Source organism: Oncorhynchus tshawytscha, linkage group LG30 (genome assembly GCF_018296145.1).
Source record: "Oncorhynchus tshawytscha isolate Ot180627B linkage group LG30, Otsh_v2.0, whole genome shotgun sequence".
In the NCBI taxonomy this organism is placed as follows: Eukaryota; Metazoa; Chordata; class Actinopteri; order Salmoniformes; family Salmonidae; genus Oncorhynchus; species Oncorhynchus tshawytscha.
This window is the reverse complement of record NC_056458.1, coordinates 38,465,620-38,609,798: the sequence shown is the minus strand read 5'-3', so window position 1 is coordinate 38,609,798 and position 144,179 is coordinate 38,465,620. Positions and strand designations below refer to the sequence as shown.

Genomic DNA, 144,179 nt, shown 5'->3' with positions numbered 1-144,179 from the left:
CCAACTGTATCAGGACTCTTGAGTAACTCCCTGGCTATTTTAATCCAACTGTATCAGGACTCTAGAGTAACTCCCTGGCTATTTTAATCCAACTGTATCAGGAATCTAGAGTAACTCCCTGGCTATTTTAATCCAACTGTATCAGGAATCTAGAGTAACTCCCTGGCTATTTTAATCCAACTGTATCAGGAATCTAGAGTAACTCCCTGGCTATTTTAATCCAACTGTATCAGGACTCTAGTGTAACTCCCTGGCTATTTTAATCCAACTGTATCAGGACTCTTGAGTAACTCCCTGGCTATTTTAATCCAACTGTATCAGGACTCTAGAGTAACTCCCTGGCTATTTTAATCCAACTGTATCAGGACTCTTGAGTAACTCCCTGGCTATTTTAATCCAACTGTATCAGGACTCTAGAGTAACTCCCTGGCTATTTTAATCCAACTATATCAGAAGAAAGTGCTTCAGAAGAAAGTGCTTTGTTTCTGGCCATTTTGAGCCTGTAATCGAACCCACAAATGTTGATGCTCCAGATACTCAACTAGTTTAAAGAAGGCCAGTTTTATTGCTTCTTTAATCAGAACAACAGTTTTCAGCTGTGCTAACATAATTGCAAAAGGGTTTTCTAATGATCAATTAGCCTTTTAAAATGATAAACTTGGATTAGCTAACACAACGTGCCATTGGAATACAGGAGTGATGATTGCTAATAATGGGCCTCTGTACGTCTACAGTATGTAGATATTCCATTAAAAATCAGCCGTTTCCAGCAAATAAGGTCATTTACAACATTAACAATGTCTACACTGTATTTCTGATCAATTTGATGTTATTTTAATGGACAAAATATTTGCTTTTCTTTCAAAAACAAGGACATTTCTTAGTGAACCCAAACTTTTGAATGGTAGTGTACATCTGCCTCACCAGGCACCCATATTGGTTGGATGTGTGTAGAGATCTACTAGGTGTAAGGTGTCTTATCTGGATAACTTATGCACTGGGTTTGAAAAGGCCACAAATAGTAACAGAGACGTATTTATCTTGGGTGATTTTAATATAAATTGGAAGGATCAGAAAAATTCAAACATAACAAAATGATTGAGATATGGCGAGAGCTGTGGTTTGAAACAAATGGTTAATGACACTACAAGATCATAAACTAAATTGTCTCACCGTTCAGACACATGCATTGATCTGATCTTCTGTAATATACCATTGCAATGCTTAAAGGCCAGATCAACGCCAGTGGGCTGGACAGACCATAATATTGTGACCATAACCATGAACACCAAGGTTCCAAAGAAACCCCCAAGGATTGTGGTGAAGAGAAATTTGACTGAATTTGACCATGAGCAATTTCAAAATGTTTTGGCTGCTGTACCCTGTGAGCTGATTTATCTAGAGGATGATTTAAATCACGCTACAGAATGTTTTATTGATTTGCTCATGGAGGTAATGGACCATCATGCCCCAGTAAGAAAGACAACAGTTGGGGCTCGTCCATCTCCATGGATTGATGATGAACTGGGTGAGGCATTTTCTCAAAGACATATGGCAAAATCTAAACTAGAAAATGATGAACAGAATTATAGATCACTACGTAATTATGTAGTTAAATTAAATCATAAGAATCTTTTTTTGTTTGTTGACAAATGTGTTTATTGATTGTAAAAATGATTACTTGGTACTTGGCACATCTATCTCATTATGCCCCTCTAGTGTGGAGGTTGACAGGAGAATAATAACAAAACCAGCTGATATTGCCAATCATTTTGCATATTCTTTTAGAAAACTAATTTACTGAGAGATCATGTAAACTCCCATTCTTCCAAACACGCTATTGTCCATTGGATTGATTATCATATTATGAGCAAAAAAATGACTAATTTAGTCTGCCATTGGTGTTAGCAGAGGGGGTGTTAAATCTATTGAAGGCATTACCCAATGGTAACTCTACATGTTATGATCTTATGGACAATTTTTGACTTCACTATGCTGCTCCCCAGATTGCATCTCCACTGAAATACATATTTAATTGGTCACTGGAAAAGAACCATAGGATAAATAAAGGGAGCGTATACGTAGACAATGAAAGCTCTTACAATATTCACTGATTACATTTCTCTAAAACAGGCTATAGGCTACATGTGCACCACCAAGTCAGAACAGTAGGCTAAATTATGAGGGGAAAAGAGACCAAATTATTAGGGTGAGGCTTTATTACATTAGTATTACTTTCTTAGTTACAGTATACATATCTCCCTGGCATATTATGTCATTTATGCAGCAGCATAGAATATATTTTTGGACTCACCTTGTTGTGCTGTGCTCACTTGAACAAAAGGTGGTCCTTTGTGGGCAAATTTGGACATTCTCTGGATTTATGGTGCTTTCAAGACAGCTGGGAACTCGGAAAAAGGTGGAATCATGACGTTAGTGTTCTTCAGGTTGAAGCTCTAGAAAGAAGCCTGAGTTCCCGACTTGGAACTCCGAGTTGGATGACAGTTTAAAACGTATTTTCCCAGTCGGATTTAGTTTTTTTCAGAGTTCCTAGTTGTCAAATCAAATCAAACTTTATATGTCACATACACATGGTTAACAGATGTTAATGTGAGTGTAGCGAAATGCTTGTGCTTCTAGTTCCGACAGTGCGGTAATATCTAACAAGTAACCTAACAATTCCCCAACAACTACCTAATACACACAAATTGAAAGGGGTGAATGAGAATATGTACATGTAAGTATATGGATGAGCGATGGCTGAGCGGCATAGGCAAGGTGCAATAGATAGTATAAAATATGGTATATAGATGTGATATGAGTAAGGTAAGATATGTAAACATTATTAAAATGGCATTATTTAGAGTGGCATTGTATAAAGTGACTAGTGATCCATTTATTAAAGTGGCCAGTGATTGGGTCTCAATGTAGGCAGCAGCCTCTCTGAGTTAGTGATTGCTGTTTAGCAGTCAGATAGAAACTGTTTTCTGTTTTCTACTTTCAGATAGAAACTGTTTTTCAGTCTCTCGGTCCCAGCTTTGATGCACCTGTACTTACTTCGCCTTCTGGATGGTAGCGGGGTGAACAGGCAGTGGCTCGGGTGGTTGATGTCCTTGATGATCTTTTTGGCCTTCCTGTGACATCGACTGCTGTAGGTGTCATGGAGGGAAGGGAATTTGCTCCCGGTAATGCGTTGTGCAGACTGCACCACCCTCTGGAGAGCCTTGTGGTTGAGGGCGGTGCAGTTTCCGTACCAGGCTGTGATACAGCCCGACAGGATGCTCTCGATTCTGCATCTGTAAAAGTTTGTCAGGGTTTTGGGTGACAAGCCGAATTTCTTTAGCCTCCTGAGGTTGAAGAGGAGCTGTTGCGCCTTCTTCACCACACTGTTTGTATGGGTGGACCAATTCAGTTTGTCTGTGATGTGTATGCCGAGGAACTTTAAACTTTACACCTTCTCCACTACTGTCCCTTTGATGTGGATAGGGGGGAGCTTTTCCCTGAAGTCCATGACCATATCCTTTGTTTTGTTGTCACTCCAAAAGGTCTCAGTTACATTACAAATGGTCCTTTTGTTAGATACATTTCTTCCTTATACCCATAAAAACTCAGTTTAGCTGGTGGCTTCAGTCAATAATCCACTCGGTTTCACTCCGTCAAAATGTATACAAAATGAATCCCAAACGTTACCAATAAATGTATCCAAACAAGTCAATCAACGTTTATCATCAGTCCTTGGGTACCCTAATACGCAAATAAGCAATAACATTTAAGACGGAGAGTTGTTATTGTCTTTACCGGAGATAAACAAAAAGAACGCGCTCTCTTGGCCATGCGCTTACAGCCCAAATGGGAGCCACTTAGAAAAACTACAACTTCTCCCTCATTTTTTTCCAAACAAACAGCCTGAAACTCTTTCTAAAGACTGTTAGGCTTCTAGTGGAAGCCCTAGGAACTGCAATCGGGGACGATTTTGCCCTATTATAAAAGTGCCAGGCATTGAAATCAGTAGTATGCTGAATTCTTTTTCTTTTTATGGTTTGTCCTCAGGGTTTCGCCTGCCATTTCAGTTCTGTTATACTCACAGACATTATTTTAACAGTTTTAGAAATTAAAGTGTTTTCTATCCAAATCTACCAATTATATGCATATTTTAGCTTCTGGGCCTGAGTGGCAGGCAGTTTACTTTGGGCATACTTTTCATCCGGACATCAGAATACCGCCCCCTATCCCAAAGAAGTTAAGAGGTTGCTGTCAAACAGGCTGCTTATAATGCATAAGTGACTCTTTGGCTCAATCTGATCCTAATGCACACTCACTTGTCTGTTGCTTTTACAGAGCAAACGCTGACATGTGTCTCAGCCAATCATTAACTAGGTCTGGAAAGGTGTGTGAGATAAGGCTGCAGTTAGAGTGTCGTTGAGGTGGGCCCCTCTGGCCCCCTTCCCAGACGCTTCATCCCTCTTCAACTGTTGTCCTTACATAAAGGTTGAATTCCACCACCAGTGGACAGTGACATCCTATAATAAATTAACCCTCACTTTTAATGACCGTCCAATACATTACCAATACTGAGTGGGGCAATTCAAAGTGCAATGATATGTTATCTACCTGCTTTCAAGAGGGGTTGGTGCATGAAAGGAGAGAGCTCTGCTGTTTGTTGACGGTGTCAGATGGTGATAGATGATATCCGACAACACTACAACAATGTCTGGAGCAGCTATAACATGCAGGCAGTTTTCTGCAAGTGAATAAGTGACTGGACTCAAAGGTCAACTGAACACAGCAGCAACATGAGAGATTACGATGGAATCACAGCTTTCTTGGGAACATGGGGACCCTTTCAGCGGACAATCTTCTTGGCATTGGCCATCAGTATCCTGCCCAATGGGTTTACTGGTATTTATATAGTGTTTGTAGGTGATACACCACCACATGAATGCTATGTTCCTGAGGAATATAATATCAGTGAGATGTGGAGAAATGTGACCATCCCAATGGAGACAATAAATGGTGCATCGCAGCATAGCTCTTGCTCAAGGCTCAAAGTGGAGACAGTTAGAAACTACTCTATCCTAAATATCATTCCAAATGTGGATGTCAACGTGAGTGAAATTGAGCTGGAAAGTTGCTTGGACGGTTGGAAATACAGCAAAGACGTCTACCAGTCAACATTCGTCACCGAGGTGAGAAATGTATTGCAAATCAATGCAAACATTATAAGCTATTCCCAAAGACCAAAACAATTCTGTGATAAAAAGAGTGAAAAACAAATACGTGAATGATGAACTTTAATACATGCTTACACAAACACTTTGGATTGCACTGTTGGGTTACCCAAACCCTTACAACAAATTGCAGTTACAGTACATTGCAGTTGTTGTAGTTGTACTGCTATTACTGCATCCAGAAACAAACCTGTTTTACTTTGCTGTCTAGTGTCGTACTTTAGCATTTCACCCGAGTTTGTTTTGCAGTTATAGTGCAATTACTGCTGTTTAAAATAGCACTAACTGCAGTTTCACTTTTTGTAAAAGGAGAGAAAGGGCATTTCTGTAATTTAGGAAATATGTGTATTTTTCAGTGGGATGTGGTGTGTGATAATGCATACAAAGTTCCCTTGACCACTTCAATTCACTACTTTGGTGCGCTGGTGGGAACATTCATCTCTGGCCAGCTGTCTGACAGGTCTGTAATGTATACTGTGTATGTCAGTCCTGATAGAGAATCATCTCAGACAATGTGACCTTACATATTTTTCATCAACAGGTTTGGAAGAAAGCCAGCACTCTTTACTATGATGATAATCCAGAGTGTGGCAACTTTCGCACAAATATTCTCCCCAAACTGGCAGGCATTCACTATTTTTTTCTTCTTTGTTGGTGCTGGATCAGTCTCAAACTACGTCATAGCGTATGTTCTTGGTAGGTTCAAAATAAGCATAACTTTTATCTACAGTATTTCTTGCACATTTGGTAAATTTACTGAACTTGCATATCTGGTCTTCAGGGACAGAAATACTGAGCCCTGGAGCTCGTGTGGTATTCTCCGCTCTTGGAGTGTTCCTGAGCTCTGCCATTGGCTACATGTTCATGCCGGCTGTGGCATACTTCATCCGTGATTGGAGGTGGTTGCTGGTTCCCATGACAGGCTCTGGAATAATATACTTCCCACTATGGTGGTAAGCATAATGAATCCCCACAGGAATGTGTTTGCCGCAAAACCTTCTACTATTGTTACGAATCCCTTTTGGCCCGACAGTCTAGGGGGGATGGTAATGAGACCCGTAACATAACTCATGCAAATTATTATTGTGACAAAGTAAAAGTGTGAATGAAATCTACCGTCAAACTCCAGGTTTATTTATAAACAAACGGTAATGGGGGGGGAGCAGGAAAAGGGGCTGAGCTGGACCCAAGGAATGAAACAATAAATATACAAAAACACCACTAAGCTAGACTAGCCTACTTTAACAACAGCTAACTAACTAACCAAAAATACAGCGGGTGGTCCGCCCAGTTCTAACTAGTGTATTTAACAAAGTTTACCTACGGGTAGTGTATGCCCATGGGCGACTTGTCTTGTTTCCCCCTTTTCCCACCAGCAACAAACAAATACCATAACCAAAACAATACTCACAGGGGATGACAAAGTGTTATGGAGGTGCTCAAACAAAAGAGAGGTTAAGACACAAAGCGAGAGTGAAACACAGAGACCTACAGACATGGCATTTACAGAGAGATTGAGCTCTAGAGCAAACAAATGATGGGGTTTTTAAACCATGGGGAAGGAACTGTGATAGGGTAGGAAATAGGAGGAGGTGTGTCTTCTGATTGATGATTGATTGTTGTCTGATTGGGGAGTGATGATCTTCACCTGTGAGGGGAGAAGGAGAGAAAAGAAACACACACACAGGATACACACACAGGATAACTGTATCCGTAACACTCCCACCTTTAAAAGAGCAACCCTGGGGGGGAATTGCGACCACAGTATTAATGAATACTCACAACAAAGCAACAACCTTGCAAAACATACAAAAATCATCATTTACACATGAGACAAAGCATCTGCCAACACATTATCAGAACCCTTTTTGTGACGGATCTCCAAATTATAATTTTGTACAATCAGCGCCCAACGCATAAGGCGCTGGTTCTGGTTGTACATTCGGTGGAGAAAAACTAAGGGGTTATGGTCAGTATACACAATCACTGGTAGGGCACTGGAACCAATGTATACTTCAAAGTATTGCAGAGCCAACAACAAAGCAAGAGCTTCTTGTTCTATTGTCGCATAGTTTGACATTTATTAAATTTACGTGAAAAATAACAAACGGGATGATCCACTCCACTCTTGTCCTGCTGCAGTAGAACAGCACCAGCACCTCTGGCACTAGCATCTACCTCAAGTTTGAACGGTTGTTCAAAATCTGGAGCAGCAAGTACAGGTGTACTACATAAGAGTGCTTTCGCTGATTCAAAAGCTATCTTGCAATCAGGGGACCACACAAATGGTCTTGCCGGACTAAGCAAATCGGTCAATGGAGCAACTACCGCAGATACATTTTTACAGAAGCTACGGTAGTAGCCAACCATCCCTAAAAAGCGGCATAGCACTCGTCTGGTGGTAAGTGCAGGGAATGCAGTTATAGCCAAGACCTTGGCATCAACAGGGCGCACCTGTCCATGGCCAACCTCTTTACCGAGATAGGTAACAGTAGCCTTCCCAAACTCGCACTTTGCCAAGTTCAGGGTTAGAGAAGCAGCTGCCAACCGTTCACATACTACCCTTAGCGAGTCAACATGATCTGACCACTCAGACGAATAAATCACTAGGTCATCAAGGTATGCACTACAATTAGGAACGCCAGCTAATACGGAGTTAACCAGTCGTTGGAAAGTGGCTGGTGCATTTCGCATCCCAAAAGCCATGACTGAGTACTGTAGGAAGTTGTCTGGGGTCACAAAGGCAGAAATCTCAGAAGCACGTGAAGTTAACGGAACCTGCCAGTAACCTTTTAAGAGGTCTAACTTAGTTGCATACTTAGCAGCACCAATAGTGTCGATACAGTCGTCCAGTCGGGGTAACGGGAACGAATCTGGCATTGTGACAGAATTTACCTTTCGATAATCCGTACATAACCTGGACGTACCATCAGGATTAGGAACTAGAATGCAAGGAGAACTCCAAGGGCTGGAACTTGGCGTAGCCAGGTCATTCTCCAACAAATATTTCACCTCATCCCTCATTATCTTCCTCTTGGAAGCGTTGATACGATATGGGTGTTGCTTGATAGGTGTAGCATTTCCAACATTAATGTCATGTTCCAACACATTTGTGCGAGTAGGAACGTCATTAAAGAGACATGGAAAACTGTGTAGTAGCCTCACAATATCATTGGCCTGTCCATCCGTTAAATGAACCAGACCGGATAGGATAGACAGCAGCATTTCTGAGTTGGGCAATCTAACACACTGCTGCTGAGTATTGCGCAACTCCAAGCCATCAACATCATCAATATGACATTCCACTATCATAGCAGTAGTAGCAGAGGAGACAGCAGTACCTTCCTCTGTTTTTGAACTCTCTAACTGTGTGATGGGTCGGGTGTGGTAAGCTTTCAACATGTTAATGTGACACACACGAGATTGGCGTTGTCTATCAGGAGTTTGAAGCACATAGTCAGTTTCACTTATTTTCTTTTCAATTAAATAAGGACCAGAGAAACGAGCTGACAGTGAAGATCCTGGAACAGGTAATAACACCAGTACTTGGTCACCTGGCTGTAGTGGACGAGAAACAGCCTCTTTATCATAGTGTCTTTTCATGCTCCTCTGTGAGGAAGACAGAGCTTCCTTTGCGAGAGCACAAGCTTGGTGTAGGCGCTCACGAAAGCGACTAACGTAGTCCAACACATTCTCATCTCTGGTACACAACTCTTGGGACAAGAACTGTTCTTTAAGGACTTTCATTGGTCCTCTCACTGTGTGACCAAACACCAGTTCAGCCAGGCTGAAACCTAGGGACTCCTGTACAGTTTCACAAGCAGCAAACAAAACTAGAGGAACTCCCTCATCCCAATCTTTCTCAGATTCCAAACAATATTTACGTAGCATAGACTTCAGTGTCTGATGCCATCTTTCAAGCGCACCCTGAGACTCTGGGTGATAGGCGCTTGACACACGGTGCGTAATTGACAAGGATTTTAACACCTGCTTGAAGAGCTTGGATAGGAAATTGGTACCTTGATCGCTTTGTACCACCTTAGGTAACCCGAATGTCGTGAAGAATTTTATTAAGGCTTTACTCACTACCGGGGCTGTAATCCTTCTCAGAGGAATGGCCTCGGGGTATCTTGTAGCCATACACATTATCGTTAACAAAAACTGGTTACCCGATTTTGTCTTCGGTAACGGTCCGACACAATCAACCACCACATGCTCGAATGGTTCACCTATGACAGGTATGGGACAAAGAGGAGCGGGAGGAATAACCTGATTTGGTTTTCCTGTTATCTGACATGTGTGGCATGTCCGACAGAACTGAGCCACATCTTGTTTTAAACCCGGCCAAAAGAAATGTCGAAGGATCCGATCATAAGTTTTTGTGATTCCTAAATGACCAGACCACTGGTGATCATGAGCAAGAGATAACACATTTTGTCGAAAGGCTGTAGGAATCACTATTTGGTAAACAGCATTCCAATCTCCATCCGCGTCAACATGGGATTTCCATTTACGCATGAGGAGATTACCATCAATGAAGTAAGCCACGTTCTTCTTCTTCACATCTTCCAATGAGACAACACTAGAAAAACATTTAGCAAGCTTGTCGTCAACCTTTTGGTTAGCAATCAGCTGTTCACGAGTGACTGGTAACTGTATTGCCTCAGCAATAAGTTCAAAGTTCTTTGATTCTTTCCTGGGCTGTTTGTCAGAGGTGATCAGCTTCTCAGAGGTATCACACAATCCATCTTCTTGATCAACCTCTTTGAAGAGAACAGTGTTTGACAAATCTATCACGTCACCCTCTTGTTGTGCCTGAGCACGAGTGACAGCACAAGCGGGGAACACATGTGGATAACTCTGTGCCAGCTCATTCGAGAGAGAGTGGTCACTTTTATCCAATACTTCCAATACGGGTACTACGTTTCCTCCGGCAATATCGTTACCCATTATAAAGGTCACACCTTTCACTGGCAACATAGGACGTACCCCCACTCTGAATATTCCACTGATTAACTCAGTGTACTTTCACAAAGTGCAATGGCACTGGGACAAAACCCATTTCAATACCCTGCACTAACACACTGGAACCACAGTATGTATCGTCAGATAAGGGCAACACATCAGACAATATAAACGACTGCGCCGCACCAGTATCTCGAAGGATTTTAACCGGTCGCTGAGACGCTTCGTCATTCGTTAGGGACACAAACCCCTCGAAAATGAATGGTTCATAACTGCGGTCGGGGACTGAGACTTTCAAACTACAATTACCCTGAGGCACCTGTTTTGTTGCAGACCTCACAACCGTACGAATTAGAGCAACACCTGTTGGCGGCTTGGCACGAAGAGGCATCCCTTGTTTGCGTTTAAGCAGGAAGCAATCATTAATCATATGTCCTACTTTATGACAATAGAAACAGGGACGCTCATTCTTCTGGCGTGCTTGATATACTACTGCTGGCCGACTAGGGCTAAAGGTAGGAAACTCAGTGGCTCTACTCGCAGTTTGAGCCGAAAACACTCTTGTGCGTCAACACAAACTCGTCTGCCAACACAGACGCTTCTGCCAGGGAGGATACTTTCTGTTCGTTTAGGTAAACTACAATGCGTTCGGGTAAGCAATTTTTAAACTCTTCCAACAAGATTAACTCCCGGAGAGAGTTGAAATCAGTTACCTTACTAGCAGCATGCCATTTATCAAACAGATTTCCCTTGTCTCTAGCAAATTCCACATAAGTCTTAGTAGAAGACTTTCTATGAGACCTAAATCTCTGTCGGTATGCCTCAGGCACAAGCTCATAGGCACGAAGAACAGTAGCTTTGACCACTTCATAATTCAAACTGTCCTCCAGAGGTAGCGCTGACAAAACCTCTTGGGCTTTACCAGTTAATTTACACTGAAGTAATAGACACCATACCTCTTCAGGCCATTTCAATGCTACGGCTATACACTCAAATACACAAAAATAGGAGTCAACCTCTGACTCTCTGAACAAAGGTACTAAGGCAATCTGCCTACTAATGTCAAACGTGTTTGAGGACACAGCAGGTGAGGACGGCTCACAAACAGGCACAGTACGAACGAAGGCTAGCCTTGCGGTCTCTGCCTCCAGTTCCATCTGGCGCATTTTGAACTCCAACTGCCTTTGTCCTCGTTCTTTTTCTGCCTCAATTTTACACATCTCCAACTGGAGAGTCTCGACTAATTTGGGCTCTCTCTTCCACCTCCAGTTGTAACTGTGCTATACGGACATCCCTCCTGGCATCACCATTTGACAGTGGGGAGAGTGGATCAAAACGGGACAATGTGGCTGGTGTTTTAGCCTCTCCCTCATTAGACACCAATGGGCTTACAGGAGCAGCAACATCCCTTACAGGGGTAGACTCAGGCAGCGGTAACACAAGCACCTGCTCTTCCAACAATACATTTAACACCAGCTTTTTAACCTCCGACTTAACTACATTCTGTGGAATCGATACTGAATAATGGTCAGCCAAGGTCATTAAATCAACTCTACGACATTTGTCAAAAACCTCCCACGAAGGGTTATCCAAAAAGGATTTCAAATCAAAAGTAGTCATTTTACACTACTTCACAAGTGCCAAAGAAAATAGCAAACACTAATGCTACTTCAGCTATGACGCTCAACACTGAACTACACCACTACAACAATTTACATGAGCGGCATGGGTGTCAGTTATGACAGATCCCGGACGAGCCCCCACTTATGTTACGAATCCCTTTTGGCCCGACAGTCTAGGGGGGATGGTAATGAGACCCGTAACATAACTCATGCAAATTATTATTGTGACAAAGTAAAAGTGTGAATGAAATAACCACGACAACAGAAATCTACCGTCAAACTCCAGGTTTATTTATAAACACACGGTAATGGGGGGGGAGCAGGAAAAGGGGCTGAGCTGGACCCAAGGAATGAAACAATATACAAAAACACCCCTAAGCTAGACTAGCCTACGTTAACAACAGCTAACTAACCAAAAATACAGCGGGTGGTCCGCCCAGTTCTAACTAGTGTATTTAACAAAGTTTACCTACGGGTAGTGTATGCCCATGGGCAACTTGTCTTGTTTCCCCCTTTTCCCACCAGCAACAAACAAACACCATAACCAAAACAATACTCACAGGGGATGACAAAGTGTTATGGAGGTGCTCAAACAAAAGAGAGGTTAAGACACAAAGCGAGAGTGAAACACAGAGACCTACAGACATGGCATTTACAGAGAGATTGAGCTCTAGAGCAAACAAATGATGGGGTTTTTAAACCATGGGGAAGGAACTGTGATAGGGTAGGAAATAGGAGGAGGTGTGTCTTCTGATTGATGATTGATTGTTGATTGACTGATTGGGGAGTGATGATCTTCACCTGTGAGGGGAGAAGGAGAGAAAAGAAACACACACACAGGATACACACACAGGATAACTGTATCCGTAACAACTATGCTAATGCTCTGTGTACTCTTCTTTTAGCGATGGTACTTCTTATCTCTGTCAAATACAAACATTAGCCCGATTTAACATAGGGCCTCAGTAACGTTTATATAACTGTGCATATGTATTGGTATAGGTTCATCCCAGAGTCTCCCAGATGGCTGCTCTCTCAGGGAAGAGTGGAGGAGGCTGAGGCCATACTGAGAGATGCTGCCAGGAGGAACAGAGTCACAGCACCAGAGGTCATCTTCACTCCCGCAGAGGTGAGCAAGCTTACTTAGCTACAGTTAGCTTGCATCATTTAATAAAATAAACCTTCCCAGGGATATGGAGTAACAAAAACCATATATAGAGGAATTACAAAAAAGTGCCTGTGTCTTTGATTCCCATGTAAAAATGTTAATATCTTTTTAGGCACCTATCCAGTTGAAGTCAAAGTCCTTTTTGCTGGTGCTGCAATACATAAACTGAATGAAGTTGATTAATAACCATTGTTAAATCATTTGAGAGACTAATGCATCCCTTCCTGTTTTATGGTATAATCCAGGTCATTCATCAGACAACTTGACCACTCACTCTGGCCTGACTCTAGTTTAGGTTTCTGAAGTGTTATTGTTTAACCAATGCAGTGTAGAACTGCAGAATAATGAAAGTGAGACGGTGGACTCTGTGCTTACGGCGATGAAGGAGAGACACGGGGAATAAAATACAGGGGCAATCTACTCTTAGCAATTTCATCCATTATGCATTTTGCTCTTCTGAATGGTGTATCCTAATGATGATCCTAATGATGACTTATCTCCAGGTAGAAGATGCTCTGGCCATGAAGGACAAGAAACACAACATTCTGGATGTCATGAGGAGCAGCAATATGCTTTCAATTATAATTCTGTGTTCCCTTCTGTGGTAAATCTTAGCATCTGTTAACACAAATCCTACACAATCTTAAAGGAAAACTCCCGCACCCAAAAACTTTTTTTTGGTATTTGTTTCATTAGTCCATTGTTGACAAAGTCCCAAAATGTTTTGCTTGTCAGCAATCAAGTTTTCATGATATGTAACTTTCAATATACAGAAATCCTCACATGATGCAATTTGCATCATATGATACAAAATGCAGCATCATATTATGCAAAATGCAAAGTACGGGATGACTTCTTTATTTTGAAAGTTACATATCTTGAAAACTTGATTGCTGACAAGAAAAATATTTTGGGACTTTGTCAACAATGGACTAATGAAACAAATACCAAAAATGTTTTGAGTGGAATTGTCATTTAATGACTGAATATTACTTTGAATTTTACTTTGTTTGTGGCTGTTCATCTACAGTTGAAGTTGGAAGTTTACATACACCTTAGCCAAATACATTTAAACTCAGTTTTTCACTATTCCTGACATTTAACCCTAGTAAAAATTCCCTGTTTTAGGTCAGCACTTTACTTTAAGAATGTGAAATGTCAGAATAATAGTAGAGAGAATTATTTATTTCAGCTTTTATTTCTTTCATCACATTCCCAGTGGGCTAGAAGTTTACATACACTCAATTAGTATTTGGTAGCATTGCCTTTTAAATTGTTTAACTTGGGTCAAATGTTTCGAGTAGCCTTCCACAAGCTTCCCACAATGAATTGGGTGAATTTTGGCCCATTCCCCCCACAGAGCTGGTGTAACCGAGTCAGGTTTGTAGGCCTCCTTGCTCGCACACGATTTTTCAGTTATGCCCACACTTTCTATGGGATTGAGGTCAGGACTTTGTGATGGTCACTCCAATACTTTGACTTTGTTGTCCTTAAGCCATTTTGACACAACTTTGGAAGTATGCTTGGGGTCATTGTCCATTTGGAAGACCCATTTGCGACCAAGCTTTAACTTCCTGACTGATGTCTTGAGATGTTGCTTCAATATATACACATAATTTTCTTCCCTCATGATGCCATCTATTTTATGAAGTGCACCAGTCCCTCCTGCAGCAAAGCACCCCCACAACATGAGGCTGCCACCCCCGTGCTTCATGGTTGGGATGGTGTTCTTCGGCTTGCAAGCTTCCACCTTTTTCCAAACATAACCATGGTCATTATGGCCAAACAGTTCTATTTTTGTTTCATTAGACCAGAGGACATTTCTCCAAAAACTATGATCTTTGTCCCCATGTGCAGTGGCAAACCATAGTCTGGCTTTTTTATGCCGGTTTTGGAGCAATGACTTCTTCCTTGCTGAGCGGCCTTTCAGGTTACATCGATATAGGACTCGTTTTACTGTGGATATAGATACTTTTGTACCTGTTTCCCCCAGTATCTTCACAATGTCCTTGTTCTGGGATTGATTTGCACTTTTCACACCAAAGTATGTTCATCTCTAGGAGACGCATCTCTTTCCTGAGCGGAATGATGGCTGCGTGGTCCCATGGTGTTTATACTTGCATACTATTGTTTGTACAGATGAACGTGGTACCTTCAGGCGTTTGGAAATTTCTCCCAAGGATGAACCAGACTTGTGGAGGTCTTTGCTGATTTATTTTGATTTTCCCATGTCAAGCAAAGAGGCACTGCGTTTGAAGGTAGGCCTTGAAATACATCCACAGGTACACCTCCAATGGACTATGTCAATTAGCCTATCAGAAGCTTCAAAAGCCATGACATCATTTTCGTGAATTTTCCAAGCTGTTTAAAGGCACAGTCAACTTAGTGTATGTAAACTTCTGACCCACTGGAATTGTGATACAGTGAATTATAAGTGAAATAATCTGTCTGTAAATAATTGTTGCAAAAATGACTTGTCATGCACAAAGTAGATGTCCTAACCGACTTGCCAAAACTATAGTTTGTTAATAAGAAATTTGTGGAGTGGTTGAAAAACTAGTTTTAATGACTCCAACCTAAGTTTATGTAAACTTCCGACTTCAACTGTAATTCATTCAACTTTGTATATTTGATTTCCCTCTGCAGGATTATTATCACATGTGGCTACTTCGCCCTGATTTTGAACACTTCCAACCTCAGTGGAAATCCGTATATCAACTGCTTCCTGTCTGGAGCTGCAGAAGTGCCAGCCTATTTCATTGCCCTGTTGCTGCTCAGATACTGTCCCAGACAGTTTTGCCAGTCCTCCACTCTCTTCCTAGGGGGAGCTGTTATTCTCTCCATTAACATGGTCCCAACAGGTAAAATTCATTGACCGTCTCAGAGGGAGACCTCATTTGCAGATTTTTATAAACATCACCTAATTTACACCTGGTTGTCCCTCTATGTTTCAGACCTCCCAGGAGTGGCGATCTTCCTGGAGATGGTGGGGAAGTTTGGCATCACGGCAGCATTCTGTGTAGTGTACGCAGTCACGTCGGAGCTCTTCCCCACTGTGGTGAGAAACATGGCCATGGGGACGTGCTCCATGGCAGCACGCATCGGAACCATCATCTCACCCTTCATCATCTACCTCGGTAAGACCAATCAATCAGTTAATTAATCAATCATCAATGTCAATATTGGACTGTTAAAGTATATATATCCAATCTTGTAAGACCTGGATCACTACCCATTTCTTTGTTCAGTAGAGATGAACAAGATTGAGTGGATGTATTCGACAATGTCCCTCACTGTTAATTTGGTTTTCTGATGTTCAGACCTCTCCCTTGATATTGAAAATGTCTGTTTTATTTATTTGCAGGAAATTACTACAAGTATCTACCATACATATTGATTGGTAGCCTTGCAATACTTGGGGGTCTGTTCTGCTTCATTTTACCTGAGAGTTACGGCAAGGTTTTGCCAGAGACCATCGAACAGATGCAGCATATCAAAGGGTGAGTTTGACTGTCCGTCCGTCTCTACGTACATTCCTCCATCCATCTTGATGAAGAATTGTTTCAAACATGTGTTTTAATCTTTTCTACAGGTGTCGATGCAACACAGACCAAGACACAGAAAACTTAGATAGCAAATCAGAGTATAGGAAGGAATCTAAATTGTAAATCTTGTACTTCTAAGCTAACATATGGAATTGTTTGTACATGGCCATACCATGGATCATTTAACTATTTGATTTTAAATTTTAGGACCCATTTAGGTATGAATGAATATACTGTCTATAAAAAAGTTAGTTGATAAAATATTGAAATTTGGCCTTAACTACTCTAACCCATAGAAACACATTGAATAACACATTCATAAATGGCAAAAAAGACAGTCAAAAAATAAAAAATAAGGAATAAGGTTTTGAAGTGTTTGTCCTAAATCTAGGAGATATAAGAAAGTTCAGGAAATATATATATTTTTTACAAATACTTCCATTCATTTGTATGGGTTACCTTAGTCCCGTGACACTTATGGGGGTCGTAAAAAAAAACAGAGAACACCATCATGTTCATGAGATTCCCCTTGCCACAGTCCTACAGTATAAGCTTGTAGCCCAAATGGATCATACGCTGCAGACAGAAGTTGGCACATCAGCATTACCAAATTCAGATGAGTCATGTGGAGCTTTTGGGGGTCACAGAGAAAGATGGAGAACCATTGTGTTTGTGAGACGTTTTCGTGAGAAGACCGATTTTCAGGATGTATCAAGGTCTGACAAACACTGCTGTAGCTCAGCCACCTTCCTCTGCAGATGCGGAAGGACAACATAGCCTGATGTTGTGGATTGAGAAACAACCCAATGCAAAATACATACAGTATCTCTAGCATACACTGACAGATTTTGATGGGGATTATTATGTAACTTCGATTGATGCACAGGTGCGTCAAAAGAATGTTAAGGATTTTTATATGAATGTACTGTACACCTAAACATCATACAACCAGCAGGCAAAACAAATGGTGAAGTTACAAAACTTATCACAGCATTTGGACATTAATCGTGAAGAGGTTAAAAGATAAAGACAAGTTCCTCTTGAATTAATGTGGATGCCTGGCTAAGACAAGATAACTACATAACTCTTGAGTTATGCATGAAGAGTCCCATAACCTTGTAGCACTATTGTTAGAGAGTGGTAAAGATAAAGATTTTGTTCGGGCGCCAGGCAGGTATTAACCCTGCCGAAAGGAAAAGATTTGGATAGATAGAGTAGCACTACCACAGACACACATCAGCAGAAGAGACTGCCTTGAGTGTAGCTTGTTTGCCAGATAGCCAGTGGAGAGAAAAGATAAGACACACCATATGAAACACACATCACAGCACAGGGGTAACCCAACCAATAATACCTCATACAATAATAATGGCAGAGAAATTTAACGGCAACTTCCTAGAAACAATTTACAATAAAGAACTCAGTTATCAACATGAGAGGATTTGCAATAATCTGTATTACCTCCCAGTGGAGGAGTACAGAGGGTTTGAATGGGGGGAGAGGGTGTGGGTGTTCATAGACAAAACCAAGGCTTTAATTTAAATGCCCAAAATCTTCTCAGCCACATGTCAATAGTACCACATCGCATCAATACAGTTCAAATAACAATACACAATAAACTCTCAAAGCAACCTCCCCTTAACTAAAATGTCAACCCAAATACGTCTGGCAGGGTAATAATAGTCCAGCGACACTGAACATCAAAGGGAAGCACATTGGGGAAAAAACTAAGTCTGCTGCAGTGAAAAGCACAATAGAGGGAAGAGAGAGAGGAGGTCTTAGCTGTTGACTTCAGGCTTGCAGTTGCACTGTCTGTCAGTCTTATGGTTCGTATGTCAAAGCTTCGCAACAATGTTGCTACTAATCAATGCGATCAATAACCGGTGCAGTCGCAAAAGATAACAACCACGACGTAGAGCGGTAACACCGGCGATCGAGTTAAAGACTTTACAAACTAACCACTCTGATAAAATCAACAAGACTTTCTGACTGCTGATGTGCTCTTAAAGGTGCAGCGCAGGCTGAAGGCTCCGTGCAGGATTTCGCCCCAACCTCTCTAGCCTCATCATTGGCTGCTGCTCCAGTTGTGTGCAATGGCCAAGCAACTGAAAGACAGTGTAAGCGGGAGTAGCCGAGTTAGTGATTATTATAAAATGAAATCACATTGGGGACCCTTTCAGTGGACGATTTTCTTTGCATTGGCTGCCAGGATCCTTCCTAATGGGTTTGTGAGATTGCCGGCCGATGCTCTCTCACATTGATAAGACAGAAATGGTGATATTGTAATAAATAGATTCTTTTAAAACTTGCAGACATACCAGCAGTCCCCTTCACACACGGAGCATTTAAACAAACTGAAACGTTTCAGGCAGCAGGCCACGGGTGTGAGCAATATGCTAATTAACAAGAAAAGGACTGGAGCTAAGCACAGGCAAAATCATAGAGGAAAATCTTGTTCAGTCTGCTTTCTACCAGATACTGGAGAGATGAATTCACCTTTCAGCAAGATAATAACTTAAAACACAAGGCAGAATCTACACTGGAGTTGCTTAGCAAGAAGACAGTGACTGTTCCTGAATGGCCTGGTAACAGTTTTGACTTAAATCTGTTTGAAAATATATTGCAATACCTGAAAATGGTTGCCTAACAGAGATTAACAACCAATTTGACAAAGCTAGAAGAATTTTGTAAAGAATAATGGTCAAATGTTGCAAAATGCAGTTGTGGAAAGCTCTTAGAGACGTACCCAGAAAGACTCAGAGCTGTAATCACTGCCAAAGGTGATTCTAACAAGTCTTGACTCAGAATGTTAAATACTTGTCTAATTAAGACATATTAGTGTTTTATTTTTCATGATTTTGTTTTACTAATGCTTGAATTCTTCTTCCACTTCAAATATTTTGTGATGATCTAAATCCATTTGAATCCCACTTTGTAACACAACATAAAGTGGAAAAAGTCCAGGGGTGTGGAAACTTTCTGAAGGCACTGTATGAAGGGGGAAAAGCTAGATCTAATGAAGCTAGCCATTCCAACTTAGGCTTCATCAGTACTATGACGTTGGAATGGCCGTAACTATATATACAGAATATAGTACACAATCAAATAAATTACCGGTCAACATCTAAATATTGCTCCCAGCGTTGATCAAAGCTCAGAAAACGTATATTCTTGACCTTGTAATCGCGCTTGCCTCTTTGTGAAGGAGTGGAATCATGAACAGTGGTTTGATCGTTATATTTGACTGCGTGGGCTACTGAGTTCTCATAATAACTATGCTTTACAGAGAGAAGGCTACTGAGACAGACAGTGTTGAGGCTGAGGCAGGCTACAATGCATGCAGGAGGAAGCAGAGGAGAAAGAGAGAGGAAGCAAGCAGAGAGAAGTTAGTACAGTGGTTCCCAAACTAGGGTTGTCACTAGTTACCACAGTCACAAAGTCATAATTATGCCTAAAACCTGTTTCTAAAATGTATCTTCTTACAATCTGATTTTAAACCTAACGCTAAACCTTAACCCTAACCACACTGCAAACCTAATGCCTAACCTTAAAATAAGAACAAAGAGCAAATATTTGTGGCTGTGGTAACCAGTGACAACCCCAAACTTGGGGTCAGGCCCCATGTGGGGTCTCCTGAGAAAATCTGTACTAATCTTATCAAACAAGTGAGAAATAAATGTAACAAAAGAAACAACAACATACAGTACCAGTCAAAAGTTTGAACACACCTACTCATTCAAAGGTTCTTCTTTCATTTTTAAAACTATTTTCTACATTGTAAAATAATAGTGAAGACATCAAAACTATGAAATAACACATATGGAATCATGGAGTAACCAAAAAAGTGTTAAACATATAAAAATACATTTTATATTTGAGATTATTCAAATTAACCACCCTTTTCCTTGATGGCAGCTTTGCAATTCTCTAAACCAACTTCACCTGAAATGTTTTTCCAACAGTCTTGAAGGAGTTCCCACATATGCTGAGCACTTGTTGGCAGCTTTTCCTTCACTCTGTGGTCCAACACATTGTTGGGAATGTTATGAATAATGACTAAACAATAACTACATTTTAAATAGAACTATACCTAATTAAACTCTACTCTGTTTTATTATATCTGATTAATAATGTTAATTCATAAGGAAGGGATTGTGTAGCATGAAACAGGGGGTAATTAAACATAATAAACACCATTCCAGCTGGGTTGGGGAGGAATGGATTGTGGGTTTTTAAGTAAGCAAAAAGGATTGTTAACCTATGGTTGAACCGACCCAACTTAGCTCTGGGATGTTTAGATAAGGCAGTGAGTGCCTCCCTGGGTTTTCCATTATCTGGAACTGTCTTCTAAATAGTGATGGATGAAGGTGAAGACTCCAGAAGTTAATCTTGATATAGTGTGTGTGCGCTAGGAGGTTGGAATAAACTTTTGAACCTGCTTTGTCCTGGTCGATAGGAGGAAGGACATTTTATAACCTATGACGTCATATTTTGTAAATAAACTGTTGTTTGTGGTTCCATGGCAGCGCGTTCCGAGAATAAATACTATTATCTAATTTTGATAAGACTGGTCCCTGTCTATTTTATACAAATAAGAATCTTACAAATTCTTAAAAACAGACAGAGTGTATTTAATTAATGAACACATATAGGAATTACGAAATTCCTGTGGCACTCATCCAAAACCATCTCAATTGGGTTGAGTTCGGATGATTGTGGAGGCCAGGTCATCTGATACAGCACTCCATCAGGACAAATCATCAAATACCCCTTACACAGCCTGGAGGTGTGTTGGGTCATTGTCCTGTAGAAAAACAAATGATAGTCCCACTAAGCGCAAACCTGATGGGACGGCGTATCGCTGCAGAATGCTGTGGTAGCCATGCTAGTTAAGTGTGCCTTGAATGCTAAATAAATCACTGACTGTGTCACCAGCGAAGCACACCCACACCATCACACCTCCTCCTGCATGCTTCATGTTTGGAACCACACATGCAGAGATCATCTGTTTACCTACTCTGTGTCTCACAAAGAAAATCTCAAATGTGGACTCATCAGACCAAAGGACAGATTTACACCGGTCTAATGTCCATTGCTCATGTTTCTTGGCCCAAGTAAGGATCTTCTTCTTATTGGTGTCCTTTAGTAGTGGTTTCTTTGCAGCAATTTGACCATGAAGGCCTGATTCACAGAGTCTCCCCTGAACAGTTGATGTTGAGATGTGTCTGTTACTTGAACTCTGTGAAGCATTTATTTGGACTGCAATTTCTGAGGCTGATAACTCTAATGTACTTATCCTCTGTGCCGGTCCTCATGAGAGCCAGTTTCATCATACACCCCCCCCCACACACACACACCTTGTCACAACACAACTGATTGTCTCAAACACATTAAGAAGGAAATAAATTCCACAAATGAACAAGGCACACCAGTTAACAACTGAAATGCATTCCAGGTGACTACCTCATGAAGCTGGTTGAGAGAATGCCAAGAGTGTGCAAAGCTGTCATCAAGGCAAAGGTTGGCTACTTTGAAGAATCTCAAATATAAAATATATTTTGATTTGTTTAACAGTTTCTTGGTTACTACATGATTCCATATGTGTTATCTCATAGTTCTTATGTCTTCACTACTATTCTACAAAGTAGAAAATAGTACAAATAAAGAAAAACCCTTGAATGAGAAGGTGTTCTAAAACTTTTGACTGGTAGTGTATTTTTTGAAAAATATATATATGGGGGATTGGAAATGATGCAGACAATTACATTGATAAAAGCCACGATCAATCTGCAATATTAAATGCACAAATAACTTGGCTGACTATCAAGCTTAGATTAAACAGAACACAGCTAGCTGCATTTACTATGTTTTTAAGCAGATGTTGTTCAAATGTCTTGCCTCCAAACCAGTCAGACATAACTAGTTTGTCCTGCCAAGCCAATGCCATGAAAACAAATTGGGGAAAAAATAATTTGATACATTTGACTTTAGCTGGCTAGCAAGTTCACCAATTCACGATTAAAATACTGTCTGGGTCTTCACAATTGGCACTGCTGACTTGACGATTAGTTTTTTTAGTTGTTCATCTCTAAACAGCTGATAACCAGGACGTGATCGCCTGCTAGCTAACCATCGTATCCAACCAGCTAACTTAGCTTGGCTAGCTGGCTGATAAATAGGAGTGAGTCAACATTTTAATTTAAAAATGTTTTAACATAATGTGGTGAATAAATAAACATAATATTTACATTTGACAAACTTCTTCCTCTGGAACATTTTCTCTTAAGCGGGGATTTCAGTTCGCCATTAATTCAGAGGTTTGGGAATTTTCGCTGTGTCGCAAGGTGTTATTGGATAGCCTCCACTGCGAAGGGAAAGAAAAAGTATGCTCCCATGCGTGCTTAGTTTTCCAGACCTCCCAAGTACGCTTGTAAAACCTCCGGTAAACTTTGTACATATTTGCCTTTTTGTACTCACTATACAGTCTAGATAGAACACATGTATGCATTTTGGAACATAGCCCATGTGTCCAGGTAGGCTACAAGTAGCTACGTGTGTGGAAAACATTTAATTACAGGTAAGATATTTAACTTGTTTAGTATAGTCCGTTTGTTAGTCCACTCACTACTTGTAGCTATATAGTCTGTTTGTTTGTGTTGTTGGTCTTGGCTAGCTTAATGTTCTGGTCGGTAGCTAACTAGCACTCACTCACATGGCTGCTAGCACGTCATGAAAAGGGGCATGAGGGAAGCCCTACAATATTATATTTGTCTAAGTTGTGAGAACGCTCAAAAGCAGGCAATGTTGAAAAGTAATCTCTAGACATGGTTTACTTTTCTTCAATATAGTTTTATAATTGACCAAAACAAGCAGACAACAAGAAAATTGCATTTAAAAAGGTCAAGTATTTGCTCTGAGCCAATTGGGTAACCTAGGTATCCACAGGTTGTCTTCCCCACAGGCGGGCGGGCCACGACATTCTATCTAATACCAACTGGGACTCTAGGAAGTCCTACCCAGTTGACTACTTTAAAATGGTGGAAGCTCTCAATGGCAATGTCCATGCTAAAACAGGTTTTATCCATCTAGAGTTCTCTTTCTAACTCTATGGTCAGTCCCCAATGGTTTATTTGTTTGTTTTGCAGGGTTATGTGACATTGAGTACAAAGAGCCTCTGACTTCCTCAGTATAGTTCCTTGGTGTTCGGGTGGGAGGCTTCATCATAAGTTAGCTGTCCGACAGGTGTGTATTACAAACACAAGTTTGGAAAGAACAAAGAAGAATAACATTCATAAGGAATTCTGTGGTTCTTACGTTGAGTTATTAGAATGAAAAGTGTAACAAAAAGGATGTTATGACTTAACAGTTAAAAAATTAAAAAATAAATTTTATTTTACCATTATTTAACCAAGCAAGTCAGTTAAGAACAAATTATTATTTACAATGATGGTCTAGGAACAGTGGGTTAACAGTGGGTTGTTCAGGGGCACAGTGGGTTGTTCAGGGGCAGAACGACAGATTTTTACCATGTCAGCTTGAGGATTTGATCTAGCAACCTTTTGGTTACTGGCCCAACGCTCTAACCACTAGGCTTTAGCCAGCTAAAGTCAAATGTATCAAATTATTTTTTCCCCAATTTGTTTTCATGGCATTGGCTTGGCAGGACAAACTAGTTGTGTCTGACTGGTTTGGAGGCAAGACATTTGAACAACATTTGATACATTTGAACAACATTTGACTTTAGCTGGCTAAACTGTTAAACAAATCAAAATATATTTTATATTTGAGATTCTTCAAAGTAGCCAACCTTTGCCTTGATGACAGCTTTGCACACTCTTGGCATTCTCTCAACCAGCTTCATGAGGTAGTCACCTGGAATGCATTTCAGTTGTTAACTGGTGTGCCTTGTTCATTTGTGGAATTTATTTCCTTCTTAATGTGTTTGAGACAATCAGTTGTGTTGCGACAAGGTGTCTGTGTGTATGTGTTGGGGGAGGGGGGGGGGGGTGTATGATGAAACTGGCTCTCATGAGGACCGGCACAGAGGATAAGTACATCAGAGTTACCAGCCTCAGAAATTGCAGCCCAAATAAATGCTTCACAGAGTTCAAGTAACAGACACATCTCAACATCAACTGTTCAGGGGAGACTGTGTGAATCAGACCTTCATGGTCAAATTGCTGCAAAGAAACCACTACTAAAGGACACCAATAAGAAGAAGATCCTTACTTGGGCCAAGAAACATGAGCAATGGACATTAGACCGGTGTAAATCTGTCCTTTGGTCTGATGAGTCCACATTTGAGATTTTCTTTGTGAGACACAGAGTAGGTAAACAGATGATCTCTGCATGTGTGGTTCCAAACATGAAGCATGCAGGAGGAGGTGTGATGGTGTGGGTGTGCTTCGCTGGTGACACAGTCAGTGATTTATTTAGCATTCAAGGCACACTTAACTAGCATGGCTACCACAGCATTCTGCAGCGATACGCCGTCCCATCAGGTTTGCGCTTAGTGGGACTATCATTTGTTTTTCTACAGGACAATGACCCAACACACCTCCAGGCTGTGTAAGGGGTATTTGACCAGGAAAGAGAGAGATGGAGTGCTGTATCAGATGACCTGGCCTCCACAATCATCCGACCTCAACCCAATTGAGATGGTTTTGGATGAGTGCCAGAGGAATTTCATAATTCCTATATGTGTTCATTAATTAAATACACTCCGTCTGTTTTTAAGAATTTGTAAGATTCTTATTTGTATAAAATAGACAGGGACCAGTCTTATCAAAATTAGATAATAGTATTTATTCTCGGAACGCGCTGCCATGGAACCACAAACAACAGTTTATTTACAAAATATGACGTCATAGGTTATAAAATGTCTTTCCTCCTATCGACCAGGACAAAGCAGGTTCAAAAGTTTATTCCAACCTCCTAGCGCACACACACTATATCAAGATTAACTTCTGGAGTCTTCACCTTCATCCATCACTATTTAGTAGACAGTTCCAGATAATGGAAAACCCAGGGAGGCACTCACTGCCTTATCTAAACATCCCAGAGCTAAGTTGGGTCGGTTCAACCATAGGTTAACAATCCTTTTTGCTTACTTAAAAACCCACAATCCATTCCTCCCCAACCCAGCTGGAATGGTGTTTATTATGTTTAATTACCCCCTGTTTCATGCTACACAATCCCTTCCTTATGAATTAACATTTATTAATCAGATATAATAAAACAGAGTAGAGGTAGTCACCTGGAATGCATTTCAGTTCCCCCCCCCAAATTTAAAATACAAAATAATGACAAAAAATAAAAAGTTTGGTAGACTTGATTTGGAATGTAGCAGTTCAAGAGGAATAATTCCATATCTTCACTGTGTATCTGTTCATTTCCATAAATAAGATAAATAATAAGCCCATTAGAGATTCTTATACCAAAAATGTATGGAATCATCAACCATGACTTTGAAAAGGTATTTGTATTTATTATGGATCCCCATTAGCTGCTGCAGCTACTCTTCCTGGGGTCCAACAAAATTAAGGCAATTTATACCATTTTAAAAACATTACAATACATTCACAGATTTCACAACACACTGTGTGCCCTCAGACTCCTACTCCACCACTACCACATATCTACAGTACTACATCCATGTGTATGTTATCGTGTGTGTGTGCATGTGTCTGTGCCAATGTTTTTGTTGCTTCACAGTCTGTCACATAATTTTTTTGAAATCTGTTTTAAAATCTAATTTTACTGCTTGTATCAGTTACTTGATGTGGAATAGAGTTCCATGTAGTCATGGCTCTATGTAGTACTGTGTGCCTCCCATAGTCTGTTCTGGACTTGGGGAAGAGACCTGTGAAGAGACCTCTTGTGGCATGTCTTGTGGGGTATGCATGGGTGTCCGAGCTGTGTGCCAGTAGTTTAGACAGACCGCTTGGTACATTCGACATGTCAATACCTCATAAATAAAAGTAGTTATGAAGTCAATCTCTCCTCCATTTTGAGCCAGGAGAGATTGACATGCATATTATGAATATTAGCTCTCTGTGTACATCCGAAGGCCAGCCGTGCTGCCCTGTTCTGAGCTAATTGCAATTTTCCTAAGTTATTTTTTGTGGCACGTAACCACACGATTGAACAGTAGTCAAGGTGCAACACAACAAGGGCCTGTAGGACCTGCCTTGTTGATAGTGTTGTTAAGAAGGCAGAGCATCGCTTTATTATAGACAGACTTCTCCCCATCTTAGCTACTACTGCATCAATATGTTTTGACCATGACAGTTTACAATCTAGGGTTACTCCGAGCAGTTTAGTCATTTGAACTTGCTCAATTTCTACATTATTTATTACAAGATTTAGTTGAGGTTTATGGTTTAGTGAGTGTTTTGTTCCAAATACAATGCTTTTAGTTTTTAGAAATATTTAGGGCTAACTTATTCCTTGCCACCGACTCTGAAACTAACTGCAGCTCTTCGTTGTGTTGCAGTCATTTCAGTAGCTGACGTGTATAGTGTTGAGTCATCCGCATACATCGACACTCTGGCTATACTCAAAGTAGCGGAATGACTTGAGCTTCCCTCCAGGCCTGAGGGCACAAGCTCTCTATGAGGCTTAAATTGAAGATAGACAACAATAATTATTTCACCTCATCCACACTGACTTTAAGGAATTCAAAAGTACAATTCTTGTCTTTCATAATTTGGTCCGATATACTTTGATGTGTAGTGTCAGAGTTTGTTGCTGGCATGTGATCCCTAATTTTGCTTATCTTGCCAATGAAAAAATCATTAAAGTAGTTTGCAATATAAGTGGGCTTTGTGATGAATGAGCCATCTGATTCAATGAATGAAGGACACAAGTTGTTTTTTTCCCCCAAAAATTTCATTTAAGGTGCCCCAAAGCTTTAACTATCATTATTTATATAATTTGTCTTTGTTTCATAGTGTAGTTTATTTTTTATTTAGTTTAGTCACATAAATTCTTAATTTGCCGGTTTGGAAGAAGCCCCATGTTCTTTTCCATGATGATGTTACATCTTCGCCCAGGTATTCTCCCAAACTGGAAGGCATTCAGCGCCAGCTCTGTCTTTGTGGGCTTTGGTGGATTCTACAACTCTGTGGTAGATTATGTGTTAGGTTTGTGACAAACTTTAATAATAAACTACCATTAATTCCTAACTGTCCAACTTCCATGCAAATATTGGATTTATCCAATAAGCACAATACACCTTTGACCTGTGTACTGGTTGGTGTCTGCAGAATCCAAGATTCTGCATGGGGTTCGCCTCCCTGTGGGTGTTCATGGCATCTGGTTTGGGCCAAATGTTCATGCCAGCAGTGACCTACTTCATCCGTGACAGGAGGTGGCTCTTGGTGCCCATGGCAGAGTCTGGGCGTATGCACATCCCCATCTGGTGGTAAATTGATGAATTGACACTCAACACAGTCTAGTTGAGGACCCTGGACCTGGTCTAACTGTACTACCTAATGTACTGTATGTTTGACTGGGTACATCCAGAATTTCCCAGATGGCTGCTCTCTCAGAGAAGAGAGGAGGGGGCTGAGGTCATACTGAGAGACACTGCCAGGAGTAACAGAATCACAGCACCAGAGGTAATCTTCACTCCCTTAGAGCAATGTAGGTAAGTGGTTATCTTTATTGAATAAGTCTAGATAGGTCAGAAAATCTCACACATGCACTATAGCTAAAAATATTGTTGTTTTTTTGGCAATAAACAGTCAAACACAAAACAATATAGTGACAATAACAAACACAGCAAAATTGGGGTTGGAAGGGGTAAAATCCTGAGGTGGGCAGGGAATGTACATTGCTAACTTACATTGCTAACCTACAATAGGTTGAGGATGCCCGTGAAAAGATGGACAAGAAATATAATTTCTTGGACATTCTACAGAGCTGCAACATGGTCTCAGTCATACGTATTTGTTCTCTATCGTAGTAAGTCGTACTCTCCGTTGAATTAGTTTTATTCCTAGATATGTTTAAGATATCAGAGTCTTATCACTCAGTCCAGGCATTAAAGGTAGACTCAGCATTATGACATTTGCCACGAGCAGCACCGCAGATATTGAGATAAGCTCACAGTCACACAGAGGATCTACGCATGTGCACGAGTGTGCTTCACGCCGATACAGTGTTGGAGCTTCTGGGCCAAAACAGCAGATCATTTTAGCCTCATGCTTCAATACTCTTAGTTGCGGAAATACCGATAGTGATACATGTATTACATAAGGATGCAGTAGATGATATAGAGTACAGTATATACGTATACATATGAGATAAATAATGTAGGGTATGTAAACATTATATTAAGTAGCATTGTTTAAAGTGGCTAGTGATTTATTTTACATCAATTCCCATTATTAAAGTGGCTGGAGTTGAGTCAGTGTGTTGGCAGCAGCCACTCAATGTTAGTGATGGCTGTTTAACAGTCTGATGGCCTTGAGATAGAAGCTGTTTTTCAGTCTCTCGGTCCCAGCTTTGATGCACCTGTACTGACCTCGCCTTCTGGATGATAGCGGGGTGAACAGGCAGTGGCTCGGGTGGTTGTTGTCCTTGATGATCTTTATGGCCTTCCAGTGGCATCGGATGGTGTAGGTGTCCTGGAGGGCAGGTAGTTTGCCCCGGTGATGCGTTGTGCAGACCTCACTACCCTCTGGAGAGCCTTACGGTTGTGGGCGGAGCAGTTGCCGTACCAGGCGGTGATGCAGCCCGCCAGGATGCTCTCGATTGTGCATCTGTAGAAGTTTGTGAGTGCTTTTGGAGACAAGCCAAATTTCTTCAGCCTCCTGAGGTTGAAGAGGCGCTGCTGCGCCTTCTTCACGATGTTGTCTGTGTGGGTGGACCAATTCAGTTTGTCTGTGATGTGTACGCCGAGGAACTTAAAACTTACTACCCTCTCCACTACTGTTACATCGATGTGGATAGGGGGGTGTTCCCTCTGCTGTTTCCTGAAGTCCACAATCATCTCCTTAGTTTTGTTGACGTTGAGTGTGAGGTTATTTTCCTGACACCACACTCCGAGGGCCCTCACCTCCTCCCTGTAGGCCGTCTCGTCGTTGTTGGTAATCAAGCCTACCACTGTTGTGTCGTCCGCAACTTGATGATTGAGTTGGAGGCGTGCGTGGCCACGCAGTCGTGGGTGAACAGGGAGTACAGGAGAGGGCTCAGAACGCACCCTTGTGGGGCCCCAGTGTTGAGGATCAGCGGGGTGGAGATGTTGTTACCTACCCTCACCACCTGGGGCGGCCCGTCAGGAAGTCCAGTACCCAGTTTCACAGGGCGGGGTCGAGACCCAGGGTCTCGAGCTTGATGACGAGTTTGGAGGGTACTATGGTGTTAAATGCTGAGCTGTAGTCGATGAACAGCATTCTCACATAGGTATTCCTCTTGTCCAGATGGGTTAGGGCAGTGTGCAGTGTGGTTGAGATTGCATCGTCTGTGGACCTATTTGGGCGGTAAGCAAATTGGAGTGGGTCTAGGGTGTCAGGTAGGGTGGAGGTGATATGGTCCTTGACTAGTCTCTCAAAGCACTTCATGATGACGGAAGTGAGTGCTATGGGGCGGTAGTCGTTTAGCTCAGTTACCTTAGCTTTCTTGGGAACAGGAACAATGGTGGCCCTCTTGAAGCATGTGGGAACAGCAGACTGGGATAGGGATTGATTGAATATGTCCGTAAACACCCAGCCAGCTGGTCTGCGCATGCTCTGAGGGCGCGGCTGGGGATGCCGTCTGGGCCTGCAGCCTTGCGAGGGTTAACACGTTTAAATGTTTTACTCATCTTGGCTGCAGTGAGGGAGAGTCCTCATGTTTTGGTTGCGGGCCGTGTCAGTGGCACTGTATTGTCCTCAAAGCGGGCAAAAAAGTTATTTAGTCTGCCTGGGAGCAAGACATCCTGGTCCGTGACTGGTTTTCTTTTTGTAATCCGTGATTGACTGTAGACCCTGCCACATACCTCTTGTGTCTGAGCCTTTGAATTGCGATTCTACTTTGTCTCTATACTGACGCTTAGCTTGTTTGATTGCCTTGCGGAGGGAATAGCTACACTGTTTGTATTCGGTGTTTTATTTACACAGATTGAAGTGGATTTAACAAGTGACATCAATAATGGATCATTTCACCTGGATTCACCTGGTCAGTCTGTCATTAATGTTTTGTACACTCAGTGTATATTTGCAATATCATCAGTAATATGAGCTGATCAAATAACAACAATGTTTTCAACTTCCTTTTTATAGATGCGCACAGCTTCCATACCAGAGCCCTCCCCCCATTTGATCACAACAAAAAGTGAAAGTAAAATTGACTGCCATTAAAACATTGTGCGAGACTGTTATCCTTGGGTCCCTCAAACTTAATTTATATATAAGATATTTTACTATGGAATATGATCGTCTCACTGCATTTTAAGGTGAGTTTGTGTGATGTAAATATCAAAGGATAGGATAAGAATGATTTAGGTCTTAGTGGCTACCTTAGCAATGTTTTCATAGAAGATTAGTAGAAACATTTGTAAAAACGTGTATTTTTTGTGTTTCGGGTAAGAATATAATACTATAATACACTCAAAACTGTGTATTGATAATAAAGCAGTAATACATGTTCATGCTTTGTTATAATCTGTTAGCCATATGCTATGTGAGAAAGCAAAAGTAAAAGTGAAAATGGTAATCTCTCATAGGCTGCTAGGAAACTCATACCTTGACTTGTTGTAGGCTAAAACATAAGCAACATTGTTTCATTCAGGCTTTATTATTGATCAATATTTAGAATGTATAGGACCCTATTTAACATGTATGCCATTTTCAAATACAGCTCTTTTGACTGTTGCGTTTCAAGGCCTGTGTATGTGTGTGTGTGTGTGTGTGTGTGTGCCATGTGTGTGTGCCATGTGTGTGTGTACTTACGTGTTGAACGTGTTGCAGATAAATGTGAATATTATTACAGAACATTTGTTTTTCTGTACTCTAAAGTCTCTTTGGTGTCAGAGTTTGTGTATATTGGAACCCTAGGCAAATTGTCACTGGTAGGGTTTAATTTTCTCCCATGATGAAATCATGTGGATAGGTCTCTGTCCATCCGTTTGTTCGTTATTCACACGAGATACACAAGATATCTAAGACAGCACTGGCCTGATTTTGACTAAACTTGGGTGAATGATACGTCTTGACATAGGCATTTACAAAATGACACTGATTGGCCCAAGGTGGGAGCTATAGTTATTAACTGAAATTTGTGAGTCACACCAGAAAGGAAGAGGCGAAGCGAGAGGGATAACTGGGCCCAAAATCTGTCTTCTCCAGCAGGTGGCTTTTTTTGACATGGAGTACAGGGAGTGGGTTAGCAAAAGAGACTGTAGGGCTTGACATTCAGGGCTGCCTGCTGGCCCGGCATCATCTGCCGAGCTAACCGGGCCAGTTAATCAAGCTTTCACATTTTCAAACTCCAAAACGTAATTAATAAGTAGATTTTCCCAACGTCTGACACTTCACACTTGTTATCATCCAGCATGTGGATTCCAAGCAGAGACACGAATGTCAAAGCCTTCCCTCTGCCTAGAGTGAGCTCTGCCTCAGTAGGCTAGGTCCTGGATACTCACAGTCTCAGTGAATGTAGGAAGCCAGGAGCGTAGCCACAGGTGGGTAGCCAGGCCCACCACTCAGCAACAACAAAACATTTTTGTTTTATGTTTTTATGCCCTTTACTTGTCAGTGTTCCAAACGGGGCATTATTTGTCTTTTTACCTAAACATGCAAACACCATCAGCATAGCAAGCAGTGCACCGGGTTAGTCAGATTTTAATAAATATAACAGAACAGATGACCTGGAATGACATTCACTCCCATGGCATGGTTTGCCAAAAATAACTAACTGTAGGCCACGAATATGACAGCGTTGAGGCGGCAGGGTAGCCTAGTGGTTAGAGTGTTAGACTAGACTAGTTACTTGTGTTATTTATTATTAAAAGTCACTCCCTGAACTTGCTTCCCGACTCCCAGCGTACACATTAGTCTTTTACCAAATAGGGCTATCTTCTGTATACCAACCCTACCTTGTCACAACACAACTGATTGGCTCAAACGCATTAAGGAAAGAAATTGCACAAATTAACTTTAAACAAGGCACACCTGTTAATTGAAATGCATTCCAGGTGACTACCTCATGAAGCTGGTTGAGAAAATGCCAAGAGTGTGCAAACTGCCATCAAGAAAAAGGGTGGCTACTTTGAAGAATCTAAAATATATTTTGATTTGTTTAACACTTTTTCGGTTACTACATAATTCCATATGTGTTATTTCATAGTCTTGATGTCTTCACTATTATTTTACAATGTTGAAAATAGTCAAACAAAGAAAAATAAAGAAAAACCCTTGAATGAGTAGGTGTGTCCAAACTTTTGACTGGTACTGTACATTTTTGCTTAAATTAGCTTTAAAATGCTCAATTTTCACTCAGACTCATGGCAAAATTTGTAGAATAGAATGACATGAGCTATAAAACTGCACATGTTCCTCTCTGCCCCATGGCAAAATGTGTAGAGTTGCAGGAAATGTGCTTTTAAACAGCTACATTTTCTCTCAGCCTCATCATAAAATGTGCAGAGTACCATGAGATTAGTTATAAAACTGCACATCAGCACAGGCATTCAAAAGTCCTCCCCGTTTTTCAGTCTTGAAAAGTGGAACGCTTCTAACCGAGTGTCAACTTACCTTGATACTTAAAACTTAAAGCCAAACTGTCATTAACATGGTTCTTCAATAGTTATGCACAATACTTGTTGGATGCGCATTTGGTGTAGAGCTGTTTAATTACACAGTGATTTTTTCACACATCATCATCTGGTCCAGGAAGGTATTTTGCAAATGATAGCCAAGTGACAAGTGACAGCTGTTGTGATCACTAACCCTCCCCTAACCCAGACGACGCTGGGCCAATTGTGCGCCGCTCTATGGGACTCCCGGTCACAGCCGGGTGTGACACAGCTTGGGATTGAACCCAGGTCTGTAGTGACACCTCAAGCACTGGGATGCAGTGCCTTAGACCGCTGTGCCACTCGGGAGGCCCAGGGTGTTGTTAGATTTAACAGAGAAAGCATCAAGGTAATGAGTTCATGTTTTCATACACCCTAAAAATGCTGGGTTGTTTGGATGACCCATTTGCTGGGTTGTAGGCATTGGGTCACTTAGTTGGGTTGTTTTCTTTAAAAAGAGCAAGGTAGGGTTGTTATTGCTGGGTTATTGAGATATGACCAGTGGCTGGGTTCATTCTCCCACCGAATTAAGAAGATCAAAGTGATCTGGTAAGCTTGTGAATCAGGATTGTTGAGTGGAATTTCGACAAATGGGCAAGACATTTTGGCTGACCAAAAATGGTGAGTAAAAAGCTAGCTAGCTAACATTGCAAATGATCCATTCAAGTTAAATAGACCTAGCTTTCATAATTACATATTTCATTGACACTTTCAGATAATCGTAGCTATCAAGCTAGCTAGCAAACAACCCCATGCATGCTAGCTCAAGTATTAGCTAGCTAGCCAGTGCCGTGTGTGATAGCAAACATTTTCGTTTTTTGTTGAATTTTGAATAGCTAACTAACTATGTCAGTGCCTGTAAAAAGCTTGTCTCCTGTAAGCCTAACGTTAACTTTACTGTGTGGTGCATTGTTTCACGTCAGTTAGCTAGCTGGATAACTTAGCTTAGCTAGCTAGCTCAAACTAGGTTCCTCATCCAGTTTGGCTAGCTAGAACAGCTAGGCCTAGTCCCTGTCTCTGAGTTAATTTAACATGGTTGTAGCTAGTTGGCAAGCTTATAACTCATGATTTTATGGTGGTCCAGGTACTGTATGTTTTACCCTAATTGTTAAGGTCAGGGTTAAGTTTAGGAGTTTAGGTTAAAGGGTTAAGATCAGTGTTAGGGGAGGGGCTAGCTAAAAGGCTTAGGGTTAGCTAACATGCTATGTAGCTAGCTAAAAAGTAGTAAATAGTTGAAAAGTTGCTAATTAGATTCCAACTCTCAACCTTTCGGTTTCTAGATGTTTGCTTTATACGCCCACCCATCCAACCTACTTTCATTTCTGTCTGTAACTATTGGTCTTATGTAACCACACCAAATGTAACATATCATTCACATTTTTGTGACCCGGATTTACATTTACTATGTTACGTCTAGTCTGAGACCAGGCTGCAACATCAGGCAGGTCAGCTATTTTAGCAATCAGCATTATGATTGCAGCATTATGGTTGTCTGATGCAGCATTGTGGCTACATGGATGAAGCATGGGGCAGCTCCTCTGCATTGTTTACCTCAATGGGCTAATCATTAGCTAGATCACCGACTCTATGATCTTGTTGTTTGTTTAATGTCCAAAGAACAACTCACACTGGCACAAATAGAATTGTGATTTTTCCAGTGTTTATAGGCTTACAGTTTACAGATCTTTCTATAAATAATGGGGCCAATATGTGACATTGGCCCCATTATTTATTGAAAGATCCACCTATACACCAACATAGGCCTAGGAGGGTCAAATATATAATACATTGTTTAAGCAGGGTTCATACAGACATTGGCAAGTCAAATCCATTGACTTTTTCAAGCTCTTAATTGTAATTTAAGGACCTAAATGTTATACAATTGTATAATGTATATCACTGTAAATATAGGGTCTAAAATAGAAGACCCATCCCCCCAAAAAGCATGCAAAAAGTATAAAAGAATAGTAGGCCAATACCACTTTAAGAATAACACATTTTTAAGGCCTTGAAACTCAAATTATTATGACATTCTAAAATATGTGAGAATAATGTGAATTTGCCTTACTAAATATTTAGATTGAATGCATGCGTGGCAATTTTTTGGTAGTCTATCTGGCCAATTTAGGCAAACGTAATACATCCATGAATAGCGGTAGTATTCATCTCACCATCACTGTTTTTATAATGAGAAAGTGGCCAAAAACAAGGTTACTTTTTTAATGGAAGGATTTGTATGGAAAGCCAAGTTGAAGCCGACAATGCATGTTGTTATCTCCAATAACCGCACGTGGTTTTACCGCAAATCAACAACCTTGATTTGAAGCGGCGGGAAACAAACAAAAGTGGCCACAACTCTCACAAAAACGGATCTAAAATGAAATCACGGATAATTAGAAGGGAGCAGGAGAAAGTATAAATTAGCTACAATAATTACATGCACTTTTCAAGTACCCAATTGAGTCCCAAATGTAGGCCTATTCCAGTATTTGAATTTCTGAGCGAGCTCCAAATTCACGTAGACCACTTAATTTTTATTTGACTTTTATTTAACTAGGCAAGTCGGTTAAGAACACATTCTTATTTACAATGATGGCCTACCAAAAGGCAAAAAGCCTCCTGCGGGAAAGGGGCTTGGATTAAAAATAAAATATAGGACAAAACACAAATCACGTTATTTTGACCTAGCACTATTGGGTTATGTGAATGAACGCGCACGCACGCACATACACACACAATGGCCTTTCCTATTGCTCAGAACATGCTATACTCCTATACAGTCTATTGTTGTGTGCAGGTATTTAATCTGCATGGAGTCCAGACACTTTGTGCATGGTTTAAAGCAGGGGTGAGAAGAGTACTGAAATTGCCTGCTCAAGTAGCAGTACTGTTACTTCAATGAGACTTTTTTTAGTGGTTTAGATGGTACATTGATTCTCTACACTATACTTGCTTGTTTTGTCACAAAATTAAATTAGGTGAACTATTATAATTTAGCAACCAGGAAATGGTGTAGCGATTTCTGCATAGTGCATCTTTAAGTGGAAAGTCAAAATGGATAGCCTAAACTTCGATGAACAATTGAGAAAATAATTTATTTGATTATGTTAAAATAACTGTCTGCATTCAGACTGAGACTAGCTAGCTAGCTAACTCAAACCCCTAGCCTAGCTAACTGGTACTTTCCTATACTTCAAATGAAGGATGAAATCACCCACGATTGAAATTCTGCGTGCATAACTGCTATCATGTGATCTTGGCCCGGGACCAGTGCTTAATTTGTAAATCGGGAGGTGCAGGAACAAAACGTGAGAGGGAGAATGGGGTGACCTGGTGAGTTAGGAGGTACCTGAATGCATAAGAAAATTATCACCTTTATAATAATGCATTGCATGCATATCATCGCATTTGCGTAGTGGCATAGGGCGGTAGAGTAGAGGCACTTACAGAAGTTGCACACCTGGGGAACATTTTAGTAGCCTAGGGCCCGGGAAAAATGTGGCCTTTTAAAAACGGATGTCATGCAATTCTAACATTTTACATGACTGGAGACTTTGGTAGAATATTTTTTAATACCGCACAAATAATCGAAATGACAGGCTACGTTGACATTGATAAACTGAGATCAATAAAAACAACCCTGTCTTATACCCATCAAAAGCCTAGGCGAAGGTGTGTGGAGACATATTGTAGGCTACAATATGCGGAGGAAATTATAGTCCTAAAAATGCTTTCCAGCTTCACTGACTCACCCAATGATGCACAGCTCACTCACTGTTTATTGCCGATGCGCTCGAGCCGAATGCCGATTCTGTCTTGTTTTACTTTGTAAAACAATATTTGGAAGTTGACCAAATATTTTGGTAGCCAACAGCATAGAGTTTTCTACTTTCAGCAGGAGCCATTTGCTTTCCAACCTGTGTCCCCTCGATTGTATTTTAAATATTGCGAAAGGCCTGTTTTGTCTATATGCAGTGTTTTCCACTGACAGATTTGCCGCGCGTTCCCTACTGTAGGCTATTCCTTGTTATTGGGCTACAATCAACAGCTAAATTAGGTGGGTTTTTTAAATAAACTATTGATCCTCTGTGGTTAAAAGGTAGGCCTGCTCATGGTGTAGCTATTCTATATTATTTCTTAACAGACAGCAGTAATAATGACAAATATATTCCAATTTATCAGGGGTGCTACAGTTCCTTCAGAACCCTTCGCGCGGTTCTATACGGAAATCAATTATGAAGAGCAACACTGGAGAGATGAGAGTTACATGCGTATTTCGTTACAATGTTGCGCAAAACATAAACCCGCCCGGCCCAACCCGATTCAATTACAATATTAGGCTCGGGCTGCAAATCTACCTTTTCACATAGTTTTTTGTGGTGGCAGGATAATTCAATTTAGAGTCAACTCGCATGAACTTTTATCGCTTTTGTTCAAATCTTTACATTGCAAAAAGTGACAATTATTTTTCATGTCACGAGAGGTACCGGGTCCAGCCAAATAGGTTCCAGAAAAAAACTGTCCAAAACAGAGAGGTGGGGATCCGGCCCAAATTAAGTCCTGCCGGGGGGTGACAGTAATTTTCACTTCTTAATAGCCAGGTGTGGCACTGGCAAATTTACCTGAATGTCAAGTCTTGGACTGGTACCCAGGCTAACTGCCTTCCATTTTTGAATACATGAATGTACATTTTTAGATTGGCAATTTGAGTATCTGGTCAATATAATGGCTAATCTGCATCATCCGTGGGGGACGACATGTTTACGGTTGTCCTAAATGTGTAGGGTGGTGTTTTTTTAATTCCCAAATATTCTGTGTAGGCTGGCCCATTGTAGAATGTATTAAATCAATGCATCATATTACATCTTTCCTTGTGACATATGTGATTGATGTAACAACATGACATTTTATTGGCAAGAAATGTACCACTTCACAGGCAAAATAACTATTTAATAAAAGACCACAAGATGTCGCCAATAGTATACTCTAAAAATATTGCTTGCCCTTCAACCTGCTCTTGCGAGGACTCCGGTTACTCGACTAATTCAGTTTCTAACAATGAAAACACAGATAAAGTCATCTTGACCATGTGTCATATTGTTATTACCATGACAGTATTGTTCTTGTTAAACAATTTGTGTGTGGTACTTGCATTACTGTGAAGAGGCATGGTGTTTGGAGGGCTAGTTTTATCACTAAGCCTAAAGTTAGTTAGAAATGGCATGCTTGTCTACAATGCACTGGGAGCCCTTTATGTATTCATTGAATTATAAATAAATACCTATTACAGGCATCAAAGTCAAGATGATGATCTCTCACTCTATTTGCATTATGGAGCCAGAACACTGAGATGCTTTTTTATAGCGTTTTGCATGTGTGGATCGATGCCAAGCAGGATGTTTGTCTTAATTGTAAGGCGGTGATAGTGATCAAGGTAATTGTGACCAACTAGGTCAGAAAATGCAGTACACCCAGACTTGTGAGCCAAAATTCGAATGTGAGGTCGAGTACTGGTGTAATCCTGATGTGTAGCAGTCTACAGGTATTCACCTCAAACAATTAGCCCACAGAAAACAAACTATATCCTGCTTAAATCCCCATTCAGATTCACATCAAGGATCAATCAAGTCTTTCATAACAAAATTGTTTTTATGCAGCTGATGCATTGATAGTGACCTAAATAGCACATCTTTGGTATGTGTGTCAAGTCAGCCACTGATATAGTCTAGTTGTTTTTTAAGGGCCAGTATAATTAACTGGTGTTTGTCAGTGTTGTGTATTGTGTGAACAGTATCAGGGCTGAGCCAGTGTAGTAATGATCAGAATTATAGTTTTATTGTCATCATACCTATTGAAAACAACTGTCCATGACATGGTTTGCCTATTGTGAGGTCTTTGTTACTGGAATGTCACTATGATGCTCTGTTTGGCATTATTGTCTGAGAGGGCTACACGTTACAGGAGCATTCCGTTTTCTATAAATGGGTTGCTTGTTTAGCAACAGAACTGACGCGTGCACAACTATGGGGCAAAACAGACCGGGTTGGCTTAGATTGCTGACAACATGTAAACTATATTTCGTCTCCAATGTTTATTTTAAACATAAATAACACAGAGCACAAAACAAGTGTTGTCTCAAATACATCGTTACAGTTATTGGTTATCTAGCTAGATTTTGTTGTTGTTGCCATATTAGCATGACATGAAATCAGTCAAAACAAGTCATGGTAACAAGATGAAACTAGCTGAAATGAGCCCTTTATGATTCCCAACATGGCCGTTTCTTGTCATTGTTGTTAGTTATCTGGCCATCCAGAATCTCAACAACACACGGACATCTGCCTCATTCAAGTGTGCACATAATTTTCGTGATGTTCTCTGCTAACACATCTATAGAATAAAAAACCTTACCAAACAAAGCATCATGATACTTGTAAATAAATGGAAGCCTCCCCATGTGAACAATTGACGGTGGATTCCAAATGGAGGGTTTCCTGTAAATGCCTGTCTTCTTCTCAGTGGCAACACTCCCTGGTAACAGACCCACATTGCAGCCCAAGCAAAAGTCACGTGATTTTCAATAAATTGGACCTGTAATTTTAAGCAGAAGTCACAGCCTGCTACAGACATAAAACGTGCTGCAATTTGAACGTTTCCACTGAGATAGTTTAGAGCAGCATACTACTTACTGTATGTTAGTTGTATTTCTGTTATTATTTTCAAAACAGCAATGAATGGAAGCCACCCCATGTGAACAGAGTTCGATTCATCAGGTCAGAGGGAGGATGAAGCAATGTTCAAGGTTCTAAATGTGGATACCTTGTATAATATTTGACTTATCCCAAAATAGTTTGTGGTTTTGTTTTTCACTTTTGCTACTATATTTCTTTATTCTGATTTCTGCACGTTATTCTGACATTTCAACACTTGAGTGGTTATCAATAATACTTGTTCGAATTAATTTAGCCTTAAGGTGATTTTGGGAAACCGGGCCCAGGTCTTTGTAGGAATATTGGGTTGAAATAAATACTTATTTCTGTTGTTTAGCTAGGTTTATATGCATAGAGTATTATTGCCTTGACACTGACTTTTCACATTTCTCACATGCTGAGTAGAAGCACTTCAACGAGACTGGAAAGCAGTTTTTGCAACATGACCTTTATACGTAGAGAGGATGATTTATATACACATGACTGTGGTGGGAGGCCTTTGTTCAGTGTCACAATGCTTCCTTTTCCCCCCTTATTTTGTGACCAACCACTCTCTTATTTAACATAATGAGGCCTAGGGGGCTACTACAGATTATATTTGCACTTCTTGTGCAGTCCACATGGTCATGCATGGGAACTGGAAGCTTAGATAAGCCGTTATACCCAAAGACTCAATGTCAATCAGCAACTTGATGGATTTGGTTTATCCATCCTACTCTTGATCTCACGATGTACTAAAAGGGAAGGCCTACTTGAACTGATATACTACTGTACAATTTATGAAGACTGTTCTTTTTACGTCTGCAAGGAACACTGTTGCATTTTACAAGTATTTATTTAAAAAAATACTTTTTACACTGAGGTTACGCTCAGAGTATGACCATCTGCATTAACAGATCAATAGCTATACTCTTGGTAGAAAATCAAGCTACAGTTGCATCATCCATGATATTCTATATTCGCATCGACATTGCATAATGATGTATACATTGGCAATTTGGTCACACAGCCTACCAACTGCACCAATGTGTTGTGTTAATGCTGTAGTCTTTGTATTCTGCACCTTTTCCATTTACCATAACAGCCCTGCTTTAAATTCCAACAGATGCAACGTACCTTGATTGACAGTTTAAAAAAAAATGTTTCATCAACTTTATCATCCCACGCCCTTCCACGAAGTAATAGACGTCACACTGGCAATGCCAGACATTCCTGGTCTCTGTGTGTTTCACAAAAATAGTCTCTGGTCTATCCAGTAAATCAGGAGACAGATGCAGAGGTTGCATCCCAAATGGCCTGAGGCAGGGAGACTTAGAGCCTGAATCACCAAGGGATCTCTTTCTCCTTTTCAACCTGCTCTCAGCTCTTTGGCTGTGACCCAAATGGCACTCTATTACATATTTAGTGCACCGCTTTTGACCAGGGCCATTAGGTCTCTGGTCAAAAGTGCACTGTATGGCATTATTAGTATTTTAATGCACTGCAGTTGCCACTGCCAAAACAGTACATACCTGACCCCTCTTTCTAGCACTGGAACCCTAATGGCTGCTTATGAAGAGGAGATGCATTACTCACTGTAAATGTGCATCAGTTCCCTGAGTTACTATTGTGAGGAGTAGCTGTGATTGAATGAGTTGCACTGTCATCAAATAACTTGGCATGGAAAAGGTTATCTAGCTGTGCCCTAATTCCAAGTATACACACCATTCCTACTACCCTCTTTCCGGGTGTGGTTGCATGCCAGTGTGTAGGTGTGCCTGCAGAAGGGTTCTTTGAAAAGCTGAACAAAGGGTTCGAAGTCAAGTCTGAAGATACAGTAAACAGTTACCGGATAGTTCAGATTTTCCATCTGTTGATGCTTTACAGATGGTCGTAATATCAACAATATATCTGTTGATTAGCAACTGCTTGCTAAGATTAGGGTTAAGGTTAGGGCTATGATAAGGGTTATATCTAGGGTAAGGGTTAGTAGTCTGTAGAACATCTACAGATGGACTATACAAATAAAGTATTACCCAGTTAGCATAAATAGCCTTACTTGCCCAGGCATGGCAACCTATCTTTACCTCCTGCACACTACCAACGCCAGTCCTTTAATCTGTATGCCATGCTCTTTCCCGGTGGTTGTGTGGGTGGTTGCGTGCCAGTGTGTAGGTGTACCTGCAGAAGGGTTTCTGAAAAAGCCAAACAAAGACATCAAAAACCTGAAAATCAAGTTGGTCTGTTGTTGTTTTGTTTTGGCCTTTGTTATGATTCTCAACATTCATTTATATAACTTTGCTGAGATGTGTCAAATATGTCTGCTGCTTATTAGTTTGAGGTTGTGAGTTTGATGAATGGTTTAGTGGTGAAGGAAGTTCTTGAACATAGGGGTTTAAAGTGGAGGTGATGGCATTGTGTTTCAACGAGATGTAACATGATCTCATCAATGGAGGTCTTGAGCTTTGTTACGTTTCTAACATAACAGTATTATCAGCACCATATCACAGTGGTTATAGATCTCCCATTAATGCATGTCCATCCAATGTGATTATACGCCTTAGTGCAATAACTCATCTGTAATAGTGGACTTTGCATACATCAAATTGAGTTTAATATCAGCAAATGTACATATGTTCAAAATGTGTTCATATCAGCTGTGTCTAGACAATGACTCCTATATGCATTCCATTGTTGAGCATTGGTATTCAGAATCGCTGTACTAAATCCGACTGTAGTGGCTTCTACTTTCTCTGCCTATTGGCATCCCGTCATTAAGTAGGTCTGTGATCATAATCAATCCTGTTGGCTTTTTCACACATTCTGGTGCAAAGACATGTGGGCAGGTGTAATAAGGCAGGTGATAAAGCCAAGGTGTATCTGTCACATCTGGCTTACTTAGTTAACCAACGGAGGACAATGAGCTCTGATTATCATCAAACAGCAGAGTGATTGGTTCCTTGGTGTTGCGGTTTTCTTCTATCTCCTCCTCTGAAGAGGAGGTGTAGCAAGGATCGGACCAAAATGCAGCGTGGTAATTTTGATACATGTTTAATAAAACAAATAAACACAAACAATACAAAACAACAAACGTAAAAACCTAAACAGCCTCTCTGGTGCAAACTAACACAGAGACAGGAACAATCACCCACGAAACACTCAAAGAATATGGCTGCCTAAATATGGTTCCCAATCAGAGACAACGATAAACACCTGCCTCTGATTGAGAACCACTTCAGGCAACCATAGACTTTTCTAGATAACCCTACTAATTCACAATCCCAATACCTACAAAAAACCCAAGACAAAACACACCACATAATAAACCCATGTCACACCCTGGCCTGACCAAAATAATAAAGAAAGCAAAAAAATACTAAGACCAGGGCGTGACACTTGGTAACACTTGGCTTTGATTGAGTGAGGGCAAATTATAACCCATCATTTTGAGATTGTTGAAATGTCAACCTCACCCTCAGTTTTATTGCGATATTCCATCATTCAATTTGCGAGCTTAATTATCACACCACTTACCCTTTCTGTCACCTGCTTTATATTTATTTCACCTTTATTTAACCAGGTAGGCTAGTTGAGAACAAGTTCTCATTTACAACTGTGACCTGGCCAAGATAAAGCAAAGCAGTGCAACAAAAACAACAACAGAGTTACACATGGAGTAAACAAACATGCAGTCAATAATAGAAAAAAGGTCTTTAATACAGTGTGTGCAAATGAGGTAGGTTAAGGGAGGTAAGGCAAGAAATAGGCCAAAATGGCGAGATAATTACAATATAGCAATTCAACACTGGAGTGATAGATGTGCAGAAGATGAGTGCGCAAGTAGAGATACTGGGGTGCAAAGGAGCAAAATAAATAACAGCATGGGGGATGAGGTAGTTGGATGGGCTATTTACAGATGGGCTATTGTCACGCCCATACCTTAGAGATCCTTATTTATTCTCTATGTTTGGTTAGGTCAGGGTGTGACTCGGGTGGGAGAATCTGTTTTCTATTTCTTTGTTGTTTTTGCCTAGTGTGGTTCCCAATCAGAGGCAGCTGTCTATTGTTGTCTCTGATTGGGGATCATATATAAGTTGTGACTTTCCGTTTGGGTTTTGTGGGGAGTTATTTTCTGTTTAGCTGTTTTGTTGCCTGACAGAACTGTGAGCTTTCATTTTTTCTACTTTGTTATTTTGTTCAGTTAATTAAAAATTATGAACGCCTACCACGCTGCACCTTGGTCTCCTTCAACCCACGAGAGTCGTTACAGCTATGTACAGGTTCAGTGATCTGTGAGCTGCTCTGACAGCTGGTGCTTAAAGTTAATGAGGGAGATATGAGTCGCCAGCTTCACTGAGTTTTGCAGTTAGTTCCAGTCATTGGCAGCAGAGAACGGGAAGGAAAGGCGGCCAAAGTAGGAATTGGCTTTGGGGGTGACCAGTGAGATATACCTGCTGGAGCGTGTGCTACGGGTGGGTGCTGCTATGGTGAGCAGTGAGCTGAGATAAGGCGGGGCTTTACCTAGCAAAGACTTATAGATGACCTGGAGCCAGTGTATTCGGCGACGAATATGAAGCGAGGGCCAGCCAACGAGCGCATACAGGCAGAAACCAAGGCTGTTGAGTCTGCCGATAAGAATGTGGTGATTGACAGAGTCGAAAGCCTTGGCCAGGTCGATGAATACAGCTGCACAGTATTGTCTCTTATCAATGGCGGTTATGTTATCGTTTCGGACCTTGAGCATGGCTGAGGTGCACCTATGACTAGCTCGGAAACCAGATTGCATAGTGGAGAAGGTACGGTGGGATTTGAAATGGTCGGTGATCTGTTTGTTGAATAGGAGTGGATGCATTGATGATAGATTGATAGTAAGTATGGCTGAAGCGGCAGAGCTTATGGTCAGCGCATATGTTATTATTGTTTGCTACACTAAGGGATGGTACATTTCATGCTAACATCATGCTTGGAGCTCATTATCAGTTTATAAGTTAGAATGTTAGCAAGCTAAATATCCCTTACCTTGAGCTAAGTGCCTGTGGGGCATTTACGTCCTGAACTATGCCTGACAGGCAATAGTGTCTCCCCGGCTATATACCACCTCCAAGACCACAGCCAATCGCATGCAAGCAACAACTCAGCTACAGTGCTTCAGAAAGTATTCAAGGCCCTTGAGTTATTCCATATTGTGTGGTGTTATAGCCTGAATTTGTTCACCCGTCAACACACAATACCCCATAATGACAAAGTGAAAACATGTTTTTAGAAATGTTTGCAATTTTATTAAAAATTAAATTAAATAAATATCTCATTTACATACGACTTGACACCCCTTTGTAGAAGCACCTTTGGCAGCGATTACAGCTGAGGCTTTCTGGGTAAGTTTCCAAGAGCTTTTCACAGCTGGATTGTCTACAAACTCAAGTTGGTTGGTTATTGATTACTGCTAGAAAACCATTTTCAGGTCTTGCCATAGATTTTCAAGTAGATTTAAGTCAAAACTGTAACTCGGCCACATTCACTCTTCTCGGTAAGCAACGCCGGTGTAGATTTGACCTTTTTAATAAGGTTATTCTCCTGTTGAAATGTGAATTAATCTCCCAGTGTCTGGTGGAAAGCAGACAACCAGGTTTTCCCATAGGATTTTGCCTGTTCTCAGCACCATTCCGTTTATTTTCTTATCCGGAATAACTCCCCAGTCATTATCGATTACAAGCATACCCATAACAGGATGCAGCCACCACTATGCATGTAAATATGGAGTGGTAGCCTAGTGGTTAGAGCGTTGGACTAGTAACCGAAAGGTTGCAAGTTCAAACCCCCAAGCTGACAAGGTACAAATCTGTTGTTCTGCCCCTGAACAGGCAGTTAACCCACTGTTCCTAGGCTGTCATTCAAAATAAGAATTTGTTCTTAACTGACTTGCCTGGTTAAATAAAGGAAAAATAAAAAGGTGTTGTATTGGATTTGCCCCAAATATAACAGGAAAAAAGTTAATTGCTTTGCCACATTTTTTGCAGTATTACTTTACTGCCTTGTTGAAAACAGGATGCATGTTTTGGAATATTTGTAGTCTGTACAGGCCTCCTTCACTCTGTCAATTAGTGACTGGGTGTATTGATACACCATCCAAAGTGTAATTAATAACTTCACCATGCTCAAAGAGATATTCAATGTTATATATTTTTGTATCTACCAATAGGTGCCCTTCTTTGCGAAGCATTGGAATACCTCCCTGGTCTTTGTGGTTGAATATGTTTGAAATTCAATGCACAACTGAGGGACGATACAATTATCTGTATTTGTGGGGTACATACAGTGCCTTGCGAAAGTATTTACCCCCTTGGCATTTTTCCTATTTTGTTTTCTTACAACCTGGAATTAAAATAGATTTTTAGGAGGGGTTTGTATCATTTGATTTACACAACATACTACCACTTTGAAGATGCAAAATATTTGTTGTGAAATAAACAAGAAATAAGACAAAAAGAACTGAGAACGTCAGTGTGCATAACTATTCACTCCCCCAAAGTCAATACTTTATAGTGCCACCTTTTGCAGCAATTACAGCTGCAAGTCTCTTGGGGTATGTCTCTATAAGCTTGGCACATCTAGCCACTGGGATTTTTGCCCATTCTTCAAGGCAAAACTGCTCCAGCTCCTTCAAGTAGGGTGGGTTCCGCTGGTGTATAGCAATCATTAAGTCATACCACAGATTCTCAATTGGATTGAGGTCTGGGCTTTGACTAGGCCATTCCAATAGATTTAAATGTTTTCCCTTAAACCACTCAACTGTTTTTTTAACAGTATGCTTAGGGTCATTGTCCTGCTGGAAGGTGAACCTCCATCCCAGTCTCAAATCTCTGGAAGACTGAAACAGGTTTCCCTCAAGAATTTCCCTGTATTTAGTGCCATCCATCATTCCTTCAATTCTGACCAGTTTCCCAGTCCCTGCCGATGACAAACATCCCCACAGCATGATGCTGCCACCACCATGCTTCACTGTGGGGATTGTATTCTCAGGGTGATCAAAATCAAAATCAAATCAAATTTATTTATATAGCCCTTCGTACATCAGCTGATATCTCAAAGTGCTGTACAGAAACCCAGCCTAAAACCCCAAACAGCAAGCAATGCAGGTGTAGAAGCACGGTGGCTAGGAAAAACTCCCTAGAATGGCCAAAATCTAGGAAGAAACCTAGAGAGGAACCAGGCTATGTGGGGTGGCCAGTCCTCTTCTGGCTGTGCCGGGTGGAGATTATAACAGAACATGGCCAAGATGTTCAAATGTTCATAAATGACCAGCATGGTCGTATAATAATAAGGCAGAATGAGAGGTGTTGGGTTTGCGCCAGACATTGGTGGGCGGCCCGATCTTGGCACGTTTGTTGTGGTGCCAAATTCTTTCAATTTTTTAATAATGGATTTAAATGGTGCTCTGTGGTATGTTCAAAGTTTAGTTGTTGTTTTTTATAACCCAACCCTGATCTGTACTTCTCCACAACTTTGTCCCTGACCTGTTTGGAGAGCTCCTTGGTCTTCATTGTGCCGCTTGCTTGGTGGTGTTACAAACTCTGGGGCCTTTCAGAACAGGCGTATATATACTGAGATCATGTGACAGATCATGTGACACTTAAAGTCCACCTGTGTGCAATCTAACTAATTATGTGACTTATTTAGGGGCTTATTAGCAAAGGGGGTGAAGACATATGCACGCACCACTTTTCCGTTTTTCTTAGATTTTTTTAAACAAGTAATGTTTTTCATTTCACCAATTTTATGTATGTCCATTGTATGAAATCCAAATAAAAATCAATTTAAATGACAGGTTGTGATGCAACAAAATGGGAAAAACGCCAAGGGGTATGAATACTTTTCAAGGCACTGTAGATGAAGTAGTCATTAAAGAATCATGTTAAAATCTGCTATTGCCGCCTCCCGAGTGGGGCAGAAGTCTAAGGCACTGCATCACTACAGCCTGGGGTTGACCGGGAGTCCCATAGGGTGTCGCACAATTGGCCTAGCGTCGTCCGGGTTAGGGTTGGGGGTTTGGCCAGGGGGCTTGACATGACTCATCACGGTCTAGCAACTCCTTGTGATGGGCCAGGCACCTGCCGGCTGACTCTGATCGTCAGTTGAACGGTGTTTCCTCTGACACATTGGTGCAGCTGCCTTCAGGGTTAAACGAGCTGGTGTTAAGAAGCATGGCTTGGCAGGTCATGTTTCGGAGGACGCATGACTCGACCTTCGGCTCTCCCGAGGCCGTTGGGGAGTTACAGCGATGAGACAAGATCATAATTGGATATTATTTAGTTATTTAGGCTTGCCATAACAAAGGGGTTGAATACTTATTGACTCAAGACATTTCAGCTTTTCATTTTTAATGGAGCATCAGCATTTGTGGGTTAGATTACAGGCTCAGAATGGCCAGAAACAAAGAACTTTCTTCTGAAACTCATCAGTCTATTCTTGTTCTGAGAAATGAAGGCTATTCCATGCGAGAAATTTCCAAGAAACTGAAAATCTCATACAACGCTCTGTACTACTCCTTTTACAGAACAGTGCAAACTGTCTCTAACCAGAATAGAAAGTGGAGTGGGAGGCCCCGGTGCATAACTGAGCAAGAGGACTAGTACATTAGAGTGTCTAGTTTGAGAAACAGATTCCTAACAAGTCCTCAACTGGCAGCTTCATTAAATAGTACCCGCAAAACGCCAGTCTCAACATCAACAGTGAAGAGGGGACCCTGGGATGCTGGCCTTCTATGCTGGCCTTCATTTAATAAATTAAATTGTACGCCTACCATGCTGCACCTTGGTCCGATCCTTTCAAACAACGAGCGTTACAGAAGACCCCACCACAAACGGACCAAGCAGCGTGGCCAGGAGGAGCAGACATCCTGGACATGGGAGGATATATCTTGGATGGTAAGGGATCCTGGACGTGGGAGGAGATCCTGGCTGGAAAGGATGGTATGGGAGCAGACTGACGCAGCGAGGGAAGAACAACGACGACACCGGGGTTCGCGACCATGACGGAAGCCCGAGAGGCAGCCCCCCAAAAAATGTTTGGGGGAGGCACAGGGTGGTTGGCGGAGCCAGGGTTTGAACCAGAGCCAACTCCCCGTGGGGAGCGTGTGACCGTTCAGGCACCATGTTTTGCGGTGATACACACTGTGTCTCCAGTACGCATCCACAGCCTGGTGCGTTCTGTGCCAGCTTGCCGTGCGAAAGTGGGCATCTGTCCAGGACAGGTGGTGCAGGCTCAGCGCGCATTGTCTCCAGTGCGCCTCCTCGGTCCAGGATATCCTGTGCCGGCTCTATGCGCTGTATCTCCGGTGCGCCTTCACAGCCCAGTGCATCCTGTGCCAGCTCCCCGCACTTGCCGTGCGAAGGTGGTCCTTTGTCCAGGACGCGTTGTGCCAGCTCTACGCTCCAGACCTCCAGTGAGCCTCCAGTGAGCCTCCACGGTCCAGTATATCCTGTGCCAGCTCCATGGCACGAAGCCTCCAGTGATGATCCATGGCCCGGAGCCTCCAGCGACGATCCATGGCGCGGAGCCTCCAGTGACGATCCATGGCCCGGAGCCTCCAGCGACGGTCTGCGGTCTGGAGCCTTCAGCGACGGTTCCCGGTCCGGAGCTTCCAGCGACAGATCCCGGTCCGGAGCCTCCAGCGGGGTTCCAAGTCCGGAGCCTTTTGCAACGATCTACGGGCGGAGCCACGAGCGGAGAGGGACCTGCGTCCCGCACCGGAGCCGCCACCGAGGGTAGCTGTCCACCGGACCCTCCCCTATGGGTTCAGGTTTGCGGCCGGGGTCCGACCATTTGAGGACTGTCACGCCTTGACCTTAGAGACCCTTTTAATTCTCTATTTGGTTAGGTCAAGGTGTGACTAGGGTGGGCAATCTATGTTTTCTATTTCTTTGTTGGCCGGGTATGGTTTCCAATCAGAGGCAGCTGTCTATCGTTGTCTCTGATTGGGGATCATACTTAGGCAGCCTTTTTCCACCTGTAGTTTGTGGGATCTTGTTTTTGGTACTGTGCTGTTTAGCCCTACTAGACGTTTCGTTTTGTATTTGTTTTTTCGGTGTTCTTTTAATAAATTAAAATGTACGCCTAACATGCTGCACCTTGGTCCGATCCTTTCATCGTCATTCGTAACACACACACTACAGTGATGTAGTGGATAAATGTATAAACTACAGTGGACAATCGAGATAAGATGAACAACCACCAATATACAGTTGAAGTCGGAATTTTACATACACCTTAACCAAATACATTTAAACTCAGTTTCTCACAGTTCCTGACATTTAATCCTAGTAAAAATGCAATGTCATAGGTCAGTTAAGATCACCACTTTATTGTAAGAATGTGAAATGTCAGAATATAATAGTAGAGAGAATAATTTATTTCAGCTTTGATTTATTTCATCATATTCCCAGTGGGTCAGAAGTTTACATACACTCAATTAGTATTTGGTAGCATTGCCTTTAAATGGTTTAACTTGGGTCAAACATTTCGGGTAGCCTTCCACAGGCTTCCCACAGTAAGTTTGGTGAATTTTGGCCCATTCCTCCTGACAGAGCTGTTGTAACGGAGTCAGGTTTGTAAGGCCTCCTTGCTCGCACATGCCTTTTCAGTTCTGCCCAAAAACATTCTATAGGATTGAGGTCAGGGCTTTGTGACTCCAATACCTTGACTTTGTTGTCCTTAAGCTCCTTTGCCACAACTTTGTAAGTATGCTTGGGGTCATTGTCCATTTTGAAGACCTATTTGTGACTAAGCTTTAACTTCCTGACTGATGTCTTGAGATGTTGCTTCAATATATCCACATAATTTCCCTTCCACATGATGCCATCTATTTTGTGAAATGCACCAGTCCATCCTGCAGCAAAGCAGCAAAGCACCCCCACAACATGATGCTGCCACCCCCGTGCTTCACGGTTGGGAGGGTGTTCGTCAGCTTGCAAGCCTCCGCCTTTTTCCAAACATAACAATGGTCATTATGGGCAAACATTTCTATTTTTGTTTCATCAGACCAGAGGACATTTCTCCAAAAGTTGTTCCCATGGGCAGTTGCAAACCGTAGTCTGGATTTTTTAATGGTGATTTTGGAGCAGTGGCTTCTTGCTTACTGAGCGGCCTTTCAGGTTATGTCGCTATAGGGCTAGTTTTACTGTGGATACAGATACTTTTGTACCCGTTTCCTCCAGCATCTTCACAAGGTCCTTTGCTGTTGTTCCAAGATTGATTTGCACTTTTCGCATCAAAGTACGTTCATCTCTAGGAGACAGAACGCATCTCCTTCCTGAGCTGTATGATGGCTGCGTGGTCCCATGGTGTTTATACTTGTGTACTACTGTTTGTACAGATGAACGTGGTACCTTCAGGCATTTTGAAATTGCTCCCAAGGATGAACCAGACTTGTGGAGGTCTTGGCTGATTTGTAAACATTTCCCGATGATGTCAAGCAAAGAGGCACTGAGTTTGAAGGCAGGCCTTGAAATACATCCATAGGTACACTTCCAATTGACTCAAATTATGTCAATAAGCCTATCAGAAGCTTATAAAGCCATGACATTATTTTCTGGAATTTTCCAAGCTGTTAAAGGCACTGTCAACTTAGTGTATGTAAACTTCTGACCCACTGGAATTGTGATACAGTGAATAAGTGAAATAATCTGTCTGCAAAAAAATTGTTGGAAAAACGACTTGTGTCATGCACAAAGTAGATGTCCTAACCGACTTGCCAAAATTATTGTTTGTTTAACAAGACATTTGTGGAGTAGTTGAAAACCGAGTTTTAATGACTCCAACCAAAGTGTACGCAAACTTCCGACTTCAACTGTAAATTAAAACGTATGACATTTTTAGAACTGTATTGTTTGCATTTTGATTGCATTTTAATGTAGGCCTATAGGGAAGTTAAGCCATGAAGCATATCTTATTTGTTTTAACTCCTCACTTGATAAGATTAGTACATGTTTTCTGAAGAGACCCCAAGTTTGGGGTTGTCACTAGTTAACACAGCCACAAAGTCAAATTTGGCAACAATAAAAAAATATTGGTCTTCATTGAGGGTTAGGCATAAGGTTAGCAGTGTGGTCAAGGTTCAGGGTTTGATGTCAAAGCAGATTTTAATAAGAGATTGTGGAAATAGGCAGGTTTTATCAATAATTATTACTTTGTGGCTGTGGTAACTAGTGACGACTCAAGTTGGGAACCACTGTACTAACCTCTCTCTCTGCATGTGTGACCCATGTGAAATGGCTAGCTAGTTAGCGGAATGCGCGCTAATAGCGTTTCAAATCGGTGACGTCACTTGCTCTGAGACCTTGAGTAGTTGTAGTTGTTCCCCTTGCTCTGCAAGAGCCTTGGCTTTTGTGGAGCGATGGGTAACGATGCTTCGAGGGTGGCTGTTGTCGATGTGTGCAGAGGGATCCTGGTTCGAGCCCAGGTAGGGGCGAAGAGAGGAACGGAAGCTATACTGTTATACATGCTTCCTTTTTCTCTCTGTCTCCACTGCTTCCTCCTGCATGCATTGCAGCCTCAACACTGAGCGTCACAGCACTGTCTGTCTCAGTAGCCTTCTCTCTATAAAGCATAGTTATTATGAGAACTTAGTAGCCCACGCAGGCAAATATAACGATCAAACCACTGTTCATGATTCCACTCCTTCACAAAGAAGCAGGCGCAATTACAACTGTCAGATCAAAGCTTACTGAGCTTTGATCAACGCCGAGACAAATATTTGGATCTTGACCAGTAATTTACTTTGTGTACTATATACACTGCCTTCAGAAAGTATTCAGACACATTTACTTTTTCCACATTTTGTTACATTACACCTGTATTCTAAAATGTTTTAAATAAATAAAATATCCTCCAGCAATTTACACACAACACCCCATAATGACAAAGCAAAAACAGGTTAAGAATTTCTTTGCAAATGTATTAAAAATACAAACAAATACCTTATTTACATAAGTATTAAGACCGTCACGTCTGGAGGAAACCTGGCACCATCCCTACGGTGAAGCATGGTGGTGGCAGCATCATGCTGTGGGGATGTTTTTCAGCGGCAGAGAATGGGAGACTAGTCAGGATCCAGGGAAAGATGAACAGAGAAAAGTACATTGCAATCCTTGATGAAAACCTGCTCCAGAGCCCTCAGGACCTCAGACTGGGGCTAAGGTTTACCATCCAACTGGACAATGACCCTAAGCACACAGCCAAGACAATGCAAGAGTGGCTTCGGGACAAGTCTCTGAATGTCCTTCATGTCCTCTGGCCCAGCCAGAGTCTGAACTTGAAGCTAATCGTAGAGTGTGCAAAGCTGTCATCAAGGAAAAGGGTGGCTACTTTGAAGAATCTCAAATATAAAATAACATTTGTTTAACACTTTTTTATTACTACATGATTCCATATGTGTTATTTCATAGTTTATGTGTTCACTCTTATTCTACAGTGTAGAAAATAGTAAAAAATAAAGAAAAACCCTGGAATGAGTAGGTGTGTCCACTTAACACAAATATAAAACGCAACAAGGATCTGTACACAGTTCCTGGAAGCTTAAGATGTCCCAGTTCTTCCATGGCTTGCATACTCACCAGACATGTCACCCATTGAGTATGTTTGGGATCCTCTGTATCGAAGTGTATGACAGCTTGTTCCAGTTTCCACCAATATCCAGCAACTTCACATAGCTATTGAAGAGCAGTTGGACAACATTCCACTGGCCACAATCAAAAGCCTGATCAACTTTATGCGAAGGAGATGTGTCGCGCTACATGAGGCAAATGATCATGTAGCGCGTCCAAAGGTGCGGACTCCGGCCGCAAAACCTGAAACCAAATGGGGAGGGTAGGGGGGGTGATTAGTGTCGGTGGCGGCTCCGGTGCGGGTCGTAGCCCCCCCAGACCCCGGAACCGACCATGGCGCCGGGCTGAACGACGTGCCCGTACTGGGCATCGGCGCAGAGAAGGGCTCCGGACTTGGTGCTGGGCTGGTCGCCGTGCCTGGAATGGTCACTGGCGCTGAGGAAGGCTCTGGCCTAGGAGCGGGACACAACGCCGTGTCTGGACTGGACACCAGCGTAGATGAGTGCTGCTGCCATGGAACTGGACGCCGTGCTTGGACTGGACACCGGCGCAGAGGAAGGCTCCTGCAATGGAGCAGGACTGGACCGGACGCCATGCTTGGACTGGACACCAGCGCAAAGGAAGACTCCGACCTTGGAGCGGGACTGGACACCGGCGCAGAGGAAGACTCCGACCTTGGAGCGGAACTGGACACCGTACCTGGAAGCTCCGGACCGTCGACCATCGCAGGAGGTTATGGACCGTGGCAGGGGGTTCCAGACCATCGCAGGGGGTTCCAGACCAGGGATGTCGCAGGAGGTTCCGGACCGGGGACCGTTGCAGGAGGTTCCAGACCGGGGACCATCGCCGGAAGCTCTGGACTGTGAATACGCACTGGAGGCCTAATGCGTGGAGCCGGTACCGGTGGCACCGGACTGGTGTCACGCACTTCAGGGAGAGTGCGGGGAGGAGACACAGGTCGTACCGGACTGGGAAGGCGCACTGAAGGCCTAGTGCGTGGAGCCGGCACAGGTGGTACCGGACTGGTACCACCTCTGGCAGCTCCTGGCTGACTGACGGCTCTGGCAGCTCCTGGCTGACTGACGGCTCTGGACAGACTGGCGGCTCTAGCAGCTCAGGACAGACGGGAGACTCTAGCAGCTCAGGACAGGAGGAAGGCTCTGGCAGCGCTGGACAGGCAGGAGCACCTGTAGGCAGATGACGGAGAGACAGCCTGGTGCGGGGGGGCTGCCACCGGAGGGCTGGTGCTGGAGTTGGTACTGGATAGACCGGACCATGCAGGCGCACTGGAGCACTTGAGCACCGAGCCTGCCCAACCTTACCTGGTTGAATGCTCCCGGTCACCCTGCCAGTGCAGCGAGGTGGAATAGCCCGCACTGGGCTGTGCTGGCGAACCGGGGACACCATGCGTAATACTGGTGCCATGTATGCCGGCCCAAGGAGACACACTGGAGACCAGATGCCTAAAGCCGGCTTCATGGCACCTGGCTCGATGCCCACTCTAGCCCCGCCGATACGAGGAGCTGGAATGTACCGCACCGGGCAATACACATGCACTGGGGAGACTGTGTGCTCCACCTTATAACACGGTGCCTCAGGCTTCCAGCCGCGTTGCCTCCTCATACCAGCGCCTCTCTGCCTCCGCTGCCTCCAGCTCTGCCTTGGGACGGCGATATTCCCCTGGCTGTGCCCAGGGTCCTTTACCGTCCATATTCTCCTCCCAAATCCAGGAGTCTTGTGTTCGCTGCTGCTGCTGCTGCCGCCCATTACCACGCCGCTTGGTCCTTTGTGGTGGGTGTTTCTGTAATGGCAGATTTCCTCTTTGTCTGAAGAGGAGTAAGGATCGGACCAAGATGCAGCGTGGCAAGTGTTCATGGCGATTTATTTAAAAAACTAACTGAACACTGAAATACAAAACAATAAACGAAGTGATGAAAACGAAAACCGAAACAGTACCGTGTGGCGACAAACACTCACACGGAAACAAACACCCACAAACCAACAGTGAAACCCAGGCTACCTAAGAATGATTCTCAATCAGAGACAACTAACGACACCTGCCTCTGAGAACCATACTAGGCTGAACACAAAAACCAACATAGAAAAACAGACTGCCCACCCCGACTCACACCCTGACCATACTAAATAAAGACAAAACAAAGGAAATAAAAGGTCAGAACGTGACAAAACCAAAGGGAGTGACATATATAGGGCAGGTAAGTAATCAAGGTGGTGATGTAGTCCAGGTGAGTGTCATTATGCACGTAACGATGGTGACAGGTGTGTGCCGTAACGAGCAGCCTGGTGACCTAGAGGCCGGAGAGGGAGCACACGTGACAATATTTTTATTCTGTACAGGCTTCCTTCTTTTCGCTCTGTCAATTAGGTTAGTATTGTGTAATAACTACAATATTCTTGAGCCATCTTCAGTTTTCTCCTATCACAGCCATTAAACTCCGTAACTGTGTTAATGTCACCATTGGCCTCATGGTGAAATCCCTGAGCAGTTTCCTACCTCTCCGGGGAAAACTGAGTTAGGAAGGAAGCCTGTATCTTTGTAGTGACTGGGTGTATTGATACACCATCCAAAGTGTAAATAATAACTTCACCATGCTCAAAGGGATATTTAATGTATTTTATTTTTACCCATCTACCAGTAGGTGCCCTTCTTTGCGAGGCATTGGAAAACCTCCCTGGTCTTTGTGGTTGAATATGTTTGAAATTGAATGCTCAACTGAGGAACCTTACAGATAATTGTGTGTGTGGTACAGAGATGAGGTCATTCAAAAACCATGTTCAACTATAATTGCACATAGAGTGAGTCCATGCAACGTATGTGACTTGCTAAGCACATTTTTACTCCTGAATTTACTGAGGCTTGCCATAACAAATGGGTTGAATACTTATCGACTTAAGACATTTCAACTGTTAATCAATGTTTAAAAAATTGAAATCATTCCACTTTGACATTATGCGATATTGTGTGTTGGCCAGTGACCAAACATCTCAATTGAATTAATTTTAAATTCAGGCTGTAACACAACAAAATGTGGAAAAAGTAAAAGGGTGTGACTAGTTTCTGAAGACACTGTATATGTTTAAATCCCAATAACGACTATATGTTGTGTTTTTGAATGAGTGGGCTGGGCAGTCACAGGTAACTTATTTTCACTGTGGGTAATGTTTGCAGAAAACCAGAGTTACTGCATAACACACCCTTGGTGGAGAGTCAGGATGTACAACCATGAAGGTTAATGAGGCCTGAATGTTAGGGGAATACCAAAAATAATTTGTCTATTTTCTTGTGTTAAGGGAAGTTACCCTGCTGTGCTGTGTTGGGGTAGTGTTACTGAGCTCATTTCACAACCATCAAAACAACTCATTTTAAGCTGCTGCTTGTTCAGAAGCAATACATCTGCACCTTTTTAAAGTGGTATATATCTTCTCAAAAACATAAAAGGCGCTTACTTTTATGCCTGAGAATACATCTTCTGGTAGGGTACTGTTAACATACTGTTTATCTGTACCTAATAGGTGAAACTGACTACCAGCATCAGTTTGCTCGATAGCATCCTAGTGATAGATATATATTTTCTTAAATCACATAGCATTCACATTTGTATTCCTAAGCATTACTAATCAAGCCTCGCACAAACAGACATCAATGGAGCACACAGATGATTGTATTATCACATTCACATTAATTCTTAGAATATTACTTACGATGCTGTATTAATATCAGTGATGTAGTGGTAAAAGATGGGTAATGGGTAAACTGTAAACTCCAGTAGGCGATCGACCACCGATATAAACGAAAACGTATTACATTTTTAGAACTGTATTGTTTTTTAAATTTTAATTTTAATATAGGCCTATAGGGAAGACAGGCCTACATTAAAATGAGATGTTCATATTGAAACATACCTTCTTTTTAAAAGTTCCTAACTTGTTTGATGAAATTAGTACAGATTTTCTCAGAAGACCCCACATGGTGCCCCGAGCCCAAGTTTGGGGTTATCACTAGTTACCACAGCCACAAAGTCAGAATTGGTTCATGAAAACAAGAGTTTTTTGGTTTTAATTTAAGGTAAGGGTTAGGCATAAGGTTAGCAGTGTGGTTAAGGTTAGGGTTATGGTAAGGGTTAGGGTTAGGCATAAGGTTAGCAGTGTGGTTAAAGTTTGGTTTAAAATCTGATTTTATGAAAACAAATTGTAGAAATAAGCAGGTTTTAGCAAGAATTATGACTTTGTGGCTGTTGTAACTGTAGACGGCCCAAGTTTGGGAACCACTGTGCTAACCTCTCTGCTTGCTTCCTTTCTCTCTGTCTCCTCTGCTTCCTGCATGCATAGAGAGAAATGGTAATGGCATCTTTTTCTAGGCACTAACTCAGCCATTGCTCGTTGGGCAAAGCCTTTAAGGAAAATAAATGCAGTTTTTGGAGGGTTTATGGATAAACGCAGAAAATAACGTATGTGATAAACAAGTTTAGGAGATCTTATATGTTTGTTCTATGAGAAACTACATCAGCTAATGCCACTTTTTGTGAATTTATTTTCAAATAAAAAACACAAATCACATAAAACCATCATAATTCAAAAAGGTAATGTTAACTGACTGCTATTATCTCATAGAACAACATGTATACAATTTCCTAAATCTGTGTCAACCTCAGACCTTATTTTGAGTGTTTATTCCCAAACCCTATTCTTTTCCCATAGGTATGGTTGAACGAACAAGAGGTAATTTATTTCCGGATATTAGGACTACAAACTGGCGAGCTTTATTGCAGCCTTCCTCAGCCTCACCCCTGAGCGCATCATCACTGTTCTGCAGTTGCCATGGCGCCCTAGCAGTAGCCTAAGCAGAGAGCTCCTGTACATTTTGTAAATATTTAGGTAATTAGTTAGTTTTGGCATGTTTTTTAACCAACACTTTGTTTTAAAGAATGACCAATTAATCTATCTAATGAATGTACTTTAATCAGAATCCACCACAGCGTTAAGACAAGCTGGCAAGGAATTTGTTTGTTTGGCTAGCTAGCTAGTTAGCTGTTTTGATTCCAATGCCAAAAGTGTCTAGGTGTTGAGGATGGAAAGAAGCCGAAAGCAATATGGCAGAGGTGTGCAATAATGAGGATCGTAGGGAGGTCAAAGTTACAAGGCTTGATTTAACATTAAAATGTGGTGTGCTTTCTGGGGCCACATAATTACCGTAGCAGCATCCAATGGGTGCTTCGTTTTGGTAGTAGTGAATGAGTGGCTAGCTAGCTACCTACTGAGTCCATGGACCTTTGTGGCTAAACTAAAAGATAATCTGACAGTTCTACTACGGAAAAGCCAGGAACGGCGAGACACGTTGATGAGACCGCACTGCCTGCCTCCAGACTCTCCCCCTGTTAGACCACCTCCCTCAGATGACCACTCAAGTCATGAACTTTCTAGTGACTGTCCATCCCCTTATGTTGTTTTTCTAAATTACTTGTAATGTTGTGCTTTGAGATTCTTTGAAAAGTTAAGTTGGTTGTGTTGTACTCACCAGTACCCAGTGTTCGCGGGGTCCGACATGCCAATCAACCTGCTATCTGCCAATCACGGGAATGCCTGGAGTGTTCTGGAGCCGGGCTTCCAGGTGGTTGGCGGAGTGGCGTGTGGGGGGGGTGAGCAGGGGGATGGAGCATTTGAAGTTCAGACCAGGTTTAACCATTGTTCTCTCTCTTACGTCTGGCCTTCACAAGCGAAGGTCACGGTTGTTTTATAGGGTATCCTTCATTTATTTGGGGTGGGCTACGGCCAAACAGTAGCCTGTGAGAAGTTGGGTTAATAAACCGTAAATTCATAACTCAATCCTCTGTCTGGACAATTGTTATTTTATGATCTAGTCAGGTCATTACAGTATTATAAGAAGTTAGTAGCCAATGTTTTGCTCCAGCTGAGGTAGGCTCTGTTTAACATTAGCTTTGTACTTCATCCATCTATCTAATATTAGCCAGAGCCTTTCAACTTTACTGCAATATAAGTCTGCCGGCTGGCATTTATCTATAAGCGACGTTCTTACCAGGTGTGCGTGCACTTACTCTCAGAATGAGTCCGTTTTTGTTTGGGGGATGTCTTTAGAAACTGCAGGCATTGCGGGACTGTTTTAAAATGCTGGCATCTAGTCGAACTCGGCTAGGCAAACCGAACAATTCTACAATTCTGCACAGTTCTTTCAGCGTCAGTATATTACGATGTAGAACAACTGGGTTTAAAATAGTACAATGGCCAGTAAAATGTTTATCTGCGAGAATTTGACAAACTACCTAAATAGGAAATTAGAAGAACTATAGATGGACTAACACAAAACCTATTGAGTAAGACCTGGTTTGGGTCTGTTCATCAGCCAAAGAGGAATTATAATATCCGTCTGTGGCTGAAACTCACATGAGGAAAAATTGCTTATGTTGGTATGGATAAATAAGACTCAGCAAAATACCCGAATGAAGCCGCCGTGGACAGCACACTGTAAAAAGTCATTAGTTCAACTAACACTTTTTTTGTGGTGGACTCCCGTTGCCTAGAACCATTTGAGTAACCCAACTCAAAGTGTTGCAGTTGTAACGTCGGGTGAGTGATGAGTGAGGAGTCAAATGCAGAGGGCGAAGTGAACGGGAAAAACGCTTTAATGTCCTTCAAAACGTAACAGGTCCAAACATGGGTGAATGCCCTAAAACACTGGCGCTAAACAAACCCAAAACCTAGTTAGAAACACTGGACAGCGAAAACCCATAACAAACAAACACGATACATCACCAAACGTAACAAACCAACAAGCCCACACAAACACCAGCGGGCAAAACATACTTAAATAACACCCATCCCAAAACCCCAACAAGGAACAGGTGAAAACAATTAGACAAAAACAAACGAAAAGGAAAAAGGGATCGGTGGCAGCTAATAGACCGGCGACGACGGCCGCCGAGCGCCACCCAAGCAGGAAGGGGAGCCACCTTCGGTGGTATTCGTGAGAGTACCCCCCCCCTGACGAGCGGCTCCCACAGCTCGCTGTCACCGGCCTCGGGGACGACCCGTGGGGCGAGGCGCAGGGCGATCCGGGTGGAGGCGATGGAACTCCCTTAGTATAGTGGGATCCAATATATCCCCCACCGGGACCCAGCACCTCTCCTCCAGAGGTGCTGGGTGCCAGAACCGGCTGGTATCCCTACATGCACTCAAACGGTGACATGTTGGTAGAGGAGTGGCTTAGTGAGTTCTGGGCCATTTCTGCGCAGGGGATGTATCTGGCCCACTCCCCTGGCCGGTCCTGGCAATATGACCACAGAAACCTACCCACCTCCTGGTTCACTCTCTCCACCTGCCCATTACTCTCCGGGTGATAACCCGAGGTCAGGCTGACCGAGAACCCGAGCCGCTCCATAAACGCCTTCCATACTCTGGACGTAAACTGGGGACCCCGATCAGAAACGATATCCTCTGGCACCCCGTAGTGCCGAAATACATGGGCGAATAGTGCCTCCGCAGTCTGCAGGGCCGTAGGGAGGACATAGAGAACCGATCCACAACGACCAGGATCGTCGTGTTCCCCTGAGACGGGGGAAGATCCGTAAGAAAATCCACCGATAGATGGGACCACGGCCGTTGTGGGACGGGCAGGGGTTGTAATTTCCCTCGTGGCAAATGCCTAGGAGCCTTACTCTGAGCACATACCGAACAGGAGGAGACATAGAATCACACGTCTCTCACCACGGTAGGCCACCAATACTTCCCTCTAAGACTGCACCGTCCTCGAAATACCCGGGTGACCTGATGAGGGTAGACTATGTGACCATCAAATCAATTGAACACGAACAGCAAGTGGCACGTACCTACGACCCTCCGGGCACTGTGGAGGCGCAGGTTCCTCCCTTAGTGCCCGCTCGATGTCCGTGTCCACCTCCCATACTACCGGTGCTACCAGCTTGGCAGCCGGAATGATGGGAGTAGGATCGATGGACCGGTCATCAGTGTCGTATAGGCGGGACAGCGCGTCGGCCTTAGTATTGAGGGAACCTGGTCGATACGAGATCGTAAAACCAAATCGGGTGAAATACATGGCCCACCTTGCCTGACGAGGATTCAGTCTCCTAGCTGATCGGATATACTCCAGGTTACGGTGGTCAGTTCAGATGAGAAAAGGGTGCTTAGCCCCCTCAAGCCAGTGTCTCCACACCTTCAGAGCCTTAACCATGGCCAACAACTCACTATCCCCCACATCATAATTCCGCTCCGCTAGGCAAGTCAGTTAAGAACAAATTCTTATTTTCAATGACGGCCTAGGAGCAGTGGGTTAACTGCCTTGTTCAGGGGCAGAACGACAGATTTGTACCTTGTCAGCTCGGGGGTTTGAACTTGCAACCTTCCGGTTACTAGTCCAATGCTCTAACCACTAGGCTACCCTGCACCTCCTTTACCGTGGTGGGAGTTGGCCAATGACACACGGCCTTGACGCGGTCACCCTCCATGACCACCCCCGAGGTGGAAATGCGATAACCCAGGAAGGAAACGGCTCGTTTGGAAAATTCACATTTCTCTGCCTTCACATACAGGTCATGCTCCAGCAGTCGCCCAAGAACCTTGCGCACCAGAGACACATGCTCGGCGCGTGTAGCGGAGTAGATCAAGATGTCGTCAATATACACCACTACACCCTGTCCGTGCAGGTCTCTGAGAATCTCATCAACGAAGGATTGAAAGATGGCTGGAGCATTCTTTAACCCGTACGGCATGAAGAGGTACTCATAATGGCCAGATGTGGTACTAAATGCGGTTTTCCACTCATCTCCCTCCCGAATACACACCAGATTATACGCGCTCCTGAGGTTCAGTTTTGTAAAAAATCACGCCCCGTGAAATGATTCCACCGCTGTAGTGATGAGAGGTAGTGGGTAACTAAAATCCAGAGTGATGGAATTTAGACCTCGATAATCAATACACAGACGCAAACCACCCTCCTTTTTCTTCACGCAAAAGAAACTCGAGGAGACGGGTGACATGGAAGGCCGAATGTACCCCTGTCCCAGAGCCTCCGTGACATATGTCTCCATAGCCAACGTCTCCTCCTGGGACAACGGATACACGTGACTCCTGGGGAGTGCAGCGTTTACCTGGAGGTTTATCACACAATCCCCCTGTCGATGGGGTGGTAATAGGGTCGCCTTCTTCTTACTGAAGGTGATAGCCAAATCGGCATGCTCAGCAGGAATGCGCACGGTGGAAACCTGGTCTGAACTCTCCACCGTTGTCGCACAGATGGAAACTCCTAAACACCTGCCTGAACACTCATCAGACCACCCCTGGAGAGCTCCCTGTCTCCACGAAATTGTAGGATTATGAATAGCCAGCCAGGGAATCCCCAGTACCACCGGAAACGCAGGAGAATCGATAAGGAACAGACTAATCCGTTCCTTATGATCCCCCTGCGTAATCATCTCCAGAGGAATCGTGGCCTCCCTGACCAGCCCTGACCCTAACGGTTGACTATCTAAGGAGTGCACGGGGAAGGGGGTGTCTAACGGAATCCTCAACCTCTGAGCGAGTCCACGATCTATACAATTCCCTGCTGTGCCTGAATCGACTAGCGCCTTATGCTGGAGAGAGGGGAAAAACTTAAGGAAACAGATTAACAAAAACATGTGTCCAACAGGAAGCTCTGGGAGAGTGTGGCGCTGACTCACCTGGGGTGACCGAGGAGTGTTCCGCCTGCCCTCTCGACTCCCAGAAGGACTCCTCCAGCACCGACCGGAAGTGTGCCCTCTCCGGCCACAATGGGTACAGGACGAGCCTCCTTCTCCGGTCTCCCTAGACGCAGCCCCTCCTAGCTCCATCGGGATGGGAACGGGGGGGGCAGGGGGTGGAACTGACAGGACCCTTTCAGAACGTCCGCGAGCAGCCAGCAGATGGTCTAGCCGGATAGACATGTCGATCAGCTCATCCAAGCTAAGCGTAGTGTCCCGACAAGCCACCTCCCTGCGGACGTCCTCTCTTAGGCTACACCTGTAATGGTCTATCAGGGCCCTGTCGTTCCACCCAGCTCCAGCGGCCAAAGTCCGGAAATGCAGCGCAAAGTCCTGCACACTCCTCGTCCCCTACCGGAGATGGAACAACCTCTCACCCGCCACTCGGCTCTCCGGAGGATGATCGAACACAGCCCAGAAACGGCGGGTGAACTCCAGGTAGTGGCCCCTCGCTGAGTTGGGCCCGTTCCAGGCGGCGTTTGCCCACTCCAGGTCCCTACCCGTTAGGCAGGAGACGAGGACACTCACGCTCTCCTCGTCCGAGGGAGCAGGCCCGAACGGTGGCCAGGTAGAGCTCTAGTTGTAGCAGAAATCCCTGGCACCCCGCCGCCGCTCCATCGTACTCCCTTGGAGGCGTGATGCGCAGAGCGCTGGCACCGGATCCCGCTGGAGGAGATGGTAGAGTTGCTGGTGGGAGGGTAGGTGGGGTAGTAGGGAGACCACTCCTCTCCATCATTTGATCCATTGCTGATCCGATGCGATGGAGGATGGACGTATGATGAAGGACTTTCTCCTCCATCGTGGGGAGAGGGGTGGTCGCTGCTCCTGCTGACTCCATCTGGTGTTGCGGGCTTCTGTAACGTCGGATGAGTGATGAATGAGGAGTCAAATGCAGAGGGCGAAGTGAACGGGAAAAACGCTTTAATGTCCTTCAAAACGTAACAGGTCCAAACATGGGTGAATGCCCTAAAACACTGGCGCTAAACAAACCCAAAACCTAGTTAGAAACAATGGACAGCGGAACCCCAAAACAAACACGATGCATCACCAAACGTAACAAACCAACAAGCCCGCACAAACACCAGCGGGCAAAACGAACTTAAATAACACCCATCCCAAAACCCCAACAAGGAACAGGTGAAAACAATTAGACAAAAACAAACGAAAAGGAAAAAGGGATCGGTGGCAGCTAATAGACCGGCGACGACGACCGCCGAGCGCCACCCGAGCAGGAAGGGGAGCCACCTTCGGTGGTATTCGTGACAGCAGTGTTCAATACTTAAAGTAATAAAGTGACATCCCCACCCATATGGTTATCTTTTTAAGGTGTAAATACTATTAACTTTTTGACACTAAATTGCATGAAGTATTCTGAACTATAACGATTTATTTTTTTAGTGAACATAAAAATGCAGGGTCCCTTCTACGTTAATATATATTTTTTGTAGTTTTGATTTATAATTTTCAGTGGTCGTGGCTTAATGTTTAATGTTGTTTAATGTATTTGACAATATCTAATTTTATCGCACCTTAGGAGGCATTGTTGAGCACATTGGTCATTCCTCTAACAGTAACTGGAGGTAGAACTGTAAGCATCACAGGAAGTTGCATTAACCCCTGTTATTAAGAGTGGTGACTATAACTTTGTTGATTGTGGTAATGGCTTGTCTCATTCTTGAACATCAATTTGCCAGATGGTTTTGATATCTGTTCATCATGATCAATTACACCTCATAGCACAGCAAAATGCTTAATATTATCTTAGAAATATAATTTTCTTTCTTCAAGTATGCATACAACATTGTGAAAAAGTATCATTAAGTCTACACATTTTTAATTACCCACAATCCTCTAAAAACATAGGTACGTGGTGCTATTAAGTATTCATAACTTGCAAAAACCTAATAGTTCTATATCAGCACAAACACAGATGAATCAAGTGTTTTTCCTCAAATATCAATACATGTGAATACTACTTTATAATTTTATGTAAAGGCATAAAACATCAAATCAAGTAAGAAAAACTTATAAAAAACATTTGACTTTAAAATGTTAATAAACTTCAAGAACTTTGGATTAGCAGAACACAAATATAGTTATAGTTTCTCAATAACCTAATATTTGTTAACAGTACTCAAACATGAAGTAATAAGAAATCTTATTGACATACAGTATGAGTTAGGACCACTTTTGTGATTTGAGTTCTACTGACCGTTGGACATGTTTGAGTAGACACTATTCAATTTCTTTAAGTTAGGCAATTACTTTTTACATTGCAGTTGTCAAAGCAGTTTGACCCGTTTCCAAGGAATGTAACAAACTTGACATGAAAAATGTGCAGCAGTTTTCAACAGTGTTTTATAGGCTTGAGGCTGATAATGTAATTCATCTCTAATGTATTTATGGAAGTAGTTTACAACAGCTAGGATTAATCATGTGATTTACACACAATGCTGTGTTAAGTGACCTTCACCATTAAAATAAACCCTTTCGTGCTCAGTTAAAAGCCCTGTCACTTTTATGAATGCCACTAAGAGACTCCCTTTAAAACTGTTTCCAAGAAAATATTATTTCATATGTATTACAATTATTTACAATTATTACACTGTTACTATAACCTCGCGCCAAGCTGTTGTCACTGCAGTACTGCAGCTCCCCATGTCTCTTAGACAGCAAACTAACGAATCAGGTCAAACAGGCTCATCAAAACATCCCTAAAAGTCTGTCCACTTTGTCATGGCAGATATAAGAAGTATTAGATAATAAGTATATTATACTATACTATACTATACTGTATCCATATGCACAACAAAATAAGTTGGTATTTTATTTCTTTTGTATAAAACAAACCACAACACAAATATTCAATACAAATACAGTATTTACAGATTCAATACACAAAACAGTACATCTTTAAGACTTTTCACCAAATTAACAGACATTTCTTTCACCATTGTTTGTTATGAATGATTATTGTCCTGGAATATACAGCTATATACAAGTGTAAATAACGGATTTTATTTTCACAGTAAAACAGAAAAAACTGATTTAGTTTTGCCCACCCAAGTGGAGAGTTTCTGTGGAGAGTTTCTGTGTTGAGCTGGCAACGGGATAGGTGCCCTCATATCAACTATGGATCTTGTAAATCATCAATACAGCTATGAGCACAATGATTTAACAAAGACTAGAAACACAGTAGAGCATGACACTTGGTTAAAAACTTCCTGTCAAAAATGCTATATCACCTCAGAGATCCACCAACTGTCACAGAACAGCAGAGGTCAAATGGCAAAGATGGTGTAGCTTAAGGTTCAGAGGTCACGAAATAAAGAAGTCTTTTAGACTGTAGAGTCAGAGTGAAGTCTTTTGTTTCTGAACAGTGTCTGGGAAAGAATAGGCAGGGCTTACAGTGGCCAGGAAATCCAGGCATGGCTCAAAGTGGGCAAGAGATCTGTTGGAGATAACTGGTCGTGTTGTTGTTCAGTGTGTTGTTCAGAGCCCAATGGTCGGCGTAAGAGACGAGATCTTCAGCCATTGGTAGGCCTGGGCTCAGTTCTGTGTATAACCGCAGCTCTATTTCCGACCCTATATGGCAAACAAAACAAAGCTGGTCAGTGATGCAAGAGAAGCACATCTGAATGAAGTTACAGATTTCCTCTATGTTGTGCAATGTTGAGAGCAGCCTTGTTAGAGGATTTAGAGGACTTAGGCTCCGGTGTAATCATTCAGCGCTTATCTCTGCCATCTGTTTACCTTACATGCATTATTATGTTTCACACCTTATAAATATGAGAAGGAAATTCTATTGACTGAAATACGTTCCTCAATCGTCTGACACACATACATTCTTTTTCTCAAATATGTTTCTAAAGGTCCTTGGATTCCATCAGTTTTATTTTCCTGTTGTAGTCTTTCATTTTGACTAGCAAATGTTTCACAAAGACAAAACATGCAGACATGATGAAACCCTGCCGTTGAATACTACAGTATAACAAACAGTCAGATTCCCTCTAGCATCATTTACCTGAGTTATCACTCCATTGGCTCTCTGGACTGTGGTTAGACTCTGCAGTGTTGTATGACTCTACTGTAGCTACTTCATTGCTCAGGAACCCCTTGCTGTTTACACTGCCTGGCAGCTCCAATTGCTCCAATTGCTCCCAATGCTGTGCAATCTGAAAGAGCAAAACACAGGGGATGAGCCTGGTTGCATTTTTGCTTGGTTTAATTGTGTTAGAATTTGTTGTATTCAATGCAGAATAACTGGTAAACATGGGTATTCCTGATAATGAAAAAAGCACACTGAACATGTACTGGTAGAGACAAACTTACCTCAATAAGTGTTTCTTCATTCAAATCTTCATAGTCTGTAAAGTTGGAGGAAAATTGACATGAGCATTGCGCAAACCTCAATTACATTTGCAGCCCACACTCACACAGAGTTGAATCAAACCCAAGCATCCAGCAAACTTAATCTTACCTGTGGAGTGATCCGGTGACACTTGGAAAGACGAGTAGTAGTTGATGCTGTCTGGTCCTATTTCCACAGAGGTGATAAAGTCTGGAACATCAGGGTCATTGATAGAGCCATCAAGATATGACGCTGCTGGGATGGTCTCCCCTAGGTTGTCTGAGCTGTCGACTTTGTTCTCCTGTATCTTTCTGTCCTCCTGCAGGTGTGTGTTGGTGTTGCGATCCTCGAGGCAATGGGTTGCACTGTTGTCCATTTCCTCTGTCTTGATCTTTAACCCCTAGAGGAGAAAACAGCAAAACATTAAATAAGATTGTAATATTCATCTCTGTTGTCACTGGTCTGAATACAGCCAGCTAAATATACATGCACCGCTCTTTATTCAGCAGAGGGAAAACAGTACTACAAGTGATGATAAAGGGATTCTAAAGATTGTTGCAGTTAAAAAGTAATATAACCTTGTCATTTTTCTTTGCATCCTTTGCTTTTGACCTCTTGTTATTTGGCTTTGTGCTGACGTTCAGCATTTTGTAAACGCGCACCGCTCCTGACCCTCTGTTGATGCTCTTGTCTTTCACCTCCTTGATGTCAGGAAGGGAGTTCATTGCACAGCGGAAATTAGCCTTCCATGTCTTAGGGTCTGGTGTAGTCTCGCCTTGTATGAATTTCCCTGCATCAACAGACAAGTAATATCATTGTTATTACGATGCAGAAAGTAGATTGAAAAACCGTAAGGTGCTGAAGTGCATATTGTTCATCTAGCAAAAATCCATTATTATAAGAGGTGCTGTTCCACACTAGGTAGTCTAGGTATGTGTAATTTGCTCACCTGTGTGCATGGCCCATTGCTTGAATAGACAGGCATCCTTGTTCAGGTCCCATCCATGACGTGCAGCATGCTTCCATGGGATGGAGAATATCTTCTTGTCCTGGACAAAACCACAAAGAAATGGGTTTCAAATTAGTGCCTCCTATCTCTCACCCCAGCGTCTCCTGTACATGCTTAGTGGTTATTTATTTTTTAATTTGTTTATTTAACCTTTATTTAACTAGGCAAGTCAGTTAAGAACAAATTCTTATTGACAATGACGAGTAGTCCTGTTCATGGATAATAGTACTAAATATGTTGTGACGTCAATACCTCGACTGAGCTCTCTTCATACAATGACAGTGTCTTTGTAGATAAAGGAAAAATCATTAGATGAGTTTGATGAGCAGGAAAGTCTTACCTTGTCCACCCACACCAATCCACTGATGGAGTTGGACTCAATCTTATCCTCCAGCCAAGGCCTCATTCTCATCCTAGACACAGGCATGGTTCCTGGGAGATCAAGGAGAAGAGATAAACTTAGTTTTAGGCACATGGCATTTGGGGTAGATTTACAAGCACGTCACTCCCACCCACTACCCTGCTCAGTTAGTGCAGATGTTTAGTGCGCTCAGTGAAGTTCATGACCAGGAAGTGTGATGTAGCTACTATGACCATTGCCAACAACTGGCAAATTACTTGGAAATATGTGCAAATCAGTGAAAGACAGCAGTCCTACTAGTATGTCTATCATGTGCATTTTAGGACTACATTGACATTATTTTAAAGTGTTCTAATTATCTTATTCAAGCAGATGCACGGTTATACTATACAGTGGTATAAAGTACTTGAGTAAAAATACTTTAAAGTAGTACTTAAGTAGTTATTTTGGTGTATCTTTACTATTTATAGATATATTTTTGTTAACTTTTACCTTACTACATCTCTAAAGAAAATAATGTACTTTTTACTCCATACATTTTCTGTGTTTACATTTTGATCGCTTAGCAGCACAGGAAATGTCTCTGATCTGGCGGACTCGCTAAACACGTTTGTAATGATGCGAATGAATGTTGGAGTGGCTATTCATAAATAAATAAAAAACAATATAATGGTGCCATATGGTTTATAAGGAATTTGAAATGATTTATTCTTGTACTTTTGATACTACTCAAGTAGTATTTTATTGGGTAACTCTTTACTTGGTCATTTTCTATTAAGGTCTCTTTACTTTTAGTCAAGTATGACAATTGGGTACTTTTTCCGCCACTGATGCTATATCGCTATTTATGTTGCATTCGAGGTTAAAGGGGGCGGGTTCTATAGCTCTTGAAAAGAACGAACAGACTTATTCAACCACGCACACTTTAATCGTGCACTGAACAAGCGCATGCATATTTTGACCAATCCATTACAGTGTCTCTAAATTAGTGTTGCAACCTTGACCCACTAAAACTTGCAACTTTATATTTTAACTAGAACTCTTGAAATGTCATAAATATACTACTGCGAAACTGCATTAAGTATAACTGCATTGTTCCATGTCTCGTTAAATTCACAAATGAGCGCACCGCGCACACCACTTTGCTTCTAGCCTCATGTCAAGCGTAAATAAGATCTGTCAATGTGTGGAATATATGTGCCCAATGACAAAACACACGCTGCTGCACACATGGAAAAACAAATCCCAGTCAATTGAATAGAAAATAGCATATACTATAAATTACAAGTATATCTGCTATAAATATGTACAAAGAGCACTAGCACAAACACAACGTTTCCACGTAGCCCAGTGCATGCAATAATAAAATAAAATCACTTACAGCTACAATATGATGTCGCTTAATCCCGGTGATTTGTAATTGAGCCTAAAAGCAAGTATTTCCTTTTGTGAAGATGGAGCGGGAAGTTATTCCTCTGTGATTCCTTGGAACGTTTATATCCACCCAGGTCTTCCTTTACAGTGTGTACAATCTACTGAAGGAAACTGGTTTTTATATAAAGTGGGTGGGATTTCCCCAATATAGTATCATGCACACTCTTCATTGGTGGGGGCGACAGTTTGGGCAGCAGTCCGCATCTGCGCTGAGGCAGAACTGCACATACAGGCGCGCTCAAACTTCAGGCAACATGATTTCCGAGAAATCATGCTGTTGTGAGAGATAAGGTGTGACGAGGAAGTCTTGAGCATAGCCAATAAACGAATATATTGCATGATCCTGCATGTAGCATGATCATGACGTATCAATTTACAATATATTGGCTCAGTGAAGTAATCATTCCACATGTATTCCCGCAAATTGTCCTAAATAAATACACATAATTAGATAATAAGATTGCACTATTGGGCGAGTGGCCTATGCATTTTCTGTTATCGATGCAATTATGTCCCGCAAAGCATCAAACAGCTAAAATCCAGGCAAACCCTTCAGAATAAATTGTAGTCGAGTCGCGCTTTTCCGGGAAATGGTGTAGTTATTAAAATCAACGACAGGGGCAGTCTTGACTCTCCAGTTGATACAGAGTTGTGTCACAGACTCCAGTTCAGACTTCATGTAAGTCACTGCTGACAACAGTGTGTTTCTTGTTTACGTAAGATAAACAAACAGGGGTGGACTGGCCACTCGTTAGCAAGGCCCACCCAATCAGATTTAGAAAAAAAATATTCAAATGTCAGATTTGAAGAAATACAACAGATTACCTGGAATGATATTCACTATCACAGGATGGTTTTGACAAAAATAACTAACTGAAAGCCACCCCAACAAGCCACAAATATGACTGCAGTGAGGCATATGCCACTGAATGTTTCATTTGTTAATTTAGCAAACAAGATGTATCATAATCCAGTGCCATTTTCACAGTCAACACACCTACATTTTAGCTTTAGTTAGCTTTAAAATGCAAAATGTTCTCTCAGCCTCATGGCAAAATGTGTAGAATAACATGAGATTAGCAATAAAACTGCACATTTTTCTGTGCCCCATGTCAAAATATGTAAAATTGCAGGTAGTTACTTTCTTTGAGGGGACCACAGTATTTTAGCTAGCTAACATTAGCATTGCTAGCTATTTTTGATGAACTTCGCTAGTAACAGAAATATTTACATCTCTTGTCAATATGGCTACATCATAATATGGCAAAGATGTTTACGACAAATGATTTGGCGACTTTAGCAATGTCATCGGATTTCCATGCCACTCTAAATTAGTGTAATTTAGACTAAACAAATATCACGAATATCCGGTCAAAAGTTTTAGAACAACTACTCATTCAAGGGTTTTTCTTTATTTTGACTATTTTCTACGTTGTAGAATAATAGTGTAGACATCAAAACTATGAAATAACACATATGGAATCATGTAGTAACCAAAAAAGTGTTAAATGAATCAAAATATATTTTATATTTGAGATTTTTCAAATAGCCACCCTTTGCCTTGATGACAGCTTTGCACACTCTTGGCATTCTCTCAACCAGTTTCATGAGGTAATCACCTGGAATAAATTTCAATTAACAGGTGTGCCTTCTTAAAGTTAATTTGTGGAATTTCTTTCCTTAATGCATTTGAGCCAATTAGTTGTTTTGTGACAAGGTAGGGGGGGTATACATAAGATTGCCCTATTTGGGAAAAGGCCAAAGTCCATATTATGGTAAGAACAGCGAAAATAAACAAAGAGAAACGACAGTCCATCATTTAAGACATGAAGGTCAGTCAATACGGAACATTTCAGGACGTTGAAAGTTTCTTCAAGTGCAGTCGCAAAAAAAACCATCAAGCACTATGATGAACTGGCTCTCATGAGGACCGCAAAAGGAATGGAAGACCCTGCTGCATAGGGTAAGTTCATTAGAATTACCAGCTTCAGAATTGCAGCCCAAATAATTGCTTCACAGAGTTCAAGTAACAGACACATCTCAACATCAACTGTTCAGAGGAGACTGTGTGAATCAGGCCTTCATATTCAAATTGCTGTAAAGAAACCACTACTAAAGGACACCAATAATAAGAAAAGACTTGCTTGGGCCAAGAAGCAATGGACATTAGACCAGTGGAAATTGTCCTTTGATCTGGAGTCCAAATTTGAGATTTTTGCTTCCAACTGCCGTGTCTTTGTGAGATGCGGTGTGGGTGAATGAATGATCTCTGCATGTGTATTTCCCACCTTAAAGCATGGAGGAGGAGTTGTTATGGTGTGGCGGTGCTTTGCTGGTGAAACTGTCTGATTTATCTAGAATTCAAGGCACACTTAACCAACATGGCTACCACATCATTCTGTAGCGATACGCCATCCCATCTGGTTTGTGCTTAGTGGGACTATCATTTGTCTTTCAACAGGACGATGACCCAAAACACACCTCCAGGCTGTGTAAGGGCTATTTGACCAAGAAGGAGAGTGATGGAGTGCTATATCAGATGACCTGGCCTCCACAATCCCCCAACCCCAACCAATTTGAGATGGTTTGGGATGAGTCAGAACGCAGAGTTAAGGAAAAGCAGCCAACAAGTGGGAACTCCTTCAAGACTGTTGGAAAAGCATTCCAGGTGAAGCTGGTTGAGAGAATTCCAAGAGTGTGCAAAGCTGTCATCAATGCAAAGGGTGGCAATTTGAAGAATCTCAAATATAAAATACTTTGATTAATTTAACATTTTCTGGGTTACTACATGATTCCATATGTGTTATGGATGTAGATGTACAATGTAGAAAATAGTAAAAATAAAGAAACTCACTCTGAGTATGAGCTCTAAAACTTGTGACCGGTAGTGTATGTCTAGAGTGATTTATTTCAGCTTTTATTTCTTTCATCACATTCCCAGTGGGTCAACAGTTTACATACACTCAATTAGTATTTGGTAGCATTGCCTTTAAATTGTTTAACTTGGGTCAAACGTTTTGGGTAGCCTTCCACAAGCTTCCCAAAATAAGTTGGGTGAATGTTGGCCCATTCCTCCTGACAGAGCTGGTGTAACTGAGTCAGGTTTGTAGGCCTCCTTGCTTGCACATGCTTTTTCAGTTCTGCCCAGAAATGTTCTATAGGATTGAGGTCAGGGCTTTGTTATGGCCACTCCAATACCTTGACTTTGTTGTCCTTAAGCCATTTTGCCACAACTTTGGAAGTATGCTTGGGGTCATTGTCCATTTGGAAGACCCATTTGAGACCAAGCTTTAACTTCCTGACTGATGTCTTGAGATGTTGCTTCAATATATCCACATAATTTTCTTCCCTCATGATGCCATCTATTTTGTGAAGTCCACCAGTCCCTCCTGCAGCAAAACATCCCCACAACATGATGCTGCCACCCCCGTGCTTCATGGTTGGGATGGTGTTCTTTGGCTTGCAAGCATCCCCCTTCTTCTTCTAAACATAACGATGGTCATTATGGCCAAAAAGTACAATCTTTGTCCCCATGTGCAGTTGCAAACCGTAGTCTGGCGTTTTTATGGTGATTTTGGAGCAGTGGCTTCTTCTATGCTGAGCGGCCTTTCAGGTTATGTCGATATAGGACTCGTTTTACTGTGGATATAGATACTTTTGTACCTTTTTCCTCCAGCATCTTCACAAGGTCATTTGCTGTTTTTCTGGGATTGATTTGCACTTTTCACTCCAAAGTACATTCATCTCTAGGAGACAGAACGCCTCTCTTTCCTGGGTGGTATGATGGCTGCGTGGTCCCATGGTGTTTATACTTGCATACTATTGTTTGTACAGATGAACGTGGTACCTTCAGGCGTTTGGAAATTGCTCCCAAAGATGAACCAGACTTGTGGAGGTCTACAATTTTATTTCTGAGGTCTTGGCTGATTTATTTTGATTTTCCCATGATGTCAAGCAAAGAGGCACTGAGTTTGAAGGTAGGCCTTGAAATACATCCACAGGTACACTGCCAATTGACTCAAATTTTCTGGAATTTTCCAAGCTGTTTAAAGGCACAGTCAACTTAGTGTATGTAAACTTCTGACCAACTGGAATTGTGATACAGTGAATTATAAGTGAAATAATCTGTCTGTAAACAGTTGTTGACTTGTGTCATGCACAAAGTAGATGTCCTAACTGACTTGCCAGAACTATAGTTTGTTAACAAGAAATTTGTGGAGTGGTTGAAAAACGAGTTGTAATGACTCCAACCTAAGAGTATGTAAACTTCCGAGTTCAACTGTATATATACAGTACCAGTCAAAAGTTTGGACACACCTACTCATTCCAGGGTTCTTTTTTAAACTATTTTCTAGATTGTAGAATAATAGTGAAGACATCAACACATATGGAATCACGTAGTAACCGAAAAATCTTAATATATTTTATATTTGAGATTCTTCAAAGTAGCCACCCTTTTCCTTGATGACAGCTTTGCACACTCTTGGCATACTCTCAACCAGCTGCACCTGTAATGTTTTTACAACGGCCTTGAAGGAGTTCCCACATATGCTGAGCACTTGTTGGCAGCTTTTCCTTCACTCTGCGGTCTGACTCATCAAAAACCATCTCAATTGGGTTGAGGTTATGTGATTGTGGAGGCCAGGTCATCTGATGCAGCACTCCATCACTCTCCTTCTTGGTCAAATAGCCCTTACACAGCCTGGAGGTGTGATGGGTCATTGTCCTGTTTAAAAACAATTGATAGTCCCACTAATCGCAAACCAGATGGGATGGCGTATCACTGCAGAATGCTGTGGTAGCCATGCTGTTTAAGTGTGCCTTGAATTCTAAATGAATCACCAACAGTGTAACCAGCAAAGCACCCCCACACCATCTCCTCCTCTATGCTTCACGGTGGGAACCACACATGCAGAGATCATCCGTTCACCTACTCTGTGACTCACAAGGACATGGCGGTTGGAACCAAAAAATTGTCTTTCTTGGTGTCCTTTAGTGGTGGTTTCTTTGTAGCAATTTGACAATGAAGGCCTGATTCACGCAATCTCCTCTGAACAGTTGATGTTGAGATGTGTCTGTTACTTGAACTCTGTGAAACATTTATTTGGGCTGCAATTTCTCAGGCTGGTAACTCTAATGAAATTATCCTTTGCAGCAGAGGGAATTCTGGGTCTTCCTTTCCTGTGGCAGACCTCTTGAGAGCCAGTTTCATCATAGTGTTTGATGGTTTTTGCGACTGCACTTGAAGAAACTGTCAAAGTTCCCTGAAATGTTCTGTATTGACTGACCTTCATGTCTTGGTATTGATGGATTGTTATTTCTCTTTGTTCTTGCCATAATATGGACATGGTCTTTTACCAAATAGGGCTCGTTAAACAGAGAACCCGTGCAAAACGCACGGAGGAACAAACAAAGTTCCGACACTCATACACTTTACGTAATTGTGAAAACAAATAACGGAAAATCCAACCGAGCACATCACAATAAAATATTCATCCCGCACAAACTTAGGCAGGCAACAGGTTACAATTATACACACAGAAATTAACGTAAATGAACAGGAACCAAAGACAAAACAAACAGAACAGGAAAAAGGGATCGGTGATGGCTAGTAGACCGGCGACGCCAACCGCCGCCCGAACAGGGAGAGGAGCCACCTTCAGTAGAAGTCGTGACATGCACTACTTTATACCAGAGCCCTATAGACATTTGATCAAAAGTAGTGCACTACTTTCTCCCAGAGCCCTATGGACATTTGATCAAAAGTAGTGCACTACTTTATATCAGAGCCGTATAGACATTTGATCAAAAGTAGTGCACTATAAAGGAAATCGGGTACCATTTGGGATGCAAACAGTATTCATTCACCTGTGTGATCTGGTTGCCTGCCTTTGTTTAACATGTTTAAAGTGGCCATGTTGTCTTTTCTGCGGAGGGAGGAGAAGAAGCGTGTGGCTGGTGGCACGACAGAACATGACAGATGGGAGGTCCTGACCATGACCCACTTGATACCACAATAGGGCAATTACGTCTCCCTTCCATGGCTCCCTCCCCGGCTCCCTTAGGAGACTTCCTCCAATAAGTTTTTTAGGTTGCTCAAAATGTGTCCTCTCAAAACATACAATGGGTACAATGAATGAATTAAATGTTATTTTCGTGTCAAATTGCCAATTGGCAACCCGTCCCTTATGGGATTAATAGACACATATTTATTTATTTTTATTTTACCTTTATTTAACCAGGTAGGCAAGTTGAGAACAAGTTCTCATTTACAATTGCGACCTGGCCAAGATAAAGCAAAGCAGTTCGACAGATACAACGACACAGAGTTACACATGGAGTAAAACAAACATACAGTCAATAATACAGTATAAACAAGTCTATACACAATGTGAGCAAATGAGGTGAGAAGGGAGGTAAAGGCAAAAAAGGCCATGGTGGCAAAGTAAATACAATATAGCAGTAAAACACTGGAATGGTAGTTTTGCAATGGAAGAATGTGCAAAGTAGAAATAAAAATAATGGGGTGCAAAGGAGCAAAATAAATAAATAAATTAAAATTAAATACAGTTGGGAAAGAGGTAGTTGTTTGGGCTAAATTATAGGTGGGCTATGTACAGGTGCAGTAATCTGTGAGCTGCTCTGACAGTTGGTGCTTAAAGCTAGTGAGGGAGATAAGTGTTTCCAGTTTCAGAGATTTTTGTAGTTCGTTCCAGTCATTGGCAGCAGAGAACTGGAAGGAGAGGCGGCCAAAGAAAGAATTGGTTTTGGGGGTGACTAGAGAGATATACCTGCTGGAGCGTGTGCTACAGGTGGGAGATGCTATGGTGACCAGCGAGCTGAGATAAGGGGGACTTTACCTAGCAGGGTCTTGTAGATGACATGGAGCCAGTGGGTTTGGCGACGAGTATGAAGCGAGGGCCAGCCAACGAGAGCGTACAGGTCGCAATGGTGGGTAGTATATGGGGCTTTGGTGACAAAACGGATTGCACTGTGATAGACTGCATCCAATTTGTTGAGTAGGGTATTGGAGGCTATTTTGTAAATGACATCGCCAAAGTCGAGGATTGGTAGGATGGTCAGTTTTACAAGGGTATGTTTGGCAGCATGAGTGAAGGATGCTTTGTTGCGAAATAGGAAGCCAATTCTAGATTTAACTTTGGATTGGAGATGTTTGATATGGGTCTGGAAGGAGAGTTTACAGTCTAACCAGACACCTAAGTATTTGTAGTTGTCCACGTATTCTAAGTCAGAGCCGTCCAGAGTAGTGATGTTGGACAGGCGGGTAGGTGCAGGTAGCGATCGGTTGAAGAGCATGCATTTAGTTTTACTTGTATTTAAGAGCAATTGGAGGCCACGGAAGGAGAGTTGTATGGCATTGAAGCTTGCCTGGAGGGTTGTTAACACAGTGTCCAAAGAAGGGCCGGAAGTATAGAGAATGGTGTCGTCTGCGTAGAGGTGGATCAGACTCACCAGCAGCAAGAGCGACCTCATTGATGTATACAGAGAAGAGAGTCGGTCCAAGAATTGAACCCTGTGGCACCCCCATAGAGACTGCCAGAGGTCCGGACAGCAGACCCTCCGATTTGACACACTGAACTCTATCAGAGAAGTAGTTGGTGAACCAGGCAAGGCAATCATTTGAGAAACCAAGGCTGTCGAGTCTGCCGATGAGGATGTGGTGATTGACAGAGTCGAAAGCCTTGGCCAGATCAATGAATACGGCTGCACAGTAATGTTTCTTATCGATGGCGGTTAAGATATCGTTTAGGACCTTGAGCGTGGCTGAGGTGCACCCATGACCAGCTCTGAAACCAGATTGCATAGCAGAGAAGGTATGGTGAGATTCGAAATGGTCGGTAATCTGTTTGTTGACTTGGCTTTCGAAGACCTTAGAAAGGCACGGTAGGATAGATATAGGTCTGTAGCAGTTTGGGTCAAGAGTGTCCCCCTTTGAAGAGGGGGATGACCGCAGCTGCTTTCCAATCTTTGGGAATCTCAGACGACACGAAAGAGAGGTTGAACAGGCTAGTAATAGGCGTGGGAACAATTTCGGCAGATCATTTTAGAAAGAAAGGGTCCAGATTGTCTAGCCCGGCTGATTTGTAGGGGTCCAGATTTTGCAGCTCTTTCAGAACATCAGCTGAATGGATTTGGGAGAAGGAGAAATGGGGAAGGCTTGGGCGAGTTGCTGTTGGGGGTGCAGTGCTGTTGACCGGGGTAGGAGTAGCCAGGTGGAAAGCATGGCCAGCCGTAGAAAAATGCTTATTGAAATTCTCAATTATGGTGGATTTATCAGTGGTGACAGTGTTTCCTATCTTCAGTGCAGTGGGCAGCTGGGAGGAGGTGTTCTTATTCTCCATGGACTTTACAGTGTCCCAGAACTTTTTGAGTTAGTGTTGCAGGAAGCAAATTTCTGCTTGAAAAAGCTAGCCTTGGCTTTTCTAACTGCCTGTGTATAATGGTTTCTAGCTTCCCTGAACAGCTGCATATCACAGGGGCTGTTCGATGCTAATGCAGAACGCCATAGGATGTTTTTGTGTTGGTTAAGGGCAGTCAGGTCTGGGGAGAACCAAGGGCTATATCTGTTCCTGGTTCTAAATTTCTTGAATGGGGCATGTTTATTTAAGATGGTTAGGAAGGCATTTTTTTTAAATATCCAGGCATCCTCTACTGACGGGATGAGATCAATATCCTTCCAGGATACCCCGGCCAGGTTGATTAGAAAGGCCTGCTCGCAGAAGTGTTTCAGGGAGCGTTTTACAGTGATGAGTGGAGGTCGTTTGACCGCTGACCCATTACAGATGCAGGCAATGAGGCAGTGATCGCTGAGATCTTGGTTGAAGACAGCAGAGGTGTATTTAGAGGGGAAGTTGGTTAGGATGATATCTATGAGGGTGCCCGTGTTTAAGGCTTTGGGGAGGTACCTGGTAGGTTCATTGATAATTTGTGTGAGATTGAGGGCATCAAGTTTAGATTGTAGGATGGCTGGGGTGTTAAGCATGTTCCAGTTTAGGTCGCCTAGCAGCACGAACTCTGAAGATAGATGGGGGCAATCAGTTCACATATGGTGTCCAGAGCACAGCTGGGGGCAGAGTGTGGTCTATAGCAGGCGGCAACGGTGAGAGACTTGTTTTTAGAGAGGTGGATTTTTAAAAGTAGAAGTTCAAATTGTTTGGGTACAGACCTGGATAGTAGGACAGAACTCTGCAGGCTATCTTTGCAGTAGATTGCAACACCGCCCCCTTTGGCAGTTCTATCTTGTCTGAAAATGTTGTAGTTTGGAATTAAAATTTCTGAATTTTTGGTGGTCTTCCTAAGCCAGGATTCAGACACAGCTAGAACATCCGGGTTGGCAGAGTGTGCTAAAGCAGTGAATAGAACAAACTTAGGGAGGAGGCTTCTAATGTTAACATGCATGAAACCAAGGCTATTACGGTTACAGAAGTCGTCAAAAGAGAGAGCCTGGGGAATAGGAGTGGAGCTAGGCACTGCAGGGCCTGGATTCACCTCTACATCGCCAGAGGAACATAGGAGGAGTAGAATAAGGGTACGGCTAAAAGCTATGAGAATTGGTCGTCTAGAACGTCTGGAACATAGAGTAAAAGGAGGTTTCTGGGGGCGGTAAAATAGCATCAAGGTATAATGTACAGACAAAGGTATGGTAGTATGTGAATACAGTGGAGGTAAACCTAGGTATTGAGTGATGAAGAGAGAGATATTGTCTCTAGAAACATCATTGAAACCAGGAGATGTCATTGCATGTGTGGGTGGTGGAACTAATAGGTTGGATAAGGTATAGTGAGCAGGACTAGAGGCTAGAGGCAGAGAAATAAGCCAATAAACACTAAGCAGAACAGCAATGGACAAGACATATTGACATTAAGGAGAGGCATGCTTAGTCGAGTGATCAAAAGGGTCCAGTGAGTGGAGAGGTTGGTTGGGGGTCACGGCGATTTAGACAGCTAGCCAGGCCATCGGTAGCAAGCTAGCATAGGACGGAGGTCTGTTGTTAGCCACCTCTCAGTAGATTAGTGGGGTTCCGTGTGGTAGAGGGGATTAATCCAAATCACACAACAACAACAAAAATAAAAACAATAGATATAGTTACAGAGGCCCAAGAAGAAAACATAATAATAATACAAATAAATAAATTGTCCGATTGTCTATTCAGATAGCAGCCGGTAAGACAGCTAACGGTTAGCAGGCCGCAGATGGGCGTTCAGGTAACGTCGTGACGGAGGAGCAAGCCGGATCTCCTTCGGGTAGATAACGTTGGCAGTCCAGTTGTGAAGGCCCGGTGGGGCTCCGCGTAGGCAGTAAAACGGGTCCGGATAGGTGACTGCAGCCCAGGAGTGATTGATGGAACTCAGGAGTGATTGACGGAGCTGGCTAGCTCCGGAATAATTTATGTTTGCTCCGGAATCGACGAAGGCCGATAGTCACACGGATAGCAGCTAGCTAGCTGTGAGATCCGGGTATGAATGTCCAGAGAGCAGTCGAAATCCAGGGACATGGAGAGAAAAATTGGTCCGGTATGTTCCGTTCCGAGCCGCGCTGCGCCGTACAGAACTGCCGATAGATTTTCAAGCTAAAGGATAGCTGATGACCACAAACCGTGGTTAGCTGAATACTAACATAAACAAACATTACAATAATTCCCTATGGTAATTAAATGATCATTATTCTTCCAGTGTTCTCTGCATTGCGCATCACATAAAGAGTGAAAAAATATATAGAATTAATATTTTTAAATAATATAATCAATACATGATAGCATATAAGGTTATCCAAACAATAATCACATCCCTAGAGCGTGTGTAGGCTAGGCCTACTCAAAATGGTGTCGAAATTAACCAGTTGTATAAAATAGGCTACAGTATGGTGTGATATAGTCTATATATGACAAGCCAAGAAGTAGAAATGTATCTCTGTGTGCGGTCCTATCAAATGGTCATGCACATTTGACATTGCAGCAGCCGTAATCTCGTTCCCAGACACTTCAATCCAAATACACGAAGAGCGTCGGACCAACGCGTCAAACTTGGTTTTCGTTAGCAGAGAGCCGGGAGAAACTCCAGGTGCCGCATTGGTTTAATCGACTTAATCTGCCAAACAATCATCTCACACAAACTCTTCCCCCTAACCCTCCTCCATGCACTAATGACGCATTCATGTGCAAGTTGAAACTAGGAAACTCTGAAATTTCAGACTTGCCGCGTTCAACCAGTTAGCAGGTCGGAAATGTAGGAGTACGAACTAGGCTAGGATATAGGACTAGGATATGAACGTGCTAGCACACAACAAGCACAGAGCCACGCCTCACAGTTGTGTGATTCGCTAAAATTAAATGATGACGAATACTTGACTCAGTAGATCACTCCTATAGAATTATATGGTCACTCCCACTAAAGAAAGATTTGAATGGTAGATATCCCAGGTTTACATGCCTGTGCGGAGGACAGGCTTTAGCCTTTTGGTGGCCCTAAACAAGATTTTGTTGCGGCCCCGCACCTTGCGTGCAAAACATTTTAGTGGCCCACCTCTTGATGGTGGAGAGAAAAAAAATGTACGTTAATTTCCTGCAAATTCTACACATGTTGCCTTGGGAATAGACTAAATGTTGCCGTTTTAAAGCAAGTTATCTGCAATTCTACACATTTTGCCATGAGTCAGAGGGAAAATGTTCTAATTGTACAACTCATTTCATGCCATGACTCTCGTTTTACCATGGGGCAGAGAGAAAAAATTACAGTTTGACTGACATAGCAAGAGGAAAACTGCTGATGCACAACCAAATGTATAAATTGCACCTTGTGTATTCTACTATTCTAACGCCTAACAGTAAATTGAGACCCGACTGAGTTAGGGGGTCGGGGCCAACTAACGGCCGGGGGCCCAAGCCGACCGCCTATGTCGCTTATGCCCAGAGCCGGCCATGGCTGTGGCAATTGCCTATAGATGAGGTTACATCAGCAGCAGCTGAAGGGATGGGCACTCCCCTTGCTGTGTAGGGTGAATTTTCAAGGTGATGTTAATTCAGGGGTGGTGTCATGTCACGTGACAAGTGTCTCCAACCCATCTCACTCTTGGGGAATTGTGAATTAGCAGGACTCAAACATATTCCCCAAGGAAATTTACTGAAATGTACCTAGTAAACCCAACTCTAGAATCCGCTATAACTTGCATAGCCTACTGTAGCCTAGGCGATATACCTCCCGATAATAAAATGCCGATATGTAGGCTACATCTATTACAGGACAGAGACTACACAGAACTATTATCAGACATCATCATGAACATTATCTAAATCTAATAGCCTCATCATGTACAAAAATCAAACATCAATTTGGTCTGTTAACGCGTTTATACACAGCACCCATGCTGCCTTGCATGTTGGTAATATAAATGTATTCGTGTAGTGAATAAAAAAGAAAGAAAATAAATAGTCCGCTATAACAGCCTACCGCTATAGTCACCCTTACAATTATCCCTGCATAACCTTGCTACTCGCGCATCTCCCCTCTGACGCAGGCTAAACCCTTTAATTTCAGTGGGTAGGCCGTTGCGAAGGGCAGCCTATAGACTACCTAGAGGTTATATAAAATATATAGTCCAGGAGGAATTGTATTCGTTCATATTTGAGGAGGCATTTTTCTTATCTTCTCGTGTGCACCTATACTAATTTCTACTCTCCAAGGCAAATAGGCTCCTGTAACCGGTTGGACGTTGCATGCTGTATTGACTGGCTCGCAGTAGCCTTGTATTACTCGTTGGTTCTCATAATCTCCCAGATTGCCGGCTGGTACTGCAGTCGATGCTGCAGTTGTAGGCTCTTGCACCGGGCTGTGTGCTGCGACAGCAGACTCAATGAGAAAGGAATGCTTGCCTTCGTTCTGATCTCTGGGTCTATCTGGATTATATTAGGTGAGTTTCATATATTTTCATTCATTATGTTCACCATAGAATAGCAGGTGCCATGTATTGCATGGGCGCAGCCTCTCTGAAATTGTGAGACAGGTTATTGATTTACAATTCATATAGGATAAATTATTTTTACGGGTGCAGTTTCCATATTTAGAATAGCCTATAGAGTGGCCTGCATGATATGAATACATTTTCTGGATACAGTTATTCGCGTCCGGCCTAGGAGGAATGCCTCTTGGAAAGGTTATCTTTATGTGCATACCTGCCGGTCTGACAGGGTGTGCAGCACTATAACGTAACCTATTTGATGAACTACTCTTAATAATAGGCAACACCAGTTTTTTGGACATCTTCACAGAACAACGATTTTATTCGAAGCCGGCCTTGCAATTACAGGCATATGGCATGACATGGGCAAGATCATAGCATACCATAACGCCAAAATTCTACGCATACGACAAATGGGTCGGTACATTTTTTTTCTTCACTTAGGCCTAGATATTATTTTGTGTTTTAATGAATTATACATATTTACGGTAGCCTATTCTGTATACGAAGTTATTCCACATGACATGCTTCAAAATGAAAAAGTATTGTCGGCAGGCTAAGGTCATGTGCAATAGCCTACTATAGGGTACGCTATCTCTGCGTAATGAAAACCACCTAGCAACTGCATGTTGCCTATCAGTGACTCAATGACTGATGCTAGCATGCATCGTCGTAAATGTAAGCAATTATCAGACAGTCAGACAGATATAAATAGAACAAAATATTGTATATTTTGCAAGCCATAATTGAATGTAGGATATGTCTTTATTGCGACGTGGCACAGTGGTTGCCGATGAATGTTTGCTTCTAAATCTACCCCTGCCATAGTGTGACGTGCGCCTTCACGCGCTGAAGCGATCTTGTCTGATTGGAAGGAGCTGTTCAATGGTGAGGGTCCTGAAACACTGCTTCCAGTCCGAGCATATTTAGCACTCTCTGGAGTAACGGTCTGTAAAACAGTTTTATTCCACCAGTCAGGGGCATGGGGTAAAATGGGACCATTTTAAAATACATTTGGGCATATACTCAACATATCAGCATGTTTGATCTATAGTAACCTCGTGCCCAAAATATAAAGTAGCCAAGCCTAAGGCCTGTACTTCTGTTGCGTTCTCAACGTTTACTTTACAGCCATTGTACGCTGTCAAATGCTACTCCTCGTCATGCATAATGCATTGTTTTAACATCTGAGGTACTACACAGGTAAACCTATTCTTTTTCCCCTCTCAATAATTTACAGGATAAGACACATGCTCCACTCATCACAGACTGAAACGTTTTGCCAAAATTCTGTATTTTCTGAACATTGTAGGCTGCATTTCTCAATTAGCTTACCTTTTAAGTCATCATGAAACCTTTCTAGGCTGTATGAAGTAATATTACAGGGCTACCAGTGGTAGTTAAGTGTTGTCTCTGTAATTTAGGAACATTGCAATCGAAGAGTGTACATAATATCAAGCTCTGTACATTAGGCTATGTTACTACTATATACATGAGGTGTTCATTTACATTATAAACTGGGTGGTTCGAGCTCTGAATGCTGATAGGCTGACAGCCATGTTATGTCAGACCTATAATATGGGTATGACCAAACATTTATTTGTACTGCTCTAATTCCATTGGTAAACAGTTTATAATAGCAATAAGGCACCTCAGGGGTTTATGGTATATTGCCAATATACCACGTCTAAGGGCTGTTTCTAGGCATTCTGCGTTGCATTGTGCCTAAGAACAGCCTTTAGCTGTGGTATATACCACACACTCCCAAGCCTTATTGCTTAATTAACAGGTTCATATTCATATTTATGTAACCTCATAAAGAGGGGAAATTATATGCCTACTTCTCATATAATCCATCACATATATTGGACTACATTGACCAAACGGAAAGTACTGGACGAGGGTTACGTCCTCTCCTGATTCATCACATGCTTTACTGGGTTTCATTAGATCACTCTTAAAAAGCATTGCCTGACATCCCCTTCCTACAGAAAATCACACATGTCGTTTTACAGACTGTATACTACAGTACTGAGTACATGCACACATCTACAGACAAACGCACCCACATACAAACAAACTCCTGCTAGTTTGAATGTGTGTGCGTTTGTCTATAGATGTGTGCATGTACTCAGTACTATAGTATACCGTCTGCAAAACGACATGTGTGATTTTCTGTAGGAAGGGAGGCACTCTGGGTTTAGGGAGTGGGAGGGAGGATGGGGGAGAGAGCAAGAGTAGCTGCAGCGTCTGCTCAGGGTGGTGTGATACGGTGGCCAACCAGGCACAAACTAGGCCAAACGCGTTTCTCCTTTACCCCCTCGCAGTCCTCGCTGAGTGTAATCATAGGTTTGTAGAAGTCAATTGGGAAATCTGATACAGTCGGATGCGTTTCAGCACTCCTTTAAGTGTACACCACGAGAAGCAAGTGTGCCCTGTTCCTATATTAGTGCTGCTGCTTTTCCTCCTTGTGTGGCATGGAAGGTGTGGATGTGCGCAGCATGCATACAATGGGCTTAAAGTGGTTGTGAATCTGCAGAGGTGACACTGTGAGAGAGAGAGAGAGAGAGAGAGAGAGAGAGAGAGAGACAGAGAGAGAGACAGAGAGAGAGAGAGAGAGAGAGAGAGAGAGAGAGAGAGAGAGAGAGAGAGAGAGAGAGAGAGAGAGAGAGAGAGAGAGAGAGAGAGAGAGAGAGAGAGAGAGAGAGAAAACAGGCCGTAATCTCATGGCAGCAGAGGCTTATTGCTGGGTACTCTCTGCAGATGGGGAGAGGGGGTGGGACTCAGGCCAAGTGTGCATGGTGTGTTCCTCCCCCTTGATTTAAGCCTCTGAGGTCAACCCTACACCTTCCATTCACAACCCTTGAGCTACCGGTAGGGTGCATGAACAGTAACCAAAGATACAGTGGGCCTAGCTACATTTATTTTGTTTATTTAGTGAGTAAATATATTTCTTAAAACTGCTTTGTAGGTTAAGGGCATGTAAGTAAGCATTTTACAGTAAGGTCTACAACATACCTGTTGTATTCGGCGCATGTGACAAATAAAAATTGATTTCAAAAGGAAAGAAACAGTACATGTATGGAAAATTAACTAAATGGACTCTACACTGTAAAACCGGATAAGTTCTGACTACTCAAAGTTTTGAGGAAACCAATTACCTAAAAAAAATGTGTTAAACTTAAATAGCTGAATTGAGTAGTACTAATTTGATATGAGTAATACTAATAAAAAAAAGTTGTAAGATATGGAAGCCAGGCCTCCAATAATTTCCCAGTATCCCTTTCGATTGAATTGTAGAATTACCACCCATGAGTGAATTTTTTTGTGACAGAGACATGGTTGTTAAATTCATTGAATTTCAGTTATGTGGCCTTCACCAAGTGAGCTCCTAGACAAATGTTATCGATATAATTGAAGCATTACATATATCATAAGGCCTTATACAGTTGACTGAAACTCATAGTTTACAGCCCACGTCAGGCCTGTAAGTAGGATTCAAAATTCCACCAACTTTCCCAAAAACATTTCCAGTAATTTTCCAACCAGGATTTCTGAAAAACCTGGAAAATCTACCAGAATTTTGCATCCCTAACTGTAAATCCCATTATGCTGGCTTCAAAGCGATGTCTAATTCCTATTGGACTTGTTAGGCTTTCCAAGAGTTTAAATTTGTATTAACCCACAACCTGCATTGATGACTGCCAGGGTTAAGAACCTGTTGTGACTAGGGGGCAGTATTTTCATTTTTGGAAAAATAACATACCCAAAGTAAACTGGATATTTTGTTAGGACAAGATGTTAGAATATGCATATAATTGACAGCTTAGGATAGAAAACACTCTAAAGTTCCCAAAACTGTAAAAATATTGTCTGTGAGTATAACAGAACTGATATTGCAGGCGAAAGCCTGAGAAAAATCCAATCCGGAAGTGCCTCATGTTTTGAAAGCTCTGCGTTCCAATACGTCCCTATTGAGCAGTGAATGGGCTATCAACCAGATTACTTTTTTCTACGTATTCCCCAAGGTGTCTACAGCATTGTGATGTAGTTTTACGCATTTATGTTGAAGAATACCCGTAAGTGGCTACATTGTGTATGTCACGTTCTGACCTTTATTGCCTTTGTTTTGTCATTATTTAGTATGGTCAGGGCGTGAGTTGGGGTGGGCAGTCTATGTTTGTTTTTCTATGATTTTGGGATTTCTATGTTTCGGCCTAGTATGGTTGTCAATCAGAGACAGGTGTCATTAGTTGTCTCTGATTGAGAATCATACTTAGGTAGCCTGGGTTTCACTGTTTGTTGGTGGGTGTTTGTTTCCGTGTCTGTGTTTTTCACCACACGATACTGTTTTGGTTTTCGTTCGTTCCACGTTTATTGCTTTTGTATTCAGGTGTTCATGTTGAGTATTTCTTATTAAAAGAACCATGGACACTTACCACACCGCATATTGGTCCTCCGATCCTTCTCGCCTCTCCTCTTCAGAAGAAGAGGAGGAAAACCTTTACAGAAACACCCACCAACCAAGGACCAAGCGGCGTGGTAACAGACAGCGACGACAGCAGCAGCAACAACAGCAGCCAGCATCACAGGACTCCTGGACATGGGAGGAGATTTTAAACAGAGAAGAACCCTAGGCACAGGATGGGGAGCGGCAGCGATATGAGGAGGCAGCACGGCAGCGCGACAGGTACGAGAGGCAGCCCCAAAACATTTTGGGGGGGAACACGTGGTGTGGGGCTAAGCCAGGTAGCAGACCTGAGCTCACTCCTCGTGCTTATTATAAGCAGTGTGTTACTGGTCAGGCACCGTGTTATGCGATTAAGCGCACGGTGTCGCCAGTACGTGCCCATAGCCCGGTGCGCTATAAGGCAGCCCCTCGAGAGTGTCATGCGAGTGGGGGCATCCAGCCAGGGCGTATGGTGCCTGCTCAGCGTGTCTGGTCGCCGGTACGCCGTTTCGGTCCAGGGTATCCTGCGCCGGTTCTGCGTGCTGTGTCTCTGGGGCGTTGGGAGGGTGCAGTGCGTCCTATGCCTGCGCTCCGCTCGTGCTGGGCAAATGTGGGAGTGGTGCCTAAGGGAGAGGTGCGCATAGTAGGCACTCGATCTCCCGTGCTTACCCACAGCCCGGTTCAACCTGTGCCTGCACTCTGGAGGGTCCGGGCTAGAGTAGTTATCCAGCCTGGGGGAGTGGTGCCAAGGCTGCGCACCAGAGCTCCAGTGTTCCCCCACAGCTCGGTCCTTCAGGTGCCTCCTCCTAACACCAAGCCTCCTGCAGGTCTCCCCAGCCTGGTGGGTCCTGTGGCAACCCCACGCACCAGGCCTACAGTACGCCTCGTCTGTCCAGCGCTGCCAGCCTTCCTCCTCTCCAGTGCTAGCAGAGTCTCCTGTCTGTCCAGAGCTGCTAGAGTCTCCCATCTGTCCAGAGCTGCTAGAGTCTCCCGTCTGTCCAGAGCTGCTAGAGTCTCCCGTCTGTCCAGAGCTGCTAGAGTCTCCCGTCTGTCCAGAGCTGCTCGAGTCTCCCGTCTGTCCAGAGCTGCTAGAGTCTCCCGTCTGTCCAGAGCTGCTAGAGTCTCCCGTCTGTCCAGAGCTGCTAGAGTCTCCCGTCTGTCCAGAGCTGCTAGAGTCTCCCGTCTGTCCAGAGCTGCTAGAGTCTCCCGTCTGCAAGGAGCCGCCGGAGCCGCCAGTCTGCCAGGTTCCACCGGAGCCGCCAGTCAGCCAGGATCCGCCGGAGCCGCCAGTCAGCCAGGATCCGCCGGAGCCGCCAGTCAGCCAGGATCCGCCGGAGCCGCCAGTCAGCCAGGATCCGCCGGAGCCGCCAGTCAGCCATGATCCGCCGGAGCCGCCAGTCAGCCAGGATCCGCCGGAGCCGCCAGTCAGCCAGGATCCGCCGGAGCCGCCAGTCAGCCAGGATCCGCCGGAGTTGCCAGTCAGCCAGGATCTTCCGGAGCCGCCAGTCAGCCAGGATCTTCCAGAGCCGCCAGTCAGCCAGGATCTGCCAGAGCCGCCAGTCAGCCAGGATCTGCCATTCAGCCATGATCTGCCAGAGCCGCCATTCAGCCAGGATCTGCCAGAGCCGCCATTCAGCCAGGAGCTGCCAGAGCCGTCAGTCAGCCAGGAGCTGCCAGAGCCGTCAGTCAGCCAGGAGCTGCCAGAGCCGTCAGTCAGCCAGAAGCTGCCAGAGCCGTCAACCAGCCTGAGCTACCCCTCAGTCCTGAGCTACCTCAGTCCCGAGCTGCCCCTCAGTCTAGTGGGGCCCGTTGTTAGGGTTCCTAGGCCAAGGTCGGCGGCGAGGGTCGCCACTCAAAGGACGCTAAGGAGGTAGACTAAGACAATGATGAAGTGGGATCCACGTCCCGCCACCGCGGACAGACACCCACCCAGACCCTCCCCTATTGGTTAAGGTTTTGCGGCCGGAGTCCGCACCTTTGGGGGTACTGTCACGTTCTGACCTTTATTTCCTTTGTTTTGTCATTATTTAGTATGGTCAGGGCGTGAGTTGGGTTGGGCAGTCTATGTTTGTTTTTCTATGATTTTGGGATTTCTATGTTTCGGCCTAGTATGGTTCTCAATCAGAGGCAGGTGTCATTAGTTGTCTCTGATTGAGAATCATACTTAGGTAGCCTGGGTTTCACTGTTTGTTGGTGGGTGTTTGTTTCCTTTCTTCCTGGGGTTTGGCCTTTCTAGGGAGTTTTGCCTAGCCACCGTGCTTCTACACCTGCATTGCTTGCTGTATGGGGTTTTAGGCTGGGTTTCTGTACAGCACTTTGAGATATCAGCTGATGTACGAAGGCCTATATAAATACATTTGATTTGATTTGATTTCTGTGTCTGTGTTTTTCACCACACGGTACTGTTTTGGTTCGTTCCACCTTTATTGCTTTTGTATTTCAGGTGTTCATGTTGAGTATTTCTTATTAAAAGAACCATGGACACTTACCATGCCGCATATTGGTCCTCCGATCCTTATCGCCTCTCCTCTTCAGAAGAAGAGGAGGAAAACCTTTACAGTGTAAGTGGTCACCTGATGGCTCTCAGAGTGATTCTCGCGTAAAATACAGCGGTAGCCATTTTTCCAATCGGTCCTACTGAAAAACCAATTGTTCCGGTTAATATATTATCGAATAGATATTTGAAAAACACCTTGAAGATTGATTATAAACAACGTTTGCCATGTTTCTGTCGATATTATGGAGCTAATTTGGAATATTTTTTGGCGTTTTCGTGACCGTAATTTCCGGTCGATTTCTCAGCCAAACGTGAAGAACAAACAGAGCTATTTCGCCTACAAAAATTATATTTTTGGAAAAAATGAACATTGGTTATCTAACTGGGAGTCTCGTGAGTGAAAACACGAGATTTGATTGCTTTTCTGATTTTCGTGACCAAGTTACCTGCTGCTAGCTGGACATAATGCTATGCTAGGCTATCGATAAACTTACACAAATGCTTGTCTTGCTTTGGCTGTAAAGCATATTTTGAAAATCTGAGATGACAGGGTGATTAACAAAAGGCTAAGCTGTGTCTCAGTATATTTCACTTGTGATTTTCATGAATAGGAATATTTTCTAGTAATATTTATGTCCGTTGCGTTATTCTAATTAGTGTCAGTCGATGATTACGCTCCCGGATCCGGGATGGGGAGTATCTAACTTAGAACAGTGGGAGGAAACTACCTAAGCCATTTAAACTAGAACAACCAGTTCAGTAACGGGTGCAAAAATTCAATGATTGGATTAGTTTAGAAAAAATATATTTATCTTTGTGTAGCATAACATTTATTCAATCAATCACGCCATGTACATGCAGAAACACAGATATCAAAAACATTTGTTATCATATCTTTAAAAAAAATTGTTGGTGTGACTTCTCGTTTAGTTTTGAGTCAGTACCACATACACATTTTAAGTAATGACTTTTAATTAATTTTGAGTGCAACTTACTATAAGTATTTGAATAAAAAATGACTAGGGGTTTACAGTGTATCTGCTGCAGATAAAGGAAACTAATGTATATCTCGCTGTCTGTGTACCCCTCCAGCCACAGAGATCTTGAGCTCACTGTGTCCCTAATAACACAAATAAGGCTGGGTAAGGCAACTTCTGTGATTGGTCTATCTGATCAAGGTCGTTATTGTTGAGGATGATGCTGAGCAGCTCTTCAGCTGCCCTGTGCCCAGTACAGTAGTACTCTTCCTGGGCTAAATATATCTGGCTTTGACCTGTGAGTGATCCTCCAGTAGCTTAGTGTAAGGCTGGGTTACTATAGGACAAAGTGCAGAGAACAGACATTCCCTATTGGATGAGAGGATAGGCTAACCCTCTAACCCTGATACAGATACACTCCGGCGATAGTCTAATGACGATGATGGGCGGCCATCATTAAGGGGAAGGGTCTACAACTGTTAGCCCCTTGTTTACATCCAAGCTTTCTTACTCTCCAACTGGGGGACTTGACTTCCTCAAAGGTTGATTGGGTATTTTACTTTTGTATCCTACCTGGACAACGTTTAGCCTGGCCTAGTCTCAGGTTGATATGGCTCCTCAGATAGCCTCTACCGGTCACAACGGGACAGGTATCGTAGCCTCACACAGGTTAAGTTGTGTTACCACTTAGTGCTCGGAAGGCATCCATCAACTCTGGGGTGGACCAGACTGGGACACATCACATTATGCTACCCTGTTTCAGTGGAAAGGTTCAGTCAACAGTTAGATGAAAATCTTTCTCTAATATACTATTAGGCCTATAAAGTCTCTCCAAAGATTTTGTGAATGTTTTCCATTGCATACGCATTGTTACAGGGATGCTACAATGTGATGACTAATGTTGTGACTTTACATGACATTGTAACAAGGACGTAAGTAGACATGTAGTGACATCATCAATCCATATCCGTGTGATTAATTCTGGCCTGTTTGTCTGTGGTGTTTAGTGTTCAGTATGTTACTGAACTCAATGGCCATTGAAACAACTGTTAAACAAGCACTGAACAGCAAGTTGACTGGTGTTTGTGTTGAGGTGGGTAGACTTCCCTAGACCAGAGCCTTTAATGGCTCTACCTTGAAATCAATAGCCTCAATAGTGTCAGCTAGTTTGGTGTAATTAGAATGAATAATACATTGACACACAGACAATGAAGCACAATGTGATCTCCTGAGATGGACCAGGATGCCCGTGTTGTTCAATCATGTACCCATTCTTCAGGCTAGCGTGTTCAATTCAACTAGCCTAGGACTAGCCTATATCTACACGTACCTTTGCAGTAGAGTTTGACATTTCCCTCTGCTCTATTGTTACCACAGATGCTAAGCTATGTACTGTAAGCTTTGCAGAGCAACAGGAAGGGAGCGTATGGCATGTGTGTCTCTGATTGCCCATTCAATGAAAGCAAATGTGTGACCTACTGTGTATTCCCTTTATGCTTCCCATGTTCTTCCCCCTCTGCCATGTTACTCACACCTCACATCCTGCCAGCCACCGCCTGTGGTCCTGCTGCCACATGTAGCCTACAGCTAACACGCACGCAAGCACGCACATGCTGACTTTCATTCATATCCCCCAGGCAACAACAGAGCATCTCCTCCGCCACACACATTTACAGTAGCACACACAATCTCATGCATTCACATGCACAACATGCAGTCATGTGCACAGTCTCGCTCGCTCGCCTGGTATCAGCAGGCATCCCCTCTCCCTCGGCGACGGTGTGGCCAGGCAGGCTCATCGGGGACTGTTGTAACCCAGAAATCACACCAGCATGTATGAACTCAGTGTGTGTTCCAAATGGCACCCTATTTCCTATATAGTTCACTAATTTTGAACAGAGCCCTATAGGCCCTGGTCAAAAGTGGTGGGAAATTAAAGGGAACAGGATGCCATTTGGGACCAGGAGGAGTCTCCCTGCCAGGGTCTGTATAGCCGTGTCACTGGTTAATGTAGCAAAGGAGCCATATATACAGTGCATTCGGGAAGTATTCAGACGCCTCCACATGTTGTTACGTTACAGCCTTATTCTAAAATTGATTTAAGAGTTTTTTTCCCCTCATCAATCTACACACAATACCCCATAATGAGAAAACAAAATTATTATTATTATTTTTGCAAATGTATTAAAAATAAAAAACTGATATAACATTAACATAAGTATTCAGACCCTTTACTCAGTACTTTGCTAAAGCACCTTTGGCAGCGATTACAGCCTTGAGTCTTCTTGGGTATGACGCTACAAGCTTGGCACACCTGTGTTTGGGGAGTTTCTCCCATTCTTCTCTGCAAATCCTCTCAAGCTCTGTCAGGTTAGATGGGGAGCATCACTGCACAGCTATTTTCAGGTCTCTCAATGATCTCTCTGTACTTTGCTCAGTTTATCTTTCCCTCGATCCTGACTAGTCTCCAAGTCCCTGCCGCTGAATAACATCCCCACAGCGTGATGCTGCCACCACCATGCTGCACCGTAGGGATGGTACCAGGTCTCCTCCAGATGTGACGCTTGGCATTCAGGCCAGAGAATCTTATGGTCTGAGAGTCCATTAGGTGCCTTTTGGCAAACTCCAAGCGGGATGTCATGTGCCTTTTATTGAGGAGTGGCTTCCGTCTGGCCACTCTACTATAAAGGCCTTATTGGTGGAGTGCTGCAGAGATGGTTGTTCTTCTGGAAGGTTCTCCCATCTCCACAGAGGAACTCTGGAGCTTTTTCAGAGCGACCATTGGGTTCTTGGTCACCTCCTTGACCAAGTTCCTTCTCCCCTGATTGCTGAGTTTGGCCGGGCAGGTAACTCTAGGACGAGTCTTGGTGGTTCCAAACTTCTTCCATTTAAGAATGATGGAGGCCACTGTGTTCTTGGGGACATTCAATGCTGCAGATTTTTTGGTGCCTTCCCAAGATCTGTGCAATCCTGTCTCTGAGCTCTATGGACAATTCCTTTGACCTCATGGCTTGGTTTTTGCTCTGACATGCACTGTCAACTGTGGGTGCCTTTTCAAATAATGTCCAATCATTTAAATGTAATACAGGTGGACTCCAATCAAGTTTTAGAAACATCTCAAGGATGATAAATTAAAACATGATGCACCTGAGCTCAATTTTGAGTTTCATAGAAAAGGGTCTGAATACTTATGCCAGTGTGATATTTCTGGTGTCTTTTGTGAGAAAAATGTCTGAAAACCTGTTTTCGCTTTGTCATTATGGGATATTGTGTGTAGAATTAATTTAATCAATTTTAGAATAAGGCTGTAATGTAGCAAAATGTAGATAAAAAATCAATGGTTCTGGATACTTTCCCAAGGCACAGTATTACAGCAAGACTGATGTTTTCCTCTATAACAACACCTTAACCCCAATGGGCCTCGACAGACACTCTGGACAAGGAAGCTGTGGCTAGGTCACATGACACCATCATCCCGCTGTGGCAATAGATTCACACATCATGTTTTAGATCTGTTTGACTTTTACATGCTCTCTTGGCAGGGTAGCCATATGTAAATAATGTGTATCAATGGACTGTGTGTGTGTGTGTGTGTGTGTGTGTGTGTGTGTGTGTGTGTGTGTGTGTGTGTGTGTGTGTGTGTGTGTGTGTGTGTGTGTGTGTGTGTGTGTGTGTGTGTGTGTGTGTGTGTGTGTGTGTGTGTGTGATGGCCGGTATAGCTCTGCTCTTTGAGCTCTCTGGCAGTGTAATTCACCCTCATCAAGGCTGAAAAAGGCTGAGATGAATATCGGACAGACGCCGGTGTCTGCCACCTCTGGGCGTCAACGTCTGGTCTAATGGACAGCAACACCCTTAGCTACTGAACTTCTAGGCCTAGGCTTGTATGATAATAATACTCTGAAACAAGGAAGGCGAGGATGATATAGCCATAGAAATAAGAATTAATAGACTGGACTTGGAAGCTCAAACCCTGGCAATTGACTTGAATGGAGACGCCCTTTCTATTAATTCGTATTTCTATGAGTATAGCAGTGTGGAAATCAGTTTGTGTAAAGCATTGTTTTCCAAACTTTTTATAGTCCCGTACCCTTCAAACATTCAACATCCAGCTGAGTACCCCCTCTAGCACCAGGGTCAGCGCAATCTCAAATGTTGTTTTTTCGCCATCGTTGTAAGCCTGCTACAAACACTATACTACACATTTCTTAAACATAAGAATGAGTGTGAGTTTTTGTTACAACCCGGCTCATGGGAAGTGGGTTGTTATTTCGCTGAACACTAGATCCCTAACCCTAACCATTCATTTGATTTTTGGCAGTGAAACGAGGCTACTCAGGCAAGAAAAAAAACTCACCCAAATGTATAGCCCTGTTGGAAAATATAAATGGAGTATTTGAAAATGTGAAGAATTTTTATATTTTTTAAATACATGTTTTTTTTAGTGTTTTTTTTTAATGCAAATCACATTTTTATTTGGCATACCCCTGACGGCATTGCTCGTACCTGCTGTAAAGCCAACCTTTGTACCAGGCATCGTATATCATTATGAGCAGTAATAGTATTACCGTCATGACTTATTATTGTAACCTTTCTGTAACTTTCCCATAGAGATGGTACTGATAGGGTCGTACACCTCATGACCAGAAATAAGTGGACACCTGCTTGTTGAACATCTCATTCCAAAATCATGGTCATTAATATGGAGTTGGTTCACCTTTTGCTTCTATAACAGCCTCTGCCCTTCTGGGAAGGCTTTCCACCAGATTTTTTTATTTTTAATTTGACCTTTATTTATACAGGTTTTTCTCATTGAGATAACATCTGTTTTCCAAGAGAGACCTGGTCCAATAGCAGCAGGGGGAACAACGTTTCAGACAAAACAACTTACATACACTAACACAACATTAAACAAAACTATAAACACACATACAGTACAACAAAAAACATTTTACGTCTTGACTAAAAACTGCTGGCCTAAACATTTACACTCTTCTATGATATATACATCGATCAAGTGTTTAAACTCCACCAATGGAACTACAGTAGATCATCAAATATTTAAATGTTCAGGAGAGAATTCCAGGACCACGGAGCTAAGTTACTAAAACTATTTCTACCATGACCTGTTCTAATTTTTGGTACTGTTAGAAGCAAATGAGAATGGGACCGTAATTTATATTTATTTACTGACCTGACTAAAAAAGAACAGAAATAAAATGGCATTTGACCTAATATGGCCTTAAAAATCAGTGTATATCAGTGTTTAAGCCTACGCAAGGTCAATGACAACCAGCCAACAGCGCTGTAGTGATCACAATGATGTGTTGGACGTTTTTGATTTGTAATGATCCTGAGGGCTGCATGATATACTGAATCAAGTGCTCTCAGGGTAGTGGTTGAGGCCTGCATATATATAACATCACTAAAATATAAAACCACCAGTAATGTACATCGTACAAGCTCCTTCCTGGCCTCAAAAGAAAAACAAGCCTTATGCCGGTAATAAAAACCTATTTTCAGCTTGAGCTTCCTTATCAAGTTCTCTACATGCACAGTGAAGCTCAGCTTATCATCAACCCACACACCCAAATATCGGTACACTTTAACTTGCTCCACGGTATGTCCAGCTAATGGAGCAATGACATGATTAGTAACATGCCTGGCATTTGAAAATACCATGCATTTTGTTTTACTCGAATTGACAACCAGCTTTAAATCATGCAGATTCTGTTGTATGATGCTAAATGCTCTTTGGGCATTTTCAAAAGCTAAAGATAAACTACTACCACTTGAATAAAGAACCGTATCATCTGCATAAAAATTAACATCTGCTGTTTCAATAAGATCCCCAATGTTGTTGATATACCTGAGCACAATTCTATGGACTCAGATTTACAACCATCTGCCATTACATATTGTGTACGATTTGCTAGGTAATTTATAAACCAATCTAGAGCATGACCAGTAATTCCACAACATTTTAACCTTTGCACTAACACAGCATGATCCACGGTGTCAAAAGCCTTCGACAAATCAATAAAGACAGACACACAATGTAACTTCTTATCAAGAGCACATGTTGGAACATTGCTGCTGTGACTTGCTTCCATTCAGCCACAAGAGCATTAGTGAGGCACTGATGTTGGACGATTAGGCCTGGCTTGCAGTCTGCGTTCCAATTCATCCCAAAGATGTTCAATGGGGTTGAGGTCAGGGCTCTGTGCTGACCGGTCAAGTTCTTCCACACCGATCTCGACAAACCGTTTCTGTATGGACTTCGTTTTGTGCACGGGGGAATTTTCATGCTGAAACAGGAAAGGCCCTTCCCCAAACTGTTGCCACAAAGTTGTAAGCACAGAATTGTCTAGAATGTCATTGTATGCTGTAGTGTAAAGATTTCCCTTCACTGGAACTAAGGGGCCTAGCTCGAACTATGAAAACCAGTCCCAGACGGTTATTCCTCCTCCACCAAACTTTACAGTTGGCACTATGCATTGGGGCAGGTATCGTTCCCCTGGCATCCACCAAACCTAGATTAGCCCATCGGATTACCAGATGGTGAAGCGTGATTCATCACTCCAGAGAACGTGTTTCCACTGCTCCAGTCCAATGGCGGTGAGCTTTACACCTCTCCAGCCAACGCTTGGCATTGCATATGGTGATCTTACGCTTGTGTGCGGCCATGTAAACCCATTTCATGAAACTCCTGAAGAACAGTTCTTGTGCTGACGTTGCTTCCAAAGGCATTTTGGAACTCAGTAGTGAGTGTTGCAACCGAGGACGTGCGATTTTTACGTGCTTCAGCACTCGGCGGTCCCGTTCTGTGAGCATGTATGGCCTACCACTTCGCGGCTGAGCCGGTGTTGCTCCTAGACGTTTCCACTTCACAATAACAGCACTTACAGTTGACGAATTTACTTGTTGGAAATGTCACTGAGCTCTTCAGTAAGGCCATTCTACTGCCAATGTTTGTCTATGGAGATTGCAAGGCTGTGTGCTCGATTTTATACACCTGCCAGCAATGGGTGTGGCTGAAATGACCGAATCCACTAATTTAAAGAGGTGTCCACCTACTTGTGTGTGTGTATATATAGTGTGTACTGTAGTTAAAAACACTCGTACTTGTCAGTTTTGACAGAAGAGGAAGTGTGGCCTGTTCTCTTTTGGTAGATGAGGGGTTTCACACGGTGGCTGCTGTAACTGTCATTGCTGCGGTCTATTTCTGCTGCATAGTGAACCAAGAACAACAAGGAAATGAATCTGATTGGCAGTGCGGTGTTGTTATGTGTGACTCGCACCACTAAGGACGGGAGAAAGAAATTCAGCATTTAAACCGTCCACCAACCTGCCACACTGAATAATGTATATTATACATCATGGGCTGGGCTTCATGCTTGATTGTATAGTTTTGTACTGTATTTGCATTCGGCTTTTCTAAGTTTATCTCTGACTTCTAAAGCTGTACGGTACAATACATACTTTATATAGTAAAGATCCACTGTGTTGTGGGATCAAGCTAAAGCCTTATTCTGTATGTCATAACCCTGCATCTCCCCCTCTCTTTCCCTTCCCCTCCTCCCTCCCCCTCTCTATCTTCTCCTCTCTTTCTGCCCCCCTCTCTTCCCTTCTCTATCTCTCTCCCCCCTCCTGCTATCCCACTCCAGAGCTGAGTTCCACCCTGATGGAGAGGATGCAGACCCAGGAGCTGCAGAGCAGTCTACAGCTGCCAGAGCTGGATGAGTTAAACCAGTTCTTCCGCTCCCTGCCCATCTCCACACTGGTGGGCATCGGTGCCCTGACCGCCGTGCTGGCCTACTGGCTTGCCACACGGCCACGTGCCATCTCTCCTCCCTGCAATCTCCAACACCAGTCTGAAGAAGTGGCGGTAAGCCAACGAATCACGATACAATACTCCACCTGGATCTGTATTCGGAACATGTCTCAGAAAAGCAGTGCTGATCTAGGATCTGTTTAGTCTTTTAGATCAAAATTAATAATACAGGGTGTACCTGATCCTAGAACAGCACTTTCTGAGATGCTTTGGGGCCGATTCAGACTTAGAAATTAATGCCTTTCCTGCGTACTTCTCAGTATTTGATCGCGTAACACGCTCTTTAGGTGTGGCTACCTTGCACGCTCTGAATACATTTAATTTAACTGCTGAAAACCCTGCCACTTGCATGCCAACAGATTTCCTTGTGGAGTGGTCATTCGATAGGTTATTTAGTACATTTAGCTTAAACCATCCCTTTAAATACGATGTACCTTTTAGTTTCAATTTTGTCCACAGACTTACTCAAATATATGGAGAGAACGGGTTCAGAATATCAGGAATCAATGAAAGAAAGCTATTTAAATACACACATTCATCTCCATTTCAGCACCAGTTGGTAGATTTAAAAATACTCTGATCTTGTAGGTTATTTAGGTTTAGGAAAGTATTTATGAATCATAAGAAACAGATTTGGAGAGCCTTTACACATGAAAGAAAGAAAATGGTGGTTTGATTCATTCTGAAAAAGGGAATTACATTTAATTTACGCCCGCTTGACTCAGGCACATCCTCACAACAGCCCAGTTTCAGTTGGCAAATCAGAATTTTCAGGGAGTCTCCCTGTAGTTTTACATTAACTGAAGACGCATGCTCGCACACACACACTCACTCACACACACTCACTCACTCACACACTCACACACTCACTCACTCACTCACTCACTCACTCACTCACTCACTCACTCACTCACTCACTCACTCACACACTCACTCACTCACTCACTCACTCACTCACACTCACTCACTCACTCACTCTCACTCTCACACTCACTCACTCACTCACTCACTCACTCACTCACTCACTCACTCACTCACTCACTCACTCACTCACTCACTCACTCACTCACTCACTCACTCACTCACTCACTCACTTACTCACTCACTCACTCACTCACACACTCACACACACACACACACGGATGCACAGACAGTTTTCAGGTACAGTTTCAGCTCCACTGCTTCCGTTTCCTTCTTGCTTTGAGTAGCTCTCATACTGAGTAACTCTCATGCACATGCCCAGTTGCCACAAACCATAATGGCCTCTTTACTCAATTTATCAGGAGAGGAATGGAAGGTATTTAAACCCCCTAGAGTCAATCTAAGTAACAATAATAAATAAATAAATCCCCATCAAACTCTGTCTACCAATGTCACACTTCCGTATCTGTGGTGAAGTGTCAGAGCTGGAACGATGTTTGTCAGACCATGAGACATCCCAAATTCTGTAGCGTTTGAACGGTTTGACCAACTATTATGACCACTATATGGAAAGGGGAGGCTTTCGCCAACATGATGGTGTTCTCCATTTTTCTCCACGACCCCCACAAGTGTCACGGGACTTGTCTGAGGGTAACTGATACTGGTTGAAAGAAATGACTGGAAGTATGAAGGTAGTTTTGTGCCTACCCAAAAGGGGTTAAATATGTGTAAACAAAAATATATATATATATAAATATATATATTTATTTCCTGGGCTTACTCATATGTTCTAGATATAGGACAAACACTTCAAAACCTTGTTTCTTATGATACATTTATGAATGTGTTATTCAATGCGTTTCTCTTGGCTATAGTAGTAAAGGCTAAATTAAATGTTTTATCAAATAATTATTGTATATATGTTTATATCTACAAGGGTCCTACAATTCTAAATCAAATAGCTAAATGATCCATAGTATAACCATCTTAAAACAATTCAAATGTCAGCTTGGAACCCCCCCTTTACTACTATAAACAATCATAGACTGACTTAGGTGTCAGCAACCACTCCGACTTCAATCAGAGTAAGGCTTAAAGACGGATATTCGACGTGTAAACCAATCTCTCTTTCTGCCCTGAGGCTTCTGTACTGTACCTGTTGAAACATGTATAAAAGCTGGCAATTTGCATAATAACAATAATAATAATGGCTCCCATAGCTTAGAGAATAAGGATTTGGATTTGGAATATATATTTGGACTACATCCAGAAATAGCCATGTTGTTACTTTGGTGTGTGTGTCCTAGCCTCACTGTCTATCTCCTCATGTCTGTCTGTCTCTAGCATGAAGATGGGGTTCGCAGGTCCATGCTGGGGGACAGCCCCAATAATCTGCTGACACACTACCACGAGGATGCCAAAACCATGTATGAGGTGTTCCAGAGAGGCCTCCACATAGCCGGTGTGTACACACACACACACACACACACACACACACACACACACACACACACACACACACACACACACACACACACACACACACACACACACACACACAGGCACTGTGGTCTGAAAAAGTGCTGGTGCACTGTCTGTGTGGTCTGTCTGGTGAGGGGATAAAGTACTATCTAGATTACCATGGCAACTGAGAGCATTGGAAGTAGCATCTGAGGTGAGGCCTAAAGTCAGACCGCAGACAGACTAGACTGTGTATACAGTACCAGTCAAAAGTTTGGACACACCTACTCATTCAAGGGTTTTTCTTTATTTGTACTATTTTCTACACTGTAGAATAATAGTGAAGACATCAAAACTATGAAATAACACTTATGGAATCATGTAGTAACCAAAAAATGGATTCTTCAAAGTAACCACTCTTTACCGCGATGATGTCTTTGCACACTCTTGGCATTCTCTTAACCAACTTCATGAGGTAGTCACCTGGAATGCATTTCAATTAACAGGTGTGTCTTGTTAAAAGCTCATTTGTGGAATTTCTTTCCTTATGCGTTTGAGCCAATCAGTTGTGTTGTGACAAGGTAGGGGTGGTATACAGAAGACATCCCTATTTGGTAAAAGACCAAGTCCATATTATGGCAAGAACAGCTCAAATATGCAAAGAGAAACGACAGTCCATCATTACTTCAAGACGGAACATTTCAAGAACTTTGAAAGTTTCTTCAAGTACAGTCGCAAAAAACATCCAGCGCTATGATGAAACTGGCTCTCATGAGGACCGCCACGGGAAAGGAAGACCCAGAGTTAAGTTCATTAGAGTTACCAGCCTCAGAAATTGGAGCCCAAATCAATGCTTCACAGAGTTCAAGTAACAGACACATCTCAACAACAACTGTTCAGAGGAGACTGCGTGAATCAGGCCTTCATGGTTGAATTGCTGCAAAGAAATCACTACCAAAGGACACCAGTAAGAAGAAGAGATTTGCTTGGGCCAAGAAACACGAGCAATGGACATTAGACCAGTGGAAATCTGTCCTTCGTTCTGATGAGTCCAAATTTGAGATGTTTGGTTCCAACCACTTGTCTTTGTGAGAAGCAGAGTAGGTGAATGGATGATCTCCGCATGTGTGGTTCCCACCGTGAAGCATGGAGGAGGAGGTGTGATGGTGTGGGTTACAGTACATACAGTAGGACATACTGAAAAGCACTTACACATCCTGTGTTTGATTTCTTTCAGAGAGTCATGGAGTTGGAGGCTAACCAGAACCCACATTAAATAATTAATGTAAATTTTAACCTGGCAAAAACACGTGGGGTGGGAAGAAAGGTCATCGGGGAAAGGACCACCGTTGATGTGCCGGGTCAGAGAGGAGCAAATATCACAATGTGTGCTGCAATCTCGAGTGCTGGTTTGGGCCTGCAGAAATGCCAGATTGGTCCCTACAACACTGAGCGCCTCCACCAACAACTGGTGTCAGAAGCAGAAAGGGAGGAAACACAAGGACATTTGTGATTGCATGGGACAATGTAGAATTACACCATTCACATGCAATCACAAACTGGTTTTCAGCCCATCCAAGAAGGATTTCCCTTTTCCTCCCTCCCTACTCACCTTTCCTCAACCCCATTGAGGATTTTTGATCATCGGCCACATGACCAAATGTCCCCCCTGGATGCCGGCTGCAGAGACATCTCAGCTGAAGACTGCCAGGAGTGGATGAGGCAGGCCAAGCATTTCTATCCAAGGTGCATAGCGAGAGACGACATAAGATGTGATGTGGACGAGAACATGTGGCCAAATGCTGAAGATGGTATAGATTAGAACAGAACGGAGCATTTTACTGTTTTTTCCCTTCAGTGCCTTTTTTACTGTAATTGTGTTGTATTTTTACACATTTGGAACTAAAGGCCATGTATGTTGGATGTGTTGTTGAACCAAAGGTCATGTATGTTGGATGTGTTGTTGAACCAAAGGCCATGTATGTTGGAGGTATTGTTGAACCAAAGGTCATGTATGTTGGATGTGTTGTTGAACCAAAGGCCATGTATGTTGGATGTGTTGTTGAACCAAAGGTCATGTATGTTGGATGTGTTGTTGAACCAAAGGCCATGTATGTTGGAGGTGTTGTTGAACCAAAGGTCATGTATGTTGGATGTGTTGTTGAACCAAAGGCCATGTATGTTGGATGTGTTGTTGAACCAAAGGCCATGTATGTTGGATGTGTTGTTGAACCAAAGGCCATGTATGTTGGATGTGTTGTTGAACCAAAGGCCATGTATGTTGGAGGTGTTGTTGAACCAAAGGTCATGTATGTTGGATGTGTTGTTGAACCAAAGGCCATGTATGTTGGATGTGTTGTTGAACTAAAGGCCATGTATGTTGGAGGTGTTGTTGAACCAAAGGTCATGTATGTTGGATGTGTTGTTGAACCAAAGGCCATGTATGTTGGATGGGTTGTTGAACCAAAGGCCATGTATGTTGGATGTGTTGTTGAACCAAAGGCCATGTATGTTGGATGTGTTGTTGAACCAAAGGCCATGTATGTTGGATGTGTTGTTGAACCAAAGGCCATGTATGTTGGAGGTATTGTTGAACCAAAGGCCATGTATGTTGGATGTGTTGTTGAACCAAAGGCCATGTATGTTGGATGTGTTGTTGAACCAAAGGCCATGTAAGTTGGATGTGTTGTTGAACCAAAGGCCATGTATGTTGGATGTGTTGTTGAACCAAAGGCCATGTATGTTGGATGTGTTGTTGAACCAAAGCCCATGTATGCTGGATGTGTTGTTGAACCAAATCCCATGTATGTTGGATGTGTTGTTGAACCAAATGCCATGTATGTTGGATGTGTTGTTGAACCAAAGGCCATGTATGTTGGAGGTATTGTTGAACCAAAGGCCATGTATGTTGGATGTGTTGTTGAACCAAAGCCCATGTATGTTGGAGGTGTTGTTGAACCAAAGGCCATGTATGTTGGATGTGTTGTTGAACCAAAGGCCATGTATGTTGGATGTGTTGTTGAACCAAAGGCCATGTATGTTGGATGTGTTGTTGAACCAAAGGCCATGTATGTTGGAGGTGTTGTTGAACCAAGGGCCATGTATGTTGGATGTGTTGTTGAACCAAAGGCCATGTATGTTGGATGTGTTGTTGAACCAAAGGCCATGTATGTTGGATGTGTTGTTGAACCAAAGGTCATGTATGTTGGAGGTGTTGTTGAACCAAAGGCCATGTATGTTGGATGTGTTGTTGAACCAAAGGCCATGTATGTTGGATGTGTTGTTGAACCAAAGCCCATGTATGTTGGATGTGTTGTTGAACCAAAGGTCATGTATGTTGGATGTGTTGTTGAACCAAGGGCCATGTATGTTGGATGTGTTGTTGAACCAAAGGCCATGTATGTTGGATGTGTTGTTGAACCAAAGCCCATGTATGTTGGAGGTGTTGTTGAACCAAAGGTCATGTATGTTGGATGTGTTGTTGAACCAAAGGCCATGTATGTTGGAATTTTGGTTGATCACAATTTCATGTTGCTAATAAAGCTTTTACTGCAGCAATTCTGTCACTTACTATTTTATCTACTGTACATTCTATAAAGTAAAGATGACTCATTCACTTTTAGATAGTATGTTGCCAAAAAGGCACACATACGACACTCAACCAACAAATGTAGAGTGGTTTACAGTAAAAGGAAATGGAATTATAAAAAACGGTGTATTTCATATTGTCTATTGCATGCAGGTAGAACTGAAACATGAAAGTAATGCAGTTTTTGTAATGCCATCAACTGTTAGTATTTTGAAAGTTGTTTTGCTATGATTGACTATACAGTATGTTGCTCTTAGATAGAAAATATGCTAGTGTTTTGACAGAATGATTAGATATTGAGTCTGGTTTGCCGTGTTTTTATAGAGTTAGTGTAGGTAAACAACGTTTTTTTGCATTTTGAAATGCGGAGTTGGTATTTAATGAACAAAATGTGGTTTTGAGCAGAACATTTACTATTTGTCTAATTGTGTGATGTCGGTGTGTTGCTGTGTTAAGAGTTTAGAAAAAGTATCTTAAGTACAAGTAAACACTTTAATAGCCGAGCAGTTAGTCACTAACTGTGACTAGCTGGCTGACTGACTAGCTGACTGACTAGCTGACTAGCTGACTGACTAGCTGGCTGACTGACTGACTGACTGATTAACTGACTGACTGATTAACTGACTGACTGATTAACTGACTAGCTGACTAACTGACTAGCTGACTAACTGACTGACTATATTTACATTTTAGTCATTTAGCAGACGGTCTTATGACAGACTGACTGACTGACTGACTAGCTGACTAACTGACTTGCTGAATGACTAGCTGACTACATAAATATAGTTACATTTACATATTAGTCATTTAGCAGACAGTCTTATTTCAGACTGACTGACTGACTAGCTGACTAACTGACTTGCTGATTGACTAGCTGACTGACTGACTAACTGACTACATAAATATAGTTACATTTACATATTAGTCATTTAGCAGACAGTCTTATTTCAGACTGACTAACTGACTTGCTGATTGACTAGCTGACTGACTGACTAACTGACTAATTAAATATAGTTACATTTACATATTAGTCATTTAGCAGACAGTCTTATTTCAGACTGACTGACTGACTAGCTGATTGACTGGCTGAGTGACTAGCTGACTGACTGAATGACTAACTGACTAATTAAATATAGTTACATTTACATATTAGTTACTTAGCAGACAGTCTTATTTCAGACTGACTGACTGACTAGCTGACTGACTAGCTGACTGACTGAATGACTAACTGACTAATTAAATATAGTGACATTTACATATTAGTCACTTAGCAGACAGTCTTATTTCAGACTGACTGACTGACTTGCTGACTAACTGACTTTCTGATTGACTAGCTGACTGACTGACTGACTAACTGACTAATTAAATATAGTTAAATTGACATATTAGTCATTTAGCAGACAGTCTTATTTCAGACTGACTGGCTGACTAACTGACTTGCTGACTGACTGACTGACTAACTGACTAATTAAATATAGTTAAATTGACATATTAGTCATTTAGCAGACGGTCTTATAACTGACTAACTGACTGATTCCAACATAATGCTGAGCAGCAATTGTAGTTAGTAGGCAGTAAAAAGACTGCTAAAGAGGAATCGATAGAGGAACAGAGACTGTACATGCATGGTCACAATGAGTGTCAGTCATGTGATCCTTTGGGGATTTCTGTGTTTTTGTAAATTCACTGACTCGTCCTGTTGTGGTATTGTCTCTAGGTGATGGACCTTGCTTAGGCTCCCGGCTACCCGAAAAGCCTTACAAGTGGCTGTCCTATAAAGAGGTAAGCACAGAGTAGAACTACCTCTGTGCAGAACACTGACGCACAAGAGCAATCTATAGCTCTGTATGTAACTCAGTCCTTGTAGTTTGTATTCCACTTGGATGTGTCATGTGGTTGATCAACAGATGCTCAGTTTACAGTACCCCCTACGTCTGCTGCTTCTAAAACATCTGTAGCAACACACAGTTGTATTTCAAGTTGATTTACACTAAAGCTTTATGTACCACTGCACTGAACTACTGGACTTTTTAACATACATTTATTAACAAAACCGGGGGGATTTATTTTCAGCATTCTATTCATGGTATTTTATCTTCTATGTTACTGAGAGGGATTTATTCAGGAAGCTTATAAACACTTCAGTGTTGGAAAGCTGCAGCTGGAAGGATTCTGGAGTTACAAAAACACTGCTCCAATATTTGATCTATGACATCATGACAGTTGAGGAGAGCATAGCGCAAACAAGCTTGTTTTATATTTTTTATACTGGCATATTTCTTGTTTCAACATATGCTCAGCTGCTGCCCATTCATTTTCACTTCCAGGTCACAACCCGGGCGGAGTACTTGGGGTCGGGGCTGCTGAGCCAGGGCTGCACGCCGTGCCCAGATCAGTTCATCGGAGTGTTTGCACAGAACAGGCCAGAGGTGAGGTCATTGTCAAAGCGAGACATTATATGTGTCTCAAATGGCACCCATTCCCTACATAGTGCAATATTTTTGACCAGACCCCTATTAAAAGTAGTGCACTATATAGGGAATAGGGTGCCATTTGGGACAAGACACTGATTCACAAATGTTCTGACATGATATAAAGGTTAACAGCTCCAACTCCATTCGTAGAGGCTTTTTTTTTATTGCGCTTTATGGCAACGGTGCCCTGGCCTCCTTTTGACCTGTCTGTCTCTAATTGCAGTGGATCATTTCGGAGCTGGCCTGTTACACCTACTCTATGGTGGTGGTGCCTCTGTATGACACTCTAGGGCCTGATGCCATATGCTACATCATCAACACTGGTAAGACTAGCAGATTTCAGATTCTGTGTCCCAAATGGCACAAATGGCACCCTATTCCCCTCTATGGGCCTTGGTCAGATCTAGTGCATGACATAGGTAATAGGGATCCATTTGGGACAGAGCCCTACAGTAATTGTACTGCTGGCATTAACGGTGCGTGGTTAAAATCACCAGGGATGCTAATCCAGAAAGAAAATCCATATTACAACCTATGTGTTGTGATAATTATGTTGTTTTCTCTACAACCTGTTAGTTCATATGCCTTGCCACTGTGATATATAGAGAGGCCTAAGGCAGAGACAGTAAGAACACAGTGGCAGAATGAATTCAACCACACCTTTGTTTCATCACAAAACCAGAGAGCAACCTCTGTCCGGTGAAGTCCACAAAGCATATTGCATGTAACGAACAGTTACATGACCTAGAGCATGATAAGTTAATGTTCCCCACTTTTTCTGACTACTAAACAACTATTGATTTAGAACCACAGAGTTTTACCGCAAGTCGCAAAGAAAACAGAATCTGCCTCCACCATTCCAGAACCATTTCAACTTCAACATTTCAACATTATCTAATCACCTCTGCTTCGTCTAATACAGTGACAACTAAAAGATATCAAAAACTATTTAGTCCAATCAACATAAGCTAAATATGATGTGGCTGTCCATGGTACTGATTTCTGTGTGTGGTGTGGTGTGTGTGTGTGTGTGTGTGTGTGTGTGTGCGTGCGTGCATGTGTGTGTGTGTGTAAATAGAAAAAACATGTTGACTCACCCTACTTGTAGAGAAACGGCAATGCCATCGTCTTCTTTCTTGTTGCTTAAACGGTCTATGACTCTGTCATACAGTGCACATTTTTAGTTTTTGTTGTCCTCGGCTACTATGAATACACACCACTGGCTGCTGGAGCTTGTTGTGTGCTGGTGTAATTCTATAGCTATGCTGGGGTTATGCCATACAGGTGTATGCCAACGCACAACCTATTGTGTTGGCACATGCCCTACTTTGCCCCGTCCACTCTTTATTAACCTATAGCACTAGATTTGAGACTCTTCCTTTTATTTTAAAAGGAACATTTCTTTAGTTTCATGGACCAGTTATTTTGATACTTTTTTGGGGTCCAGTTGTGTTAAAAAATTATGTTACATTTTAGTTGTTTAGGATTCAAACCAACAAACTTTAATTTACAGACCCAATGCTCTTAACCACTAGGCTACCTGCTGCTAACAACTTGTATGAAACACATCCTACCTATAGATCTGGGATGGGCAACAGGCGGCCGTGGGTTTTGAAGGCCCTCGGATCGATACCCACCCAAAAAAGATATTCTATATTTATTATATATATTATATATTTATTATATATATTTTTGGGAAACTCTGTCTAGGGTATGCACATGTGGGTACGCAGACCCGCGAGCAACTGCGGCCCCTCATGAAGAGTTCAGTGGTTTTGTGGCCCCCACCCCATCAAAGTTGCCCATCCCTGCTATAGATGACGCTCATAAGCTGAGACACTCGTCCTTCCCTTCCAGAACAGTTGTCCTTAGACTAGAGAATTCTGTTTTATTGTGTTGTGTTTCAGACACACAATCCCTCTAACTCCTCTCTCTCTCACTCTCTCTCTTTCTCTCTCTTTCTCTCTCTATCTCTCACACAGACACACACACAGACAGACACACACACACACATAGAGGAATCAGGTTAGGACTCACCTTCGCCTTATGCTGGAGGTAATGAGCTTAGCTCAGTTGGTTTGGGAGGAAGGGAGAGCCTCTCTCTGTCGTTACACTTTCCTCCTTCCCCTTGTCCTCAGGACTTTCCATCCTTCAGTTTGACACTAATCAGTTAACTGACATCAAACTCTGTCATGTTATTCATCTCTTTCCAACTGCCCCTCAGTTACACAGTGCTTTGGTTTTGGCCCAGTGTCCCAACAGAATTTGTCTCTGCTCCAAGGCCGTGAAATGGAAATCTGTGTGTAGAGCAGTAGTTATCTGTGTGTTTGCTAGCTGATTGGATTATGTATGTGTCTTCTATTTCTCACACAAGAAATGGGGGCCTTTTGTGTGCTGTCTTTCAGCGGACATCGTCACAGTAATCTGTGACAAGCCTGAGAAGGCCCAGGTGCTTTTGGGTAACGTGGAGAGGCAGGAGACCCCTGGGCTGAAGAGAATCATCCTGATGGACCCCTTTGATCCTGCCCTGCTGGAGGAGGGGGCGGGCTGCGGGGTCATCGTCCAGTCCATGCAAGATGTGGAGGTAGGGATAGTGTGTAGGGGGCACAGGTGATGGGGGAGTAGTGTATGGGGGTAGGGAGAGGGGAGAGAGGGAGGGAGGGGGAGAGTAGATGCTCATGGAGAGGGGAGGGAGGGGCTTCAGGTGGGGAGGGAGAGAGGCCTCAGCTCAGCTAATATAATGTATCAAAGCCCAATCCTGTCTATGCAGAGACCTGTAGCTCAGCTGTGTACTCTTTCCACTGCTTGCAAGCCACACAACTGATTCTTTGGAGAAGTATGAACACCACTTCAATGGCTCCATGTCTATGTACTCCGAACACTCCAAACACCAATGTATGACTGGTGTGTTGGCTATAACTTAATAAAGACTGCAGTATGTACAGTGTTTACTGTAATCCATGTACTAGCCCTCTGAGGGCAAGAGATAGGAATTATTATCTCTGCAGAACATGATGGTATCTTGAACAGGTCTGGCCTGTCTCACTTCCTTACTGTAAATTACCATGTCAACAAAAAACAAACATAATGAAACAAGCAAAAGTTATGGTTAAATCCTACATTTAGTCAAATAAAGAAAGAATGCTTCCGTTACAGTTTACTAAATGAATCTAGTGTAAAACTATGCAAACAAGAGAGAGTTGTTCAGATATTTAGTCCCTTCCACTTAATTATGGCTGTGTTTTATGGTTCTTCTAATGATTATCTAACACAAGATAATGTGCTTGTTTGCATGCTGCCGTCCCATCCAGGATCTGGGCAGAGAGAACCACAGAAAGCCCCTGGTGAGTTCAGTCGTATATGTCTGGTCTGGTTAGTTGTCTGTGTCTCAAATAGCAACCTATTCCCTACTCAATCGATGCCGCCCAATTCTCACCTTAAAGTAGTGCACTAAATAGGGAATATGGTGTCAGTTGGACAGCATCCAGCCTCGAGATGTATACGGTCTGTCCCTGTCTGCCACGCTCTGCACAGGCAGAATGCAGGAAGACCTCAGCGTGGTGCTGACTATGTTTTGTTATGTTTTAGACATATTTTAGACAGGATCTCTGGCTGGGTGACAGTTTTCCCTCCATTACCTATTTGTGTATGCAGAGAGGGTTGTGTTGAATGTGTACGTAGATGTTTGTGGGGGAAAAAAAGTAAGACAATTCAGATTTGTGCTTTTGAGACCTGAGTACAAACCAATTGGTTCCCTTTGATTGCAATCTATGTGTGCTATTGTGTTAGAATTGAGATCACACCATCCAAGACAATACAGTAGAGACAAGGTCTGCAAACATTATTTAGCTGTCTGTTACTGTAGTAACCACTGTTTAAAATGCATACTGTATTAATATCCCTTTTGATCTCACATAGCACTTTAAGTCTGTGAGTGTTTTGTATTCTCGTTTTACGTGACCATCTTCTACATTCACATATTGCTTTAAATGCCTGAGATGGACTAATATAACATTGCCTATTATCTGAAGGTGATATCAATGAGTTCATGATCTCATTTGGACTATATCCTGACTGTGCTTTTGTTCCCCACAGCCACCTACACCAGAAGATCTGTCCATCGTGTGCTTCACCAGTGGTACCACAGGTATCTCCATCTAGCCACCAGATAAACTATAGCACACCAAAGTGTCTTATTCTTACAAGCTGATCAAATTGAATCAAATGTTATTAGTCACATGTGCCGAATACAACAGGTGTAGACCTTACAGTGAAATGCTTACTTACGAGCCCCTAACCGACAGTGCAGTTTAAAAAAATATGGATAAGAATAAGAGATGAAAGTAACAAGTAATTAAAGAGCAGCAGTAAAAAAATAACAATATATACAGGGGGGTGCCGGTACAGAGTCAATGTGCTGGGGCACCGGTTAGTTGAGGTAGTATGTACATGTAGGTAGAGTTAATTAAAGTGACTATGCATAGATGACAACAGAGAGTGGCAGTGGTGTGGAGAGAGGGGGGGGCAATACTGATCACAATATTGATGTGTATTAACACAGTAATGCAGTATCTGAAGAGTTCCTCCACAATCCCTGGTTCAAGTCCAACACTGACGGTAGCTTTGGTCTGTTTCAGGACAACTTTATGAAGCGTGTCTATTGTTTCTCTCATTGTGTGTGACAGATTATTAACAGGAAGAGGCCTCCCTCTGACCACTTAAAGCCTATGCCATGTATCAGGGTTGAAATGGTACAGTAATGGTCATGGTAGGGCCCTTATTAACAGTGAGACTTCAGAGGGAAAGGAAGTTCAAGGGTTTTTTCTGCATCAAAAGGGGCTTAGTTGGTGGGCGTGGCAGGAGGGCATGGCAATGGGCGTGGTCAGCCCGTAGGCATGGCAATGGGCGTGGTCGGCCCATCGGCATGGCAATGGGCGTGGTCGGCCCGTCGGCATGGCTGAATTTTACAGAACATTTTAGACGCCCCAATTTTCTGAAATTCTACACAATTCTCTATGGAGCTGAGAGAAAATGTTTCGGTTTTAAAGCTAGTTTCATGTGATACTACATATTCTGTAATGGTGCTAAGAAAAAAGGTTTCAGTTTTAAAACGAATTTCCTGCAATTCTATGCATTTTGGCAAATGTTACTTTGCTAAAACATTATAACAAATACTGTCAATACTGTTAAATTGTTCATTGGGTAACACTTTACATTAAGTTGCCCCTATTACCATGTACTGTAACTAACACAGTAATAACTGCATTAGCAATATAGTAGTTACATACTGTAGGTGTTACTATGTAATTACATGGTAATAAGGTTGTAGCACTATCAGATATTACACAATTGGAACAAGGAATGTGTAATCACACATCCACTTGCTGAAGGTTGATTCAGATGTATAACTACTGATGTTATTACACATGTTCTTGTACCACTATGTAACTACTGTTTTGTAATTACACATTTTAAAGTCACCTGTGAATTACCATGTTAATAACTCAAACCAAACTCTGTCCTTGTTACATGTACCAGGGTTGGGGAGTAACTGATTACATGTAACCCGTTACATGTAAGGGATTACAAAAAAACTTTAACTGTAATCTGTTACGTTACCAGCAAAATATTGTAATCAGATTACCGATACTTTTGAAAAACTAGATGATTACTTTGAGGATTACTTTTAAATTCAGAAAGGATGTTTGACACTTTGTTTTTATCAATGACATTCAAATCAGCATTGAAAAAAAGGCGCAGGTTTAAGTTTGTTCCACCTGAGTGAGTCTGACCACAAGTCAGAGACCAATATGATGACACACCAAATGTGTTTGATGGATCGCGGGAAAAGAGCAAGAATAGGCTTTTGTATGCTACAGTCCAAGCTATGTCTTCCAATGGTGCGACTGCTGCCGGCATCCAAAGATAATTTGAATAATTTGAATAAACGCTTGGTGGTAAGGATGACAGTAGTAGTGTAGTCTACGGTGATACGGATATCACTTATTATTGACATCTACATAGTGCATTGATGTGAATCACACTGCTGCTCTCTCATTTAACTATTTGCGCCTCATTGTGGTTGTTGTGGATGGCTGTTCACAAATCTAAATGTGTATTTGAACCCAATAATGGTTGAATTCAAGAGGTTTAAGCTGCCTCTCAACCATTGTTTTTGAAACCAGTGGACAGCCATTGAAAAATGGGCTCTTGCAACAGCTGATCCCAGCCTATGAGCAATAAAAACCCTACTTTTATTCTAATCTAATTCATGCTGATAAAAAAAATCCATAGGCGTAATGGACACATGCTGAAACTTGCAAACTTTTGATAGACTTAAAGGGGCAATCTGTAGTTGCTACACCCATTTTTGGACTTAGAAATGATATATACAGAACCAGTCAGAAGTTTGGACACACCTACTCATTCCAGGGTTTTTCTTTATTTTACTATTTTATACATTGTAGAATAATGGTGAAGACATCACAACTACGAAATAACACATAAGGAATCATGTAGAAACCAAAAAAGTGTTCAACAAATCAAAATATATTTTAGATTTTATGTTCTTCAAAGTAGCCACCCTTTGCCTTGATGACAGCTTTGCACACTCTTGGCAAAGCATGCCTTTCCATGAGCGCAGCATTTATTTTTTAACTTGAATCAATGAGCCCAATCAGTCCTCCATTACAACAAAATCATAAACATCAGAGTAGGGCTGGCTAATAAGTTTTTAGTTTTGGGGTCATGCTCAGGTAAAACAATTTGTCTAATCTATACTCCCATATTTCCAAGTCCTATTCTTGAAGATCAAGGGGTATAACATTTATTGGAATGACTGGAATTCTGATAGACTTTGGTTTTTAATGTAAATATACAATTGAATCATATTATTATATGTAGTAGAAAGAGATGGGTTAGACGAAGCCAACATAACCAACCCATAAAGTAACATTTAACATCCATATATGGCCAAATTTGTTAACTTTAACATTGATTTATCCTGCAATAAATGTCATTCAATTGGTAACATACATTTTTGTCTTCTTCTAATGCCTCTTAAGGGGGAAGTAATCTAAAAATAACAGCATGCAATCCGATTACATTACTGAGTTACGTTACTCATTACATTTTCAGACAGGTAACTTGTAACTGTAACGGATCACATTTTAGAAAGTAACCTACCCAACCCTGCATATAACTACAAGATGCCACAACCATTGAATCCACATATAATGCCAGGGTTGATAAAAAGGCTAGGACCTGGTAACAACAATTGTAACAAGCCACACCCTGTCATAAACTATTGGTCATATTACATTTGTTTATTTCTATGTTATGACCTGGCTCAAAGGCTACATATACCGAATCAAGTGTGATACAAGAACAATGTAGTTACATAAGATATACTTTTAATTATCCTGTACCTACCCAGGAGCAAGCAACTTAATGTAAAGTGAAACCCAGTAGGGTATAACATTTATAATTACTATCTAGTTACAATGTAACAACCTTTGCAGACAATAGACAACAACCTTGTTACCATGTAATTTACAAAGTAACAGCTACGTAACTACTATGTTACTTGAGTTATTACTGTGGAGTTACATAGTAATAGGGGCAACAATGTAAGGCGCTTGGTAATTTTATTACGGTCTGGCCACAAATACAGTCATATAGAATACCCTGGTATTTCCACACATGTAACCACAGCTTTAGTCACAAGCAGCCCACTGCAATCATGGAAAGAGTGCCATCTGTTGGTCTTTCAGTGTAACTTCCATCAGCCAGTATGTGTTTTGCCATGGTGGATGTCTCCCCTGGTGCACCTGTTACACGCCTGCCCTGAGGCCAATCTAAACTCCTGTCTCTCTGAGTGTGTGTGTTCCAAAGGCTGTTACAGGGTTATTCAACTCAGGTTACTCCCACTATGGCAAAGCAAAACACATACTGTTCATGTGTAGCCTGAAAAACAAGTGCCACAATGATAATTATTTTCGTTCCTAGGCTGCTAACTTGTTTTTCCGGATATATATATATCTAACCTTGTTGTTTTCCATCGATTGATACTGGATGGGTCCCAAAAGGAAACCCGTTTCCATATACAGTCATGGGTGTACACTTTTTACCATAGTCCTAAGTATTGCACTATAAGGGAACAGCGCGCTATCCATTGTTGAGAGCAGGTGGAGGAGGAGTCCATTGATTTTGTTGCACTGTTTTCTGTCCCTCTCCTACATAGGAAACCCAAAGGGAGTCATGCTGACACACGGGAATGTTGTGGCTGATTTCTCAGGCTTCCTCAAAGTGACAGATGTAAGTTTGATCGGACTATGGTATAGCTGACCCTTTATGTGGAGGAAATTTCCCTTGTACAGTATTTATCTTGAGTAGGTGCTACATTTCCCATTTATGTAACTATATTAGATGTAAGACTCACTAAAGTGCTTCAAGTCCCATATCTTACATGGGACAATAACAAGATGGAAATGTACAATGCACAAATGTATTTGTTTTTGTGTGCTTGTGTATAATATCTGTTTCTCATTAAGATCATGTTTGACAGTTGAGTGGTGAGAAACAAATCCCACTGGGCACAGAAGTCAATTCAACATCTATTCTGCATTGGTTCAATGTAATTTCGTTGAAATGATGTGGAAACAACGTTGATTCAACCATTGTGTACCCGATGGGGCGGTTCTAATCCCCTGCTAACCACTTTTCCTCTTCATCATGCCACAGAAAGTAATATTCCCAAACCAAGACGACGTTCTTATCTCCTTCCTGCCTCTGGCGCACATGTTTGAAAGACTCATCCAGGTAATTTCTCAAACAAAGCCCACACTAAGCTTTCATCTGTATAACTGTTGGTATGGGTGTTGCTCCTCTTTGTGTGTGTGTGTGTGTGTGTGTGTGTGTGTGTGTGTGTGTGTGTGTGTGTGTACACATGTACCTGTATTTTCAGACATGTAGGATCTTGGCGATTACCCTTGTCCTTGGCTGTTATTGACCTGGTTATCTGCGGTTGGATTTCATTGTGACATTATATTATTATATAGGCATATCATCTGCTTGCTCTGGATAAGCTGGCTCATACAGTCATGGGTGTGCATTATTTCTGCCGGTTCTAACAGCTTCGCCCCCACAGGAAACTTGAGCCCTGCTGTTAACCCCCCACGCTGCCTCTAGCTTGGGATGCATTCTAAATTGCATCCTATCCCCTATATACTGAACTACTTTCGACCAAAAGTAGTGTACTACAAAGGGAATAGGGTGTTATTTAAATCGCAGGCTTGGTCTGTTGTTTCCGATAGCTGTGGTTCCACAGCTCGTGTTTTCAGTCCCTAACTACTGATTTTGGATCAGTCCCATATGTATTATTTTGAATAACTACTATGAGTTAAACAACAAAGCTGGCACTGGATCAGCTTCAGTACTGAAGGGGTAAAGCAACCATACAGGTTCAACCGAGGTTCTTTCCTTGTTAGTGTGTAAGACACAGACACAGGAAACCACCTCTCTTCCCCTCCAACACAAGCAGGCACATACTTCATGTTCACAAGAATGCACACACCCAGACACTGTTAATATATGTGACTTTTATTTAACTAATGTAAACGCCTTTAAGTTCATCCTCAAAAGGAACGACCCATGTTCTCCTTGTAGAACTCGTTGAATAGGCTTTTCCATATACAGTAAGTTTTATGGTCCCTGCCAGTGCGCTCCAGTCTATTATGCAAATCATGTCTTTCAACACGTGAAAGAAAAAAAGGCAGTCCCTGCAGAGCCTGTCCTCATCATGACCTCAAAAACAGGAACTGTTCCAAAGATCTGTGTGAATTGTGGTACTTTCAAGACAACTCAGAAACTCTGAACCTCCGAGTTAAAATCAATATATTTTTTTGCGTCAAGTTTCCTGTTTGTCAATTCTGATATTTTGCAAGTGGGAAAGTCGGAGCCCTAGTTTCCAAGTGGACATTTTAGAGTTTTCGAGTTCCGAGTTGTCTTGAAAGCGGCATTAGGCCAGATCTATGCATCTGAATTACAATAAGTGCTTTTTGACAGTTGTAACTGTTAGGTTCTTTCCCCAGTCTGTGGTGTATTGTCACGGTGGCCGGATCGGTTTCTTCCAAGGCGACATCCGCCTGTTGTCTGATGACATGAAGGCCTTAAGGCCCACCATCTTCCCTGTGGTACCTCGACTGCTCAATCGCATGTACGACAAGGTGAGAGAACCAGCCTTTACACCCCCCCCCCTACACACACACCTCCCTTCATTTTTCATATCTTATATCAACTCACCCCCTCTCTTGAATGTCTATGTGTGTACTCTACAGATATTCAGCCAGGCCAACACCCCATTGAAGCGTTGGCTGCTGAACTTTGCAGCTAAGAGAAAAGGGGCAGAGGTCAGCAGGGGGATCATCCGCATGGACAGCCTGTGGGATAAGATATTCTTCAGTAAGATACAGGTATCCACCTCCCCTCCTCCATTCCTTCTCTTCTCCTCCTGCCTATGAGTGGCCTGATATGGTGCCCCCGCACATTGGCTACCCGGACTATCTGCATTGTGCCCCGCCACCCACCAACCCCTCTTCTACGCTACTGCTACTCTCTGTTTATCATATATGTATAGTCACTTTAACCATATCTACATGTACATACTACCTCAATTAGCCTGACTTACCGGTGCCGGTTTATAGCCTCGCTTCGGTTATTTTTCACTGTTGTTTTTATTTCTTTACTTATCCATTGTTCACCTAATACCTATTTTTTACTTAAAAATCACACTGTTGTTTAGGGCCTGTATGTAAGCATTTCACTGTAAGGTCTACTACACCTGTTGTTTTCGGCGCACGTGACAAATAAACTTTGATTTGATTTGCTGTGTGTGTACAGGCAATAAAATGGGAATATGCACTGTGACCCGTGGAAGTGTTGCTAGGCAGGCAGGATGCACTGTATTTCAACAACACAGACTGCATTCCTGGTGTGTTGTGGGAGTTTGGGTTGTGTAATAATATTGTGTTCTGTTGGCAGGCCAGCCTGGGTGGGAGGTTACGCATGATTGTAACTGGAGCTGCGCCGGCCTCCCCCACTGTACTGGGGTTTCTCAGGGCTGCACTGGGTTGTCAGGTAAGTGATGCACACGTGAATGCGCGCACACAAACACACACACACACACACACATGGTGGATAAACACACACATGCAGCTGCATGCATAAGCATACACATGCGCACACACACGCACATGTGTTGACAAACACACAAATGCATGCAGCCACACATGGAAACGAGGTCACACAGACAAACCATCAGACTGATCATATCACATCCTGCTAACATCCTGTCTGTCCTGGCTGTCTGTAGGTGTATGAGGCGTATGGCCAGACAGAGTGTACTGCTGGTTGTACTTTCACCACTCCTGGAGACTGGACCTCAGGTGAGCTTATCTCTCCTCGCCCCTCTCCTCAACGCTCTTCCCTTCTCCTCTCTCCCCACTCCTTTCTTCTCTTCTCCTCTCTCCCCCACTCCTTTCTTCTCTTCTCCTCTCTCCCCCACTCCTTTCTTCTCTTCTCCTCTCTCCCCCACTCCTTTCTTCTCTTCTCCTCTCTCCCCCACTCCTTTCTTCTCTTCTCCTCTCTCCCCCACTCCTTTCTTCTCTTCTTCTCTCTCCCCCACTCCTTTCTTCTCTTCTCCTCTCTCCCCCACTCCTTTCTTCTCTTCTCCTCTCTCCCCCACTCCTTTCTTCTCTTCTCCTCTCTCCCCCACTCCTTTCTTCTCTTCTCCTCTCTCCCCCACTCCTTTCTTCTCTTCTCCTCTCTCCCCCACTCCTTTCTTCTCTTCTCCTCTCTCCCCCACTCCTTTCTTCTCTTCTCCTCTCTCCCCCACTCCTTTCTTCTCTTCTTCTCTCTCCCCCACTCCTTTCTTCTCTTCTCCTCTCTCTCCCCCACTCCTTTCTTCTCTTCTCTCTCTCTCCCCCACTCCTTTCTTCTCTTCTCCTCTCTCCCCCACTCCTTTCTTCTCTTCTCCTCTCTCCTTTCTTCTCTTCTCCTCTCTCCCCCACTCCTTTCTTCTCTTCTCCTCTCTCCTTTCTTCTCTTCTCCTCTCTCTCCCACTCCTTTCTTCTCTTCTCCTCTCTTCTCCTTTCTTCTCCTCTTTTACTTGTCTCCTCTTCTACTCCACTTCAACCGGTCAACAGCTGTTCCACTCCCAGTACACCCAAGTGGTGCACTATACATAGGGAGCCATTTGGAACCCACCCCTACATTAGGCCAGGGAGCAAGAGTACCTTTATGACATCAGAGTACAGTCGGCTCTAGCCCATGCCTGTTTAAAAACGTTATACTTCACCACTGGGGTGAAAGTCTAAGAGGTTTTACAACGGTGGAAACACAAGCCCACAGAGATAACACGCTGTGTATTGGGGACACATTATAGTGTGACTGAGTATAGCTGCTGCTGACTGATGCCAACATCAACAAGGCCCTCCATGTCCTGAGGAGATGGGGTTATGAGTCAGTGTCACTTGCTTTCAGCGGAAGGACCACCGCAACGTGAAATATTTTACTGTGAACACTACAGCTGAAGCGAACTCTTTCCTCCGCCGCACGTAAGTGTTTTCAACTTCAGACTCAAACAAACAAACACAAGCTTTGAGGTTCTCACTGTTTTTAGCTCTGTGGCTTCCGGCTGGCTGCACGTTTTAGGGCCACAACCATTTCCCCTCTGTAATGTGTGAGAATAGGGGCAACTAGTCGGGAGGCTTAATTGTAGTTGGGTCAAAAACCTTTGGATCACAGCCAGTATTTACCCACGTACTCTGCTGTGCTACAAAACACTGGCAGTTGCAGTATTTCAACCCAAGCATGCAACAGACACTTTATTGTCTCGGTGAAACAGCCATGGCCAAAGGTTACACTGGAAATATATTGAGCTGCAGTACATTTGAATGGATGCTAGAGCAGCTCTAACACCTGACCCACCCATCAGCCCACTGAATCATCGGTTATGTCCCAAATGGCAACCTATTTCCTATATAGTGCGCTACTTTTGACCAGAGCCCTATGGGAATAGGGTCCCCTATGGTTCCTGGTCAAAAGCTGTGCACTATATAAGGAATAAGGTGTGATTTGGAATGCAGCCATAATCTCCTGTCTTCCTGGAAATGTCATTACTTATTACATATTATTTCATGATGCAGACTTTGCCAGGTCTAGCATAAATTTCCAGCCCAAGGACCACTCAAAACCCACCCACAAGGCCTGAAAACTAGCCCAAAATGTTGTTGTTTTTTCAGCAAGAGAGGAGTTGTTAAATAGGTGTCTCCATAATGACAATCTAGATACAACTGGTAAAAAAAGCAAATTGACTGAGAACACGTTCTCATTTACAGCAACGACCTGGGGAATAGTTACAGGGGAGAGGAGGGGGATGACTGAGAACACATTCTCATTTACAGCAACGACCTGGGGAATAATTACAGGGGAGAGGAGGGGGATGACTGAGAACACATTCTCATTTACAGCAACGACCTGGGGAATAGTTACAGGGGAGAGGAGGGGGATGACTGAGAACACATTCTCATTTACAGCAACGACCTGGGGAATAGTTACAGGGGAGAGGAGGGGGATGACTGAGAACACATTCTCATTTACAGCAACGACCTGGGGAATAGTTACAGGGGAGAGGAGGGGGATGACTGAGAACACCTTCTCATTTACAGCAACGACCTGGGGAATAGTTACAGGGGAGAGGAGGGGGATGACTGAGAACACCTTCTCATTTACAGCAACGACCTGGGGAATAGTTACAGGGGAGAGGAGGGGGATGACTGAGAACACCTTCTCATTTACAGCAACGACCTGGGGAATAATTACAGGGGTGAGGAGGGGAATGAATGAGCCAATTGGAAGCTGGGGATGATTTGGTGGTTATGATAGTATGAGGGTCAGACTGGGTATTTAGCCAGGACACCAGGGTTATCACCCCTACTCGTACGAGTAGTGCCATAGTGTCTTTAGTGACCACAGAAAGTCAGGAAACTAATTTAACGTCCCATCTGAAAAACAGCACCCTACACAGGGCAATGTTCCCAATAAAATATATATTTTTGTGATCTTGATCAAGTGTTTGTAAGCTACTCTTCTATAGGCCCTGCGCAGTATACTCTTCGACACTATAAAAACTATTTGGAACTAGCTAGTGCTGTTATTCGTTTGTTGTCCTCACATGACTTGTCATGAAGTGCTGCTCTCCTGTCACTTGTGACTCAGCTGCCTGCTGCAGCGCTCTCTCAACACACGGCCCTCCCCATCCCTCGATCCCTCCCTCTCTATCACTCTCTCAGCAACAGCCTGCCTCACTACCTGATTATCAATAGCAGCAGGTCACAGTGAAATAAATAGATTAAAAAAATACACAAAAAATTGAAATACCATAGAAATACCATGGCAGCGGCAGTGCTACTTAGAAGTAGCGCAAAAACCTGCAACCCCCAAACCAATACATTTTCCCCTGCGACATTGTTTTCAAAGGACTTCAATTTTCAGGAAAACCATGGACATGGCAACCCCGATCAGTACACTCTCTTAATAAGGCCCTGTGCTCTTACAGTTCCTGTCACGCCCTGGTCGAAGTATTTTGTGTTTATCTTTATTTATTTGGTCAGGCCAGGGTGTGGCATGGGTTTTTGTATGTGGTGTGTATATATGGGGGATTGTAGCTAGTGGGGTGTTCTAGATAAGTCTATGGCTGTCTGAAGTGGTTCTCAATCAGAGGCAGGTGTTTATCGTTGTCTCTGATTGGGAACCATATTTAGGCAGCCATATTCTTTGAGTTTGGTGTGGGTGATTGTCCTGAGTGTCTTTGGTCCTGTCTCTGTGTTAGTTTACGCAAGTATAGGCTGGTTCGGTTTTCGTTACGTTATTTGTTTCATAGTGTTTGTATTTAGTTTCGTGTTACGTTTGTTGAATAAACATGGATCGCAATCTACACGCTGCATTTTGGTCCGACTCTCCTTCACCACAAAAGAACCGTTACAGTTCCTGGGCAGTGGGGCAGCCTGCTGTTGGTTTGGAATCAGACACAACTGAATGTGTGGATGACATTCAGGGATCTCAGTGGGGAATAACAATTTCACATCGTCACACACCCTAGAATTGGGCTTTGGCTTTGTGCCTTGCAATGTTTTTAAGTTTAGCAAGTATGGATAAAGGAATGACTTCTCTAACTATTGTGCAGGCCTGATTGTCAAACAATACACATTTTTGCGTATTTCCACTAAAATATGCACATTTGAGTTGTAAAGGTAATATAGTCATGATTAAGGAACATTTGTATTGTGTCAAATTAAAATATTATTCAACTGCTCCCCCTACTGGTTTGATTCTATATTTCAGTATTTTCAGCTTCACATTGGAGTTTTGGCCTGACTGTATAAATGCATACTTTTTGGTGGCAGCCAAATCCACCAAATGAAGATGTGACTCCACAGCTGTCTGCATACTAGGTTTTTTTCTCATACTTCTCCATGGTTTGATGGCTAAATCTAGGTCATGTGGGGGCACCATTGCCATGTAACCTCATCAAGCTGGTGGATGTGGCTGAGAAGAACTACTTTGCACGCAAGGGAGAAGGAGAGGTGAGTTCAATAAAGCATCAAGGACATTTTAGGGTAATCCCTATTTGAACATGGTCCCAGACAGTTGATCACTGAGGCTATGTAAGCGTCAGTCGATGTGATAGTTGGGTGCTGAACACATTCTCTTTAATTCTCACTCTGTGGCTGTCTCCCTCTCTCTGATCATCCATTAGGTGTGTGTGAAAGGACCCAATGTTTTCAAGGGCTACCTCAAAGACCCTGAGAGGACTGCTGAAACCCTGGACACAGACGGTTGGCTCCACACCGGAGACATAGGGAGATGGTTACCTGTACGTACACATGCTTGTTTATGACCCTTCCCTTAAATACATTTCCTCAAACATCTATTTGCCTTCCTTGTGTTATATACCCTCAATATTAGGGCCAAATCCTAACTTGACATTCACAACTATTTCAATTCAAATGTAAGGTATGGGCCTATTTTTTATGTCTGCCCTCCACTCCTCAGAACGGTACACTGAAGATCATTGACAGGAAGAAGCACATCTTTAAGCTGGCCCAGGGAGAGTACATCTCCCCTGAGAAGATAGAGAACATTTACATCCGCTGTGAGCCTGTGACCCAGCTCTACGTCCATGGTGACAGCCTACAGGTGATCTCCCTAACCACTTGGTTGTTATCACGTGACAGCCGATGGTAAAGAGTCATTTGGCCATTATCATTAAAGTTGGGCAAAACCACTGGAACACAGTTAGACATTAGCCCTATAAAAATCTGTCAGTTTAGGCTAGAATTCACTGCGTACACTCTTCCACATCTGCGATGAAAGGTGGCAAGCGATGTTTGTCAGACCGTGAGGCATCCCGAAAATTAGTCTTCTCACAAAATTGGATAACACTTTACTTGACACCCAGTGTCATAACACATTATGATACAGTCATAACCATGTCATAAGATGTCATAACAGCTGACAACTTGTCATAAGTCATAATGGTCTATATTGCATTATTTTATCACTGGTTATGACACCAACAAAAGAGTGACAGAACCCACAAAACATGCACCTCTGTTGCTTATGACTAGGATGAATGCAGGGGCAGATTTCAGGTACAAGAAACCCTCTTTTTGACTGATATAAGGTCATGTACATGATAGGCCTATCTGGCTTACATGATTATGATGGTCATAATGCATCTTGGCAGTGTCATAAATCACAAGAGCGAAGTTCACTGAACCACCACGACTAAAATTACAATTGATAGCCTTTGAGTTAGAGTATGATAATTTAAAAAAAACATGACACTGATACTGAGGTTAATTGGTAAGCTGTGGTCAAAAAATGTAGGTATCATAACAGGTGTTATGTAGGTGTCATAATCAGCCATAAAATAACACAATATATGTCACAATAAGTGTAAATATGGGTCATGACAGTGTTATGGCAAGTTATGTCAGCTAGTATGACACATTATGACATGGTTATGACCGTGTCATAACGTCTTCTAACGCTGGGTTTAAAGTAAAGTGTTACCCAAACTCGTCTGTAGCGTCTGAGTGGTTTGACCATTATTACCCCTCTATGGAAAGATGAGACTCTCCCGAACACAATGGTGTTTTCCGTTTTGCTCTACGACCCCCACGAGCGTCTTGGGACTAGTCTGAAGTCAGGACAACCGATCTGCTAACTTCTGTCTGTAGCGTCAAAACAGTTTGGACAACACACTAATATGACCCCTCTGTTGAAAGGTGAGACTCTCACAAACACAAATATGTTGTTTTGCTCTAGGATGCCCACAGGCCACACCAGACCCGTCTGAAGGTCCCCCGTACCAGTTGATTTTTTTTAATGGAAGTATACTGAACAAAATTATCAACGCAACATGTAAAGTGTTGGTCCCATGTTTTATGAGCTGAAATAAAAGATCCCAGAAATTGTCCTTATGCAAATGTATTTCTCAAAAATGTTGTGCACAGATTTGTTTACATCCCTGTTAGTGAGCATTTCTCCTTTGCCAAGATAATCCATTACAACTGACAGGTGTGACATATGAAGAAGCTGATTAAACAGCATGATCATTACACAGGTGCACCTTGTGTTGGGGACAATAAAAGGCAACTGTAAAATGTGCAGTTTTGTTAGACAACACAATGCCAAAGATGTCTCAAGTTGAGGGAGTGTGCAATTGGCATGCTGACTGCAGGAATTTCCACCAGAGCTGTTACCAGAGAATTGATTGTTAATTTCTCTACCTTAAGCCGCCTCCTATTTTACTTTAGATAATTTAGCAGTTCATCCAACCAGCCTCACAACCGCAGACCACCTGTATAGCGTTGTGTGGACGAGCGGTTTGCTGATGTCAACATTGTGAACAGAGTGCCCAACGATGGCGGTGGGGTTATGGTATGGGCAGGCATAAGCTACGGACAATGAACACAATTGCATTTATCGATGGCAATTTGAATGCACAGAGATGCCGTGACAAGATCCTGAGGCCCATTGTAAATGCCATTCATCCACCACCATCACCTCATGTTTCAGCATGATAATGCACGGCCCCATGTTGCAAGGATCTGTACACAATTCCTGGAAGCTGAAAATGTCCCAGTTCTTCCATGGCCTGCATACTCACCAGATACAGTGGGGAGAACAAGTATTTGATACACTGCCGATTTTGCAGGTTTTCCTACTTACAAAGCATGTAGAGGTCTGTAATGTTTATCATAGGTACACTTCAACTGTGAGAGATCCAGAAAAACACATTGTATGATTGTATGACATTGTATGATTTTTAAGTAATTAATTTGCATTTTATTGCATGACATAAGTATTTGATACATCAGAAAAGCAGAACTTAATATTTGGTACAGAAACCTTTGTTTGCAATTACAGAGATCATACGTTTCCTGTAGTTCTTAACCAGGTTTGCACACACTGCAGCAGGGATTTTGGCCCACTCCTCCATACAGACCTTCTCCAGATCCTTCAGGTTTCGGGGCTGTCGCTGGGCAATTCGGACATTCAGCTCCCTCCAAAGATTTTCTATTGGGTTCAGGTCTGGAGACTGGCTAGGCCACTCCAGGACCTTGAGATGCTTCTTACGGAGCCACTCCTTAGTTGCCCTGGCTGTGTGTTTCGGGTCGTTGTCATGCTGGAAGACCCAGCCACGACCCATCTTCAATGCTCTTACTGAGGGAAGGAGGTTGTTGGCCAAGATCTCGCGATACATGGCCCCATCCATCTTCCCCTTAATACGGTGCAGTCATCCTGTCCCCTTTGCAGAAAAGCATCCCCAACCTTCTCCCATTCCTCCTCTGGATCATCCAGATGGTCATTGGCAAACTTCAGACGGGCCTGGACATGCGCTGGCTTGAGCAGGGGGACCTTGCGTGCGCTGCAGGATTTTAATCCTTGACGGTGTGTTACTAATGGTTTTCTTTGAGACTGTGGTCCCAGCTCTCTTCAAGTCATTGACCAGGTCCTGCTGTGTAGTTCTGGGCTGATCCCTCACCTTCCTCATGATCATTGATGCCCCACGAGGTGAGATCTTGCATGGAGCCCCAGACCGAGGGTGATTGACCGTCATCTTGAACTTCTTCCATTTTCTAATAATTGCGCCAACAGTTGTTGCCTTCTCACCAAGCTGCTTGCCTATTGTCCTGTAGCCCATCCCAGCCTTGTGCAGGTCTACAATTTTATCCCTGATGTCCTTACACAGCTCTCTGGTCTTGGCTATTGTGGAGAGGTTGGAGTCTGTTTGATTGAGTGTGTGGACAGGTGTCTTTTATACAGGTAACGAGTTCAAACAGGTGCAGTTAATACAGGTAATGAGTGGAGAACAGGAGGACTTCTTAAAGAAAAACGAACAGGTCTGTGAGAGCCGGAATTCTTACTGGTTGGTAGGTGATCAAATACTTATGTCATGCAATAAAATGCAAATGAATGACTTAAAAATCATACAATGTGATCTTCTGGATTTTTGTTTTAGATTCCATCTGTCACAGTTGAAGTGTACCTATGATAAAAATTACAGACCTCTACATGCTTTGTAAGTAGGAAAACCTGCAAAATCGGCAGTGTATCAAATACTTGTTCTCCCCACTGTATGCCACCCATTGAGCATGTTTGGGATGCTCTGGATCAACGTGTACGACAGCGTGTTCCAGATCCCAGGAATATCCAGAAACTTCAACCAGCCATTGAAGAGGAGTCGGACAACATTCCACAGGCCACAATCAACAGCCTGAACAACTCTATGCAAAGGAGATCTGTGGCGCTGCATAAGGCACATTTTTTTTAAGGTGTCTGTGACCAACAGATGCATATCTGTATACCCAGTCATGTGACATTAGGGACTAATGAATTTATTTCAATTGACGGTTGCTCAGTAAAATCTGTGAAGTTGTTGCATGTTGCGTTTATATTTTTGTTCAATGCACATATAGGGACAATTTATTCAAAAATAAGGGGTTAAATACATGTAAAAAAAAGACAAACCTTTTCTCTTTCTTAAATCTCTCAGATATAGGACACTTCCGAACAAATTTCATTGAGATTATTTTGGGACTATCTGTTCCATGGAGTGAATCTGTTATTCAATGTGTTTATATGGGCTAATAACAGTCAGGCCAACATTTTTTTTCATCAAATAATTTTTGTAGATATTTTTTTCATACTTCAACGGCTCTTAAAATTTCAAATCAAATAGCTAAATGATCCTTGGTATGACCTTATATAGCTTAGTCGAACCACCCCTCTCCCCCGGCTTAGACTGTAATGGGTTAAAACCACAGTTTATGCTGGATACTGTTTATGTACAGATATTTTCATAGATAGTGTTAGGTGCCTCCTAAGAAGAGGTAGATGCAGGAGTCAGGAGCAGGAGAGCAAGGAATTCCAGTTTGCACAGTCCCAACCCACCAACAACAGGTGGGGAAAATCATGAAACACACGGAGGGGAAACCTCTACTCCTAAATATAGTACCCACAGTACAATGACAGAGGAAAAAACCCTGTGGCGCAAACACGCACCCCTAACAGCGCTAACAAGCACAATAAATCCCACACAAAGACGGAAGCAGAGGTTAATAAACCCACCGAAATGAACTAATAGGACACAGGTGATAACAATAACAGACAGACACAAACGAAAAGGAAAAATGGATCGGCGGCAGGTAGTAGGCCGGCGACGACGACCGCCAAGCACCGCCCGAACAGGAAGAGGAGACACCTTTGGTGGAAGTCGTGACGGATAGACACCTACTTACTTACCTACTTAGGCCTATTGAGAGAGAGAGAGAAAGAGAGAGAAAAAAATACAGAACATTTGATTATTTCTCATTTCTAAAGGTTACTTGTGTGTTTCTCTTCTAGTCCTGTCTGGTTGCCATAGTTGTTCCTGACCCAGAGACAATGCCTGCATGGGCCCTGAAGAAAGGCATGGAAGGGAGCTATCGGGACCTCTGTAAAAATACTGTATGTGATTTCAATCCCATCTTTACATTCAATGGTGTTTTCATTCTGTTTGTTGCCATGATGAAGGAGAGGCATGAAATAATCAACTATGTGCATAGATGTGAATAGATTGACGCAATCAAAAGAAAGGATTCCTGTTGCACAACATTCATGTCTAGGTACTGCGCTTTTAGAGAAAGATCATCAGATCCTCAGACCCTGAGTAAACTGATTCAAGAAAAGGAAAGGGCACCTTGTTGAACCCTTTGAGTTGTTGAATAGATCGACATAACACTTCACATGGTATTGTCTTAGAGTCATGTTATGGTGTCTTGTCTTGTGTGTGTGTATGTAAAGGTCCTGAAGAAAGCCATCATGGAAGACTTGCAGAGACTGGGCAAGGCCAGTGGCCTCCACTCGTTTGAGCAGGTGTGTGTGTGTCAATTGTAAGGTGTTCATTGGTGAGGGCAAATGACAACTCTCTGAAAGTGAATACCTAGACGATGATGACAAATAGCTGATATGCACACTTGACCTGGCAAAGGAACCTGTCTACATTCTAATGTATTCTGTCTGTCCCAAGGTGAAAAACATCCACATCCACAACGAGCAGTTCTCCATACAGAATGGCCTATTGACTCCCACACTAAAAGCGAAGAGACCCGAGCTGAGGGAGTTTTTCAAGGAGAAGATCGAAGACCTGTACGAAAACATCTCCATGTGAAACACTACCACAGAATAAACGTTTCTCAGTAACATCAGTCCTCATTTAACATTTGTCATTCACTCCCCTTCACCCCCATCCAACCACAAAACAGACTCAAACCAACCAAACAAGTTACTGACCGTGGGTCAGGAAGGAAGTATCAACTTAGCTCTTTGGACCCCCACTGACCAAGTTCTGTCTGCTGCTCCAGGGCAGCCTAGCAGTGTGTTGGGCCAGTAACCGAAAGGTTGCTGGTTTGAATACCTGAGCCGACAAGGTGAAAAATCTGTCGATGTGCCCTTGAGCAAGGCACTTAACCCTAATTTACTCCAGGGGCGCTGCACTACTATGGCTGACCCTGTGAAACAACACATTTCACCTACAGTACTCGGTATATGTGACAATACATCTGTATAATTTTTTTCCAATGTAGAGCTAAAACCAAATCAGCCTCATCTCTTATCTTGAAACGCCAGGAACAGACAGTCAACATAGCCTGCATGCTCGTCTTTCTTTTGTAGGCCTATCAAAACATTACAAAAAAATGATGCAATCTTTAAGTTTTTCTCCATGTTGTGCTCAGAGAATTTGCCTGGTAAGAACATACCGACCTCAAATAAGGGCATTGCATGCAGTGTGCCCTGCATTGCTGGGACCGTTGTTACAGGAGACTTCAAAATGAATCCTGGGCTCTTAAGGCAGTCAACAGGGGTGTAAAAACATTTTGTCTGTTGCAAAACCTTTTCCAACAAAAACAGCTTAATCAAAACGTAAAACATTTTTTCAACAAAAACTGGAGTTTTATTGGACAAATTCAGGTAGGCCCCTCCCCGTTCCATTTGTTCTGTTTGCTTCCATTTGGTTCCTAGAGTAAATGGTAAACGCTTTCCATGCAAGGCAAAACGTTTTGCAACGGAATCTGACTAATGAATACACCCCTGGTATACCAACACCGTCAACCGTCATACTGCAAGGCTTTTTCATGTAGTCGAGATCGACAAGCTCCACTCATTGACGGAGGTTAAAACAAAATGGACTGTGAAAATGTGGGTTTATGTAGTACAAATGTATAGGCTTTTGAGTTAATTTCAGTCCCAAATTATTACTATGTGGATGTACATATTAAGGACGACTAGACATAAGCATATTTAAGCAGTGGTTTGAATGGATTTTTTTGCGTGTAGTGAGATGAATTGTAACTTTATTTAATCTGTTGTCAAATGGAATCAGCACCATATCCTTGTATTGAATGAGTGCAGCAACAGGGATTAGGGGTGGGGTTGGGGCAGAGAAAAATAAAATACATTCTGGAATGATTTTAATTTATTATTTCTTTATTATTTTCCATGTCAAGTGATGCTTAAACAAACTAAAACAGAATTACCTTTGCATTGCAACATTTGGCTGGGCGATATAGACAGAAAGTGTTAAAGGCCCAGTGGAAACACAAATGTGATTTCCTGTGTTATATATATATATATATATATATTTCCACCCTGAGGTTGGAATAATACTGTGAAATTGTGAAAATTATGATAATACAATAATTTTTATTGTAAGAGCTATACGAAAGAAACGTTTGTAATTTGTTCCTGTTTTGGTGTCAGGGAATTTTGGCCTACCATGGTGACATCACCATGCAGTAAATGAGTTAATAAACCAATAAGAAAGAGTTCCAAACCTCTCTGCTAATAACTGCACATTCAGTTTTACCCTCGCCACTCAAACCTGCCCTAGACAGTCCTAGAAAAATGATTGCTTGATAAATGGCTCTTTTCTAAGAATGTATTATTATTTAAAAAATATACCACTTTCTAAAAAAATAAATCACAGTATGGTACTTAATTATTACCCTGAAATGATCTGATATTGAGATCTGCATTGGACCTTTAAAGGGATACTGTGAGATTCGGTCCTTTTGTTCTACTTGCCCAGAGTCTGATGAACTCATGGATACCATTTTTATGTCTCTGTACCCATACCCGTATGTCTCTGTACCCGTATGTCTCTGTACCCATATGTCTCTGTACCCGTATGCCTCTGTACCCGTATGTCTCTGTACTCGTATGTCTCTGTACCCGTACCCGTATGTCTCTGTACCCATATGTCTCTGTACCCGTATGTCTCTGTACCCGTATGTCTCTGTACCCGTATGTCTCTGTACCCGTATGTCTCTGTACCCGTATGTCTCCGTACCCATATGTCTCTGTACCCGTATCTCTCTGTACCCCTCTGTACCCATAGACTTCCAGTCATTGCGCTAACGCTAAAACTAGAGCTAACTTACTTTATACTGCACAGAGACATAACAATTGTATCCACGGGTTTATCGGACTCTGGGCAAGTAGAACAAGGGCAATATCATAGCAATGATCACGGTAGTGATATAGGGTGATCAAATCAAAGTATTTTGGTCGCGTACGCAGTTTAGCAGGTGTTATGGCGGTTGCAGTGAAATGCTTATGTTCTAGTTCCTATCAATCAATGCAGTAAATGTCAAACAAGCACACAATAATACAAAGTAAAACAAAGAATCACAAATGTAGTACATTAGTAGATATATAAATAGTGACCAGTGGTCATTTACTATGTACATAGTGCAGCAGTCCGTAAGGTGCAGGGTAAAGTATGCAACAGTTGGACACAGTCTCCATTGATATGTGTCTCCTGAGTTTTTGGAGTATAATGAGCTTGACACAGGTAAAGTGGCTGAGTGATTGGTTTACCTCTTCTGTAGGTTTACTTTGGCACAACAAAAGTCTACTTGGAGCTAGCGTCCAAGTGCATGCTTCTTCTTATCAGCAGCCAACAACTACAATGTTGAGAGCTGAAGGTCTATAGGGCATATTTTATTCCAAGTACCTCAGATGAAGTTTCAACATCATAGTTGATGTTTGATTTTAGTAGGGGAAAGGCTGCACTTACAGAGCCTCTGAAATATGTTTGTGAGCAGCAGGACCTCAAATAGTCTGTTACAGCTTACCAATTAACCTCAGTATCAGTGTCATGTTTAAAAAAAATATCCTATTCTAACTCAAAGGCTATCAATTGTAATTTTAGTGGAGGTTGTTCAATGAACTTAGCTCATGTGATTGTCTTTTAACTGAGGCCTGAAGACTAGCCCACAAAGTAAATGTCTACAGCAGGCTAACCCAGTCTTGTGACACACGTTGCGTTCCCCTGCTCAGACGTTGCATGCGTCAACCATCGACTGACAGATTGATATAACATATGATGTGGTTAGCTTATACTAAAATACCTATCCATGCTATGGTTTGAGCCCTGGTCGACTATGGGCGTATTCCTCTGCCCAGGCGTTGCTGAAGCATACCAGATCTTACAACGCCTGGGCAGAGGAATACGCCCATAGACGACCAGGGCTCAAACCATAGCATTCATAACACTTTTTCAGACAAGACAGGGGCAGATTAATAGAATACATTTGCAAAATTCAGCTCATTTTATTTGGTCAAAACAATATTTCCAGGCCTCCCGAGTAGCGGGTGGGCTCTACTTGGCTCATTGTGCTATAGTGACTCCCCGGTCGCCAGTTGAACGGTTTCCTCCGACACATTGGTGTGGCTGGCTTCCGGGTTAAGCTGGCGGGTGTTAAGGAGAGCGGTTAGGCGGGTCATGTTTCGGAGAACACATGACTCCACCTTCGCCTCTCCAGAGTCCATTGGGGAGTTGCAGCGATGAGACAAGTTCGAAATTGGGGAGAAAAAATACAAAAAAAATAAAAATACTAACAAAATAAATAAATAAATAATACTTGACTTTTCTGATCCAAGCCCTTGGCTCCAATAAAAGGAGCATAGGCCATAGACAAATGTCCTCCTCCATCTCACTCGTTTCGGTGCAAGTTTTTCCAGGTCTCACCATGTTGAGGCTACTTTCAGTCATTTCTGCCTGGACAAATAAGCCTACACCTGTCACTGAAGATCAAACTAGAAAAATGTGTCACAATCATATCCCTCAAGTCTCTGCATAAATACAAGCTGTTCAGACGATCACATGAATCCACTTCAGAGATAAGATGTGATTGGCGTAGGCCTATTTTGGGAGTGTACATTGGATCTGGAAGAACAGGCATGCTTGTACAGCACTATTGTAAATTAATTTATAGAATGAAAGGAATACAAAAGAATTGCAAGTGAAACCACGGGACTGGTTAGGAATCAATGAAGATTACATTCCAACTGATGATCAGATCACAAAGAATCCTGTAGTATGTTTATAAAATATATGAATAATATGTTTTACAGTAAATCTAAATGATGGGTAGATAGGAATCAAACTGTACATGTTGGATATTTTAATATTCTGTGTTTTTCCTTCTTTGACTAATGACACTATTTTAGGTGAGTGATCATGTCTCAAACCAGCTATAGGGTTACCTTACTCTATTTTTGTTTTTCACGTTTATGGCCAGCAGGGAGCGCCAACATAATTAGGGGAACATTGCCACACATTTTTTCACAGCTGAATCTCTGGGAAAGTTTTTTGGGGTACCAAGATGACGGGTAGGTTTATGCCCGAATTGTTGTTGGACTTGGAGGTGGAGAATGAGGATGAATTAACTGAAGTGGCAGGTGCTGTGAAAAACGTAGAGTTTCAGCCTTCCCCCGATGGTGATGAAGATGATTTTGGCCCAGTGGGAGAAAGAGTTTTGGAGAGAATGGATTCTTGCCTTCTGGCTGATCCGTATGTGGTGTCACGATGGGTGGAAAAGAGGTTGGGGATTGTTAGGTTGTTGAAAGTGACTCAAAGTGGAATCGTGTACATTTTTTAAACGTTTATGCCCTCCACACCACGCGACTGGAGGAAATAAGTGTGACCTGCTTTCCTCTCCAGAGCAGGGCGCCGTTGAAAGGAGTGATAACTGTAGTAGCATGAAGTGATGAAGAGGGTCAACTGAAGTTGAAGATTCCCAGTGTTTGTGACGCACGCCATTTGGTGCGACTCAGAACTGTGGAGAGGTGGTGAAACAGAGAAGACACCGTGTGTACTACTGAGCTTTGATGCAGTGTCTTCACCAGTTAATGTCCACTAACGTGTTTTAGGTGTCAAGCTTATGGCTTATGTAGCAGTAGTGTGTAGGAGGGAGATTCCTGGATGTAAGGAGTGTGCAGGAGGACATGAGACAAAGGAATGTGTAGTATCGGTGGAAAAGGTTGTGTATTAACTGTAGTGGTACACATGGTGCTGGAGATCAGAGGGGTCTGGTGAACGGCAGGTTGAGGTTGCCAGGATCAGAGTATGGCAGAAGATGTGCTATGCTGAGGCAGTAAAGAGAGTATTAGAGGAAGATGGGTCCAGGGTGAGGGATCCTAAGAGGATACCTGTGAGGAGGCCGAGGCCAATAGAGAGTGATAGGAATAACACATGCTTCAGTAAGGTTGTTTTTTTGGCATTCATGGCCATGGATGTCAGTTGTACCTCAGTCATGGAACTTATATCACAGAGGATGGATGTTGTGGTGTCAGCTGCAGAGAACTACTTGGGTGATTGTTTAGACTGTTTTGATCACGCGGACTGGGATATGTTCCAGGTAGCCTCTGAGAACAACATTTACGAACACACGGATATGGTGACTGCATTCATCAGAAAGTGTATAGGAGAGGTTGTACACACTGTGACTATTAAAACCTACCCAAACCAGAAACCATGGATAGATGGCAGCATTCATGGAAAACTGAAAGTGCGAACCATCACATTTAACCACGGCAAGGTGACTGGGAATGTGGCCGAATACAAACAGTGTAGTTATTCCCTCAGTAAGGCAAACAAATAGTTAAAACATCAGCACAGAGACAGTGGAGTCGCAATTCAACAGCTCAGACACAAGACATATGTGGCAGGGTCTACAGACAATCACAAATTACAAAGGGAAAACCAGCCACGTCGCGCACACTGACGTCTTGCTCCTGGACAAGCTAAACACCTTCTTCGCCCACTTTGAGGATAATACAGTGTCACTGACGCGGCCCACTACCAAGGACTGTGGGCTCTCCTTCTCCATGGACGACGTAAGACATTTAAGCATGTTAACCCTCGCTAGGCTGCTGGCCCAGTCGGCATCACTAGCCGCGTCCTCAGAGCATGCACAAACCAGCTGGCTGGAGGGTTTACGGACATATTCAATCTCTCCCTATCCCAGTCTGCTGTCCCCACTTGCTTCAAGAAGTCCACCATTGTTCCTGTACTCAAGAAAGCAAAGGTAACTGAACTAAATGACTATTGCCCTGTAGCACTCACTTCTGTCATCGTGAAGTGCTTTGAGAGGCTAGTTAAGGATCATATCAGCTCTACCTTACCTGACACCCTAGGCCAACTTCAATTTGCTTACCGCCCCAGATCCACAGACGATGCAATCTCCATCGCTTTGCGCACTGCCCTATCCCATCTGTATAAGAGGAATATCTATGTAAGAATGCTGAATGCAGACCCCTCCTGTACTCCCTGTTCACCCATGACTGCGTGGCCATGCACGCCTCCAACTCAATCATCAAGTTTGCAGACGACACAACAGTAGTAGGCCTGATTACCAACAATGACAAGAGAGTGGTGCCAGGAAAATAATCTCTCACTCAAAATCAACAAAACAAAGGATCGGATCATGGACTTCAGGGAACAACAGAGGGAGCACGCCCCTATCCACATCGACTGGACTGCAGGAGAGAAAGTGGATAGTTTCAAGTTCCTCTGCATAGACATCACTGACGATCTGAAATGGTCCAACCACACAGACAGTGTGATGAAATCAAATCAAAAATCAAATCAAATTTTATTTGTCACATACACATGGTTAGCAGATGTTAATGCGAGTGTAGCGAAATGCTTGTGCTTCTAGTTCCGACAATGCAGTAATAACGAGCAAGTAATCTAACTAACAATTCCAAAAAAAAACTACTGTCTTATACACAGTGTAAGGGGATAAAGAATATGTACATAAGGATATATGAATGAGTGATGGTACAGAGCAGCATAGGCAAGATACAGTAGATGATATTGAGTACAGTATATACATATGAGATAAGTATGTAAACCAAGTGGCATAGTTAAAGTGGCTAGTGATACATGTATTACATAAGGATGCAGTCGATGATATAGAGTACAGTATCAACGTATGCATATGAGATGAACAATGTAGGGTAAGTAACATTATATAAGGTAGCATTGTTTAAAGTGGCTAGTGATATATTTACATAATTTCCCATCAATTCCCATGATTAAAGTGGCTGGAGTAGAGTCAGTGTCATTGACAGTGTGTTGGCAGTAGCCACTCAATGTTAGTGGTGGCTGTTTAACAGTCTGATGGCCTTGAGATAGAAGCTGTTTTTCAGTCTCTCGGTCCCAGCTTTGATGCACCTGTACTGACCTCGCCTTCTGGATGACAGCGGGGTGAACAGGCAGTGGCTCGGGTGGTTGATGTCCTTGATGATCTTTATGGCCTTCCTGTAGCATCGGGTGGTGTAGGTGTCCTGGAGGGCAGGTAGTTTGCCCCGGTGATGCGTTGTGCAGACCTCACTACCCTCTGGAGAGCCTTACGGTTGAGGGCGGTGCAGTTGCCATACCAGGCGGTGATACAGCCCGCCAGGATGCTCTCGATTGTGCATCTGTAGAAGTTTGTGAGTGCTTTTGGTGACAAGCCGAATTTCTTCAGCCTCCTGAGGTTGAAGAGGCGCTGCTGCGCCTTCCTCACGATGCTGTCTGTGTGAGTGGACCAATTCAGTTTGTCTGTGATGTGTATGCCGAGGAACTTAAAACTTGCTACCCTCTCCACTACTGTTCCATCGATGTGGATGGGGGTGTTCCCTCTGCTGTTTCCTGAAGTCCACAATCATCTCCTTAGTTTTGTTGACGTTGAGTGTGAGGTTATTTTCCTGACACCACACTCCGAGGGCCCTCACCTCCTCCCTGTAGGCCGTCTCGTCGTTGTTGGTGATCAAGCCTACCACTGTTGTGTCGTCCGCAAACTTGATGATTGAGTTGGAGGCGTGCATGGCCACGCAGTCGTGGGTGAACAGGGAGTACAGGAGGGGGCTCAGAACGCACCCTTGTGGGGCCCCAGTGTTGAGGATCAGCGGGGAGGCGCCTCTTCAACTCTGCAACAGCGCCTCTTCAACCTCAGGATGCTGAATAAATTTGCCTTGGCCCCTAAAACCCTGACAAACGTTTACAGATGCAAAATTGAGAGCATCCTGTCGGGCTGTATCACCGCCTGGTACAGCAACTGCACCGCCCGCAACCGCAGGGCCCTCCAGAGGGTGTTGCGGTCACCGGGGGCAAACTACCTGCCCTCCAGGACACCTACAGCACCCGAATGTCACAGGAATGCCAAAAAGATCAAGGACAACAACCACCCGAGCCACGGCTTGTTCACCCCGCTATCATCCAGAAGGCGAAGTCAGTACAGGTGCATCAAAGTTGAGACCGAGAGACTGAAAAACAGCTTCTATCTCATTGCCATCAGACTGTTAAAAAGCCATGACTAGTGGGCTTCCACCTAGTTACGCAACCCTGTACCTTAGAGGCTGCTGCTCTGTGTACATAGACTTGGAATCACTGGCCACTTTAATAATGGAACACTAGTCACTTTAATAATGTTTACATACTACTTTAGTCATCTCATATGTATATACTATTCTACTGTATTTTAGTCAATGCCTCTCCGACATTGCTCAATCTAATTTTTATATATTTCTTGAATACAATTATTTACTTTTAGATTTGTGTGTATTGTTCTGAATTGTTAGATATTACTGCACTGTTGGAGCTAGGAACACAAGCATTTCGCTACACCCGCAATAACATTTGCTAAATATGTGCATGTGACCAAGACATTTTTTTTGTTGATTTGGGTGAATGAGATTTTACTGCAGAAGAGTTACAAGATGTTTTGAATGATAGTGTCCCGTCCTCCAAGGCGGCTGGCCTGGAGTAGGAACAGATAGGACCAAATTAGTGGAATAGTGGTGAGTTTTTAATGGGTGCAATGTTTTCACAAAGTGTAATGAATTCATACTACAGAATAGTAGGCTGATATACAGCCAATACAGTAGGTGGCGCCATGCACCGATAATACTTGTTTGCGGACTGCGGTAATACCCCAGAAGAAGCAGTTGCTGATGATCCAGAGGTCTACGAAGGTTTGTGAATGTTTAAAAATAAAACTAGCTATGGCCAATGACAACGTTTTAATAATTAAATTACTAATTGTTTGTTCAAACTATCTTTCTGATTCGTTGGTTTGCTGGCTTTATACTTTAATCTAACAAGTGAAACACCTGCCTGGCCAAAAAATTAACAAACGTTGGCTACCGTTAGCTAACTACTGTAGCTAACTTAGCAGGCGTCAATATCGGGACACTCAAACACGTTCAAGTTGGAAGTTCATGCTCACCTTGACTTAATACTAAGTGGTTGTAAATGCATCAATGAGCTTCGTACTCGTGTTGTGATTCAACTGTAACTTTTCTCTCCAAAGAATAATCGTGTTTTTGCTGGAATGGTTCGTTCAAAAGGTCGGAGTTACGACACCATCAAAAGACGAGAAGGAATGCTCAGCAGCAGCTCCAGAAGGCAGAGTGGCGATACGCCTTTGAAGTCAGGTTTCACAAGAGGCAGTAAGAAATGGGATGCCTTTCAATGACAGTATGCGCTACTATGATTATACCTGTCCTGAAGGCCATCTCTCCCCAGATTTCTTCAAGTGGTATCTTCATACACAGATAAGATGTAGCCATCTATAAAGTATTAAATAAACAGTTTCTGACATCCAGCTACACACGGATGTACATGCAGCACAACTGGTGGACAAAAAAGTTCAACAAGCTCAGTAGTATACTCATACCCAAGCAGAGGTTTTACCTTGCAGAGGAAGTTAAGTCTTGTTCATAGCCAATCATTAGGTTTGACTACTATGGTTGCTGATCACTTGCCTGGCAGAAGCAAATTGGTCTGGATGCCAGGCAATCTGATCAAGTCTTTTGTTTAAATTTCAGAACTAAAGCGACTCTTCCCTAAACCCCTCTGCGCACGGCCAAAAGGCCATGTTCTGTCACCTATAAATGAGTCAACATGCACTGATCACAGGTGAGCTGCTTCATCTGTTAAACAATTTATAACAATTAGATTAGGGTTATGTCCCAAATGGTACCCTATTCCCCGTTTAGAGAACTACGTTTGACCAGTGCCATTTGGGATGCAGACAGGTAAGATTTGTAGCTAGCATTAACGTGACTGTTCATTCCTAGTACATCCCATTATGTGTGCCTCAACAGATCTGTCTTGTCAACTGCTCCCTGGATGAACAGAATGCTGGAATCAAATGGAACTGTGAGTGAAAAGTCATTAAACAAGTTTGCATCACCTCCGATTCACTCGACTAACTTATCACTCTCCATTTTCTCTTTTCAGGAGAGCACAATACATTATAGCACAGAAGACGGTTCAAGTTGAGTTAGGAACATGTTTGTTTTTGTCAGTTAATAGATAAACCCATGCTCACTTTGGTCCTTCATGTTTTGGATTGGTAATTGCAAATGGGTCAAAGTTTACTATTGAACGTAACATTTTTTCTATGTGCAGTTTCACAAGTGGGTGTTTCCTCCCTCCTGTTGGATTGTGATGAGACTGACTCTGCTGACATCTCCAGCGATACTAGCTCCAGCAGTCTGCCCTCACCTGAGCAGTTCCGCAGAGAGAAAGTCTATGGTGTGTGTGTGTTGGTCTAGGACTCATCAGGCACTGTAAAAAGACCTGGCTGACGGCCCATGCCTTAAGAAGTTGAGTGACAGGGATTTTTCAGTCCCATCTTTTTTTGCGGTTTAGAAGAGATAGTGGCCTTCCCCAGTGAGGAGATGTTGGACCTGAATGTAAAGAACTCCACTCTCCTAGATGTCAGCCATGCTGAGGACATCCACATGCAGCAGCCTCCTAACCTGTCCTCCATCATTGGTAAGAGATACAGCACAATGCTGGACATACAGGATGTTACCCCAAATGGCACCGTATTGACTTTATAGACTACTGTTTTGACCCGCGCACCTCGAGCACCACTTTTGACCAAAGACCTATCTTGGGAAAATGGTGCCATTTGGGACATAACCCAAGTTTTTGTAATTTTAATTATTTTAATTTTAAGGACCCTGAAACCTTGTCAACCTTGGAGAGGTTTAGTATTCCATGCTTCCTTATCTGCGCAAAATGTATTTTTTTTTCTTTGCAGACATTTCCCAAATGAATGATGGAAAAGATCAGGAAAAAAGGTCAATTTGATTGAATGGCTTGACTCTTTGTATAAGATGTGAAATGGACTTTTTCATAGAATGAATAGTCATTTATATTCTAACAAAGAACCTTTATTTGTTCACAGCCGTTTAGCACGACCCATTAAAAGTACATATTCAGGTATTTGCTTATAATATATTTTATCGTAATTCTTTAAATAACTAATAGTAATTTGTTTATTTTTTGGAGAGAAAAAACTAACAAAAGCAGGAGAACGCATATAGAACTGATTATTTATTTTCCGTGTATTTGTAGACAAGCTGTTCAATGCCTATGTGTCCGTTGAAAGCACCCCCCTAGCTGGAGGAGTAACTGTGCCCTCAGTCCCCAAGAAAACACAAAGGGTATGAAAACACTCACCTGCCTTGTATTTCTCAGATTTCTATCTGAGCTAAAAGTGGCATGTAAAGAGAAACTGTGGCTCATCTGCAAGTGTAAGAATGTCAGTTAGTAATGAAGTCCTCCTCTCACAGCTAGTGACGATTAGACCCAGGAAGATCAATTGCAGGAAGAGAGTAAAATTTAGTGACTCTGAGAAGATGGTAGTGAACAATGTGGAGCCTGTCAGTGACCACACGATCAGTGAGAGGACCAGAGACACAGTAGACAACAGAGAAACTGCTGCCCCTGAAGTAGTCCCTCAAGTCCTGAAAAGACCCACACATCACTCACCAGAGCAAGCCAAGTTCTTTGACTTTGCAGATGAGAAAGAAAGAGACACCTTCTTTCAAAAGTTGAGGCAGAGGTACTCCTCCGTTAGGGTAAGCATCCTCTCTGAATGGTCAGTCTTTGGATGATTGCAGATGCCATGTATCAGGAATTTGCTCTCATAGTATGTTTGACTGACCATGTCCTGGTACTTTTCGTCACCAGAGTATATTTGCCAATGTTGGTGGGTGTTCGACAGATACATTTGAAGATGAGGGTAATGTTTGGTAAGCACAATTTCTACATAGGATGAAGTCCTGCACATGTTAGTAAAATGGTTGGTTCCTAGGCCAAAAATGTCTTGCAGGCATGTCATTTTGGGGTATATTCAGAGGTGGAAACTTTCCGTGGGAATAATGGAAATATATGAATATTAATACCATTTTAAATGTAGATGTTTTTTGCATTGGATATATTTACCATATCATATGGAGACAGAAACAAACCTTTTACCTTATCAAAAGTAGACATAATTGCAAATGATTAAACCCTTCCAATAGAACCCCCCCCCCCGTTTTAGTTATGAATTGAACTTTAATTAAATAAGTTGACACTTCACATGGGATGATTTCACTGAACAACAAAAGGGAATATTGAATGATCCATCGCATCTCCCAAAAAATGTTTTCAACACATCTGTAAAATGAGTCTAGAAACTAAAGCTTTGGTTGTCTTCCTCTCAGGCTTCCATGTCTTCTCGCTGGACCTCCTCAATGTCCACCTCTTGAACATCAGACTTTGAGGCCTCATCTTCACTTTCACTTTCCAACCTTGTTGACGATGGCTCGTTGTCAGGCTCAAATTTGCCCGGGTGGACAACAATTTTTCAACCCTTGTATTGGTCAGCCTGTTGCGTGCTTTGGTGTGTGTGTGTTCCCAAACAAGGACCAGTTGCGCTCTGAGACGGCTGATGTTGGTGGGATTTGGAGGATGATGGAGGCAACTGGGTAGAGATCCTGAGATCCACAAAGTCACTTCCACCAGGTGGTTGATGAGATATGTTGGCACGACTGCCATATTGCATCTCCATCCCAAAGCCCTTGCTTGGAAGTGTACTTTGCCAGACTGCCAAGAACCTTGTCCTCATCCAGGCCAAGAACCTTGTCCTCATCCAGGCCAAGGTGGCGAGACACAGTAGTGATGACACCATAGGCCTTGTTGATCTCTGCACCAGACAGGATGCTCTTGTCAGCATACTTGGAGACCAACATGTACGCTGTGGCGTGTTTGGGCTTCAGGCAGAAGTCAAGATTTAAAAAAAAAAATGCAACGTATGGAAATAGGTGAATTAACACTCAGTTTGCAGGCTCAAGCAAGCTAAAACCCACATGGTAGCAAAAACTAACTTGCAGAAATTAACAAGTTAGAAATGATTTAAACACTGTAGGCTACTATTTACTAGTTAACAAAAAATCATGTATGTCATATAAAATATATTCACCCCAGCCAGTATTGTAATCAAAACCAGAAAGCATGTAGTTCTTGGCTCAGACAGTGTAGTAGTGTGAGCTCAATAGCATCTCATTAGTGTGCAAGATCTTGAGAATCAGCTGTACATGTGATGGAAGAGTGCACTGTGAATGCAGAGGGTTGCAATTATATTGAATTGGGGATAGTTTAGCCAAAATATGCCACAAGATGTAGAATTGCCTTGTGTATCCCACTAAAAATGTTAACTTGTTATTAGCTAACTTTTTTTGAAGAATTTAAGCAAAATTCCCAGGCTTAACTTCCCATGGGAAATTTCTGACAGCCCTTTGCAGACCTAGTCATTACCCATGCCTCTCCTCTCGAGAACTTTCATTGCGTCCTCAAGTATTTCCATAACTAGGGCCAGGAGTTTTTCCTGACCAATGTGACCGGACCTGGGGTGTATTCATTTAGCTAATTCTGTGACAAAACCTTTCTTAAATGGAAGCAAACTGAACAAAACGGGGAGGGACCTACTTGAATAGAAACTCTCGCTTTGCTCCTGTGTGGCTAAGTTGGTATGGTTGGACCAGTACAGAAAAAAGTATGAACATTTATTCACTCACTACTGTAAGTCGCTCTGGATAAGAGTGTCTGCTAAATGACTAAAATGTTAATGTAAAATGCTTTTGTTTGCTTCCGTTTTCAAACAGTATACAGTTTCTGTAGGTAATCCGCCCCAGGAAAAGCTCTTTGCTCTAGTTATTAGCTGTAAATCGGGCTCGAGTTTTTTCCTACTCGGGAGAAATCCCTGCTGCCCTATCCATTAAATATTATACGGTTTTGTTTTTATGATTTATAGTAATGGTTGAGTATGATTGATCTGCTGTTACTTTTTTTCATTTTCCATTGTTATTGAATATTGTGCTTTATTCACTCTGCAGTTCAAAGATAAGTACCAAGTAGTTAAAGGGCTGAACCATCTGTGCAAAGTGTACCACTTCCAGTCCTCCAGGAAGTAAAGCTACCACAACTTGTAAAAGCTGTCATCAATACAGGTGAGAAAGCAAACAAACCACATTGTCTGAAGCTAACATTTTAACCTTATTTTACATGCCATTTTCTCTAAGCATTAATCTCACAATACCCATTATATTCATTCTCTTTTAGGACACTTCTGATCCCTAAAGGTTTTCACAGTCCATGGACAGACAGGTTGTTGTGGTTAAAAAAATATATTTAAAAAATGAAATTCTGTTGCTGTAATATATAATGTAGATAATGTACATTTTTAATTTAATTAAC

General features: G+C 42.5%; 4 protein-coding genes across 7 annotated transcripts in view; 3 read left to right on the top strand and 1 right to left on the bottom strand.

Annotated features, from left to right (window-relative positions):
• Positions 1 to 4,630: 4,630 nt before the first annotated feature.
• Positions 4,631 to 16,884, top strand: LOC112228251 (solute carrier family 22 member 4-like). Its single transcript, XM_024393414.1, has 10 exons — positions 4,631 to 5,186; positions 5,585 to 5,688; positions 5,770 to 5,924; positions 6,010 to 6,181; positions 12,818 to 12,944; positions 13,487 to 13,587; positions 15,630 to 15,844; positions 15,938 to 16,120; positions 16,348 to 16,483; positions 16,576 to 16,884. Exons 1-10 carry the CDS (start codon positions 4,794 to 4,796, stop codon positions 16,649 to 16,651), a joined length of 1,662 nt encoding a protein of 553 aa, XP_024249182.1. The 5' UTR covers positions 4,631 to 4,793; the 3' UTR covers positions 16,652 to 16,884.
• A 13,953-nt stretch (positions 16,885 to 30,837) lies between these two features.
• Positions 30,838 to 131,026, top strand: LOC112228252 (long-chain-fatty-acid--CoA ligase 6). 3 transcript variants are annotated; one of them, XM_024393416.2, is made up of 21 exons: positions 30,838 to 30,968; positions 99,087 to 99,307; positions 101,519 to 101,636; positions 106,942 to 107,006; positions 107,552 to 107,653; positions 107,922 to 108,021; positions 110,104 to 110,282; positions 111,010 to 111,042; positions 111,794 to 111,845; positions 115,941 to 116,014; positions 116,441 to 116,518; positions 117,790 to 117,924; positions 118,036 to 118,170; positions 118,739 to 118,834; positions 119,070 to 119,142; positions 123,254 to 123,342; positions 123,516 to 123,632; positions 123,812 to 123,955; positions 128,675 to 128,776; positions 129,113 to 129,184; positions 129,339 to 131,026. In XM_024393416.2, exons 2-21 carry the CDS (start codon positions 99,104 to 99,106, stop codon positions 129,477 to 129,479), a joined length of 2,109 nt encoding a protein of 702 aa, XP_024249184.1. In that variant the 5' UTR covers positions 30,838 to 30,968; positions 99,087 to 99,103; the 3' UTR covers positions 129,480 to 131,026. The 3 variants fall into 3 exon arrangements, with proteins under 3 accessions (XP_024249184.1, XP_024249183.1, XP_024249185.1); XM_024393415.2 differs by lacking the exon at positions 30,838 to 30,968 and adding an exon at positions 83,058 to 83,450; XM_024393417.2 differs by lacking the exon at positions 30,838 to 30,968 and adding an exon at positions 98,590 to 98,784.
• Positions 66,173 to 70,640, bottom strand: LOC112228253 (interferon regulatory factor 1). Of its 2 annotated transcripts, XM_024393418.2 has the most exons (8): positions 70,471 to 70,639; positions 69,069 to 69,160; positions 68,669 to 68,768; positions 68,298 to 68,509; positions 67,849 to 68,119; positions 67,701 to 67,735; positions 67,393 to 67,543; positions 66,173 to 66,953 (listed from the first exon to the last, which is right to left on the bottom strand). In XM_024393418.2, exons 2-8 carry the CDS (start codon positions 69,153 to 69,155, stop codon positions 66,802 to 66,804), a joined length of 1,008 nt encoding a protein of 335 aa, XP_024249186.1. In that variant the 5' UTR covers positions 69,156 to 69,160; positions 70,471 to 70,639; the 3' UTR covers positions 66,173 to 66,801. The 2 variants fall into 2 exon arrangements, with proteins under 2 accessions (XP_024249186.1, XP_024249188.1); XM_024393420.2 differs by lacking the exon at positions 67,393 to 67,543 and having other exon boundaries at positions 66,738 to 66,953; positions 70,471 to 70,640.
• A 12,002-nt stretch (positions 131,027 to 143,028) lies between the features above and the next one.
• Positions 143,029 to 144,179, top strand: part of LOC112228255 (folliculin-interacting protein 1) — a 67,016-nt gene continuing 65,865 nt past the window's right edge. Inside the window, exons 1-2 of the mRNA XM_024393424.2 lie at positions 143,029 to 143,932; positions 144,045 to 144,089. The gene's annotated coding sequence lies outside the window, so the exon portion shown is untranslated. The remainder of the gene's footprint in view (positions 143,933 to 144,044; positions 144,090 to 144,179) is intronic.

Excerpts from the sequence above, each read along its gene's own strand:
- LOC112228251 (XM_024393414.1), top strand. The coding sequence starts at position 4,794 with ATGAGAGATTACGATGGAATCACAGCTTTCTTGGGAACATGGGGACCC. Across the intron at positions 5,925-6,009 it reads CGTCATAGCGTATGTTCTTG|GGACAGAAATACTGAGCCCT; the intron begins GTAGGTTCAAAA and ends TCTGGTCTTCAG. Across the intron at positions 6,182-12,817 it reads ATATACTTCCCACTATGGTG|GTTCATCCCAGAGTCTCCCA; the intron begins GTAAGCATAATG and ends GTATTGGTATAG.
- LOC112228253 (XM_024393418.2), bottom strand. The coding sequence starts at position 69,155 with ATGCCTGTGTCTAGGATGAGAATGAGGCCTTGGCTGGAGGATAAGATT. Across the intron at positions 68,120-68,297 it reads ATGCAAAGAAAAATGACAAG|GGGTTAAAGATCAAGACAGA; the intron begins GTTATATTACTT and ends TTTCTCCTCTAG. Across the intron at positions 67,736-67,848 it reads GTCACCGGATCACTCCACAG|ACTATGAAGATTTGAATGAA; the intron begins GTAAGATTAAGT and ends CCAACTTTACAG.
- LOC112228252 (XM_024393415.2), top strand. The coding sequence starts at position 83,405 with ATGCTTGCCTTCGTTCTGATCTCTGGGTCTATCTGGATTATATTAG. Across the intron at positions 107,007-107,551 it reads AGTGGCTGTCCTATAAAGAG|GTCACAACCCGGGCGGAGTA; the intron begins GTAAGCACAGAG and ends TTTCACTTCCAG. Across the intron at positions 111,846-115,940 it reads CTTCACCAGTGGTACCACAG|GAAACCCAAAGGGAGTCATG; the intron begins GTATCTCCATCT and ends TCTCCTACATAG.